The 141,030-nt window shown below is 42.0% G+C and overlaps 5 protein-coding genes across 11 annotated transcripts; 4 read left to right on the forward strand and 1 right to left on the reverse strand.

The window, feature by feature from the left end:
* The first annotated feature begins 3,434 nt into the window (after positions 1-3,434).
* TRPC3 (transient receptor potential cation channel subfamily C member 3) lies at positions 3,435-35,998 on the forward strand. Of its 3 annotated transcripts, none has more exons than XM_062493145.1 (12): positions 3,435-3,658; positions 12,268-13,039; positions 20,727-20,912; positions 25,343-25,507; positions 27,563-27,779; positions 28,294-28,527; positions 29,655-29,919; positions 30,434-30,629; positions 31,747-31,956; positions 32,485-32,568; positions 33,064-33,139; positions 35,439-35,998. In XM_062493145.1, exons 1-12 carry the CDS (start codon positions 3,435-3,437, stop codon positions 35,579-35,581), a joined length of 2,772 nt encoding a protein of 923 aa, XP_062349129.1. In that variant the 3' UTR covers positions 35,582-35,998. The 3 variants fall into 3 exon arrangements, with proteins under 3 accessions (XP_062349129.1, XP_062349130.1, XP_062349131.1); XM_062493146.1 differs by lacking the exon at positions 3,435-3,658 and adding an exon at positions 9,880-11,887; XM_062493147.1 differs by lacking the exon at positions 3,435-3,658 and adding an exon at positions 9,880-11,704.
* Positions 35,999-36,518: 520 nt separating this feature from the next.
* BBS7 (Bardet-Biedl syndrome 7) lies at positions 36,519-52,006 on the forward strand. Its single transcript, XM_062493148.1, has 19 exons — positions 36,519-36,554; positions 36,698-36,763; positions 37,949-38,011; positions 38,845-39,020; positions 39,574-39,760; positions 40,441-40,513; positions 41,442-41,558; positions 42,376-42,506; positions 43,085-43,169; positions 44,560-44,662; positions 45,235-45,427; positions 46,395-46,469; positions 47,542-47,607; positions 48,517-48,656; positions 49,637-49,801; positions 49,878-49,987; positions 50,095-50,198; positions 51,455-51,578; positions 51,873-52,006. The coding sequence occupies exons 1-19, from the start codon at positions 36,519-36,521 to the stop codon at positions 52,004-52,006; spliced, it is 2,148 nt and encodes a 715-aa protein (XP_062349132.1).
* A 1,499-nt stretch (positions 52,007-53,505) lies between these two features.
* Positions 53,506-61,197, forward strand: CCNA2 (cyclin A2). 2 transcript variants are annotated; one of them, XM_062493994.1, is made up of 8 exons: positions 53,506-53,646; positions 53,767-54,013; positions 54,819-54,934; positions 55,273-55,496; positions 56,018-56,222; positions 56,962-57,075; positions 57,348-57,481; positions 57,897-61,197. In XM_062493994.1, the coding sequence occupies exons 1-8, from the start codon at positions 53,506-53,508 to the stop codon at positions 57,946-57,948; spliced, it is 1,233 nt and encodes a 410-aa protein (XP_062349978.1). In that variant the 3' UTR covers positions 57,949-61,197. The 2 variants fall into 2 exon arrangements, with proteins under 2 accessions (XP_062349978.1, XP_062349977.1); XM_062493993.1 differs by having other exon boundaries at positions 53,506-54,013.
* Positions 61,192-65,931, reverse strand: EXOSC9 (exosome component 9). 3 transcript variants are annotated; one of them, XM_062493996.1, is made up of 12 exons: positions 65,866-65,931; positions 65,534-65,628; positions 64,853-64,972; positions 64,664-64,766; positions 64,124-64,261; positions 63,937-64,019; positions 63,637-63,769; positions 63,090-63,178; positions 62,746-62,892; positions 62,259-62,430; positions 61,872-61,978; positions 61,192-61,410 (listed from the first exon to the last, which is right to left on the reverse strand). In XM_062493996.1, the coding sequence occupies exons 1-12, from the start codon at positions 65,929-65,931 to the stop codon at positions 61,329-61,331; spliced, it is 1,335 nt and encodes a 444-aa protein (XP_062349980.1). In that variant the 3' UTR covers positions 61,192-61,328. The 3 variants fall into 3 exon arrangements, with proteins under 3 accessions (XP_062349980.1, XP_062349981.1, XP_062349979.1); XM_062493997.1 differs by having other exon boundaries at positions 61,872-61,950; positions 62,243-62,430; XM_062493995.1 differs by having other exon boundaries at positions 61,872-61,950; positions 62,240-62,430.
* Positions 65,932-88,369: 22,438 nt separating this feature from the next.
* On the forward strand, positions 88,370-107,113 carry ANXA5 (annexin A5). 2 transcript variants are annotated; one of them, XM_062493999.1, is made up of 14 exons: positions 88,377-88,419; positions 88,500-88,542; positions 91,348-91,407; positions 94,741-94,825; positions 95,857-95,951; positions 96,321-96,434; positions 98,639-98,729; positions 99,614-99,693; positions 100,111-100,167; positions 102,520-102,613; positions 102,990-103,085; positions 103,525-103,583; positions 105,576-105,698; positions 106,704-107,113. In XM_062493999.1, the coding sequence occupies exons 2-14, from the start codon at positions 88,534-88,536 to the stop codon at positions 106,764-106,766; spliced, it is 1,026 nt and encodes a 341-aa protein (XP_062349983.1). In that variant the 5' UTR covers positions 88,377-88,419; positions 88,500-88,533; the 3' UTR covers positions 106,767-107,113. The 2 variants fall into 2 exon arrangements, with proteins under 2 accessions (XP_062349982.1, XP_062349983.1); XM_062493998.1 differs by lacking the exon at positions 91,348-91,407 and having other exon boundaries at positions 88,370-88,419.
* Positions 107,114-141,030: the final 33,917 nt, after the last annotated feature.

The raw sequence follows: 141,030 nt of genomic DNA on the forward strand, positions 1-141,030 counted from the left end.
GCTTTTCTGCTTCTCCTCTGTCCTCAGGGTAGTATTCCTTTCATTATTTCACTCCTGTCTAAGCAACTTCCAGGAAGCATTTTTCTAGATTAAAATGACATCATTTCCAAACCCTGTAAATTCAAGCCAGCATTCACAAAATGTACTGGATTGGCAGCCTTTGACTGTAAAGTCTCTACCCAGCTGAATCTACAGCCAAAACAAGCTTGCCTGCCTTGCTCTGCCTGGCATTTCAACTTCAGTTATCTTTTCTCCCTCACTTTCTTCAGCTTGGCTATGTTGATATCTATTTGATACTGTGAGAACACAAAATATTTTTAAGAGTAAGTATTTAGAACATTGGCATTAATGAAATTATAAAGGTTTTCAAAAACATGAGCCATGAACAGAAATAAGTTTTCTGGGACCTTCAGACCAGACCAGGATTTTTTAGGTACGATTTCAGAACTCTTAGATTTCTCTCTTTTTCTGCTGTTCCAAAAGTGCAGCTTCATGCATTTTATTTGTCTGAATCTAGCACTTCAAAGCCCCAACCATACTACCAAGGCACGGTGATAATTATTAAATTCTTACTGTCAGGTAAGGCAGCGATGGCTGAAGTTTAATCACACAAGGATCCTCACATCCCTGTTCCAATGGTAGCAGCCTGACACTTCAAACTGTGCTAAATTTTCTATAAACCATTTCACTATGACCAAGATAATAATCCTACATATTCCAGTTAGAAATATGTATTATTTCTAACACTATAACCATACAAAGTACATTTGAGATTTGCAATGGATTCTTTTGTTGCCATGCTGGCTGGTTTTAGGCTGGATCTCATGGAAAGAAACAAAGGGGAATATTACACTTAATCTAAACAAATATTAGAAACAATGTATTTCAGCTTGGTGGCTCTGTAAGAGTATGGGGAGAAAGCAAAAGGATTTGGTAAATTCTTTTTCCATTCCCCCTGTCCTTCATTACTAAGAATATTTGGGGAATTATCATCTTACCCCTTGAAACAGAGAGATGTATCATGAAGGCTCCTGCAAGGATGATTTCCAAGTCATCCATCCAACGATGAATTCCAACATATTAGCAGTGACCTGGATAACAAAATAGCAGACATTACCTTTCATTATAGGAAAGCAATCAGCAAAGCAATCTCTATTACACAATACTCAAATTACAAAAAAACACAGCCCACAGAACACAATTCAAATTAGTGATGGGAGGTGCAAAGGAGAAAGCAAGGATCAGACTTTGTTAGAACTAAGAACTCATCTTAAAGCCATTTTCCATCTATTTCTGAAAACAAAGAAACAAACCTTGACATGTGAAAGCCATGCTCTGAGCATACATTTCTGAGGCAAGAGCATTTCTCATCAAATTTCAGCTGCACTTTTATGTTTTGTTCTCAAGGGAAATACTCAAGGCAACTGAAAGTCCATTCCTGTAGCCCCTTCTAATAACAGAGGACTTTTTTAATAAAAGTAATATAATATGGGCAGTACCATTTTTTGAGTCAAAGGATCCCTGCAAGGATACAAGGTTTGATGCAGAGTGATTGTTGCATGGCTGTGCTCTAAAATGTATAACACTTATACAGATGTATAATTAGGTTAAACACCTAGACTGTCTTAAATTAAGAACCCCAAGCACTTCAGAGTTACAGTAGCTACATGATATATTAGTTTCTTAGAGAGAGAAATTTGCTCTATTGTGCACATAAATCCACTGAAGCTCAAAGGGCTTTTGCATGTGATGAAAGGCATAAAAAACACACTTCCCTAAACAGTTCAAGATGCAAGTTAATTAAAATGATGACAACAAAGCCCAATTCTTCCTTCAAAGCCATAGCTGAGTAAATTATTTCTATGAAATTCTTGGTTGGCTCTTCCTGTGCTTCACAAGGACAAACCTTGTACACATAGAAAAACAATAAAGGCAAAACCAGGGATGGCACTGAAAACAGTGTGAGCTAATAAGAATTTTACACCAAGACTACCTGATGATGCTCACAAATGAGAATTTCATCTGAGCGGTGACCTGTGGATTGGAAGTCCACTTTCTCTGAAGTAATTGGAAAGCTTAGATAAATTTCAATTTCAGCAGCAGCTGAATGCAGATTCAGAATGCAGCTCCATGGAAATTTTTACTGATACTTCTTCAAAAAAGTTTAAAGCAAGAAAGAAATGACATCTCAGCAGCATGTAGACAAAGTAATGGCTTTACTATATATAAATTAACACATGTACTCTATATGCACCTACCATTCTGTATGTTCTGCATACAAAAGCACACAGGCTCTGCCTTGATTTTAAAGGGGTTGCCCTTCCTATCACGAAATAATTTTTTCCCCATGAAATAACACACCAAAAAAAAAAAAAACCAAACAAAAAAAAACCCAAAACGCCTCATAATAATGGAAGAGGTAATACATCTCTGTACGGCAGGAATCTTTATGTGACTGGGCTCTATAGACCATAATTAGTTCCGATTACATGCCATGGGCGCCTCAGCATCCTCCCGCTGTTTTTCAGCTTGGCACCACACAGAACTAAAGCAGTCGAGCCTCAGGCAGAGACATCTGGAACACTTCGGGGAACCCCGGCTCGCCCGGTAAGTCAGTCAGGAGCGCCTCTTTTCTACCTGAGAATTTCGACTTCAACTTGCTCCCAGTGTGGGGCTGGGTATTTCTCTGAGTACCTGCCCAGCTTTGCGCAGGTTTGGCCGGGCACTTTTGGGCCATTTTGGCGAGAATTACCTTGCTGCTGGCAGACCCCCGCCTCACGTTGTTACCGGGAGCCAGCGAGGCCGGGCCGGGCTCGCTCAGGGCTCGGCGCCGGCTTTGGGCACCTCCTGAGGGCTCCCCTCACGCCCGGCTCGGCGGGAACAGGATTTCCCTCAGGCCGGCGGCACCGGCGGGCTGCTGAGGGACATTTGTAGCTCTCCTGTGGTGGTGGCAGCGCGCCTCCCCCTCGCGTCCCCCCCCTCTCGAGCCGTGAGGGGCGGAGGTGGGACGGGAGCGTCCCCTCCTCTCCGGAGCGCCCGCTGCGGGAGGCGGGTGCGCTCTCCATGGCCCCGCTGCCTCCGTGACGATGCCGTCCTAGCGAGGGATGATGACAGGCAGAGGAGGAGGAGGAGGAGGAGGAGGAGGAGGAGGGGGATAGAGCCGCCGCCGCCGGGAGCCCTGTGTCTTGCTCGCCTCCCCGGCACTTCCCGGCTCCCGCTGCCGGGCTGCGCATCGCGCCGCCTTCCCGACGGCCGGTGGGGCGGCCGTGGTTTTGTGGTGAGGGGTTTGCCCTCTCCAGGTGCTCTGTGCCCCGCCGGGCAGGGCTCGTGTCTCCCTCCTTCTCCTCCTGCCTCCTTCCCCGCCGCACACGCTGCCGGACGAGGCCGGCCGGGAGCGGGAGCAGCGGCCGCCGCCGCCTGAGGGGACCCTGACCATGTCGAGCAAGAGCAGGAAGAGCAAGGAGCAGGGGAGAGTGACCTTCCCCCCGCAGCAGGAGGAGGAGGACGAGGGGGCAGAGGAAGAGGAGCAGCAGCGCCGGCGCCGCGGCTGGAGAGGCGTCAATGGGGGGCCGGAGCCCCCTCCGCCGCCGCAAAGAGCTGTCAAAACCCTCCGGGAGCCCTACGGATACTACCCACCCCCTCCTTTTGCCAGCACCATGTAAGTGTGGGAGCCGGGAGTGCGGGGAGGGGGGGGGAGTGTTCGGAAGGGTCCGCCCGGCAACTTTCCCGGAGCAGGGATGCGGCTCCCGGCGAGTTTTGGGCCCCGGGGGCTCGTCCTGGCCCCGTCCCGGCCGGCCCCGGCAGCGCCGGCGGGAGCGAGCGCGGCCGCTTCGCACCGAGCGCCCTGAGGTCACCGTCCGGCCCCTGCCTGCCCTCGGCCCCGCTCTCCAGCCCCAGGGCTCTGCTTCTTCAAGTGAGTGCCGGGGCGCAGACGATTCCTTCCCTTCCTCCCCCCACTCCCTTTTTTCCCCCCTGGATACAAGCGTAGGTGCCGAGAAATTGCCCAATTATTGGCTCAGCTAAGGTTTAGAGAGCTCATTGCTAACGCGTTCGCTTTATCCTTGTATATTTTTTAAATCTGTGCTGAGATAAAACCAAATTCCCCGCAGAAATCTGGGACACCTGTACAGAAAGAAAAGCCTTAGCTCTGGAGCTGCACCTTGTCCTGTTTGGATGCGCTTTTCCAAAATTTCCGTTTATTTTCAAAGATGCAATCATAAACATCTGTCTATCTAGATATATAAAGAGGTGCTGCCCATACAGCTAGACTTAACTGCAAGATAAATGCATTCCATTTCACTAGTAGGGATGTTAACTTTCTTCTCCCCGACTTGCAAAATGTAGGTTGTCCATGAATTATTCACTAATTTTTATAACATGCTGCAGTTTAGGTAACCTCAGAGGATTGCTTGACTGTTTTATATTTTCAGGACAACGTTTAGTTCTTAATTAAATATTTTAATTACCAGATAGCAAACACTGAGTTTTAAGATAAGATATTCAGCATTTGTAGAAGCCTTAATTAAAATCACCCCAGAGACAACTGTAAAATACAGAAATAATTAGGGTAGTGCATAGAAGGGGATAACCACAAATGAAAGTGGGGTTTACCATCCCAGTGCAGAAATTCTTCACAAATACCCCGTGCCCAGCAATTTGCACTTTGAATGAATTGGTCTTTCACATGTCTTCAGCTGTCAGAAAGTTAGTTGTGCTTGAGTTACTTGTCTAGACTCCCACGTAGATGATGGAATGGGAGAGGAAATAGCAGTGGGAAAGGCAGCATAGTCATTTATCTTCTTTTTTGGAGGTGCCTGTCTTTATCTGCCATAAAAAGATACTTGGACACATTATTTTTAGACAGTTCAAGCAGACTGAGATGAATTATAAGCTATGAGTTCTCAACTTCTGAGTCCCAAGTGTCCTTCCAGAAAGGTTGGCATATTCCCATGTTTAAGAAATGGATACTACACCATGGGGAGATCAAACTGGAGCTCAGTTTACACAGCTATCAGTGTTTGAGCCCGGAGTGAGCTCTGTCTCATGGAATTGCTCCCTGGTAGATAATTCTTGATATCCTGGGAATCTATAAGCCCAGTGGACTGACAAAAGGGCTGACATGGATTAATGTGGTAGGACTGTATTGAACTATTTGAGGCATAGAGGGAAAAGACACAGAAATACATTTTCCCTGTTGTGTGCCTGTGGTCATCCTTCCCGTAGCAGTGGGATTTTTCCCCTGGAGTAACATTCTGTGTTTGGTGCTGATGCCTAAAATCATTGTGCACGTTAATGAGATAAAGATGAGCATCAGCTTGCTCCTGATGTGCTCAGATTGACATATGTCAGGCTTTAGCAGGCACAGAGTGAGGATCCTTGGCTAGAAGGATTTGTCATCGAAATATTCAGCATGAGGTGTAAGGGGAAATAGGCAAGAAGATGCGAAGTAGACATCGTTGGGTTTTGAAACCTCTGAAAGCAGTAGCCTGTGCAAGGTGCCTGTCAGTGTACAGCTGGCTCCCTCCTGTGCCAAATACTGCTGGAAAAAAAAATTAACCTCGGATTCCCACTAAGGTTGCAGACTGGATGTAATATTTGTTTCACAGGGTACTATATGCCCCAGTGGGAAAAAGGTGGACAAACCCCGTAAATGAAAAGTAGTAGGCATCAGATACCTGACTTCTCTGAAAATCATAATGGGGTTTTCTGACTGAGGAGACAGAACACAAAGAAAGGGCTAAGTTTCAAAGGAGCTTTAGAATTCTTTGTTGGTATAGCCCTGTTAACTCTGTTCTTTCCTGGTGAGATGTTTGCCTTGTTCTGTGTGTGTATGGATACCCTCCTGCCATCAATATGTAGTCCTTCTTTTTTTTCCCCCACAGGATTTCAGATGATTGGTATTTTCCTTTGAGGAGTTAGTGAATGGTAATGGTCAGAAAAAGCTCTGCATAGTTTTATGGGGCAGACGTTTGTTCCATCCCCTAAGTGCATGTACACCTCCTTCTGATAACTCACTGTAATTTTTTTTTCCATTTTTTTGGACTATGTCTTTCCAGTTTGGAGCCAGAACTTCTGTGAGATGACATGAGGGCATTTTGGATGATGGATTATGTCGTTTCAGACCAGTGGGAGAGTATAGACCTCAGTCAGATCTTGCAGCTGGCCTGATTTATGTTCTGCTGTTCAGCTGAATTAGCCTCCCTCTTCTGGAAAGCCCGGGCAGCAGCTCACAGAAGGGAAAAGGAAGCTCTCATTTAACGCATTTTGGATTTGGTGCAGGGACTCCCAAATTTTTTGGAAACATGAGCAAACATGCATGAAAGAGACACTGGTTTTAGTGGTGAAGAAACAAATTTTCCACTGGCCCATTCCGACACATGGTTGTAGCAGAGCTTGGAGAGATGGGAAAGCCTTCCTTTGGGAGAGGCAGTGAGGATGGGGCATTGCCCCTCCAGCACTGCTTGTGGCCCTGCTCAGAGCCAGGAGCAGCTTCCTCACGTGGAAGAGCTGTTTTTTTTCTGTGACAGGAACAAATAAAACACCTGAGATCGCTTAGTTTGAGAGAGCTCGGGAGTCATTAGCTACAGACACTGTGCTCCTGAGCACTTCTGTAGGGCAATTACCAGTCTTTAATTTTAAAACTGGGACCTCAGAGGTGACTTTTGGCAGAACAAGAGGCATAATCTGCCTCTCCTGCTCTGATGACTCTGGTGTTTTTGCTTTTAAATGCTGTTGGCCTGATGTACTTATCAGATCTGTCTGTTACCACTGGATTGCATTTCCTTTTCAGGGCTTGAACGGAATCAGGATCACTAGTGTATTGTAGTTCAGCATGGGGGTAAACTGCTTGTAAATTGTTGATGCCATCTTTTATTGCATGCGATAGTTCAGGGAGAGTAACAGCCTGTTCTTCAGCACAAATTGCTCTATAGATCTGGGAAGGCCCAGGATGAAATCTGTTTCTCCAGCTACTCTCCCTTCCTTTAAAATTGCTTATGCTGCGTGCAGTGTTAAAAAGTAGACTTAGAAACAAGACTGTAAATCTTTTGGATTGCTGTAGATAATGAGCGGGATAAGGAAAAAGGAATTCTCTGGTCAACTCTTCCTCCCACATTTCTTCTCTGCTGCAGTTCCAGATTGAACATGAACAGGGATAGGTAGAGTAACAGAGTAGAAATCTGTAATTGAAGCAGCCCACGGTAGGAGCGGAGGGATTGCTGTGATTTTCCAGCCCTTTGCAGTTGCTGTGATGCTCAAATGTCTTGCCTTGTACATTCCTTGTAGGAATAACTCTGACCAGGCAAGGATATGATGCAGTGTAAGGTCATGGTATATGTGATGTGTGCAGAAAGCAGGAGACAAGTGGGTATTGATTGTTCCGTGGAAAATCTCTTTTTTAATAAAATTTTTATTTCCCATATGATGGTCATACATTTTAGATTAAAATATTTGGGGTAAGTATAAACATGTTATAATGTAGAATAGGTTTTTGTGTCTTATTTACCAGGTCTGTAATGAACCAATTAATTGATCAGAGTGCACATAACATTGCTCTGTGTGAGAGCTTGTGATACTTAATGTTAGGTAAAGGTCTTAAAAGGTGATGTGCTCCTTTAGGAGCCTTGGTCTCACTTGTGTGGGAGTTCTGCTGCAGAGCAGAGATGATGAGTGAGTGATTCTGAAGGCTGGTGTGCAGCTCCTGAAATTCTTCCTTCTTTCCAGTGAAGTTTTTCAGTTCCTCAAAACATCTGCTTAGCTGCTGCAGGCTCAGGGCCAAGTGAAACGTGTCCAGATGTGGTGGGAGAGGTGTGCTGCAGTTAATGTGGCTGCTCTCCAATTCCTTCCTTCTTTGTCTCTACTGACTAATTAATACAGAATAATTGGGCATTTTCCTTGCTTGGTTCTTTTGTGGGTTTTTTTGCTGAGCATTCTACAGATACTTTTATATTTTGTGTGTATGTTCTTTCAACTATTTGGAACAGCTGGGAAGAGGAGCATCATGATTCCCATCTCTCCTTCCTTCTTTTTTAAATGTAGGCTGTCAGCACCCTACAGAGACAAGGCTGAGCATCTGAACTTTAAAGGCTTTGGAAATAGAACACAAGTAATTAATGCACATTTAGTTCTATTTTAATCATATTTTTAATCCAGTCTAATGATGTTGAGAGAGGCAACTTGAGATTTTGCTGGTTTGATTATTTCAGATGGCAAATAATACATATAAAGTATGCTGAAAATGGTCGAACGCTTAAACCTAAAATTCTAACTATTTTATTCATGCTTTGGGATAGCTAAAAATATTAGATGTAAGAAAAGGAAAGCAGGAAATGGAATAGGAGACTTTGCACCCGATTGTTTCATGCATTACTCTGACCAGAGCTATGCTGGCTTCAAGGTCTTTGAGTTTGCTGAGGGAAAAGTAGAAGAGAGGAGAAGTGTGGGTGAACACAGCAGCCTCATGTCCCTGTGGTGCTGCACAGGATTTTTTTGTTTTGCTTTTCATTTCTTTGGGCATGTCTTGACAATATTTTAGTCATTAAAATACCAAGCATTGTGCATCTTTATTTTGAGAAGGTATTGCAGTCACTTCAGATACATCATTTCTGACACGAAGTTTACAGTTAAGGATATCTTCCTTATTAGGAAGCCACTATTGAAAGGAAAATTTTGGGAGGATATGTGTCTCTCTTCAGAAGTCAGATGAATCACCTCAGTGATCACCCAGATCGTGGGGTTTGAAAGGAATGTAGATAAAATGAAAATAAATGTCATATTTCAAAATATGCTGAAAAATTAAACTGAATATGTAAGGACAAATGTATTGTGTATTTCATAGAAGATAAATGGGACTCGAAGGGGCAGTTTAGAGGTTTCTTAAAGCAAGAAGTCAGTATGAGTCAATTTGTTTTGTCTTTGTTGCATTTTTAATAGCTATAACTTCTTTCTTCATACCATTACGGTAAACGCTACATTTCTGTACCTATGTGATTTTGGATGTGGAAGAAGAGTGGCAGTGTAACAGCATAAAAGACAATAGGATCTTGTTCAAAAAGAAACTATGAGAAGACAGTGTATCTGGTTTTACTTCTGGTTTTGTTGGGGAATAAGATAGCAGCACACTGTGGCTGTTCACGAGGTGCACTCCGGGCTCAAGTCTTTATTTCTGCGTGCTCTTAAGTGGGAAATATGCCTGAGGTTTAAGACATTAAATTCTGTGTTTAACAGAGTTACAAATCCTCTGTGTTATGCAACCTTTTTTATAGATTTAAAGAAAGTGGTACAGAAGTGAAAAAACAAAACAAAACAAATGGATCATGTCATGCTTGCCAGAGTAGTTTTGCCACATCTTTCAAAAAATAAATAGTAGTTATAGCATTGCTTATACTGCAGTGCCAGTCAGACTATTTCAGGTAGTCCAGAAATGCCAGCCACAGATAAAAAGGTAAAAAAATTAAATGCTTCATCCCAGGAGAGACCTGCCCTTGCGAACAAGTTCCACGGTGTCTTAGCTTGATGTGCAGCTGAGCTGCCCATTTGTGTTCACTGAAATGCTCAGGGCTTGGGCTGGGTTTTGGGATGTTTGTAGCTGCCATGAAGTGATTACCATTTTACATTTTTGATGCAGATAGCTGGAAGGGCAGGCCTATCCTTACAGCCTGAATAGAATTAGTTAGGCCCAATGAAAACTCCTAGGGCTGGCAGTGCTGCACCCAGGGATGGCAGCAGGCATATTTTGTGCAGTGTCAACAGAGCAAAGCTCATCCTTTCGGAAGATCACACCCACAAAAAACAGCCCCCACCAGCACTTAGGAGGCTGTTTCTCTGTCTGTGGATTTAAACCCACATCAGTTTGGATATTTACCTTTCAAAGCTGCCCCTGCAGGTGCTGCCATGTCCACCTTAATGCAGAATCCTTCGTGCCCAAAGGTGTGTGTGGCATTTTTCCCTTGGCTCTGTCCTTTACACAGGGTTTGCTTGAAAACTACTGTTTCATATTTTGGTTTGCTTTTGGCATTCATTGCATGGACTCATATATTTTCTAATGCGTTGAGGGTAGATGTTGTATACAGGAAGAGATATTATAAAAGAAAGGCCTTACAAAATGTGGTTTAGGTTTAAGTTTAAGCTAAGGGTTAGCTTGTAACTTTCCATGTGGAAAATCATAAGAATGAAAGCAGTTAGCACAACAAACTATTCTGGTAAGAGAACCGTTTGCACCTGTAATAAACAAGAAATCTGTCCCATGGGAATCAGTGAACAAAATATGTAAACTAACCAAAAATAGAGAAATTTGACAGACATACACGCTGGCCATTTACCGACCAATAAACTGGGTGTCACTGTATTGTTAGCCAATTAGGAATAATACAGTGCCTTCTGTTATTTCCTATAAATATGAGCTTTGTGAATAAAGAATTTACTTTTACTGCATGAAGAAACTGAGTCCCATCTGGTTATTACTGCAACATGTAGGATTGATTTCCTTTTCAGTTTTTCTGTCTGGGCTTTTACTTCTGTATCTGAGTTTTTCAGCAAAGTGAAAAAAATTAATTTTCACAATGCCCCTGTAAGATGGGAGCCAACTGTTCTCTTTCTCAAGATGAGGAGCAGAGGCACGTAGGATGTAAAAGACAAATTTGTAACTTAAAAGATTTCTTTATCCCTATGTAGTGTGTGTATATATACATATATATATATATATGTATATATATATATAATGTCTTCTATGTATTCAAAGCACACCCTCCATTAAGTCATATTGTTTATCAGCAGCACTTGGTGTCTCCATGCCCATCAAATCATCTCAAGTGATCTCTATCCCTTGAGCTACTGGATTAACTGATAGCATCTGGAGAGTGCTTTTCTCACTATTGAGCTGGAAAAGGCAAGGGAGATTGCTGACTGGTTTCATATTTATGTGCAGATGGTGGTGAAGGAAGGTTAGGGTATCCTGAGTACATTTCCAGGCCTTTGGCCTCTCCTCTGGCAGGCACAAATACTTCTGTTCTTCTTCCAGCTGTGACCACTTCAGCCTGATCCTGTCCGTTCTGTTGTTTCAGACCTTGCCAGGCAGTTGTCTCCTGCTGTATTCTCCAGCTAGTCAGTGTCTGCTCCTCAGCCTCTCATTCCTTTTCTTACAATTTCTATTCAGTCTCACTGCTCTGAACCTCCCTGCCCCTCTCTTGTTTCCTTGCCTTGCTAGATGCAGCTCAGCGTCCAGTCTGCTGTTCTCTTGGCCAGTACCTTCAGTGGTTCATAATTCCAGTTTATGTGTTTGCCAAATTAGCTTGCTCACCTATTCTTTTCACCTGTTACCCTTCTCTTTCCTTCCTCTTTCTTCTTTTGCAACTGGTTTCTGTGGAGAAACCAGTTCCAAACTGGGTTCCCTGGTTCTCATTTTCCTTTTAAACATCTCACTTTCCTACACCCAGGTTTCCTCTTTCTAGTGCAGCAGTTATCTCAGTTTTCATTCATTAGCTCTTTGACTTTCCCTTTTTTTTTTTTTTTTTTAATTATTATTATGGTACTATTATGTATACACAGACCCTCTCAGCTCCTGAAATGGGTGATATAGAAACAGGCCAAACACAATCCACAGCACTGCAGGAGTCCACTGGAGTGAGAGCTGATCCCAGTCTGTACGGGAGGATTCCTGGTGTCTGGAACCTGTGAGCAGTTTAATTGCAGAAAGTCTGCTGAATGTGTATGTACTGTTGTTTTCCAAAAATTTGTAATTTGGCCAAAGTGACTTGTGAGGAGAAGCTTCCAGGTTTAACGTTTCTAGCAGTGACAAGAGAAGCTGTAATCAAGCTTCATCATGTGTTTCTTGGCAAGACATCCTGAAGAAAATGTGTTTTCACCTCACTTTTATGTGCTCCACAACATGGTAAGCATTAAATATTGCCTTACTTATACCATCAGCTTAAATGCTTGTGATGGATAATATTAATTACTACTGAAAGCAGTATACAGATGTGTTTTCATTTTATAAATGGGAGGGATTTCTGAAGAGGAGAGATGTCTTAAAAGAAATGAAAAACATTAATAAATCTTGACCATGCTAAGAGAACAGCAATGGCCCAGGGCACTGAGCCTGTGAGTGCCTTTAGATTGCAGACAAGCAGCAGCTATCCCAACGGAGGATACTACTTGGCAGTGAACGGGCAAAGCACAAGGCACAAAACAACTTGTTTCAGCCACAGGACTGGAAGTTACAAATTACCACCATGGTGACAATTTGTTACTTTTTCCTTGTTTTCTCCTCAGGTACATGGAGGAGAGCCCATCCCTCAGGCGGATGACCATGATGAGGGAGAAGGGAAGGCGACAGGCCATTAGGGGCCCAGCCTTCATGTTCAACAACAGGGGCACGAGCCTGACGGCCGAGGAGGAGCGATTCCTGGATGCCGCCGAGTACGGGAACATCCCCGTGGTGCGCAAAATGCTGGAGGAGTCAAAGACACTGAATGTCAACTGCGTTGACTACATGGGCCAAAACGCCTTGCAGCTCGCTGTGGGGAACGAACATTTGGAAGTGACAGAACTTCTGTTAAAAAAAGAGAACTTGGCACGGATTGGAGATGCCCTGCTGCTCGCAATCAGCAAGGGTTACATTAGGATAGTGGAAGCAATTTTGAATCATCCTGGGTTTTCAGTAAATAAGCGACTGACTCTGAGCCCTTGTGAGCAGGAGCTCCAGGATGATGATTTTTATTCCTATGACGAAGACGGTACCCGCTTTTCTCCAGACATCACTCCCATAATTTTAGCTGCCCACTGCCAAAAATACGAAGTCGTGCACATGCTGTTGATGAAAGGAGCGAGGATAGAAAGACCTCATGATTATTTCTGCAAATGTAATGACTGCACAGAGAAGCAAAAACATGATTCTTTCAGTCACTCTAGGTCGAGAATAAATGCGTACAAAGGACTGGCCAGTCCGGCTTACCTGTCCCTGTCCAGTGAAGATCCGGTGCTCACTGCTCTAGAACTCAGCAATGAACTTGCCAAGTTGGCCAACATTGAAAAAGAATTCAAGGTAATGGTGTTCTTGTGTTTCTCTGTCTTCGCTATTGTTTTAAAGTTGCTGCTGCTTCATGTTGTCCTTAGATGCTGAAATTATTCCCTGTGCTTTTACTTTTTCAATTACAAACACTCTCATCTTATTGTCTCTTTTATCCTTGATACATAAGCCTTTAAAAGGAATTTTTAATGAAATGAAATTGCTTTTGCACCTGCTGTGTTTGGAGAAAATGGGTAAAATCGGAAACTGGAAAAAGTGTGCGTTCTGGTAACCTTGCAGCAGATGGAAAACAATTCTGGTTGCTGCAGCACATAAGGATTGTTCTTAGTTACAAATGCTGAGTAATAAAAGGGCAAAAAGCAGCAACATTCTGCTTTTATTGAGGGTACTGCAGCAGTGACCTTGTTCACTCTTTGTAATTTGTACTGATTTTGACTGATGCCTCCAAATTGTTAAAAATACCCAAAGTGAAATTTTTTGGATGAACCTTTTAGGAATGCCACACATTGAAAACCAGTTGTTAGACTGCTTACAGATGTTGGTCCTCTTACCTGGTTTTCAGCTCTATCTGGTTTTGTATGTCAGTGCCCTGACTTCTTTATATATTTCAGTTTCTCCCTCAGACAATTAATGGTTTTGTTAACTGTTGCCCAGTGCTTTTTAAAATGTTTTTTTTTTTCAGTACAGTTGGATACCTTGTAAAGGACCGTAACAGCCACCTTTCCTCTTGTCCCCCGTTCTCCCCCTGCAGCCAAACCCCACAGAAAAATCAAACCCCACTAGACTGCTTGTAATGAGAAAAGCTTGGCTTGGGGAATGACAGATTGCTTTCAGTGAGTAGAGATATTCACAGCATTTTCTCTGGGTGTAATAGCAGATTTATTGGGGTTCTGCAAGGCCAGTGTTGGGTACCACTCACCTGTTTAATATCTTCAAAAATGATCTGAGAGAGACAAAAGATGCATTAACCTCTCCAAACAGCAGCAAGCCCTTCTTACCCTGTGGAATACTCAGAAGCAATATACAACAACCTGGAGAAAGACAGGCAGAAATTAATAAAGTGAAATTCTACAGAAGAGGAAGAAAACTCCTGAGAAAGAATAGGTCCATATTCAGCTGAGCGAGTTAAAATAGAATTTTAAAATAAATTTTCAGTGGTGAGAAGGATTAATGTACTATAAGACACACTGATGAAGTGTAAAATTCAGCTTAAACCCTTCCACCCCTTTCTTTGCTGAAGGAACTCACTCATACCATGTTGTGTATTGTAAATGAATTGGTTACTTTCTCAATGTATTTATTTGGGGAAAAATGACAGATTTTTCTTTTTCCTCAGATGAAAAGCTACCCTGCCACCAAAAGCTAAATTAGGGCAAGCTGCATTGTGTTTTTGTTAGGCAAGGATGTAGATGATTGGAAGTGCACAGAAAAGTTACAGTGGAAATAGAAATTCATGGGAGACTCCCATCTCATGGGTACTAATACCATGCATAGAAATATCATCAGAAAAAAAAAAAAAGTAGCTTGAAATTTTTGGGGATAAAAGGTGAAGTTTTTTGATTGAGCTTCTCATTTCAAACCAAGGCTTTAAAAAATTATTTCAGTTTTTAAAATGGTGATTCCCTGCTATTTTTGGGATGCCTAAAACCCCAAGAAATGCACTGTTTTCACAGATTTCAGTACTTTTGGATAGCACTTACATGGGCTACTAACCTTACCAGGTGTAGCAGATGATTCTGTTTTGGCACCTACAGTAAAAATTGTTCCTGACTCCTTGCTGGCATGGAAATTCCAGCTTCTCATCAACATCAAAATATTCCAGTGAAATAATTGCTCTCCTCATTGACGTCACATTTCTTTTCTTCCTTCTGTTTCTATCAAGCCTAATAGGAGAGCTGAGTGTTTTCCTGGGGTCCCTCCTGTCTGTAATTGCCTTTTCAGTGCTTTCTTCCCTATAGATGTGTCATCTGAATCTGTTTGGCTGATCACCTGTGTGCTTTGTCACATCCCGGAGGAGAAGGCTTCTAATCCAGCATTTGCATCCTGCAGACTTCTGCTGCACTCTTCTCTAGGATCATCACTGGAAATGCTCGAGTATTCCACTCAAATTCAATCTGTAGCACAGCACTGAGCAGAGCTGCTACAGGGTGGAGAAAAATGGGCAAAATACTTCATGTCCCTCACAACAACAACAAAAAAAAAGGACAAATCTGTTTAAATAATTTTTTATTCTCAGTATCTATGGAATATTAAGCCCCACAATGTTTCCTGTGCATGCTCCACTTCCAGGAACAGAGCACTCCTACAGAAAATACTGTTCTGGGTGGTTTTCCCACAGAGAAAGAGCAGAGGTTGAACCTGTTTAGAAACACCTGAGGGCCAGGTTTCCTGGTAAATGCTTGTTAAATTGAACCTAACACCATTGCAAATGCAAAATCCAGTCTGCCTCTCTGGCTTATCATTTACACTAAAAAATTCTCACGCACAAACCAGGGTGATTTCTAATTCACAAGTGAATTAGAAATGTGGGAAGGTGACTGAGGCCATTCATTCACAGCAGTCAGTTCCTCAAGAAAACCTGATTAATTACACTGATTTTTAGGGTTTTGTTTTGTTTTCCTTTTAGAAGTAAGGAGAAAAGATTCAGAGAAACCACAGAGCCCTGATTTTTCTTGGAAGATGCAAGACACATAGCCAAAAAATAGAACTGAAAATTAATAAAAATAGATGAGGGAATTGGAGTCCTATTTCATTCTACTCATTTCATCTCCAAGCTTCCTTAATTCCATTTGTAATATCCTTGTTTCAACCTACTGTTTGTTCTTTTGCTCTTTTTCATCTATTACATTTATTTCTTCGTGTCACTTTTACTCCTTTTTCATCTTTGCATCCACTCCTTTTCTTCCCATGTATTCTTCTATTCAAGTCTCTCATGGCCAGGGCAAGGAGTACAGTATATCTCTGACTTTACTTGATATTCCTAGTCCTCCTAGTCTTCTAGTTCCAGGGATTGCCTGCAGTATTTCAGATGACATCAGGAATTTCAGTTTGATCTCAGTCAAGAATGCTGCCAAATTGCAAAAACTGGAACTGTATCTTGTCTTAATGTAAATAAGTGACCATTAACATAGCTGGAGAATTATCTTTTCAGGCCCAGTAGCACCACAAAGTACTTTGCAATACAAATATTCCCAATTTTTATGTTTTCCTGTTCTCCTATTTTTAGCAGACCATGGCCACTGCGGCTTGGTTTGGGGAATGATGGGGTTGGGTTACTAAAGTTAATTGACATTCACCCCCCTCCCTGAGAACTTTAAAGCTGTTACTGGCCGGGGAAGGGAGGATTTCTGGAAGTCAGAACAGCTGATGGAACTTTCCTTTGGAGTCACCATAGGAAGAGAGAGGACAAGGTGCCTAAAAAGCCCCTTGGTTATCTCTTTATACCAGCTTTCAACTAAATACTGTCCTGTGTAAGCAAGCTCTGTTCTCCCAGCTGAAATTGCTCTGGCAAGGAGCCAAAAGGTTGGAGTCCTAATTTCTATAGGATAAATCCCTGTTCCCAGTTTTGCTAAAAGCTCCTACGGAACCAACGAAGATGCGGACGTGCATCTAAAAGCAGAATCTGTCAGTGTTCCAAGTAAATTTACATAGTGTTATCTCAGCTGAACTAACAAAAGAGTGTTCAAGCTTGATCTAGGTTTAGGCCCAGCTTTTGAAAGGACAGGGCCCAGATCCATGACCATTAGTGCAATTATGTGCTTGATTTGCATGCACAGTTACGTGTGCAAACTCACCATACATGTGATTTCAAATGGTCGTTTACCAGATAACATAAATTTACGATTCAGCAAAATGACCATGAATTAGTCGTGCATTGCTCGTGAACTTTGGTGCTTGCAGGAGTGTGGCTCCTGTGTCAGAAGACAGATCCCTACCTTTTGTTTGACTGCAGGTGATTGCTCACTATGAATTTCCTTTGCAGTGGTCACCAATCTCATGTGGAATCATCTGAAGGTTTTGTGTTCGTGCTCTGCACTCTTTGCACACAGACCAACATGCTCTTTGTCAGGACTCCAGATGAATTCACAGGGCAGTGCTTGATGTTGTGAGTGAGAACAGAACACAGATTTGGACAGGCTGATGTGTGTCAGAGTCCTCTGAAACTGCTTGTGAGACACAGCTTTGCAATTCCAGTCGCCATCAGTTGTCCTCTGTGTGCTGGAATCATCTGTGGAACCTGGGAAATGCAGGGTGTAGGCTGATATTTTTTAATGTTACAAAGGTGTTTGTGCAACTGTTAGTGTTGATCTGGTGGCTTCATTTGTATGTTCTCAGGAGTGAGCAGAGGTGATTAGGATGACTGGGACCATAGATTAAAATTTCTGATATTCACACAACACCCTAGAGGTAGAAGGTTGGTTGAGAATCAGGTACTGTTTGTCTGTTTAATTCTGTAAAGCAATCAGATAGACTGGAATAAATCTGATTTGCTAATACATAGGCAAATAAAGACCTGGAGAGGGAAATCTGACAAGTTTTCCTGCCGTAAGATTCAAAGCCAGAGTGAGATATTGAGAATGCACATACTGGTTTTCAGTTCTCATAACAGCGTTTGTGGGTGACGTAGGCTGTATTTAATCCTTAAATTTGACAGAATAAAACCTCATCCATTATATTGTTAATCTTATCTGGTAATAAGCATAACTTTTATAAGCAAGTGGTGTATCTACCAATGAAGAAACATGTCATTCATGTTTCTACTGTTATTCTACTGCTATTAGAAGAAATCTGGGTAACTCTCAGGGTAAGCAAACATGCAAAGTATGGAAATAACTCTAGTTATTTCCTAACTATTAGAAATCCACTATTTCTTCTTCTATTTCTTCACAATTAGCAGAAGAATGAGAAAACACTTTGTAATTGAAGCCTCTCCCTGCAACTGGACAGACCATGTTCATTCATACAAGGGAAAATTTGGGTTGTGTTATGTCATGAAGCACTTAAATAATGCAAAACCATCTAAACAAAACTTTATTAAACGTTAATAAGATACCACTTTAGACTGTAGGATAGATACAAATAATAGTAAAACAAATACTTTTTTTTTTCTTGTGAAAGTTAGTGCCTGCAAATTCAGGTGAGGAAGAATGCAGTTTCTCTTTTAGTTATGTTGTATTATTACTGAAGTCACTGCAGGAAGGGTATTGTCCTATGCACTTTGAATAGCAGATTTACAGCTACTTCAAAGGGTTAGAGAAAAGTTGATAATCAGTCTAATTCCTGTTGAATTAATGTTAAGATGTGTCTGGTGATTTTCATGGTTTTTGCTCAGCCACCTCCTTTAGTAAATACTTCCTTTAGCTGCAGTGAAATGAGGAAGCAGCTCTTGCTTGAAATTAAAGGCTTAAGGAAGAGTGTTTGAGTTCTCACCAATATTTGGGAATTCTTTTGTGGTAACAATATAAACAACATAGGACTTGAATAAACCGAAGGCGTGGTACTGTTTTTAGACAATAATTTTTTTAATTGTTTTTAATCTTTATTGTCTTCAGTCACTCCTTTTTCTTCAGTGAATAAAATCCCCATCTTCTTTTTACATTGTGTCACCTCCTGGTGCTTTGCTTAATATTCTTCATAACCTGAATTCTAGCAGTTTATACTTACTTAGAGTTTTGCCTCTGTGATGAAGCTCTTTCTTGGCTAGGCTGTCATGAATTATTTTTTTTTGGTGTGTTTGTTTTTTTTTACTGCTGCTACTTTCTAGCTACCATCCTGGAGTCTTCTTTTGAAAGGTTTTTATCTCTGTAGTGATCTGAGATCTAATCACATTTAATGTAAAAGCTCTATCTGCATTCAGTCCTCCATGCTAACAAGTATATTTCACTCCCTTGATTAACTTTTTATGAGACTTTGCCTATTTTCACGGTCCTCAATCATGGTCATACATAAGCTTGCTTATCCCTTCACTGAATTTAATCACACATCCCAGTATTATTTTTATAATTGGCTCTTCTGTCCTGTTCTCCTGGGTTACCAAAAACAAATCTAAAATAACCTTACATCCTGTTGTTTCACTGACAACTGAATTATTTTGTCCTCTATGACCAAAGGAAATAACAGGATCCTGTTTAAGGTCTGTGATTAGGACTGGTTGTTTCCAAGTCTGTATCAGGGATGTCACTCTTGTGTAATAACACAACTTCTAGAACTATTTGTTTGTTTCCAGTAATGTTTCATTTTGATTCATATCTGAATCTGACCTATGGGACTGATGGCTGATTCTTGCACTTAGCCTATGCAACCTCTATATCCATCATTTTCCAAAATAATTTGAAGCTACTGAGTGCACATTAGTTTCTCTGTCCCATTATATAGATGCTAAGTTGAAAATTCACCAAAACTACCAGTGCAAGGAGGTAAAATTACTTAGGAAAGGAGGGAAAAGTGAGGGTTTCAGGAAAAAAAAATAGATTAAGTGAGAAAATTGTGAGGGCAGAAGCAGTAAGGAAATGCTTTTGAGAACACAGGCACCTCTGAGGAAAAATCTGCACCCTCAAAAAGTGATTTTGAAATGGCAGTGAATGGATGAACAGTAAAACATAAAAAATGGAGAGGCAGAGGTCTCAAATTAGTGTTTTGGTGGCCTGGTGGAGTTGAAAAAAAAATGAAAAAAAGCTATGGAGTAATGGAAAAAGATAGTTGTGCTGTTCCTAGTTGGGTACTGAAGGTAAAATTGGCAAATTCACTCAAGTTTCCTCCTCCAGCTGCAGCCTCATGTGAGGAAATCAGAGGCCACATCTCAAATATGGAATTTCTAGAAATCTGACTGAGAGGACATGGACACAAAAATGAAGACTGAGGTTTCTTCTGAAGCAGAGATCAAAATAAGAGTTTATAGGTGATGTCACAGAGATAGTGGGGGACATTTACAAGTGTAAACAGAAGTACAAGAAAAATTTCAGATGTGCATGCTTTACAAAGTTAGCTAAAAATTCTGAAATGCAGCCACAAGTGTTTTGTCCGTGGAGGAAGAATTAGAGAAAGGCAAATATTTGATGTTGACATATATGATAGTTCTTGGAAAGACTGAACAGGTATGGAAGATGAATTCTCTTGTTCTTTCCAGAGCACTCTTACAGGAAATTTGGGGTATTTTGCCCACAACTGTTGGTGTCCAAGTTTGTCCTGCAGTTACTCTGTGCAGTTACTTTGTAACCCACTGTGCCAATTGTTGGGTGTGAGAAGTTCCAAAGGAAGGTGGGAAGCAGAGGGCAGAAAAGGAAAAAGGGGAAAATGTACCTGGTGTACATCAGAGTAATTAGCCACTTGAGCAGTGTAGAAAGAGGTAAAAGATGTTTGTAGCCTCAGAGGTAATTATTTCATTAGTTGTCAGCAATGCTTTTTGCAAGAGTGGTTTCACTTTTGATAGTCCTGGTCCTGATTTGTTTGTGAAATTCTTATATTTTCAGCCGCCCCTTGTTGCCCATCCAGGATCATACTCTTACGTCAGGTGTTCACCTTGTGTCAGAGAACAAATGATTCTGCTGTACAAAAATTCTGCAATATCTGATACACTCCAAACTTGACACAGCAAAATTCAAACACTTCATTTTTAGCAACTCATGCAGGTCCTTTTCTTGACCCTTGCTTGACTCTCAAGAACATTTGTCACGGGCCATTTTCTGTCCCCCTCCTGTTCCAGAACGACTACCGCAAGCTGTCCATGCAGTGCAAGGACTTCGTGGTCGGTGTCCTGGATCTGTGCCGGGACTCGGAAGAGGTGGAGGCCATTCTGAACGGGGATCTGAGCGCGGAGCCGGTGGAAGCGCAGAGGCACCGAGCGTCCCTGAGCAGAGTCAAGCTGGCCATTAAGTACGAAGTCAAAAAGGTAACTCCTCACAGCTCTCGGGAGGGCAGTGCCACCTCCTCCTCCTCCTCCTGCAGGTGTTGTGAGCCCGTGGTCAGACGCACAACTGAGACGTGGTGTGAGTAATCAAGACTCTCACAAGGCAGAAGGGGGCTGTAATGAAGGAGTTTGGTTTAATCTACTTCCCACTAGGAAGATTGTGGTGACATAAATGAGGTGTGCTAGCAAGGCTTCGCACAGTTGGTCAGATCCTTCTCCTGATTAACCCAAAAGGTATTTCAGTAGAGCCAGATTTTCACTCAGTGACACTGGGGCTGTGTCTTCCTGTCAATAATACCTAATCCAAAGAGAAGGCTGTGTTGGTTTCAGCCCATAAGTAGCTCATCTGCAACTGTGTGTCATAGTGAGAAATTCCACAGGATTTACCATGTTTGTTCCTTCAAAAAATATTTTAAAACTCAGCCCTGGAAATGCATGGAATATGTCTGTGTCTTCTTGATCAATAAATTCCTGTTCTTCACCTTTGTACCTATGTTTACTGTTGTTTTGGCAAGCATTTTCAGTAGATGCCTCTCTCAAAGTAGTTTGTATTTTGTGAGAGAGTGTTATGCGTTGAAAAACGGAGCTGTGCATCACATATTGGACATAAATACATATCCTTTCATTGCAGTTTTTATTGTATTGCTATGTTGTTCTCCTCAAGATCCCACATTAGGCTAGCACAGAAAATAGTTAATACTGTGTCCTGTTGTGAGAGGAGCCAGGAAATACAGCAGTGCCTATGTATTATTTACAGCTACCTAGTTATGTGATTAGCATCACTTCTATTCCTTACAGCCATTATAGTTTCATCATCTCCACAAGAAGCCTTGTGTTTCTCAGAATAAATAACTCTGTGTTCTGTGGCCACCTCTTGAGCCAATCTGCCATATAAAACGAATTGTAAGGACCCTGCCAGAACAACTGGGGATTGCTGGTGTTTATGACGGCCCCAAAAGATGGATAACAAAAATTGTAAACACAGGTCCCAAGCAGCAAATCATAATTTCCAGTATAGGATTGGTCCACAGCAGATAAATGCATATTAATTACTGAAAATCAATGTAATTATATACAAGCATTAAATTAATTTAAAAGACTGCAACGGGAGAAAAGAAATCAAAGTACATAAGCATGCTGTAGTGTCTAAATACATACATTCTTTATGATTTTGCAGTTTAATGTGTACCAAAATTTTGTTGAGACTCGTGTCTCAGCTTTCATGCTGAAGGCTGTGGTTTTCTTTTATGAGTTTGTTGTCACTGATGAAATTCAATTCACTGCTGAGCAAAGGGCCACACAGATCTGTTAAGAATAACAGAAATCTAAATAGTGAAAAAAAGAGAGAGAGAGAGAGAGAGAATTCCTCATAGCAAACTTGTTCTCTTCTCTTGCAAGAGAGAAACTCAGAGTGCTGGCAGCAGTTCATGACAAATACAGTTCAGAACCTACAAGAGGAATGATCTTGGTGGGAGGAAATAGATGATGCAGAGTTGTTACCATATTCATACATGTGCAGTTCCCTGTAAGTGGCCATTACACAGGGCATGGGAAGGATGGAAAGGTGGTCCTTGGGTGCTGGGATTTGCTCTGTCAGAGCTGTGACAAATTCTAGTGATATCCTGACTGGAAGAGATTCAGATGTGGGAACACCACATGGGATTATTTCAACCCTCTCAGCGTAGGAAGCAGACAAGGATATGGCCTGTTTCCTTAGCTTCCCATATGTCTAGCTGTGCTTCCAGGTCAGGTCCATCAGGGTCAGTTCCCTGTTACCAGCAGGTCCATGAAGTAGTTAGTGAGCCTATGCCCTGTTCAGAGGGAGGAGAGGCAGGAAAAAACATATGAGAAGTAGCAAATGTGCTCAGAACTTCACTGCTAGGGAAAGGGAGTTTTTAATTCTATTAGTAATGGAACTCTTGCAATAGTGCCCTAGGTACTGCACCAAAGTGGAGCCCATCTTTTAAACATGCTGTGGTTTTGAAGCTAAGGTTCAGACTGAAACTGCAGCCCCAATAGAGAAGGACTAAGGGAGAAAAAAAAAAAAACAAATTAATCTTGCTCTGTATGCTGAATTACTGCTGTAGTAGTGCTTTTAGTTTTGTGTCTCAGCTCTGTCTTCAGATTGCAAACAAAATTCCAGAGAAGAGCTGACACAGGCCCAACTAATCTGCAGTTCTTGCCAAGACAAAAATCAAGATGGAATTTCCAAGTGAAATCAATAAGAGCTGGAATAAAAATCACAGGAGTTAATTTTCCAACCCTGAAGTGTTCAATTGATGGATAAGAAAGAAGATGCAAAATTCTCTTTGTATTTTGTGTGTTAATGTATTAGAGTGTGCCAGGATTTGTTCTTGCACTAAGCCCAGCCATTATGATGGTAGAAATAAATAACATAATCACTCTGAGTCATACAGAAAAATATTTACATACTGATGACTTGGTTCATGGTCATGAAACTGAAAACATCAGAAGTGTTACTGTCAATTATGCCTGGAAAGGCAGCTACATTAAAATTGGGATTTTTTTTCCTTTTAGTGACCAGATACTGTTCTCATGCATAATTTTTGTTCACTGGGGTTCTGCTTGGAACTGAAAGTATTAGATACATGCGATATTAAGTTCAACATATGTAAGGAAAAGTGAGAAACTGCATGGAAAATAGAGTGAGAGGAGAAATGCAGGAAGAACAAGGTTGTGGGATGTTGTGAGCAGTAGGTAAAATGTGATGTCAGCCTACGGTCCTTGGAGGAGATGAAGCTGCAGGCAAGTACAGGTAATACAGACACACACACAGCAGGGGTGGGCACAGTTTAAAGCTGCTGAAAATGAAACAAACATAATCATAAGTTGAAGCATTTCAGTAAAGACTGAGAGAGGAGGGATGAATTTCAGAGCTTTTATGGATGACAAGTGACACAACTTGCTCCGAGGGCTTGGAAGTGGTGCACATTGTAGCAGTTCAATAGGTTGCTAAAATCCTCTCAAGAGCCTTTAGACTCACTGGCAGAGAGGAGCTTGCCCATAACCCTTGGCATCTCATTCACTAAATCTTCCCCTTTTTTTGTTGTTTTTTGAAAATTATAGCAGCTCTCCTCTTAGTGTCAGATCAAAATGTTGATAGATCCGGAGAAGAAACCAGCACAGAGCTCTGGATGAGGTGCCAAAGGGCCCATGGGCCGATTCCCAGCCCTGGGTGAACTTCCTTAAAGCTCCTTTACTGTTTCTTCCCATTCCCTGTGGTAACAGAAGGAATGATGTGGGTGTTTCTTCCATCCTCTTCCCTACAGTTTTAAGCCTGATTTAAAAAATGTCTTTGTAATTTGAAATAATTATTTACTTTCCTGCCTTTGTCCGCAGTTAATCTGCTGTGGGATTTGTCCCTTTGATGTCCTGAGCTGACAAATTTATCTTAGCAAAAGAAGAGGCTGGGGGCATATGTCAGAATGCACAAACACACAAAAACCCAATCTCTTCTTCTCAAACGGGCCAGGCTGGCAGTTTTTATGGTGCATAAGCTTCAAAGGTGACAGCCTAATAAAAAGAACAGAATCAGTCTGAGTTGACATTAATTTCTTACAGGACTTTTTTACAATCTCTTTATTTATTCCTCTTGGCCACTCCACTTTATGTACAAACTGCATTAATATGTGAAGAAACTGCTTAATGCATCACACACCAAAATGCTTAGGGACTTTAATTTTACAGGAAAGTAGATTTAAGTATGAAGATTGCCTCCCTTTTTAAAGTTCATGCAGCAGTTTCAGATTGCTCTTCCTGAGAGGTTTAAGGTTCCCTGTTTTCATTGCCAATGATTTAATTTGATTTTCTTTAAGAAGTCTGTCCTGTTGTACTACTCTATGCACTTTTTAATGAGATTTGGAATATTAATAGAGTTTTGCAAGCAAGACCTGGCAAACAACAATGTATGTAGTACATAATGATCTCTGCAGAGTACAAGAGATAATAAAATGGGTATCCAAGGTTTACAGTACTTTAATTTTTCCAGAGTATAACCAACTGATGTCAAATGTCACTCTTAACCCAACACGAATTATCAGTTATCAGATTTATTTTCAAACTCTTCTTTGTGAAACACCTCGCCTTCTTTATTCTGATTCACCAGTTTTTGATGAGTGTATCCCCAGATTTCATCAAACTGCTGTGAAAACCAGACTGCTCACCCTTATGCTTAACTCTGGTGTCCCACGTGCTCTTGTGATCTGGCAGGGCTTTTTTTTCTGAGCCTTTATTTTAGAGAAAATGAGAAAAAAGCCATGGTTCTTAAATACCTGGTGCTATTTTAGACCTTAAGGTGATCGCAATTGTGCGTGTAGCAGTTATGTAACTCTTCTTAGTAATGACAGCATGTCTTGGTTTTTCTTTCCTTTTCTTTCTGTTTTTCTTTGCAGTTTGTGGCCCATCCAAACTGTCAGCAACAGCTACTGACAATCTGGTATGAAAACCTCTCAGGATTACGGGAGCAGACCATAGCTATCAAGTGTCTGGTGGTGCTGGTTGTGGCATTGGGCCTTCCCTTTCTAGCCATTGGTTATTGGATTGCACCATGTAGCAGGGTACTGAATTTTATAAATTATGTGTCTTGTGCTGTTCTCAGAGCTGCTTTTCCTTTTCTGGCAGTTAATATGCAATTTCTGCTGCTTCCAAATTTTAACTAATTAATGATATTTTTAGCAATCTCTAACCTTGAGCCAAAAGATGCTTAGGGAGTTTTTTGCTAGTTGCACTGTAAAGAGGGGACCACAGTGATGAAGTGTGAATATAAATTAGCATTAAGCTGAAGGAAGGAAAAATAACCTTCTCTGAGAGCTTTCTTCTTTTTTAAATTTCCCTAGGTTGTGCTTACCTCACAGTCTCTGCTGTGTAATTTCTTTGCATTAGTAACATGGGTTTTTGAAAGCCACCACTCAGATTCTTTATTAAGTCTCCTCTGATGGCATCCTAAGGTCTCATGCTGTTCCCATATAAACCATTAGCAGAACATCTGTTGACTTTACTGATGCAGAACTTAATCTTAAGTAAAATATTTGTTATCCCAGCCCTAGGAGGTCTGTTTGCCAGCTGAACCGTAGAGCAGAAATTAAATTAAATGCATCATTCTGACCATGTAAGTGGGATATATTCATAAAAGAGCTTAGCTGTAAACTCTTACCTTTTTAGAAATATGTGAAACTGTAAGGGTACTCTCACCTTTCCTGCTGACCCCACAAGGAAAGGAACAACAGTTTCTTTGAAATCCCAACAGTTTGTAGCCCATGAATTGTTTGCAAATCAGATGCATGATAGATCTAAATTTGGTAAATCAGATGAAGGAAGATTTCTCTAGTGCATTAACATTTAAAAAAAATTTAAGTACATTTACTCCTGTGCTGAATAGTCTTTCAATTTTATTTCCTTGGCAAGCATAAAGTAAAGAAATGTGAGCTTCTTTTATATTTCATTCTTTTAGTTCAGCTCAGAGAGGATAAGGTTTTTCTCATCTACATGTCTGAAAGGAACCTGATCTTTTCTCTGGGTAAAATATTTATTAACTTTAAAGATAAACTTTTATGAAAACAGTGTACTTGTTACTCTCCATTAATATATTTAGTAAATATATTCCTCACAGCTCCATTTAATAGGTATACATTAATATATTTTTAGCTGGTCTTTAATAGGGAAAAGTGATATTTGTCCTTGAGCTCTAATTCCCAGTAGCAGAAACATCTGATGTTTTTCCTCAGTGCTCATGTCAAATAAAAGTGCTATGCATTCAGGTCAGTTGTTGGATATTGCAATTACGAAATGCTTCCTAAAGGTCAGGAGCAGGAAAGGAACCTGAGATTGTTTGCCCAGTTAGTAAATGCAGTTTAATGTGTGCTGATGTGCTTAGTCCATAGCAGCTGACCCACATTTCAAGGAAAACAATTGCTTGAAATAAGAAAGCTCATGTGGTCTTCTGGAAGCAGCTGGTTCCCTCTTCTGGTGCGGGCAGACTGCCCCTACTGCTGCTGTTCTGTTCTTTTACCTGGTGCAGATGTGAATTAAACCTGCTGAATTGATTTTTAAAATCACTAATACTTCTGATCTTATTTTTCTTAGTCTGTTTTATGGAACAGTCATTAGCTTTAATAGACACAGGTACTTATTTGGCACTTAGAGCTCTGAACATGTGTTCTGTGGATGGAATACAGTAACCAGAGATAAGAAAACAATTGATTTTTCCTAGAGCTGTAGTTATAGAAAAGTTAATAGTACACTCTTGTTGTTAGGGAAATGGTTTTGCCGGAGTTGGAGATTATAATAATTTATCTTGCCCTTGCTTTATAAACTCCTCCTGGTCACTGCTATTGTACATTTGCAATTCTTTGGAGTGTTTCCCCTCAAACATTGCCATCTAGAGTTTATGGAATAACATGAGCACTCACTGACAGGACAGCTTACTCTGTGAGGCTCCCTGTGGGAGCGTTTTGTCTGCAATGGCAAAGCATCACAGTTGAGTGCTCTGGGAAGAATATCCTTTAAGAATGAGCTTTCTGGCTGTCCTCAGCTCTGAGGGCCCATTTATGCTTCTGGAATGCCTGGTGTTTCTTTGAGAAAACTGAGTGACTGCTTTCATTCTGCCTTTGCAGCTTGGAAGAATTCTCCGAAGCCCATTTATGAAATTTGTGGCACATGCAGCATCCTTCATTATTTTCCTAGGCCTGCTGGTGTTCAATGCTTCAGACAGATTTGAGGGCATAACGACGCTGCCGAATGTCACTGTTACTGATTACCCCAAGCAGATCTTTAGGGTGAAGACCACCCAGTTCACCTGGACAGAAATGCTGATCATGGTGTGGGTCCTTGGTAGGTATATTGCCCCTTCATCTTCCTGTTTTCTTGCAAATAGAAGTTCTGAAAGGGAGGAGAGAAGCCCAGGTCCCAAACCTTTCATCCAGCTGCTGTGTGCTCTTGTGGAAAAATTAAACCATCTGTTTCAGAAGTGGCTTGGGATTGTAAATGGTAAGAAAGTAAGGGAACTTTTTTCCCACCACACTTTTTTTTCCCTCCTTTGGAATTACAGAGGTTTTGTTGTTAGGCCACAATACTTTCACTGCAAAGTCAAGGCTCTACTCTGCCCTCTGTGGGGTGATGTCTGAACTATATTTCCATTAATTAATTTCTATTAACACCTTGCCATTTGATCAACCCTGTTGAAACCAAGAGAAAATAACCTTAGTGAAGGGGATGATGATGCTGTGATACTGCAAATATCTCTGCTCCATTGGTATCACCCACTTCCATGAAATAGGAGAATGCAGGGAATTTAAATGACAACAGTTTGGCAAACACTGCTGTGCTTTTTCATTTCTTATTGCAGGTATGATGTGGTCAGAATGCAAAGAGCTGTGGCTGGAAGGACCCAGGGAATACATCTTGCAGTTATGGAATGTTCTGGATTTTGGGATGCTGTCCATTTTCATTGCTGCTTTCACAGCCAGGCTCCTGGCATTCCTTCAGGCCACAAAAGCACAACAGTATGTGGACAACTACATTGAGGAGAACGACCTCTCCGAGGTCACACTTCCTCCAGAAATTGAATATTTTACTTACGGTGAGCGTAGTTTTTCTGCCAAACAGATCTGAACATAGGAAAACTTCAATGATGCATTTGGAAGCCTCTCTTTACCCTAGAGCTAAATTTGACCCCCTTGATTTTAAACATTTGGAAGTTGTATTTTATTCTTGGCTAGTTGTGCAACAGATAAAATGTTGACATGATTCCTTTCTCTTTTTTTTTTTTTTTTTTTTTTTTTTTTTTTTGGGGTGAGTTGTTTGATAGTTACTCATGCTCATATACATCTGTCAGCATTTCCTCCTGAAGGAAGGATGCTGGTCCTGTGAAGGTCTGCTTAAGTAGAATAAAACTACTGAATACTTACAGCAGTGCAGAAATTGTCAATAAAGGTGTGATTAATCTGCATTTGCAGCACAAGAAAATGCTTCTGACTGTATTTTAGGGTGGACTTCATTTCATTGTAACAGCAGACTTGGTTTTGTTACTTACCTTAAATACAATATAACCAATCTGAACTTGTGCATATGTAAGTACACATTTAGTAACACAGGGTATTTTGATATGAAACATATTTTAATTCAGCGTTGCTCTGCTAAGATGGTGCATGAATTCACATAGCAATTTATGAATTTCTGTATAACTCAACTGTTTCTGTGCACATTGTGTGTAAAACCCACAATCCTATTTCTTTTGAGGTAATTGGCAAAACTCTTTATGGTCACTATGGGAACTACATTATATCATGCAAAAAGCAAAAGCTCAGTGTGACTAATAAACTAAATTGTTCATCAGGTAACACTTAACTTCCCATCAAAAAACACCAAATAGGAATAAATTTCCCAGCTTTAGCATAGTGCTTGTTAAGATAGCTAATCCAGATGTTAAAAAAGGCAGTAAAGAATTAGTTATTGTCTAGTTCAGGTTAAAATGGAAACTGGAGAAGAAAATGTCATGTTTCTTCAGGTCACTTTTCTTCTAACAGAAGGCAATGTAATTAATTTTCATAATTTGTGACTTAAATGAAACAGGAATAGACCAGCAACTATTAGACTCTTCAAATATTTGTCTCAACTAGATTCAGACATGTTAATGGAAAAATCCTATCAAGGTTTATTCCTCAAGATTGTGATAAATGAGTGACCCCTGTGTTTCGTATCTTCCAGCTAGAGATAAATGGCTCCCATCTGATCCTCAGATAATATCTGAAGGCCTTTATGCAATTGCTGTTGTTCTCAGCTTTTCTCGGATTGCATATATCCTGCCTGCAAATGAGAGTTTTGGGCCCTTGCAGATCTCACTTGGAAGGACTGTTAAGGACATCTTCAAGTTTATGGTTCTTTTTATTATGGTATTTCTTGCATTTATGATTGGAATGTTCATACTGTACTCCTACTACCTTGGAGCTAAACTAAACCCGGCCTTTACAACGTAAGTATGAGGTTTCATTGTAAGTAAAAAGCCAATCAAAACTTTCAGGTTTTTCACTAAGATAATAAAGTCTCTGAGATATTGTGTCCTCTCTCTTAGCATTAAAATAAAACTGCAGACCTCAGAAAGCAGAACACAAAAGACCAATTGTTCCCTGTTGGGAATAATAATGGAAGCTTTCATTTCAGCCTGAAATAATTTCACCTGCATGTATTTCAATCACGCAGACTTGTGGGCAACCAATTGGAAGAGAATATTACTTGATATAAAATACCTTTCTAGTTCCTGTTGTTCTGCATGTATTGTTACAGCTCTATTAGCTGTGATGGATAGGTGGAGCACAGAGAAAAAATGGAAAGTGCTGTGAAAAATGTTTCCTTGCATGTTTGTTGCTTTGATCAGTGCTCTGATTCACAGACAAATTAATTGAGGTTGTTTATCAGCCACTGTAAACACAACATATATTTATTTGTGTAGTTATTAATAATGCCTTCCTTTTTTTCTTCCCCTACAGAGTGGAAGAAAGTTTCAAAACCTTATTTTGGTCGATATTTGGCTTGTCTGAAGTAACCTCTGTTGTCCTCAAATATGATCACAAGTTCATTGAGAACATTGGTTATGTTCTTTATGGCATATACAATGTCACAATGGTGGTGGTTCTGCTCAATATGCTGATTGCTATGATCAACAGCTCATATCAAGAAATTGAGGTGAGCTCTGTTCTCAAGTTGCTCTCTTCTGTTATGCTGAAAAAAAAGGCAGAGTTAGTAGGAGTTATTTCAGTGATATGCAAAAGGCACAAAGAAGAGATGACGACAGGAAAGGATATCACAAAATGTATAAAATAAAGCTGGCTTTATCTAACAATTCAGCCAAGCTGCAGAACCTCACAGGATCTAAACAAGTTTATCTTGTGCCATGTACACAGTATATTTGGCATCCAACTCCAATTAAAAAACAAATCAGAAAATGTACAGTACTGAATATACTTGGGTTTCAAAAATAAATCTCAGGTTGCTGAAAGGAAAGTAAAAGTGTATTTATAGTGCCAGCTTTCCAGACCATGAGTTTAAAGAGTACTACGTTCACACAGATGCAGGCACACACCCACAAAATCAGGAAAAAGGATTATCTAAGACATAGTGTGCAAATGGATATGTCATTCCCAGTCTTTTCAATGAGTTCTGAGAAATGTTAGGGAATTCAGCAGGAGAAAACTTGTTATAATCCAGCCTTGGAATACTTCAGTAAGAATGTATTAGGACAAAATAAGTTTGTCTGTATTTAGCACAATTTCTTCAGGACCACAACATTTGTATTTTCTATACTCCCATTATAAATCAGAGTTGCTTGTCCTGGTAATGTAAGAAGCTGTGAGCAGTACCATTTAAAGCTATTTTTTGCCTTGAGTCTAATACTTCAACACTTGTGCAAGTACAAATCTCATGTGACCACTTTAGTAAGAAAAACAAGACTTGAAAAGCCCCTGAAAGCTCCACTTTAAATAGCAGGGAGTTTATATGTTGGCTTTCACTTGGTGCAAAAATTATCCTTGTTTAAATGCTTCATGTGCTTGCTCTAAGTATTCTCAATGAAATGTTGTCATAAAGAGATGACTGAAATTTGGTTAAAATAGACTAAGTCAAGTGGTTGCATTTTTGCAGAACTGCTGGAAGTCTTACTAGCAAGAAAATAACATTTCATCTAATACCAGAAAGATATTTCAAAGCAGTTTCAATTGAAAGAAGCTTTTTTTTTTCCTTTGGAATTTTTTTGGGTTTTTTTCATAAAAACCAAGTGCATCATCTGTTTTATTCCCTAACACAGGATGACAGTGATGTAGAGTGGAAGTTTGCTCGTTCTAAACTTTGGCTGTCATATTTTGATGATGGAAAAACATTACCTCCACCCTTCAGTCTTGTACCAAGCCCCAAATCTTTTTTCTATTTCATCATGAGGATCATTAACTTTTCTAAGTGCAGGAGGAGACGGCTACAGAAGGACATTGAAATGGGAATGGGCAACTCCAAATCAAGGGTAAGTTGTGAGATCTTTTCATTGCAGTGAAGAATTTTGGGTCCATTTCAACAGTCTTCTTGTCTTTTTAGTTTTAGCCTATAATCCAGGCTTCTGATGATAGTAGAGTAATTAATCATTTATATCAATAAATCTCGTATTTCAGACTGCCTAAACCTACTGCATAAAACAAGAAATAGACATAAATTTTGTTAGAACAACCAAATCTGGGGAAACACAATTAAAACAAAAATTTATGAGTATTCAAGGATGCAAATAATTCCCACAAGAAGTTACTTGAATATTGATTAAAGATATTTGAAGCCTATTTCCTCTGAACAGGATGGCTACAATTACAAGCATTAAAAAAACCCACAAGAACAAAACCAACATATAATTCAAGGCAATCTCATTTTTTAAAAAATAATACTCTGATACAGTAAAAGATGGAAAGAACCCCAATATGTCTAAAGAAAAAGAATCATGGAGCTGAATCCTAAGTGCTGTGAATTCCATAATTTATTTGACTTTTGTTTCATTTCTTCTTAGTTAAACCTTTTCACTCAGTCAAACTCCAGAGTTTTTGAATCTCACAGTTTTAACAGCATTCTCAATCAGCCAACACGCTATCAGGTAAGTCCATCCAGTGTTCACTATCCTGAGTAATAGAACTGTGAGAAGGTTCTAGCAGAGTTTTGTGTTTCAAGTACCTTTTGCCTTCACCAGATAAAGAAAACCTCCTGTAGAATTCAAACTCTAGGATGCTCCTTGAAAAAAAAGACAGTTATTGTCCAAGCCCATTATTTGAAGCATTTCAAAACTAGCTCATGCAGTACTTAAAATTGGTGTTTGATGTCCCAGTTGAGAAAGTGTGAGGAGTAAGCATCTGAAACTGGGGAAGGAATATCTGGAATGAGTTTCTGGGTAAGGAATGTAAAAGCTGACTCAATTGGCTGTTCCTTTCCTTTCTCAGCATGTCCCCAGAAAAGCCCATTTGAGGCAAGTGCTTCATCTGGGGCTGTTCATTCTTTCTCTTAGGCAGATGTGACAGAGAGATCTAAGAAAGAAAAATGAACCATGCTTAATTATATAATCTCACCTGATTATATAACTGTTTTAATTTGGCAGCAAATAATGAAGAGACTGATAAAACGTTATGTTCTGAAAGCACAAGTGGACAAAGAAAATGATGAAGTCAATGAAGGTAAGAAAGACACTGCAATATTCAGAGGCAATTTTTTTCATGTCATATTAGGAACCACTATTACAGTGATGCATGGTGGTTTTGAGTGAAAAGAGGGATTATTTCTATTTCACATGCACTGAGACTCAGATAGTAATGGAAGTATGCCCATGTCACCCAAAAAATGGAAAAATAGGACTGAAGAAGTAAAACTGAGAAATATTATGGGCCCCATTTTACAGATAGAAAATGACAGCACAGACATAATGCAGAGAGGAAACCTGTGAAGGAGCCATTAACTGTATTCACACTTCCAGAGTCCTAATCAAAGCTGCAGGATTTTCCTCTCTGTTTCATTCAACTGAACACACAATTACACACAATGTACCACTTTACACCATGAACTACTTTGTCCTGCCTTCCTTCATAAAGCTCTGAGGAATAATCAGAGGAATAATGGGAAGCTGCCCATCACAGTCAGCTGCATGGTGATAAAAAATGACAAATGTAACCTCTATTTTAGTGGGAGACCTTTTGAGAAACAGTGGATCTGAGCTCCCTGGCAGATGTGGGAGGTGCATGCTCCAGGTGCACACCCTAACTCACCACTGGGATAAGATTATGGCAAAGGTTGTCCTCCTTCCCCCAACTTTCCAGGAATGAAACACAGGCCTGCAGTCCAACAAGCAAACTCCTGTTCTCTGGGCAAATTCCCAAACAAAAACTCTAGCCTAGAATGTTATCAAGCAATGGAGTGATGTAGTGATGGACAGGCAGGGGTCAGAAAATGTTTTATTGGCGTGGCAGCATCAGGCCTGTGTGCATCATGCAGCTGTGTGCATGTGTGAGTGAGGGGCCTGAAAGGGCTGCTCAGCTCTCAGCTAAGGCAGAAAAGCTTTTGTTCTGGTCCTTAGCTGCTCTCTGCTTACCTGTGACTCTCTGCAGAAAGAAGCAGAGAGCAAAAAAGATTAAATTAAATCCTCCTCAGTGCCTTCAAAAGGCAGCATTGTGCACTGACTGTTGTCCTGACACTTCCCTATCCTGTGTGGCTGTACAGAGCTGTGATTGCCAGTGACAAAAGCAGAAGAGCTTCTAAAAGTGAATCCTCTCAGTGTGCTGCTCTCCTGAATTCCCAGTGCTTTCCCCCTGTTCCTGCTCTGTGATGTAGGAAATCATCTACCTAATGAGTGATGCAAAGATTGTTCTGTCACCAGCAGTTCCAGGGCCCTGATGCCAATTTGGTGTTGGCAGAGATGTGTTTAAATTAGCAAGACAGTGCAGAAGAATCAGGGCTTACTGACACCATGGCTGTGGCTTTGGCACCAGGTTTTACCAGGTAGAGGAAAGTCCACTTTGAGCAGGGCAAGTAACCCTTGAGTTTCAGTCTTCAGCTGCACAGCCAAGTGCTCTGTGTGCTGAGCATCTCACTGGTACCCAAAGTACAGACCCAGCCTCTGAAGACACGAGACTTCAAGACTCTGCTATACCCTAAACAGAAAACATTGGTATTTCTATGGACTACAACTACTTTAACAAAAGTCTAGAGCTTTTCCCTGTTCTGCATCACTAGAGAATTTAGGTGTCTCTTCATTCTCTTTTATTTCATACATGACAAATCATTTCCAGAGGCAGATATTGTCTAAAAATTCACATCCCTCACATGAGGAATGAAGCTGGAAGAACAGTATTTGAAGATTTTTAAAAGCTTTTGTTCTTGAACTGAATGTCCTACAAGGGAATATATGCTGCTGCTTATTATGAGCCTGGCCTTTACAGCTGTCTGTCTTTGTTTAAATGTGTTTTTTGTATTCATATCAAATTATAATATGATGTCAAATTGGCTGACTTTTTCTAATTCCAAAGATGTTGGTAAGGAGGAGAGAGACTCAAGCTGTGAGTTTTACTGCCAGCTCTGCTACACTTTTCCTTTTTGATTTTGGCACATCCCTTCAGAAAAAAAACCTCTTTTCCTTTTCTCTCTAAAAAGGGGATACTAATATTTACCAGCCATTTGGCAGTGTTGGTGTGATTAATTAATTAACCTTTGTACAGCCCTTTGGGAATCTTTGGTGTTCTTTATACACATGGAACACAATACAAGACCCCAGTGGACTGTTAAAATTTCTTCAGTACTATTCAGGGATGGAGACACATTTCACTGAGAATGAAGGAGAGATAAATCCTCCTGACCTATCCTGTACCTGCTCTCATGAACATTTTGGGATGATAATCTGGAATAGGCACTGATGTGACTTAACAGAAGAGTATTGACTAAATGTTAAACTTTGCTAATGAGTGTTTCTTTCCATTATTAATGCAGGTGAATTAAAGGAAATCAAACAGGACATCTCCAGTCTTCGCTATGAACTGTTGGAGGATAAGTCCCAAGCAACAGAAGAGTTGGCAATTTTAATACATAAACTCAGTGAGAAACTAAATCCTAATATGCTGAGATGTGAATGATTCAACAAAGGAACCGTGGCTTCGACTACAGCACAACTATTTATTGGCAATAATATTTCAGTATCTTATACTTGAAAAAAATGTATTGTAGATTTTTAGCACTAAATAACTTTATGTACAGCTTCTCTGGAATTTAGTCATAGGAACTTTTATTAACTCACCACAAAAGATTGCTCTCTTCATTTTAATTGTCTAAAAGCAAGAAGTATCATAGCATTTTTTTTTGCATTTATGCATTAAAAAGGTATAATGGTATCGATTGCTGATATTTTAATAGATTTATGATTACATATGGAGAATTCTTTGCACTAAATTTGCAAGACAAAAAATTAACAGATACAGTGTAATACTCTGTTCCTTGCAGTGTCCAGGTACAAAATAGGATTTTTCATACTACAATAAACCAACTAGAGATGAGTGGAGGATTACTTGAAATCTTTGTTCTTTATTTGTGGTGCAAGTAACGCTTGTTAGCCCAGAACTCATGACCACAAGGAGTTGCTAACAACGAGGTAAGTGGGAATGTAATGGCAGCAGCGCCGTTTAACATCTGTGTATCCACGTACCCGCACCGACCCTTTCTTAATGCAGTGTGTTTACTCGGCGAAGAGTAAGGGTTTTTTTTTAACTCCAGACTCTGTGCAGGGCTGGTATTTTTGGCTCCGTCGTTAAACAAACCACTCCTCCCGTACGGCTCGGGAATCTCCGTACCGAGACCGGGATTCCCGGAGGAGCCACCCCGCGGCGCTCCCGGCTCTGCCCTCCCTTCGCCCCGCCCCCGGGGCCATTCTAGCCAATAACAGCGCGCTTCTGGTCGAGGCCCCGCCCCCCGGCCGCCCGCCCAGCCAATGGGAGGCGGGCTCGGTGCGGAGGTTGCCGCGGTGACGGGCGGCGGGCGCGCCGTGCCCGCGGGAGGGACGCGCGTCCCGTGGGAGCGATGGAGCCGAACCTGGCACGCGTGGATTACCTGCAGGTGGGCACGGCAGCGCCCCGGCAGCGCCCCGACAGCGCCCCGGCAGCGCGACAAGGCGGCACGGCCCGCCCGGGGCCTGCGAGCGGACCCAAGCGCGTCCCGGCGCTCCGGGCCCCGCTCAGGAGCATCTTTTCCATCCACAGGTGGGAGTCACGGCGCAGAAGACGATGAGGCTGCTGCCCGCATCCGGGAAGAAGGCCACGCAGAAGGTACCGACCGCCTGGTGCTTCGCTGCTCTCCTATGCCTCATCCTGTCGTTAATCAACTCCAGAGTTTCCTTAGATATAGGACGTCATAGGCAAAGACTGTGCAACCCCATTTGGAGGGTTTGGAAAACCTTTATTTGGAAAAAAAAAAAAATAGAAAAGAAATCTGAATTTAAGATTGTAAAACTTCAGAACCGGGAAGGAATTTTTGTAGTTTACGGCATTGCTGAAACCACAAGGGAATTCTTCCGTATTTCTCTATTTTGGTTTTATTGACACTGAAGACTAGGGGAAGTGGCCTGAAACTGAGACAAGGGAGATTCAGATTAGATATTAAAAGTAATTTTTTTTTCCGTTAGGATGCTCAGGCATTGGAATAGGCTGCCCAGGGAGCTGGTGGAGTCGCCGTCCCTGGAGCTGGATGTGGCCCTGGGTGTCATGGCTTAGGGGTTACAGTAATGCTGACAACTTGATGTTTGGACCTGATGACCTTAAAGGTCTTTTACAACCTTGATGTTTCTATGAAATATTTCTTTCTAAGTTTTTCTTAATATAAGTTTAAATTAAGGAAACCTTTTTAGGGAAACTCAATAAAAATAGTGGCTTTTTCTTCCTTCACTAATAAAGTGTTAGTGTGAAAACATAACTTTTCCCAAATGGACCACTTACAAGTAGAAGCAAGAAAAGGATTGTAAATGCACTGCTGTTCAGTGTCCTATCTCATTTTATATAGATCTTTAAGTCATCCTCCTATATGTAATTAAGTACTCTAGAATTCTGAGTCCTTAAATACATTAAAATACCATTAATTTTATAATAGAGAGACTACAGTAGCACATAGTGACAGGACAAAGGGGGAATGGCTTCAAACTGACAAGAGAGTAGGTTGAGATTAAATATTAGGAAAAAATTCTTTCCTGTGAGGGTGGTGATGCACTGGCACAGGTTGCCCAGAGAAGCTGTGACTGCTTCATCCCTGGAAGAGTTCAGGGTCAGGTTGAATGGAACTTAAGCAACCTGAGATAGTGGAGGGTGTCCCTGCCCATGGCAAGGGGTTGGAACTGAGTGATCTTTAAGGTCCCTTCCAACCCAAACCATTCTGTGATTCTGTGAATACAGGGAGAGCATTATTTAAAAACACTGATGTGTGTTTTTAATAAAAAATAACAATGCATTATACTTTTGAAGGTGGTTGTTGGAGATCAGGATGGGGTCGTTACGTGTTTTGGCATAAAAAAGGGGGAAGCTGTGGTAAGTGGAAATCTGCCATTTAAAATTTTATTTTTGAAGCATTCTTCCCAGTGAACTTTGAAAGTCCATTTTTTATTGACATGGCAAATAAGATGTCTGTGGAAGGTGTCTAGGTAGAGCTGTGGACTGATGCCTAACTGTGGTGAGGGCATGCTGATCTCATGCCCGGTCAGGCGCAGGATCCTCCACAGTTAGAGGGTGAAAAACCAATGTGGATCCTCACCAAAAGAAGTAATTTCCATACATTTTGCACTTCATTTAAGTTGGGCTTAAGCCTGGGCACACACACAGTTATGGTAATGGGACAAAAACCTGCAGAGGTTCATTAAATCACCTTAGGGCTTTGGACAAACTGATTGCTTTTTATGCCCAGCTCAATAAAAAATTATTTTCTTTCATGGGTTTTCTTCTCCAGAAAGTTCATGGTTAGCTCATAAGTATTCTATAGCAATACAAATAAATCCATGTAGACTTCTGGAATAAGAATGTAACATGTGAGAGGGAGGGAGTGTGTGTGTGTGTTGTTCTTTAAGTAAAAAACAAACCACAAACAAAACTGCTGACAGCAGTGCTGAATTTTTCTCGTGAATTAAGAAATAACACTGAAGTAATGAAGTCTTAATTGATAATGTTTTAAAGCTTTTTGTATTTATTTAATGATAAAATGCTTGGTTGCTCTGTGATTCTGAAGATAAATATACAGATTATTGTCTGTGTACAACCCAGTGCATCTTAGTTTTACCAGAAATTTTAAAGGAATTTCGTATCCATTATGTTAAAAAATTGCCATAAATATGATACTGTTATGATGAAAATTGCTGTTCTGTTGACAGCCAGTGTTCAAGACACTGCCAGGACAAAAGATCTCCAGACTGGAGCTGGGAGGAGCTCTTAATACACCACAAGAGAAAATTTTTGTGGCTACAGGATCTGAAGTCAGAGGATTCACAAAAAGAGGGAAGCAGTTTCTTTCCTTTGAAACTAACCTTGCTGAAAGCATCAAAGCTATGTATGTATGGTATTTTGCACTTTTTTGAGAGCTGTAGCAGATTGTTACTCTATGATTTTATGCAGTGATTTTAAGAATATTGTGTAGGTGACACTACGTGCCAGTCCTGCAACCTGTAGGAGGACTTTGGGATATCGTGGAGAAGTTTTGGAAGTGTAGGAAGAATTGGGTGTGGTCTGGAGGCACTCACAGCAGTGCAAAATCTTTGTGAGCAGAGCTGGGGTTGTTGCCACGGTGTGTTCTGTCCACGTAGCTCTTGGAGCAAAATCTTTTTTTGGATTGTGTTGTAAGGTGCTACCATACACAAATCAGCATAAAAAATTGTAGTAATGAAATTCCTATAAAGATATTCTTAGGGATTTACCTGAAGACGAAGTAGAAATGTGAGAGGTATAGAAACCATGTGGGTTTAATATTTATAAAGAACTCTACAAGCTAGAGCAGCTTGCAGGGCCCCTTATATAATACCTTGGAGCTGCAAGCATAGGGAGGCATAAAAGCATAAAAGACTTGCTGCAGCAAGGTGCTACAGGAAGTGTTTTCTTTTCCTCAGGTACATTTCAGGAGCAGATCTCTTTCTCTGTGCAAGCTACATCTACAACCATTACTGTGACTGCAAGGACCAGCACTACTTCCTATCAGGAGATAAAATCAATGATGTTCTCTGCCTTCCTGTAGACAAAGTGAACTGCATCACACCAGTGCTTGCGTGTCAGGACAGAATCCTCAGGGTGTTACAGGTTACAGTGCTTCCTTCTTTATGTTTTATGTGTGGATGCTATGGAATTGGACTAATTATTAAGGGAATACCTATCAGCATGGCTTAAACATCACGAGGATCAGTGTATTGTGCCTTCCTTGGCAGCGTTGCTGCTGGTGCATTTCCTTGTTGTTGTTTTATTGTAGGAAAACCATTGTCGTAAACTTGTAAAAAATGAGGATTAATGAAACCCCTGTAAACAGGCTTTGCATATCACAGGTGGAAGTTAATAATAAACTGGTCCCTTCTAAATAAAAGTACACACATAGGCATTTAATTTCCTGAAGTCTTTATCACTTTGGGAATTCTTGCTCTCGTGGATCATTGTTGTGACAAGTCTTGAGTGATGCTAAGTGGTTTAGCATACTGATTTGCCAGATGAGTTCCGGGATCATTTTTAATGATAACAACATGTGTCAAGAGTCCTATGTTTGATTTTTACAGACTTCACCCTATTTTTTGGCTTAGAAATGGTTCTTCCATAGGAGTTTGCATAAGTAAATCTTACCTTTTAGTATCATCCATAATAATTTTGTCATTGTGGGACTTTGGTTTGGTATGTGGCTGGCATTTTGGGGTTGTTATTTTTTGTTGTTTTGGTTGTGGGTTTTTTGGTTTTTTTTTAACAAATTAATTTAAGAATGTTCTCTTTGTCTTCAGGGATCTGATTTGCTGTATGAAGTAGAACTTCCTGGACCACCTACTGTTCTTGCTCTGAGCAATGGCAATGGAGGTAACAAGATTTTGAATATGCACATAATTAATACTATTCTACTATATATTTAAGATTTTGTAGCTTGTCTTTGTTAATATTTTGTCTTGATTTTTAAGATTATGTTAAAAATGCGGCAGAAAAGTGACTGAGGTTTTTTTTTTTTTACATATAAATAGACAGAGATATGACTGTTTTAGAAAGTTCTGAATTATATTTGCATTTACTTGAAGGCCTCTTATAACACTAGTGAGATCTGAGGGGGTCTCACTGTGTGAAAACAAACTGGATTTTTGGGGGCCATGTCCAGGTTTTGGGTTTGTGTTTCTCTTACACATGGATTTCAATAGCTGGAATGCATGGATGGATGAGAATATTGAGTAGAGCTAACATCAGCTAAGACTGGAAGGTTCAAACTTAAAATAGTTTGATCATCCTTCTTGCTAATCTGCTCTAACCTCATAGAAATCTCTTTAGGGTGTTAATCTGGTGCTTAATTTAGTTTCAGTTCAATTGTGTGACAAACATCCAGAGCTGGTTTGGAAAAGTAGTTCTTACTTGCTGAAGTTTTGGCACAACGTTCACTGCTGGGTGTGTGTTCTGAAAGGATTTCTCTGTTTTTCTTCTGTAAAGTCCATTGAATAGCCTTTATACCTCAGCCTAACTTTGCTGAAATATATAGTAATAGATAGTAATAGGTTCTGACTGGATTTTAGGCAGAACTCCAGTGCAGGGGTGCAGCCAAACACAGCATAGTGATAGCCACAAGGAAATGATCAGCATGGGTGCAGTTTTTGTGGATTTGTTTTTGGTTTTGAAGCCTGACAGTTCTGTTGCACCTCATTGCTTCAGTTTTGCCATTTCCCATGGGCTGCAGAATGTAACTACACAACATTTTGAAGCTGGTAGGCTTGATTTTATCAATTCTAAATTCAGTTTCTGTGCTTAGGTGATTCTGGGGAAGAAATTGTGTATGGGACTTCTGATGGGAAGTTGGGTCTTACCCAGATTACTGGTACCAAGGCAATACCAAGGTGGGAAATTGGAAATGAAAAGAAGAGAGGAGGTATGTGTCTCAATTTCTCACTCTTTAGCTTTCCAGCATACCTGAGGCTTTGTTAAGAGTAGGGTAATCAGGTAATCTTATTCATAGATAACTTTGGAGGCATATTGTGATTATGTCAGTGTGTGGTATTAATGTGACTAAGGTCTCGTTCATTCTTCTCATTTTCTGACAAATAATTTTAAGCAGCTTGTCTTGCTTTGGATTTTGTATCCATATTATTTGCAGTATTTTAGCAAGCTTTTATTCTTCCACTGTTTCTAAAGTGTTGTTTGTAAAACAGTGCTGATTCAAATATGATTGATGGAGATGTTTATCGTTTTTCTATTTCTAAGTGTATGTATATTTGGTAAATGTACCTGCCAAATTTATTAGATGTTCAGTGGTTTTAAGGTCTCTAAAGAGTCACAATAAAGGGTTTTGCCTGAAGGTGGAATATGTCTCCAGAATAACTGATCAAAACTTTCCCAGTTTTAGCCTTGGTGTGCTGCTTCTGGAACATCTGTTAGCCCATACTGCTTTGTAAAGGAGAGGATCAGGAGTGGAATGTATAAATACATTTTTATTTAACTGTAAGAGTTACCACCACATTATTTTCTTAAAATGCTTCCTAGTACGTCCTTAGTCTTTCTATGAAATACGGAGCCATAAAAATTAACCTTGAACCTGAAGCATGTGTTCCTCAAGGACTCATTCAGAAATCTCATCATCTTAAAAGCTGGCCAGGAGTCTCTTTGTGTGTAACTGAGTATAGCCTGTGTATTTTTGTACCATAAACTAATAAAGATGAAGCAAATGGCTTTGTTTTGTTCTTCATCAGGTATTCTGTGTATTGATAGTTTTGACATCCTGGGAGATGGAGTTAAGGAATTACTTGTTGGACGAGATGATGGAATGATAGAGATTTATAACTTTGAGAGTGCTGATGATCCTGTCCTTCGACATGATTATGTAAGTCCTCATTCTTCATACTCTGCTGGGAAAAGATTAATTAAAAATAAAAATCTGTATTTCAAAACTTACATGATCATTACTGCTAAAATGTGGGGTTTGTTTTTAATTTAAGAGGTTTGTAACATTGACAATATGAACTTGAAACCAGTGTGGTAACATGTAAGAACCAGAAAGTGAAGTAGTTGTGATTTGAACAAAAATCAATATAATGTAGACAGTGTGTTAAAACTTTTGGCTTAGCTGACTGCTGGGTGAAACCTAAAACAGAGCTGCTCTCTGAATGAAAAAACTGAAAGTGTTGTGTATAGTCTGTGATTTACAGGTTAATAAATGGAAGCTGCCAGGGCTTCACTGAGCATAATCATTTTGGTTATCAGTTATTTAAAAGAGTAATTGGATCCAGAGGGATCATTTCACTTGGGTCAGATTGCTAATTTCTGCTGGAAAGACACTGTCTATCAGTGTTTTGCTTTCAACTTTTCAATGTGTTTGCTATGTGGAGTAGAATCTTCTAAAAACTTGTAAAATGAGTGCAGTGATTTTTTTCCCTTCTGCTTGAATGTGTTTATTTGAAGGCTTTGTCAGAGAGCATTGCATCAATCCAGGGTGGTTGCGTGGGAAAAGATGGCTATGATGAAATTTTAGCAGCAACATACTCAGGTAAGCTTCAGATCATTGACACAATAAATGCCATGTGTGGTGAGGTGATAAAATGTAAAAAGTTGTAGTGCAACTCTCATCTCTTAAAATTTTGTGTTGAAAAGATATTTTCTGATTTACTATTTACACTTCAAAAAAAAAAAAATTCCTACACTTAAACTGTGGGGATTTTATATTTTAAGATGTTCATCATGTGTAACACAGTGACTGGCTGTATTTTGGTGTAAACTGCTGCCTTGTTGTGATGAATTAATGAGTATGTCTGAAGGAATTAGTTATGACTTTTTAATAGATATGAAAAATGTTGATACACAAGCATGTTCTTTTATTTTTCTGTCTGTTATGTAATTTCATTCCTTTTCAGCTTCACAATGCTTTAAATGGAGTTGATTTTGATTTTAGTAGGAAATAAAGCTCCCCCATGTGAGGCATCTCAGCAGCTCCTTGGAAGTCTTGAGCTGTTGGCCTGTCTGTGACAGAGACCATGATAAACATGCTGCATATGTCAGCTGCTGGGAGCTAAAATATTGCCAGTTCTCTCTCTTTAGTTACCTTCAGTGCTAAAATTTAACCTATTGAAACTTCCTGTGATGAAAATCAGGCCATTTGGCAAGATGCAATCAATCCTCAGTCAGTTAGTGAGAAATAATGGTGTTCCAAGTACCTCTTAAACATTTCTGGGTGATCAAAACACTCTCACACCTGACCTCATATGAATTGTTTTTGGTATGATTGGCCACAGTATTGTTGCAGCCTAAGTCCTTTGTGCCTTGTTTTAGTGGGAATGTTGTAAAGATCCATGGATCATAGAAGAAAGGGAAAAAGTGAAAGCCTGTGTTTCCCTGTGGGCTTTCAAAGGTGCACTAGACTGATTTTGGCAGGGAACCAGAGCTATAAACACCCATTCATGTCTGCATATCATGCCTGAGGTATCAGAATATAATCAATTTGTATTGGCTGTTATAAATAAATGTAATTTAGTAAGCAAAAGTCTTAAGTTTTTTCAAGCAGCAGCGTCCATCCTCTAAACCCACTGAGCAGCATCCAGTTTGCTATGAACACATTGCACAGGTTTTATTTTGTTTTCAATACTGCCAGTAATTCAAGGTTTTGTCAGAAAAAGAGAGGTGAGAAAAATCCAGCTCAGTTAAAAACTGTCAAAGAGGAATTGCTCAAAGTACGTAATGGGGAAAAAAAAGTAGTAAGTTTAAGAATGAAACTATAAAAAATTATGCTCAGTGTCTAGGATTAATCCAACAAAAAAGGATTAAATTGGGCTAAATTTTCTCTACCCAGAGTGTGGAACAAACATCACTCCACACATACAATAGCTGAGTGTAGAATTTTCTTTTTAGTTTACAAGGAATATAAACTTCATATATTGGTTTAGGCTGGCTGACAGGACTGACTACAGAACCTGTCCATAGAGAAGGTGGATCAGGTGAAGAACTAAAATTAAGTCAAGAAATGCAGAGCAAGATTTCATCCTTAAGGTAATTTCACTAGAAAGAAATTTAAATGGAAGAATGAAAATGTTAAAAGCTGAAATGTCATCTCTCCTTCCTATCTCACTGGATTTTCTTTATCATTAATATATCTATAAGTGGAATCAAACCTTTTCAAAGTAGAAATGAATAGCAGGCTTATTTCATGGTCTTTTTCTAACTTGTCTTCACATGATGATGTCTTGATGGTTTCTGCCTCAGTATCAGCAAGATAAGATTCCTTTCTTCCTTGCTGCTCTATAGCTTCTAAATGATGGCCAGATAGGAGTCACTACCATATTATTCAAAATGCATTGTACTCTTGAAGGAAAAAGATTGTCCTTTGCTGTGTCTCAAAAACCTCTTCTGTCAAGGAACATGTAAAATCCATGTGTCCATGTGATAGAGTTTCTATTTCATCTTTGCTAAGTACATCAAAGGGGAATCATCAATCACTTCTGGCTGGAAAATTAAGCACAGGAGATAAACATGATTGCTTTGCAAATTTAAACTAATTAATTTCCAGGGTAGCTCTATAGTTGCCCTTTTAAAAGACACTGTGAGTGGTTTGGCTTTTCTAGGAATGAATTGGAACAATTGCAGATAAAAGTACTTCACGAACGGGAGAAATACCAGCAGTCCTCTCAGTCCAGCACTGCAGTTTCCTCAGTACCTGCTTTCAGTGTGAATGACAAGTTCACACTGAACAAGGATGATGCCAGCTACAGCCTCATCTTGGAGGTGCAGACAGCCATAGATAACGTCCTGGTGCAGGTCAGTGGGGCTTTGTTCTTGTTGGCTTTCTTGATGCATAAATAAAACACTCAGAGACGTTCTAGTTCAAAAAACCAAGCATCTTAAGGACATGCTTGGTAGGGAACAAATACAACAAATTTGTATTGAGCAGAGCAACGTTACATTACCAAAATAGACCAAGGTGCCTGCTGTAACAGGGGATTTCTGTGTAACTTTGTGCTTGCTTTTGTATGTCCTTATTTAAACACCAGTTAAAGGAGGTGCACATCCTCACTCGCCAGTTAAGTGCCCTCTGTAGTGGAAAATTAATTTCAGAATGTTATGGTTCACTTTCAGTGTGGAACAGCCTCTGATTTGTGTGCAGCTGGGGAGAAATACTCCTGCCCATCACAGCAGCCTTAATTAATTATTCCTCCTACTGTATCAGCTGAAATGAATGCCATCTTTGGTAGGCAGAAAGAGTAGCAGTACTGAACTACCTTCTTTTGGGAAATACATGAGGAGAAGAATGTGACAAGGAGGAATTGTTGAGGCGAGTTTTCTATAACAAATGGGAAGTATTGTAGGATTTTATTTTTCACTTCTTAAAAAAAATCCTGTTTTTATTAAGGATGTTACAGAGCAATGCTAAACTACAGCTGATTTTCCACTGTATGATATCAGATGTTTCCATAGCTAAATGAGAAATAATTAAATGGTTTAATCTACCTTTCATGTCTGAAAGACAGTTACAGATTTTACACTGAGGTTGTGGTAAGCCAGCCCCCCAGGAGTTCAGGACTCTGTAAGGGAATAAGGAAAAGACCATCATGTTACTCCAGGATTAAGTAGTAAGCTGCATGTCTGTTAGGCTTTTGCCTCTGAGATGAAGCAATCTCCTTGCCTCTCCCTTATTACAAAGACTGATGAGAGTTAGAGGATGAATGCACTTAGAGCTACTCAGAAGCATAAGCTCTTTATTTTTCCTTCCCCCTATGTTCTGCAGAGTGACGTCCCCCTGGACTTGCTGGATGTGGATAAAAATTCTGCTGTTGTTAGTTTTAGCAGCTGTGATTCTGAGGTGAGTGAAGCACAGGAGGTGATGTCTGTAGAGATGGCGTGATGGAAACTCTTAATATTGTGTAGTCAAAAATAGAACTTGGATTTATGATTTAAAATACATTCAGTTAAACTACCCATCTGGTAATTGTGGAGGGCACAGCTTCATTAGAGATACTGCAGAATTAGGAGTTCAAGGCAGGTCCTGACATGAGGCAAACCTAAATATGTGCAAAAATAGCTGTTCTCTTCCTTTATTTTCATTCCTGAGGAGAACTGGGAGAGACATTCAGTATTGCTTCTTCTCTGGATTTCACAGACTCATGTGCATTTACTTCCATGTAGTTTAGGTGAAGAGTGTTACATTTCTTGCTTAGTTAATTTCTAAAAGATACCTTTAGATTATGACAGTTCTGCTGTGTGGGGAGTCAAATGTGTGCATGCCTTTTTTATCTATAATTACTACAGACTTAAATAGTTGCAGAATTACTGTTGACACTGAAGGCTGGGGAGCAGATCCAGTAACTACCTTAGGATTTATGAAAATCTTCTGTACAATCTTTTCCCTTTCAACAGTCCTTTATTTTAGTTTTAAGAATTTAATTTGCACATCGTTGTTCTGCCCTGGAGCTCCCAGAAATCAGCTTTTTATTTTAGGTTTTGTGCTATTTGTGATGATTAACTTAGCACTTCTAGGGCTCTATTTTCTTATTGATCCTGCTTTAGTTTTTGAATGTTGAACTAATTTTGCAGATGAGTGGGGCAGGCTGCCGTGCATTTTTCAGATGAAAAGTAGGTATCTATGTAATCTTCACAGAGATATTAAAGAGTATAAGAGGCTTTGATTGTATTCTCCTTATAGAGAGATTTTATTTTTTTTTAAATTCTGTCATAATTAAAACTAATTGGAACATTCAGGAGAACCAAGGATTGCTTTTTTGTATTTAATTCCTGTAAATAGCTGTACATGCCTAGCAAAAACTTCACTGTAACATATCTACAGTACAAAACAGACCAGTAGAAATTTTGTGAATCCACAGGCCTATTTTGTATTATTTTCCTGTTTAGTTGTTTTTTTGTTTTCTTTTTTTCAGCCAAATAGCAACTTTCTTCTTGCAACTTACAGATGCCAAGCAAATACTACAAGACTTGAACTTAAGGTAAAATGCTCAGAAATATCTTCCATTAAATGAATAGTTAGTCCTGCTTTGGAATGGAGAGTTCTCTACATGGATCACTCCAGTTTCTACTGCTGGATTTTTTTTTTTTTCCTGAGATCTTCTAATCTGGGGCTTGTGTTCATTTTTATTTGTCTTTAGGATTTCTAGGGGCTTCTAAAATTATGTCAGAAGACAGCCTGGGGTCTTTTTGAGTGTCCCTAAGATGAAAGCAGTGGAGGACACCACAGATTGGGAAAATACAGGATTCTGAAGGCACTTAAAGCTGAGGGAGGTGTGGGAAAGAAAGCTCTGCTAGTGTTTGTCCTCTGAAGTTTTTGAAGGAAGTTACATTGGGAGCTAACAAGGGAATAGAGACTCAGTTTTTATTTTGAGAGGAAGCAAATCCTGTCATCCCACACTTATTATACTTAAAGGCATGTGGGTGTTTTGGAGTTTATTTTTAAGGATCCACCAAATTCACACATTTTATGGTAACCACCACAAGAAATAATGAAGGAAATCCTGATTAGGAAGATGCTCAGCATGCACACAGGCATGAGGTTTTCTCTTTTTTACTGCAGCCTCCTAATCTGGTACGTGTTTACGTAAAACTCTCAATTTTGAGGCTTTTTCTTTTAGCTGATCATAAAATTAGTTAGAGGGTGTTATTTTATTAATATTTAATTCATCTTCTACAGCAGCACTTCACTGGACTATGCTCCATTTAGTTTTAAAACTTATCTGCTTTATTTATAGTGGCACTATCAAGTAAATGTAGTGCTATAAATATTCTTGAATTACTAAAGGCTTTCTTTAACATACTTCAGATACTCGCTAAATTTCTGAATGGTGCTAAAATAATTGTTTCCCTTTTCTTCTCCTCTGTGTGTCCTTCTTTCCTCTCTGCAGGTTCGCTCGATTGAAGGACAGTACGGGACACTTCAGGCGTACGTAACTCCCAGAATTCAACCAAAAACCTGTCAAGTTCATCAATATCAAATTAAGCCACTTTCACTTCACCAAAGAACTCATTCTATCGACCAGGACAGGTATGTGCAAAGAAAAATAAATGCCTTTTTTTCAGTTGGAAAAATGATGCAAGCCAGCCGAAACAATTGCTCTGTAAACGTAAGTATGGAATTTCTAACCCCTGACCTACACTTTTGAGCCTGTAGTTCCATTTAATGGATTTCTTAATAGAAGTTATGGATTAAATGAGTTCCTTGTCATTCTTGTTTTGGGGCTATTTTTCATTTTACTGCCCTGGGTTATAGTTCAACCCCATGTGTTAGTAGAGCTGAGGGTGTGGTAGAAAGGAAACCTTCCTCTGTAGGTTAATTGTGTCTTTTCAGTTTCAGCCTCATTCTCTGCTCCACCCTTTTCCCCTAAATTTTTTCTCACAGCTAACTTGGCCCCCAAACTGAGCCAAGACTTGTTTTATCTCTCTGTTCTAGGAGTTTAGTATTTTACACAATTTCTGATGGATTTTTCCCACCTTCAGCCAACACCTTATCTTGCCTCCAAGGATCTGCTTGTTCAAACCAAAACTGAAAGACTGAAGGGAGGATATCCAAGGCTTCAGTGTGCAAATGAGCTCCACTCTGCCTTGTTCTTGATAAAAATGCTACATCTCAGGTTTACAGCACGGGAGGCTCTTGAGGCTCTGTCTGAGTCATATTTGCTCCTGTCAGTTATTTACCTTTATCCTAAATTTCAGGTTTAACAACTTGCAGTGGGACATCAAAAACTTCCAACTTGTTAGGTTTTTTTGATTGAGTTTTTTTTCCCTAGATCTGACATGCCTAGTGGGAGGTACAACTTGAATGTGCATGTAGCTTTGCATTTTGAAGTACAGAAAAATAGCTGTAATCTGCAATATGTATCTGTACTTGGGGAGATACCTGATTTTTCACAGGGTGCTGATTAAAAGGAAACCACCACGTGGAACTAAACTTTTTTTACATGGACAGTGTCCCTCCTTCTTAAGTATTAACTGTTCTTTTTCTCTTTTAATTTGCCGATGTCACAGGCCCATGAATACACTGATGCTCAAAGGCCAGTTCAGTTTTGCTGAAATTCACTCCTGGGTTGTGTTTTGCTTGCCTGAGGTGCCTGAAAAGACTCCTGCTGGAGAATGCATCACCTTTTATTTTCAGAACACTTTCCTAGGAACACAGCTTGAAAGTACTTACAGGTAAAATAAAATTACTAAACCTAATGCATGCAAGTGTGTTCAAGGTTACTTACTTAAAATTTTTCTTCTTTTATAGAAAAGGTGAGGGATATTTTAAATCTGACAACATCTCTACAATATCCATCCTCAAAGATGTGCTTTCCAAAGAGGCTACTAAAAGGAAGATTAATCTCAACATATCGTATGGTAAAAATTCTGCTCTATTTTGCTGTCCTTCAGTTCATTTGTTATTCCAATAAATGGAATATGTAGTACTCATTTGCTTGTTGGGGTTCTTTTTTACTCCCTGCTAGATGTAAATGAAGAATCTGTGAGGCACACATTAAAGCTTATCCACCCTAAATTAGAGTATCAGCAGCTGCTGGCCAAGAAGGTTCACTTAATAGATGCTTTGAGAGTAAGTATCTGAACTCCTGGGGTTTGATTTTTATGGAGGGGTTATGTTGTCAGATACCAAAGCATGGCTCAGGTCAGGGTTGTGTCATGTTCCCTTTCTGTTCCCTTAAATTAAATTAAATTAAAGCATGTATTTTAAGTGTCTAGGAGACACATTTCTTCCAGGAAAAGTCTCCTTTTTTGCTGTGTAACTAGTGAACAACATGTAGGATTACTGAAGATGCTTCAGTTGGATGGTGGAAGGGCAGGCAGCTTTATCATCTAATGTTCTCTCCTGGCCTGCTCTTATTTTCCAGCTCCTCCTGTCCCTCTTTCCACTTATATTTATAGTTTTTTAGGTCATCCAGGCCAGATACAACTGCTTTGCTTTGGAACTTCATCCCAGTGTCTCATAATTTCTGAATCATCTGCTTTTGAATTTTAGGCCTAATACCCTCCTCAATAGCCTTTGGGAGGTACCAGTTGGGCAGCTTGTCTGAGTTCTTGGATTTTTTTTCCAACAAGCAGGAATTTCCTGTCAAAAGCTCTCCATCATCAAATTGGTATTTTTTATTTAATGTGAGGGGAGGTGAAAACGTTCAATTAGTTCTCTCTTGTCCTTTGGGGAGAATTAAATACTTCTTTAGATACTAGAGAAGCTGGCTACCAATAGTGTTGTACACCATTATTGCTTGTTTCAGACAGCAGGTCTTTGACAAATCTTTTGGTCACTAATTTTTTTGGATGACACCTTATTGACAGTAAAATAACCTAATGTTTGATGAAAGCTGTTATCCCAGCAGACTCACAGTGCCCAACATAATGACCTCTTGTCTAGGACAGAAGTGCCTTTCTCTGGAGGACAAAAAGATCTATACTGTCAACCATCCCAAACTGGTCTGCTGATAGACTGAGGCTTTTTAGAAAAAGGCTTCAAAACATTTTGCTGCCACAAACTGAGTGATGCTTTCAGAGTTTACTTTTACCATTGGACTTCAGTGTGCTACACTTTTTCCTTGAGTCTGTATGGTGTAATCCTGTTCTGGCTTAGAGTTGGAAGATGTAATTGACAGGATTTTGAGAATCCAGTCTGTGAAGTGACATCTGGCATTTCATTAGAAGACTAAAAAATGGGGCGCTCTGAAAATAACTAGTTTGGAAGGGGAATGTCTTCCCTTTGAAGTACTTCTGACATATCTAAGCTTAATTTCTTCTCGTTTACCTGCTCTTATGATGCTTACCTGCTGTTAGCTCTTACCATTTTAAACTGTCTTTGAGGAATTACAAGTTCATGAAGGCAGTGTGGACTTCCTGCTCCCAAAATACCGCAGCATTTTGGAAGAGGCAGATCAGCTGCTTGAGGAATACAAGAGACAGCCTGCACATCTCGAGAGACTTTATGGTTTGTGAACAATTCAGCTTTATTTAAATGGGGCTTAATGTCCAGAAACATGGCTGAAATAGACAGCTGCTTATATTTAGATGATTCTTGTCTTTATGGTTCAAGATGGTGTTCAAATCCAGGATGGAATTTAAGAATGTATAAAAGTGGCTTGGATTTGTTTGCAATTAAACCATTGTATAAAATGTGAAGTTTAAAAAGTGTTCTAATAACTAGAATATGTAATCATGAGTTAAAAGTAGAGATACCTCCTACTGAAAATAAATAGTAATTCCTGGAATTTTACCTTTACAGGTATGATCACAGATCTCTTCATAGATAAATTTAAATTTAAAGGCACCAATGTGAAAACCAAAGTTCCTCTCCTTCTGGAAATTCTGGATGGCTGTGATCAAGATGGATTGATTGCTTTTTTTGATGCTGCCTGACAAGGAAAAAGCAGAGTAATTTTTCTGGTTTCAACCAAGGCATTTCAGTATCAAGTGAAAACCACTTTCACTCTTTTGTTTTACTCTCAGTGCTTAGGTTTTATTCATGTCTATTATCATATTGGATACAGTAGTAAAATTCATATAAACTGTTGTGTATGTTACCTGTGTGCAGAGGTTTTATGGACAGTGTTAATAGCTCAAGAAAAATCAGATGTAAACATCTAATACTCTTTTGGCAAAAATGTTTTCACTATTGTGTAAGACAACAGTAGCCTGTCCCCCAGCTGTAAGAATGGATGAAGAAACTGGATTCCAGAGACTTGGAAGAAATCTGTGTGTTTAAGCCGTACCTAACTTAGTTTTTCCTGTCTTGTTAATCATGTGGTGTGAGAAGCTCACCAGACTTGAGCTGGTGTAGCTGGTGTGTGCAAAGGGGGGATAACTCTGAATTAGACTGACGATAGCTCCGTTGAAAGCCACATTTGTTTAGGAATGGATGGTATTAAACTTCCTCAGTGCTTCTCCAGCCTCCCCGGGCTTAATTTCAAAACCCCAGCTACCTTCTCACTTGGTTTTATTTAAAATTAGAAGAGAGGAAGCAGCCAGTGGAGACAAGAGATCTGTTTGCAAGTAAAACAGATCAACTCCTTTGAAGTGACATGGAATCATCAAGGGTGGAAAAGACCTTTGAGATCATCAAGTCCAACCATCAACTTGTCATTATCACTGGAACCCCTAAACCACAGCCCCCAGCGCTGTATCCAGACACCTCTTAGACACCTCCAGGGATGGTGACTCACCCTGACAGTGAGAATTTTTTTTTTTCCTAATTATCTCATCTGACGGTGGTGAGGCCCTGGCACAGGTTACTCGGAGAAGCTGTAGATGCCCCATCCCTGGGAAGTGTCCAAGGCCAGGTTGGATGGGGCTCTGAGCAACCTGGGACAGTGGAAGGTGTCCCTGCCCAAGGCGGGATGGTTGGAACAGGAGTGCCTTTGTGGTCTGCGATCCTTTGGTACTCGACATCTCCCCTGTCTCATCCTGAAGCCGTTTGCTCTCGTCTCCTCGCTGCGGGCACGTCACTACCCCCCTCCTTTCAGAGTCCCTTCCTCCCGACTAACCAAACCCCTCCCCATTTCCCGGGACACGTTCACGAGCCTGGCTGGGCGAGCTCCAGCGCGCTTCCCACGCACGAGGCTCTCCTCTCCCTCCTTTGGGCGAGCGGGGGGCCGGCCGTCCCCAGCAGCCGCGCTCGCTCGGTCCCTCCCCGCCCCTGTGTCCGTCTGTCCGTCCCTCTGTCCGCCCCATCCGGCGCGGCCGTGACGCCGCGCGCGCCCATTGGGCGGTTCAAGAGTCGCGGGCTACTTGAACGGCGCGGGCGGCTCCAGGCGCGCCCGTCCCCGGCCCCGCCGCTGCGGCCCCGCCGTCGCCCCGCTATCCCCTCGGCCGTGCCCTTTCCCCCCTCCCCCGCCCCCCACCCTGCTCCCGCTGCGGCCATGCTGGCGGAGCAGGAGAACCAGGAGAACGTGCCCCCGCCGGCGGGCGGCAAAGCCGCGGCCCCGCCGCCCGCCGCCGGCACCCGCGTGGCGCTGGGGCTGCTGCGGGGAGCGCAGCAGCGCGCCGGGATCCCGCTGCAGGTGAGGGGGGGGGGGAGCGGCGGGGCGCGGGGGGAGGAGGAAGATGAGGAAGGGGCAGCGCGGCTCCGGCGCGGCGGGAGCTGTCAGGGGTCGGGCGCTGACGGCCGCTCTCCCCCACAGGCGGCGCGGGGCGGCTGCGAGGGCCATGGAGCGGCGGCGGGGCTGCAGCTGCCGCAGCAGCATCAACACCAGCCCTTCTCCATCCATGTGGACGAGCCCGATGGGGAGCGGGAGCCGCGGCGGCAGCGGGGCGTCGCGGCGGGGCCGAAAGAGGAGGAGGCGGCGCTGGGGCTGCGTGCGGCCGTGTGTGCCCTGGGGGAGCGGCGGCCCCTGGCCCCCCTGGGCAACGCCATGGAGCTGAGCTTCGGTAGGTGACACCCCGGTCCCACCTGCTCCTCCTTCCTCAGGGCCCTCCCTGCCCCCGGGAAACGCCGAGCGGCTCGCCCGGGGAATGATTCCCAGAGACAACTGCAGGGCTGTGGTTTGGGGCTGGTTTGGTTGCTTTGAGCCTGCATCCACCAGGATGCAACAGCTGTTCAATGCAGCTGAGCCCTCTGTGTTCTCGTCCCCTGCTATTTTAGGCCACTTTATAACTTTCAACTATCAGTGCTTCGTGGGAGAAGCCAGTTTTACAGACAACACCGACCCATAAAGCCTTGCCTTTTGCTACCGTTACGGAGTCAGAAGAGGACTTCACCCAGGCAAATGCCAAGATGTAAAAGGTTTTTCTCCCTATGGTGCAAGTGTTTTGAGCTCTTCCCAGTATGTGAAAAACAGGAACTGCCAGATCCATCTTCTGTAGCACATGTCTGAATATCTGAGGGCTGGTTTTCCTGTGATCCACTTGTGCAGGCCATAAAAAGCTCTGGCACCTCTGCCCTGTTTTAAACCACAATCTAAGCTTACAGCATCCACATCTATGTAACAAGGTAACACACAGAGTGCACTGAGCACTACATAATTTCAAGAGAGTTTTCCACCTCTTCCTTCTTAGTGGGAAGAGGAGAAAGGGGAAGGGGACATTTCCTTGTTGCTGCAACATTTGACTTCCATAGAGCCTCCTCAGCTCCCAGTCCAGCTGAGTGAGCCTGCATAAGGTTCCCTTTGCTGTGAGGGAGTGATGTGATGGTGCCCATTTTAACATGCCTGTTATCTTCTGCTTATTCTCCAAGATTCTCCAAGTATTATGGACATTTCAATAACCTCAGAAACAGAAGAGAAAGCACCAAACGTTAATAATGTGCCAGACTATATCGACGAAATCCATACGTACCTGAGGGAAATGGAGGTGAGCTGCTGTCCCTTCTCTAATTTGCGTACAGCCCATAGGGGAAGAGTTTGGGGTGGAGAAATGTGTCTGAACACGAGTTACCAAGACAGTGACTAAATTAGAGCTCACTAGAAAGGGAGAAGTAAGAGCATGGGACTGGTTTATTGGTGATAAAGCTGATTGTGCCATACACAAGCTGGAAAGCAAGATGACATAAATAGAACTCACTGATCCTAAACTCACCAGTGTTTACTTCTGATTTGTTAAAAACTGTGGTAAATGGAGTTTAAACAGTTGCTTTGCTACTAGCATGTGGTCCAGCCAGCCTCAACTTTATTTGTCATCTAAACCTACAGGTGAAATGCAAGCCCAAAATGGGTTACATGAAGAAGCAGCCTGATATCACAAACAGCATGCGGGCTATTCTTGTGGACTGGCTGGTGGAAGTTGGAGAAGAATACAAACTACAGAACGAAACCCTGCACTTAGCTGTAAATTACATTGATAGGTTTCTTTCTTCCATGTCTGTTTTGAGAGGAAAACTTCAGCTTGTGGGTACTGCAGCTATGCTGCTTGCATCGTAAGTGAAATTACTTAGTTTCAAATTCTGCCTACTGGTTTCATACAGATGAAAATGTTGTGGCTGTTGTGTTGTCTAGAACAGGACTGACTCGGGAGGGCTTCACAACTAGGATAAAAATCAGGAGTTATCCACCTAAAAGCTTGGCAGTTATCTTGGAAGTTTGCCCCTGAAGTGAGGCTCTATCTGTTACTTCCAGCTGCAGCAGCCAGCATCTAAACAGTACTTGAGGGAATATATTTGAGGCATGTGAAAAGCAAGTTGTGCTTGCCCCAATTACTTATTTAGTGGGTTATTCTGGAGTTTCAGTGACTCCAAGTCCCAAATTCCTTAATCCTAAATTATCATGCTCCTGTAGCTCTCTAATTTCAAATCCTGCTGATTCAAGAGCTACTGCACCAACTGCAGTGAACTTGTTTGGCACTGGGGCCCAGCTCCTTCCTGAGTCAGAATTTAAATGAGTGTTTCATTAAATGTTGGTGGCTTTCTGGTTATTTACTCAAAAACACTTCTCCTGGCAGGAAGTTTGAAGAGATCTACCCTCCTGAGGTAGCTGAGTTTGTCTACATCACAGATGATACCTACACCAAGAAGCAGGTCCTAAGGATGGAGCACTTAATTCTGAAGGTTTTGTCGTTTGACTTGGCGGCTCCAACAATCAACCAGTTCCTCACCCAGTACTTCCTACACCAGCAGACAGATGCTAAAGTGGAGAGCCTGTCAATGGTAAGAATTACTAGCTCAGCCTATGTAATTAGGGAGTTTTAGTGCAGATATTTATTGCACATATATATATATATATGTATGTATGTATAACACATGTGCACCTTATGACTTGTGCTCCTCCAGAAGTGGTGCCCACTGCCACTTTCTGCTTGGGATACTCCATTCTTATCAGAGGCTGGTACTTGGCCTGTCTCAGACATGCACCCTTACTCAGAGCAGGCAGAGATTAATGAACTTTAAATTGGTGTTGGTTGCACTGCTAGATAGATGTTTCCCTCTCTCTTATCTACAGCTGCCACACCTAACCCCACACACACTTTGGCAAAAAGGGACTTCTGATTTGGTTTCTTTCCTCATCCAGCAGCAAGCTCTGAATCCAGAGGCTAATTTCTAGAGCAGAGCACAGATAACATTTCAGCTGAAGTTATAGTAAATCCCAGCTGTATGGTAGCTACCAGAGGTCCTAAATATAAGCCTTTGTCTCGCTGTGCAAAGGCCAGACCTGATTACACTCTTCCCTCTAGTTGTTATATATCCCTAAATATATCATGTCCTGGGAAAGCATGCGTTGGGAATGCTGTTTGGCAGTAACTAGCCGGAGATGCTTGAAGGGAAAGCGAGTAGAAACTGATAAAAAGTGTCTTTCCAACTGATGGCAGGATTGGAAGCTCAAGTGAGGGTTCTAAAGCAGGTGCTAACTTCTGGAAGCCGATGATTCCCTTTTTTGTTTCCCTCGCAGTACCTGGGAGAGCTGAGTCTAATTGATGCTGATCCTTACCTGAAATACCTGCCATCAGTTATTGCTGCTGCAGCATTTCATTTGGCAGACTACACACTCACTGGACAAACCTGGGTACGTAGCATTCCACTGGGAGCCTCCATGGGCCTCTGTGTGTTCAGTGTCTCTGTACACAGTTCTGAGTGCTGGGCCTGAGCTGCAGGAATTGCAGCCCCTCTGTGCTCCTAGGCTGTTAATTAGGGATTGCTCCGTGTGGCATCTGAAAAATGGGATGGGGGGGCAAGGTAAATATGGTTCAAAAGACAGTTGAAAGCTCCACTGCTGGTGGGCAGCATAAGTGAACAGCAACATTCAAATGTCCCTCGCCCTTTCTTTTTTCCCCTCAGCCTGAATCCCTGTGCAAAGTAACTGGCTACACCCTTGAAGACATCAAGCCTTGCCTTATAGACCTACACAACACCTACCTCAAAGCAGCCCAGCACACACAACAGTCCATAAGGGAAAAGTACAAGAGTACCAAGTGAGTATCTGTGGAGGTGTTAACATCCGAGTCGTCCAAGTATATTTAGCTGCCTGGCAGGGTGTGGGTATGGGATGTGTCTTTTGAGTCTTCAGGTAGACCTAACTAACCAAATTCTCCTCTTCATTGAGATGGTGACAAGACTCCCTGGGGTTTTTGCATGGTGGTTTGTCAAGCAATACTTGGTGTTCTGTAGCTGCCTGGACTGTCAGGTAGAAACTGGAGGAATTTTCTTGACATTCCTACAGTTGGTGATACCTAATGCTCCTAAAAATCTGTGTGGGGCATGGCAGCCAACCAAGTCTCAGAACGTTTCCTGCCTGGTGGGAAATGTGCTTTGCTGCATTTATGCTGCTCTTTGTGGCAAAGAGCACTTGAGCAAGATGACATCCTGCCTCTTTTGTTCCCTTTCTAGGTACCATGGAGTATCACTCATTGACCCACCCGACACACTAAACTTATTGTAATAATCAAGAGACTGATCTTTTTAAGAGATGTATATTACCAGAAAATTATGTACAGTTTTAAACATGGTTCAAGATTCTAGATATGATCACTCAGAGTATGAACACAGGATTTGATTACTTCAATTATGAAGTTTAGTTTCATGTGGTTTTAATGTAAATCTTTTGTACATGCAATCTTGTTAAGAGTTTTAGCTGTGTTTTTATTAAAATGTTCTCTTCAGGCACAGAATTAACCATGCAGGCCACATGAAATCTGAGACTGCTTATCTAATTATAGACTAAATATTAACATTAGCAGTGCATTATTATAGTAGGGCTTTTTCTCCTTTTGGGTAAGCAAGACTTGGTCTCCATGGAGTACCGGTAGCATTTCTATACTGTCTAGTTTAAACTGAGACTTAGCATAGATCCAAAACGTGCCTTAATGGCTACAAAACTGGAAGAAAACTATGGCCACGAGGAGAATTCCTTTCTGAAACCAGCTCATGAGGCTTTTTAGGACGTGCCCCAGTTGCTGTATAATGTAGTGCCAGATCATCATCAGGGGAAATGCTGAATGCTCTGCTGCAGGGACTGCACAGTTAAAACTCCTGTACCAGTTCATACCTCACACTTCTACGCAGAAAATGGTCTTGCTGTCAGTATTTTCTAGTCCAGTATTTTCAGTGAAACTGATACTAAACCCATGGAGTTCCCACTGATGTGTTGTTGGCTGTCCCAAAAGTCCATTGATGCCTACTGAGAAAATTAGTCCGCAGCCTGCTTGCCTTATACCTCTTCAGGGGGGTGGTGGAGGGGTTAAACTGCAGTGAGTGAACTGCTGCTCTGTGTGCTCGAGGGCAGGGGATGTCTTCTGGCATGGATTCTGTACACCCCTCATGCTCGGGAGGAGCTCCTCTGTGGCGCGCAGCAAAAATGTGCCATGCTTTTCCTTGGTTCTGGAAAAACTGTTACATGAGCAAACTGGCGTTCAATTAACATTAGATCAAGTTGATGTTTTACCTTCAGCCTGTGTAAATGGAGTGATGCTGCCCTGTCCCTGCTGTTGTTTGCATGTAAAGCAGCAAGTGCACGGAAATGGGCTGAACTGAGCCATTTCTAGGTTGGCTAATAAACAGTTTTTGTATCTGATGTTAGCGGTCTTGCCAATAGCTTGAAATCACTGAGGGGTAGTACTGTCATCTTAAACTGGCCTTCCGTTTCTAAAGCTTTTTGACAAGGGCTGCCCTGTGAAACCTGTGCTTCTGGGACTTGAAGTTGAGTCAGCCCTGTCTCTCTGGTTATCTGGGCACCCAGCAGTGTAAACTCCTCCTCACAAATGTCCAACAGCTGTTAGGGTGTGGGCTATTTGAAATGCTTTTTTAAAAATCTTCATTTCCCTGTCAGGCTGAGCAGTAGGTGTTAATGAGAGAACTGTCTCCCCTCAGTAACTACAAAGTTACTGCTCTGCCCCCACCCTCGTGCTCCTGCCTGAGCCTTCCCTGAACCGCCTCCATTACAAAACCAATGGAGTCCAGCAGCGGTCAAAAATCTGGTTGAAAGAGGCAGCAGGAGTGGCCTTTTTGGCCAATCTGAACTTCTTAGGATGCACTTGGACCTGTATGCATGTTAATGGTTAATGAAGAACCACATTTCATTGGCCAACAGTTTTTATCTAAATTAATTTCAGTGGGCTGCTAACTGAAATGGTGGAACGACTTGAGGACAGCCTGTGCAGCCTATCATGTCTGGTGCTTGGGGTTGGAAACACTTTAACCTTGCAGGAGAGGGAGTTTATATAAGCAGGAATGTGTTTTTCACTGTTTGTGACCTTGGAAGGGTAACTGGCAAGGCTGACTGGGATTACTTGAAGGTAACAGGCCACAGTGCTCCTCCTGGGAAACTGTGTTCTTCCTTCCCCTTCCTTTCTGTAGTGTATTCTGAGAGCCCTGAGAAATATGAACATTGGAGGGGCAATCTAAAGGAAGCTCATTAATTATTTTTTTCCTAAAAAAAGAGCAAGTAGCATTACTTAAGTGAAAAGACTTCAGTGGGTTTTAGTATTGATTTAGTGCTTAAATCCAAGAGCTGTGCTTGAGTTTTAATGGAACTTGTTCCCTTGCTGTTCCCATAGCACAAAAATTCTTCCACGCTCCCTGAGCTTTATCTTCACCATTATCAACAGGACTTACTCTGCAGCCTAACAAAAAAATCTCAAGTCAGGGGCAGGCATTTCTGCCCAGCCTGACCATGTTCCTCCTTCCTCAGGGCGGCTCTTGCTTCTGCTGTTAAGTACTCTCTTTTTCCACCTTCTCATTTTCTGGTTAATATGGGACAATTCCAGCTTTTGCTTCCAAGCTTTGAACAGAATATCCCAGGTTGTACTGTACTGCTGTTAAGCCTACCCAGGTTAACTTCTAATCCTTTCCAGCTAAAGGCTCTGAGGAATATAGGGATGTTATGTGTGAAGAAGAAACAACAGTGCAAAAAAATAGTTTGTTTTTTTTTCTGAAGAAGTTTATAGTCTTGTGGTACTGCAGAACTAACAAGGAACTGCATCTTCACCCATTTTTTGTACTCAGGACAGTTACTTTGGGTTGGAAGAACTGACACTAAGAATGCACTGGTTTAGCTCCTGGAGAAAAGAAGTTTTGTGTGTTGGTCCCTTCCTGAAAGAGCACAACTTGATTCCCTGGCTGGGAGCAATTTTATATATATATGGTTTTGTTTTGGTTTTTTTTTTACATTAACTTCTTAACCTAATTTGGGGAGCTTAAAATCTGCAACAGTAATTTCTCTCCTGTTCACAGCTCGTGTAACACTGAGGTCACCTGTAAAATAGCTCTGTAAATATGTGTGTGTTTCCAGTGTCACTTGTTTGCAAACGAAGTGCCCAGACGAGGTATTTTGGAATCCTCCTTGTCTTCTTTGTTTTGCCTGATCCAAAATTCAGAGCGTAATTCTTTGCATATAGTTCAAGAAGCATTCCTGTCTGTTGCATGTAATATTTAATTAAACTTTTTTAAAAACTCCACTGCTGAAATTGTGTGCTAGCTTTTTTTAAGTCTGTGTGTTTCTGGTGATTTTCACACAAAGCAGTTCGAGTACAAGGTAAGGTGTGGGGTAACAGGGGCAAGAATGTTTTAACCACAGCACACTGATTGTTTTCCTGTGAAGAAAGCTGAACTAGGTGAGTTTTTGCTGCAGCTGATGCCAAACACATTGTTTCAGTTACAGGCTCAATTTTTTTATTTAAATCTGTGTACAAGAGTTTTAACATACAGGTAAAAGCAGAACCAGATAGTGGGAGGGGAGGAAATAAAATAACATACAAAAATAAGCTCAGTAATAATACACCAAAATCCATATTATACAGCATTCCTGCAGGAGGGATGACAGCTTTAACGAGAAGTTCTCTTCTTTCTTCTCCTTTTGTTAAATGCTTTCTTACTTGGATTTTCTTGTTTGGAGCTGGTCTGTGTTCTGTCAGCAAACAAGAGTTGTATCAGAGAAACATCCTGAATAGTTTTTCAAAATAACACAGGCATGATTATCCATAACTTGGCAACTACACACCATGCCTGGGGCCAAGTGTAAGTTAATATTTTGAAAGTGCAATAACAAGGGTTTCCATGGATACAGCAGGCAATCTCACGGGAGTAAAACTCAACATCGACTCCGGTGCAGCACACAGAATCTCTGCAGTAGCTCTAAGGAGCCACTGATTGAGATACACTTTTATGCTCTCATGCCTCCTGGCAGGACTAAAATGAGTCATCTCAGAAAGCCAGAGATTTAGCCTAGACTTAAACTTCCTTGCTCTCAGCTCTATCTGTATTCCCTTTGATCAATTGAAACCCTTCTTGGCCTTGGCAAAAATCCTGTCCTTCCTTGAACCACTCCTTGCAAACTCCTTTCCTCTCCTAATTCTACTTGCTGGTTACCTTGTTTTCCTTGGCAGCTCCTGTGGTTCCAGAATGACAACTTCTTCCTCCTCACTGTCAGACAGTACAATGGGTTCATCTATAAAAAACACACCAACCCCAACCTGCTGATCAGTTTTGCACAAACAACCCCTGTAAATAATAACCACAGTGTTTTTAAAGAAAGATTCAAAGGGGCTACTGATTCATTTGGAGCCCTCTCTATACTACAGACATCAAGTTTTGAATAAAACAGACCAGGTCAAGTGGAATTAGCAAATGTGTAAAGAGGCTACAGTGGTTCTTTCTTTCTAAGATCTTTCATGTTTTAATTCTGAACTGTTGATGAAGTGATATAAGATCTGATATTAAGAAAAACAAATACATACCACTCTTAGTTTCCCTCACTGTACTTGTATCCTCAGTTTCCACTTTCTCACATTCAAAAGCAGCTGCCTCACTTTCACCTTCTTCTTCTGCTGCTTCTTCCTTCTCAGATTCTTCAAGGTCTCCCCAGGAGCTCTCTATTCCTTCCCCAATTTGGGCTGTCCCAGGAGTGTGCAATACTGGATTGGCAAAACTGCAGAAGTTAAGGAAAACCTTGGTGTTTGCTGGTGAAATTCTCTGTACCCTGAGAGCAAACCCAGGTGGTTTAAAAGCTGGGGGAGAACACCCCTAAAGGGGAGTCCAGAGTGCCACTTCTCCAGTCACTGTAACAATCACAGCTCTGACCTCAGCTTTGCACTTGACACAAGAAATTAAAAGCAGACTGAACCAAAACCAGCATGATGATGATGATGTTTCTTCTCAGGACTGTTTGGCTACCTAAGCTATGAGGAATCTTAGATGCGTGTTTAGCCTGGTTTTCCCCTGAGCAATACCCTGGAAAAGATACACTTCTGAAGGAGGGTCAGCTTTAGCAATGATTTCTCCAGCCTGCTCTTCCACGTCGTTGGTGTCCACAGCAGCACTCTCCATTCTGAAGGCAGTGATCCTTTGGTTGGGGATGGATTCCGCAAAGCCGAACTTCCCGCCTTCTTTCCTGGCATTCAACAACAAACAGACATTATTTCAGGATAACCCAAAAGCTGCTTCTCTTTCCAACTTCAAATATACAAATACTTGTTATTTAAAACAAACACAAGTGAAGACAATTTGCTGCTGAAACCACAAGCTGACACTAGTTTTTGCTACGTTTCTTAAAAAACTCCCGTTTCCATCCCTTCCCAAAACACTCACCTGGCTTTTTGGTCGTTTTCCAAGGCTTTCTGAATCAGTTCTGTTATTTCTGCAACCTTAACAGCTGTTATTTTACTGCATCTCAGAATCTGTTTGTTACACATACAAAAAAGCAGCTTACAACCAGGAAAGCAGGAAGTTTTTAACTGAAACTGTAGAGCATCACAAGAGTCACAAACATTTAAATCACAGGAATTACAAACACCTAAAATATGTCACCTTAGCATGAGGGACTGGATCCACTGAGACTTAAAAAAAGTTAACAGCCTCCAGAGTGCAACTAGAAGTAATTTGCAGGCTTTCTCAGCCAAATCACAGGGAAAATAAAAAGATGTATATCTGAACAAAAACTATGCATTTTCTACATCCCTTCTGCAGCATGGCACACAGGTACCAAGACATAAAAAAATACATAATCTTTTCCAATAAAATCAGACATTTCATTGATTTCTCAGCTTCCAAATGTCATGGGTATTTCCACATCAAGACTGCACCACAGGAACCAGTTTATACACCACAGAAAGACTGGTTCAAGGCAAAGGTTTACCTGATCCTGCAGCAGCATGACCACTCCACTGGACTGGATGGTACAAATTTCATCGTGTTTATTCATGGCAATTACAAGGAGCCCATCCATCACCCGCTCCTCACGTTCAGTTGGATCCACCAATAAAAAGGTTCTAGAATCAAGGTTTGAAACATGAGGCAGAAACAGCAGAAATCTGAGGCATCTTAACTACCCTTAAACACAATTAAACAGAGGAGTTGGTTTGCCCATTAATAACTATGGGTGTTATAAACAAGATTTATATCCCTTATATGGGTACAGAAGACCTCAAAATCTTACCCTTGATGGAAGAAGGCAAAACTGACACAAATGGGCATGTGGTGGATACTCAAGGGGACAGGATCACGTTCCTCAGGAGTGTACTTGGAAAGGAATTGGCCCAGAATACAGTTATTTATGAAACTAATTTGATTTCAAAATGACAAAAGAAATTTAAGGACATTTTTTAAAAATCCCCAAAACTTACCACAGTTACTTCCTCTCCCTGCACAGACACATCTGGCCTGCGAAAATGACACAGAGCTACAATCCCTGCTATGCTGGCAGCATCAGTGATGTTGCCATCATGGTTCAACAGATGCATGTCCAGCCGAATTTGCCAAACCTGAGAAAAATACAAAAAATACAAAACTCCTTGATTCTACAGAAGATAATTTTTTTTTAAGAACTGGTTCGGTTTTTTGAACCAGAAAAAGAACCAGCATATATTCTTTAAGTCTTTGATTAAGAAGATGAGAGATCTTGGTGTATTTCAAGATACCCACTGTGCCAGATTTAATTATGACAAAATATGTAGCATTTCAGCACAATTTAAACATCATTCTGTGGGCTCCAAGCTACTTCAGGAAGCCTATGTAGACATGCAAGTTAAAAATACCTCTCAAATCAGGTGAACGGATCTTTACATTAACCTAAAATCAGTACTTCTACAATCCAGCACATGACAGAGAGCAGCTCAAAATTGGACTACAAGTATGTTTTACTAGGAAAGAGGAGGTTTTCCTACCTTTTCACCAGCAACAACGCAGAGAGATTCAGTGTCAATGCATTTGGAATCCCTGAGGCATCGCTCCAGCAGTCGGTTCAGTGACACCAGTAACTCGGATTGTCTGGTGGAACAAAATTAACCCAAACTTATTATGACTACAGTGGCTTCCGTGCCATCCTTCTTTAGCCCTTTTAAGACATTCACTACCTGCCAGGCTCCAGCCCAGGTGCAGCCATGGGTGAGAGCTCCAGATTAAAGAAGAGCACACCTTCCGTGGGCCGACTGGGCTTAGGGGGAACGAGCTCACACGAGACCTGTGCAAGAACCCTGCCAAGGCAAATGAAGCACCAAGTCACAGAACGTACCAGGGAAAATCTATAAACAAAGCATGTACTTGGGAATAAAGCATGTGGTTAGAGTTTTAGTTTGTAATTCTCACAACCTGACAGCTTCCTGTTCAGCGCCTGTCATACATATTTAAACTTTGGTCCAAAAAAAATGAAAGAATAAAATGTAAGAACTAAAACATAATCCTGTTTTTAAGACTAAAAATTCACTGGAACGCATGAGAAACTGTAATGAAATATTTTTGTAAGTGCATGTATCTCACTTTTACACCGGCAGAAAAGGGTCGTTTGGTTCGGGGAAGAATGCAAAACGCAAGATCAGCGAATAAAGGGATGAAAACTCGGCAACAATTCTGCATTCTATAAATTACTCGCCACTATAATCACCGCGGAAACCCCATCCTTTTCCCGCTACCTTCCTTTCCATCTTCCCCTCTTTGCTCCCACCCTTGAAATACCAAGACTTTAAGGCTCGGAAGGTTAAAACCTGTTCCCGGGGATCTCCGCAGGCCCGGGACTCCTCAGGCTCTCTCTAACCCACCTGGTCCTGCCCAGCTCCACGATGCAGCAGCCGCGGTCGGCGCCGAAGGAGACGCGGATGTTGCGGTAGTCGTAGCATTGCCTCCCGTCCAGGCGCTGCGGGAACACACGGACACGGACACGGACACGGACACGGACACGGACACGGACACGGACACGGACACGGACACGGACAGAGAGGGTTGGTGCGCCATACCCGGCATGCGGTGGGACCGCGAGGGGGGGCGGATCCCGGCGACAGCCCCGCTCCCCGTGCGGCGGGGAAAACGGACGGGGAAAGGGATGGGGGAAAGGGAGTAGGGAGAGGGGGATGGATGCTGGCTGGCGCCGCACCTTCTTCTCCTGGACGGCGCGCAGGAGGAAGCGCCGCTCGCAGTTGGAGAGCGGCGTCGCCTTCATGGCCGCGCCGTGAGGGGGCGGCGCGCGCGGGTGATGGCGAGGGTTCGGGGGGGGGGGGGGGGGGGGGGGCGCGCGCGTCATCGCCGCGCGCCGCGCGTGCCCAGCCCCGCGCGCGCCGCGTTCCCACCCTCAGGGAGAGCGTCCTCTCAGGGCCCTCACAGTGCTGTGCCCCAGCGCGCTATGGTTGGAAAGCTTTTTTCCTGCTGTCCGAGCTAAACCTGCCCCGAGTCAGCTTCGTGTTGTTTCCTCGAGTCCCGTCCTTGGTCACCAAAGCGCAGAGATCGGCACCTGCCCCTCGGCTCCCCGTCCCGAGGATGCTGAGGTCTCCCCTCAGCCTCCTCCAGCTGGACAGACCGAGTACCCTCAGCCGCCGCTCACACGGCTTCCCCTCCAGACCCCTCAGCATCCTCTGATACTGAGGATATCTTTATCCTCAGTGTCTTTTCCATATCGCGGTGCCCCAAGCCGCGCACGGTCAGGGCAGGGTGCGCACCTCAGCCGTGAGGCGAACAAAGAGACAGAGGCAGAGCGAGCTGATGCCGTCGGGAAAGCCATCTGAAATTTGAAAACAAACAAACAAACAAACAAAAAAACCCCAAACCCCAAAACATGCATGCCGGACATTTCGAGTGGTTAACGCTATTGTGGTGCCCAGCCCAGAAGGTGCGGATGGCCTGCAGCCCTCAGGAAAGAGCCGGGGACGCGGCGGTCAGCGCTGCAGGCAAAAAGGCAAAAAAATGCAGCCAAGACCTCCAGCGTGCCAGGAGAACATCCCTCCCCGCTGCGCTGAAATGCCGCCTGTGAGTAAAGAAAAAAGCCTCCAAAAGTGGCTTTTGTGCTTGGTTTGCGCTAAAACGAGACAAGCGATTATTTCCCCAACCAACATTAAACCCCAGACACTGGTGTTTTCCACACGGGAGTGTTGAAATATCCCAGTTACGCTGTCTCTTCAAGCCTTGTTAACACACTACAGTTGTAGCGCCAAGTAAAATGTAAGTCGTGTTTCTGAAACTCACAAATTTGTGCTAGTGAGGACAAGCGCTGCCCGATTTTCCCATGCTGGTTTTATATTTTCAGTTTAGGATAAACTTGTGTAGTCACAAGTATTAGTTAGATGAAAAATATTGATGAGATTAGAGAAAGACACTTTTCCAGGGATAAAAATAAGCAAATAGCCCTTGGAGTTTTACTGGAAATCTTTACGTGGAAATTCTGTCTGATTTTACTTATTTGTTGTGTGAATTTGGTGACAATATTCATTAGTGAAGGCCCGGGGTTAAATTCTCACACTCTTCAAGTTTACTAACAGCAAATTTTGAAGGGCTTTTATTGTTTGTGGGAGGCGTCCAAGCTTTGTTACTCTTCATCAATGGCAAATAAAAAGAAAAAAAAAAAGGTTAATTTCAGCATATGTTGAGATTTCTGCTTGAGGTGGCGTGGGAAAAATTCCTGCTCTCTCAGTGAACTATTGGGTGCTTTGATCCATCAGGCTGGTGGCAAAGCACCCTTTTCAAAACAGAGAAGGTGGTGCTAATGGTGAACTTCAAGGGGAGCTGGATGTAATTCCAGGGGAAGTAAGTCATGCACTGGGACTGGAAATCAGCTGTGTCCCCTTTGATCCATGCCATCTTCTTCACACAAAGGCTACTTTGCAGCTTTTGTGCTAGGAAGCGTAAAGAATTTCATGGACAAATTAAGGAGGCATAAAACCACAGCAGTGGAAATCTGTAGGAGGAAGGTACACAGAAAATAATGTCTGTAATAAATGGTTCATAAAATAGAAGCTGAGTAATTTCTGTGTTTCTGAACAGTGACGGGCAGGTTTACAATGGTAATGAAATAATGGAAATACTCTGGGTGTTCAGGAGGAGTGAGTGTTGAACCCTGCAGAGTGAATAAATGAACGAATAAATCACAGGCACTTAGACTAAAGCAGGAATTTTTAGAAGGAAGATCCTGATGCTCTACTGTGCCCACATGGATCGTGTCTCCGTTTGAGCTGAATGCTCCTTGGGCTGCAATGCTTGAATTGGTTTATCTTACTGACCCGAGCCTGGAATGAAAATCACGCTTGAAGACTGGAGAAGAAAACCAAACTGCATCAGAATCTCGGCATTTTGACAGCAAGCTGCCATCAATTTTTATGGCCTAATCAAAATAAATAAGAAATTGACCTTCTCTTTCTATGGCAGCTTTAACTGCAATGTGCCTTTGGTGCTTGGCTGCAAGTCCTGCTCATTTACACATCCATGCGTGACACGATGTATGCATTATTCCAGATGATAAGGTTATTTGGAAAGAAAGGCTCTGCCTAAATGTAATAATTTAATTTACAATTTGGTTTTATGATGAACAGTTCCACGGGGGGGTGGGAGGATGGGCAATCCTTGCAAGCAGCGCTGCTGGCAGAACCCAGGCATGAACAGCACCTCCTGCTGAGATGAGGAACAGGATATTCTGGCTAGGATCCAGGGAAGCACTCAAACAAGCTCTTTATCTGAAGCGCAGATAAGCACCTTTGTCTCTTAGGTATTAGAAGGAATGTGTCGCATCTTCCAAGGCTAAAATTTAGGAAAGGAGTTGCCTGGTATATATGCTCAAATAATTTTGTTTTTAAAAAAAAAGAAAATTAAAAAAAAATTAAAAGGGCCCCAGAATTGTCAGGAAATCATCCAAACACCCTTAAGCCAAGGTGGTAATAACATCTTCATCTACTTGCTGGATGCTTGCTTGATCATCTTCCATAAGCTGGATTTCAGAGTAAACCCCAAAATATTCTTGATGTGAAGGGTAAGTACAGGTGGAAACAGCATCTCTTGGGGTTTACTGCTCTCATGAAAGAAGTTTTTTGCTCCAAAGGGTCCTGCCAGAAATTCTGATCCTGTAGACAGTGCTGCATTGAACACTTCCCAGCTCTCAGCAATCCCTTTGGGAAAGTGGGAAGTGGTTCCCAAGGCTGGATGCCAGGCAAGCAACAAAGTCAGAGGAAAAGAAGTTACACCCCTGCTTTTTTTTGTCTCCATACCCTGCAGTTTCCCTGTCTCCAGGCAAACCGTGTTTCCATGATTTCTATGGATTCAAGTGAAACCAGTTGCTGAGTTAAGTTCTTCTGCTAAGCCAGAATTGTTACATCTTGAGTTGAAGGCTCTGAACATACAAAACCAATGTCCGAGTTCAGATTTTAGTGTGGTTTAAGATTTTCAAACCTTTTAGAAGCATCTTCAAACTCTCTTAAGAAGCAATAAAATGTCCATGTTAAAGTAGAAAGTGTAATTTCGTTTCAAGGGGAATAGGCAAAAAGAAACCAAAATTGTTGCCAGAAAAAAAGCACTTTCTCATATCCTAAACTTAAATATTACTTGACAGATAGGTTAAATACTGGCTTGATGCAACAACTCAGGAGTGTGAAAATGAAGTGAATATCTATTTGGAAACTGAGGGGTTTTTGTCTATTGGAAAAGTGTCAGAAAATGTTTGCTGATACCATATATTGATAGTCCTGCAATACATTGGAAATCCACAGTACTGACAAGCTTATGAGTCACATCTGCTCTCTAAGAAATGATAGCACATTTAATAAAAATGGGGGATAATTGGATAATCAAGTTAAATCATTAAATCAAAATGGCTTTTTTTCCCCAATTATGTCTCCTGCTTATTCAGCTTCCAAGTGTCTATTACAGACCAGAAATTAATCTTGACTGCCTTGAAATGGGGGAAGTCATAATCTTTCTCAACCAAGTATTTTTTGTTGTTCTGCATGGACGACCTCTCTTAAAATCTTGATACTAAAATGCTCCTTTCAAAACAGGGGATGCATCTTTTTGTTGATTCAGCTGATGTTAAATGAAATTTCACTTTTACAGCTGTATTTTAGAGCGCAGGCATTGTTAAAAGATAGAGCTGTGGTTGAGAATTGCCTCCTGCTGTGTGGAACAGCTGCTCACCAGTGTCTCATGCACAAGAGCAGGCTGTCTCACGTGAAGTATTCTCTGTGTACATGTAAGTGTTATTCTCCACAGGTTTTCCAAAGATCCCAATTCTTCATTCCCTGCCAAGAAATGCTTACAAGAAAACTGCTGTGAGTAGTTGAATTCCTCGTAGCAATACAAGAAAAATGGGAAAGTGCCCATTATTGTGTCAGAGACCACAGAGCCAGGATGAGCACTGGAGAATGATGGATGCTGGCCTTGCCTTTTTCTACCAGGTAATGTTTTCTACAGTATGGATGAAGTTGTCCAAATGATGTTTTGTTACTTCAGGAAAAGGTAAATTATCATTTTCCCAAATTGCCTCAAATAATTTTATTGAGCTTTATCGTGAAGCATTATTCAGAGGTCCAACAGGGATAGATTTGGTGTAAAATCATAACTCAATACATATTTGTCTCCTCAGCTCAGACTTGGAGTGATGCTGTACCGATGTTAAGGATTTGGGAGGTGTGATGAAGAATATATGAGCTTTTTAAAAATACATATTTCTTCATAAAACAATATACTTTGTCTGGCACTCACAAAATTTGCAGTGTATGCAGCCATGCTAGTGTTCCCTCTGTGAAATTTCACTTCCCTGCCTTATGAATTGATGGAAGCTTTGGGAATATGACTTGAGTCAAGACAAACCATGCAGGCAAGTGGAAAAACAGAACTCATGGTAGGTCCATCACAATTGTATTGTTCACCAAAATCTGAGTCAAGCGGCCAAAACTCAGAATAACTTTCCTACTGCCACGGCATTCCCTGACAAGTGTTTGCGCTTCGGGCCAAGGGCAGGGTTCTCAGATGTCTTCAGGGAGAGACATTTTCTGGTACCGCTGGAGTTGGGAGCTGTTTGGCCTGTGCTTGGTGCACGGTGACGCGGGCTGGGAAGGCAGGGAGGATGGGTGCACATGTGGGCATTTCATCCTGGACGGGAGGCTCCGACTCGAAGTGAGCCACGCCAGGAACTTCTCCTGCCGGTGACAGGTGGGCCGGGAGCGTTGTTTTTGTGACAGGGGGCCTGTGCCCTTGCAAGGAGCAGGGGACAACCCTCGCAGCTCGGAGCACCGGCGCGGGGCAGCCCCGGTGCCCCTGCACCCACCGCCCCTGCCCCGGGGCTGCCCCGGCGGGAGGTGCTGCAGAGGCGCGGGGTGAAGGCAGGACGGGCTCCGCGGCCCCTCCGCCCGGTGCCCCTCTCCTGCCGCAGGGGAGGAGGCTCGGCCGCCTCCGGCACCGGCACCGGCACCGGTACCGAGCGGTCCGCAGGGAGCCGAGCCGAGCCGAGCCGCGCCGGGAGCGGCATGGAGTGGGAGCTCAACCTGCTCCTCTACCTGGCGCTGTTCCTGCTGCTGCTGCTGCTGCTGCTGCTCCTGCTGTGCCTGCTCCTCCGGCAGCTGCGGGGCTCGGCGGGAGCAGCCCCGCGCCGCCTCCCGCCACCCCGGCAGCCCTGGGCTGAGTACCGGGAGCCGGGAGCTGGGAGCCGCCCGCCGCCGCCGCCGCCTCGGGCCGCCCCCAGGTGAGTCCGCGACACGCAGGGAGGGCTGGGGGCCGCCCCCGGGGCCGCCTCCGCTTCTCTGCGTCCCCCGGGAAGGCGCGGGGTGGGTGCTGCTCCGCCGGCATCCCCTGTCCCCGACCGCCCTCCGGTCCCCCGCTCTCTCTAGAGTAGCTACGTTTGCCGTGTAAAATTCAGGGGAAATTTGAAGGTACGCTCACCCTGCAGCTTTTACGCTGTAAGAAAGTATAAAACTCCCCTCAGGCGCTCTTTGTGGAGGAGGTTATATTGGCTTTCCTTTGGCATATAGAGATCCGAATTTGACCCGATTAGAGAATTTTTAAATGTGGCGTTTTCCAGTGCAGAAGACACTCACCTTTAAAAGAACTTCTCCCCACCTCCCCCGACCCCCCCCCCCCCCAATCCCCCCTCCCAACTTCAACCATATCTAACTCAATTTTCCTCCTTTTACTCCACAGGAGTTATTCCATCATATAGCTGAAATGCCAATGCCAAGTAGGCTGCACTCCCTGTAGGGTAGGAACAGACCTGGCAACAGCCCATGGCTGACCCTACCCTGTCTCTGATGTCCCCCAGGGACCATTTTGGCCCCAGCACAGCAGCTGGGCCGGTGTCCGTGTAGTGTGGCTGAGCAGCCACCTCCTGCTGACTGCCCCCATCCTGTGCAGGGCATCAGGGGTGGCATGGATGAAGCAACTCAGCTGCTGGGCCTTGAGGAAATTCCTGCTTGAGGCCTTGAGGAGATCTGTGCAGACCTTTCACTACATGCTTTTTTCATAGCTCTCTGAGCCAGGGTGTCTTTCAGAGACACGGTGAGCTTAGGCAAACAGGAGTTCCTGTGCTCACACTGATGAGTTTCTGCACCATGGCAGAAGATGGATGGACACCAGTTTGTCCCTACAGGAGGAACCTGTGGAGGAGCTAAGAACAGGTGCTAAGAGCTGTGCAGTGAGAAAAAAGAAAATTATTTGAGTGCTATAGAGTTGGCGTTCTTGTTCAAAAGTATGGGGGTTAGGGGTTCTTCTTTAGGCCACATCTAGATGGCAGCTGTTGGGGCGGTGTGGCTGCAGGCAGCCTGGTCTCCAGCATTGCTGTGGGGTGTATTTTTACAGGGCAGGTTGCTGCTAATTCAACAAGTGCCTCTCAGTACCCAGTCTGCCTTCTTCACTCCTGCTGTGCATTGCTCTGTTACAAGGCAGCGTGCTGTGAGCACAAGGATACTGTTAGAGGGAACATGGGATATTCCACCTCTCCAGCCCTTGCTGCAGTGATATGAGCTGTCTTCTCCTGCTCGCTGCTGGGTAACTTGGCATGGGGGAAGAATCTGCTAATGGTACAGCAGTAGTTAAAATCAAGTAGGAGAGGTCCTCCTCCAGAGGGTGTTGGCATTGCCCTGGCCCTTCTTCCAGCTGGCTTTTTATTTCAAGCTTTTGAAATTGTTGCACACTCTGTGATTTAGGTCAGGTCTTTTATTTGCATCATTACAGATCCATCATCCCTTACACAGACTGTCACAACATGCAGTCCTGCTTGGTGGGGGCTTTGCAAGACAGCGCGTTCTGTTTGGGGTACTAGTCCTGGAGCTGATGCTGTGCTGCCTCACACACCTCGGGCCATGAGGATTTGCTGTCTGTAGCCCCTCCTAGTGCCTGATGCCCTTCTCCACTCCTGGCTGTTTTTTTCAGTCATGGGGAAATGATAAGAGTACAATCCAGTGTAGGTTTCCCTGCCAATGACACATCAGCTTCTTATCTCTATGGTTTTCTTGTTCTTCTTCTGTGAAAATGGTGGGAATGATTTTGACCTTACATCAGTGATTAGAAAGAAGGTGACTAATGATTTTGCTCAATTAATATGAGTAGCCATAAAACTGCACTGCGACACATATTCTGCATGAGCACCAAGAGATTACCTTCAGAGGGTGACTTCACAGATAAGTAGCCCAAAGTGTTTAAAATTTTGGGAACTGTTGGGGCACTTATTATAAGTGGTGTTGCACAAGCCCTTCATACTTATTGTATTGCATGGAGCAGAGAAAATCTGATTTTTGTTGTGACTCTTTACAAGCATGACTGGCAGAGAATAGTTACCTTTCTCTGGAAAATGAAAATTAGTACATGATTTTTCTCTGACATATAAGCATTTTATATGTCGCAAACAGTGCAGGAGAAAAGTTTGTGGGGGCTACTCAGTGAAACATCTGCAGGTCAGAGGATTATAATCTCTTTGCTTTGTCTTGTTTTGGTACTAGTACTGCATCTCAAATGTTGTCATTTCACAGATACCTGCAGCGCAGGAATAAATGCTTTAGATTCACAAGATGAGTGGTCCTTTTAAGTAAGCTCCACATTCCAGTGCTGTCATCTGCAGTGTAATTTGGAAGGACAGGCAAGGGAGTTGTTTGGCATCACACACCCAAGTGGCATCAAACATCTGCTCCATTCAAACGATTTCCCATCTCTTGATGTGTGTTTTAGGGCACAGCTGTGGAGGCAGCTTTCCCCTCTGCTGGTATGGTCACAGGGCAAGAAGGTGGGTGGATATTCAGCTCTTCTGTGCTAGTGTCATAGGTGCTTTGTTTTCTCAAAGGTTGATGTTGCCAATCCTTTGACTGATCCTTTTGCTCAAAGGAGAGCAGGCTACCCCTTGTGCAAAGAGCCTGTCCCACTGACCAGACATCTAGGAAGTCCGTCAGTTCCCAGAGTCCAACCTCTGGACAGAAGGTGTACACCCTTTTGTTTAATCGGTGATGAGAAGCAGAAGTAAGCCAAAGGCTCTAAAAGATTAGCCAGATGAATCATCGCGGGAAGATGTAAACAAGCTGCAGGGTGAGAGAAATACAAGATGGAATCGTTAGTGGGAAATGACTCCTTAGCCCTGTGTGTTGCTGAAGTGCACAGGCACGGGTACCCTGTCCTTGTCCTGGGAGGGGGCAAGGTCTGCCTTCTGTTCAGCACTGAGGTGTTGGGACACCTCATTACTAGGCCATTGAGGGCAACACCTGAGGGAAGTCAGATAACAGCCATGAAAAACCTTTGGGGAATCCAGGAGGAAAGAATAAAAGAGTTAAATATGTATGCTTTTGTTAGCTGGCAGCTACGGGGCAACGAAATAATCTGTAAATATTTGAAAGATACAAACTCTGAGGAAGATGATTTATTAGGATCTGTAATGGGGCATAAGAGAGTACCGACAGGGACTAGTAACACTAAAGGCAGGAGAAAGAACTTGACAACAAGGTGTTTTAACTCAAGAAATTATGTCCCAGGGAAGACACGCAAAGCTTGATGTTTGTCCGTGTAAAATTAGACTATCTCTAGAGGGAATAATGCTGAGCTCTTACCAGCACTGTATTGTCACCTCTTTTCCCATCTGTAGATTAAAAAAGACACAAAGGCTGATTGGCTAGAAGAGTTCCTAGTGAGGCCTGAAGAATTATGCCAGAAATGTCCTAATTTGGGTATTTACAAATACTCTAAACCAAACACAGCAATCTGTTTCTTTTCCAGATGATTAATCTGGTGTATTTTCGCAGTGACAGGTAGTGGCATAGCTCCACTCACAGCCACAGCTGTGCAAGGCCTGCTCAGTACCTTTATTTTTTTGGCATTCCTGAGAAATTCTCTACTGTGTTGCTTCCCTTCAAATGTTGCTACATCTCTCAAATTCCACTTCGAATATCCACCTCTGAGAACGGCTGTCAAAATTCTGACAGTCATTTAAGATATGTTTTGCGGTGCCTTGGGGGGACTTCAGCCAAAGCAGGTTTTCTGTTCAGGTATATGGGCACATCTGAGCTGACAAAGCTTTCAATACAGAATATGATGGTCCATTTTATTTGGACTTACAGAGTAAATGTATTAGTATTAATATTACTACTACGCCTGCTACTTTGATATTTTACCACATGGTAATGACTGCAAGGTTTAGAGAATGGGGAGTATATTGCTTCATGTAGTTACAAAAATTATTAATCAGTTCTGTGAGAAATCTATATAAACATTGGAGGAAATTTATGGAAAGCCTCACAAATCTGAATGCTACATGTTTTCAGTGTGACTTTCAGTGAAATTCAGCAGCACGTGCTTCAGGTGACTTCTCTCTGAAAATGCATATCCTGTTTTTGATTTCAGAAAAATGAACATCTTCAGATCAGATCTTGTCAATAGCAATGATCTTAAAATGGTATTTGCATTTCCTGGATAATTTATTTTTATAATTAGGGATAAAATATACATCCCCAGTCTGCTTAGTTTATCATTTCTGTCTTTATGGTTGGGGTTTTTTTCAGAATTTAATTTGGTAATTTTACTGGATCTGTGTTGACAGAAACGGCACTCTGCAAAAATGGTTAAAAGACAAGTCCCTGCAGTTGATAGAAAAAAACCTAATTAACTAATTAATTTTCATTCCAGCCTTTGTGGGCAAGGCTTTACTTAATCTCTGTGTTAACAAATGATCCTTCTGCTTTTACAGAAAGATTTAATATCTTTAAAAGCTAAGTTCACTTCGACTCTGCTCGATCACCAGGGCACGCTCACACCTATTTAACACCTGGGAAGTGGTGCGTGCTGGCTTATTAAAATTTATGCCGCATTAAGGAGCCTGTCAGGAGGCAACTCTCTGTCTTCAGGCATGGTAATGAAGTTTTTAGAGGAATCTGTTCTTTCGCAAAAGATCCCTTGCCTTTGGTAGAACAGGTTTTGCTGGAGCCTTGATTGATCGCTGCAGACAAGTTTAACTGCTCTGCTTGGAGAAAGGATCACTGGTATATACTTTCCCTCCGTTGTTATCCCTTCCTTTGGGGTGATAGATGTATTCCAACCAGTCCTTTCTACACGACGTGAATGCCAGGTAAGAGACGTGGCATGAAAACTTTTTATTTCCATCCTGAAAATGAGAAAAGCCTGCCAAAAATCTCTCAGATCTTTCCGTTATGAGAGTATCGCTGACTCTTTAGGATAGCCTGGGGCTGCTTCTGTGAGCCCTGAGGGATTCTGATGGCCACGGGGAGCCGTGGGGGGAGTGAGAATTGGCAGGAGGTAGAGGAGGAGCAGGTGTGGTCAATAGAGAGGGCACCAGGCGCGTTTATTCGCAGGTGAGGGTGGAAATGGAGAGGTTTAAAGCGCTGGGACAGGCAGCTGTGGGTTTTCAGGAGAGAGGGGAGAGCTGGGAAGTGATGTTCCAGGTCTTGGCTGCTGGTCTGGGCAGCAGTGATGCCTTCTGGAGCAACTTGGTGGGTGTCTGTCAGGACAAGCTGGTGAGGATGGAGGGGGCCCAGGAACAGCAGGTGACATGTTTATGTGTTTTGCTATATTTGGGTTATTGTGTAGGAAAGAGCAGAGCATAGCCTTCCCTAGAGGGTGAAGATAAATGTGCACGTGGGGCTTTTTTTTGGTTGTTGTTGTTTTTGTTTTTTTTTTTTGTTTTGGTTTTTTTTTTGTCTTGGTTTTTTTTTTTTTTTTTGTCTTCTTAAGCCAAATAGATCCTAGGACAACAGTGAGGTCTCGCGAAGCAGGAGATGATGAGACTTCTCCTGCTTTGTCAAATCTCCCCGGAAATTCCGTAGGGATTTTGGTATCTGCAGAGAGGTTTTGCTGTCTGTCCTGCGAACACAGCACAGCACCGCACCCTTTTCTAAGACAGAGGGGGTACCATGTCTTGGGTTGATGTGCCCTCCTTTACTTTAAAATTGTGGAAATTAGACAGTGTATCTTCATGGTCTTCTCATAAGCCACTAGTGAAAACATTTTGTTGAGAGTGCCAGTAGTTGAAGTGATGTAAATCACTTCTTTGTTAAAATGAACATTTTGGTTCAAGTCTGTAGTTTGGTTATAGTAGAAGTTTATAAATTTTATAACTCTGCTTTAATGAACTTGTCTATGTCTGTTGCCGTGATTCACATATGAACCCCTGGAGACTTGTCAGCTGTCAGAAAATTATGGATGCTTAGCAGAAGAATTAGAGGTCTGCAATACAATACATTGTTGTGCAAAGAATAAGCATGGGGGAAATCCTCCAGGAATCCATGAAGGATTAATGTATTCACATACCTCATTCAAACCTGACTGAATTCAATCACCTTATCCAAGGCTCAAAGAAATTGGGAGGAAAATGAGCTGCACCTGGCCTGTGTGTGCACTGCTCATCCTCTCCTGGCTGCTGGTTTTTGGCAAAGCCCTGTTACCCTAATTTGTTAGGAGGGGAAACAGAGGCATAAAGTGGGTCTGAGCAGGGAAACAGTGCAAGCCTTTGATGAGGATCACCTGTGGTGAATCTGTGTGCCTCTCAAAACCTGAGTGTGGGCAGTGACCCCCTTGGTTCAATGCCCCTGGTGGCTGGACCCAAAACTTTGGTTTGCTGGACCTGAATACAAATGGACTCAGAGCTACTCCTGCACACACTGTTACCTGCCACTTCAGTGCAGGTCAGAAACCCAAAAGACTGCTAGAAAGTGTGTTATAATGCCAGCTAGACTGCTAGGAAGTGTATTATAATGCCAGCTAATAAAGCTTGCAATTTGGACTTGAGGGAAAGCAGCACATTTCCCTAGGCCCTGCTGTGGTATGGAAGGCAGGTGAATCTGCTTATGGAAAAAGAGCCTGGTTTGCCCCGTGGGTGGTTGTTTGCTGGGCATGCAGCGAGGAAACTTATTTAATGAACCCACAAAGGTACTCTCCGCTCTGTGATAGCAACTTGGTGGCCTTTACTTCTGGCCCTAAGCCCCCGGACAAATTTCCTTTTCAACTCCTGTTTCTGCCGCCAGTTCTGTAAGTAACAGCAGGCTCCATGGAAAACACCAAGGTTGACAACACTTGAGGAATAAAAGATCTCAAATATCCGCAAATGCTTGTGCCAGGGCAGAGCTGTGTGGTGTGAGATGTGTAATAAACTCATTTGTCTGCAGCTCTGAGAAACCAAGTATCACCTGGGAGCTTCTGCAGAAATAATTTAACTTTTAAAGGAAATGTGTAGTCATGGAACTGTGCAATATTAATTTGAACAGAAATTAAATTTAAAAGTGGGTTTTTTTGGGTTTTTTTTTTTGTTGTTTTTTGGTTTTTTTTAATCTTGTTCTTCCAATTTAGTCTGGTCCTTTGAGCATAGTCAAGGCCCGGCTGGATTTCTCATTCACTGTTTGAAGGCTGTTTGCTTGATGTCATTTATGAGTATCAAATTTTAATGAAATAGTTTTCTTGGCCAAAATCTGCCTTGACTGTAGAGACCTCTCATTGTTGTAAAATCTTTTTGCCTTTCAGCTTTCCTTTGAGGGGAATTATTTGAACACTAGAAAGCACTGAAATGCTATTCAGTGGTAGTACAGAGGAAGGCATGAAATGCTTTTATGAATTGTGATGGTTTTGGTTGCAGCCTCCACTGAAGGAACCTGACTTCATCGCAACTGTAGGGCTAGTATGCTGTCTTTTGGGTGTGAATTATTTCTCAATGTATAACATATAACCCAAAATTAAATGCAGTCTTAATAAGGATTGATGACAAAAGATTTTTTAAAACCCAAACCGGGACTTTTTTTTTTCTCCTATCGATTTCAGTGCATCTGTACTGGATTCATTTCCAGCTTATCACTGAGTTTTTCTGTGTTAAAAACAAACTCTTGGCATGAGGTTATCTATTTCTATAGAAAATTTGGCTTGCAGAAACCTGCTCACAGTTTGATACTGCAGAAAGCAGAGCTGGTGGGGGACCTGCCTGGAGCTGCTGCTTATGCTTAGTAAGCAGAAATATTCTGCGATCACATATTAGGATGTGTAGGTGAAGAAAGCCTTCCTTATTTTTCCCCAGTAGTGGAGCTCTCCCCTTTAAGCCATTACAAAAAATGGCAAACCCATGTTATTTCCAAGTGTGAATGCATGGTTGAGATGCAGCAGAATGCATAATGTAAACTTTTTGACTGCTTTTGAGAGAGAGAAAGGGAAGCAAAGAGCGAGGGTGTTGTAAAAGAAAAACTCCATTAAGTGAACCACCTATCTCATCACTTGGTAGTATTACGTTTTGAGTAATTTAGAGAGGGGGACTGTTCTCTGTTATCCCGCGTCAGGATTTGGGGGGACTCGTGTGCAGTTACTGGTTATTCCTCTAATTTGTCCTAGTCCTCACGGGGAGTGTCTGGGGAGCCGCAATTCCCGAGCAGTGCCACTAGACGGCGCGCTTTCTGTACGGTTCATCCCGCTCTCAAAATCCCTGGGACTATTGGAAATATAGGAAGAGATTTCAGCCAGTCAGCCTTTACATTACTCATCTTTCCACTTCCCTTTTGATTATCACCGTACCTATTTTTGAAAAAAATTTGCTACTGAGCGTGGTTTAAGATGGTTTAACTAAAGTTCCTACAGTGACTGAGACGGGGAGCCTGACAAAAAGCAGCAATCCATCCTTCTCTGCCGCTGTGTTCAGCAGAATGACTTGTGGTCAGTTGGTATTAAGCTGCTGTACAGCAATTGTATATATCCCTATTATACTGGGATATAGATTCTGCTGCAGATGGAGGCTGGGATTGCTGTGAAGTTCGGGTGTTTCCCAGTTTTTCCCCTCTGCTTAGAGGCACAGCAGCTGTTGCCCGTTCCTGGGATCTATGGCATTGCCTTTTGTTCACCCAGGTGAATACTCCCACAATACTGAAAGTTCTAATTAGCCATAAATATTTGTTTGTTTTAGCTGAAGGAAAAAAAGTTAATTTATGTCCACAGCTGTTTTTGGCAAATAATGGAACACCAGGAAGGAAATAAGTTAGCCATTAAAAGAATGAAAGGCGTCTACTCCTGCTTGGTAGTTTGGATGCAAAGTTTAAATGTGACCAGCTGCCATGGCACAGGTGGGATTGCACCACCTTTCCCTGCAGCTCACAGCCTGATGCTGCAAGTCCTCCATTGTCCTGCCTAAGAGCTTTAAAGGTGTTGGAGGGATCGGGGCAGGAATTTCTTCCCTTTTCTTCCCTCTTACCAGTCCAGAACTAGGAGTTGTGCACTGAGAGAGGAGTAAGATTTGCCATGTTTGGAAAAGTTGTGTGACAAAACTTTCATGTTGTCTAACCTCAGTTTCACCCATGCCAGGGGGTAGTGAGGTCTGGAGTTTTCTCTGTTCTCCTTCTGGAAAGATGACTGGACTGGCTCAGTTGTGACATCTCCTTCCTTCTTAACTCCACTCTTGGATCTGGACATTGGCTTTTTTGAGCAACAGCATCCAGACCCGGAATGGAATAGCAATTTTATTTTTAATTTTGATTACCTGGGGTATGGTCAAGCAGGTGGTGTCACAGACAGCTCATGAGAAGTCAGCCAAACCACTGACTGGAAATAGATACAACAAAATGAGGGGCTCAGGACATGGGGGGAAGAGGCAGGGAATGACATTTAACATCAGGCAGCCTGTGGTTCCTCTTGCAAATGGGATTATCCTGTAGCATCGGAATGCCAAGAAAGCACTCTGGTTTTTGGTCTGGTGAGGGCAGAATATGTGGCAGGATTGCATGAACACAGAAAAACCAATTCTAATCTACAGTTCAGGGTTTAATGCTTGCTATTAATTCTTGGGTAGACATTTGCATCAAGGCACTTTGATTAAGAATAAATGCTGCTTTGAACCATATCACTCTTGGAAAAAGAGGCTTGAGGTTTCATAGTAGCCTAACAGTGGATCTTGAAAAGACTCACAGCCCCTGACTTTGAATTCATCCTCTAATCTGAAAAAAAAAAAAAGGCATTAAAAATGTTATCAATAGAATCAAGAAAGCCAGGTCTTTGTGAATACCTGAATAATAGCTACATAAGATTTACTGCTGGGGATGGGAGGGGGAACACCTTTCAGTAAACAGAACTGCAGTTTGCATCAGGATGTCACTTGTTCCTGTGTTCCTGGACCTTAACCTGGCTCCGGTTTACCTACAAGTCTGCTGTCACTAAAACTACTGGAAGTTGTTGGTGTGCTGTATTAATTGTTTTAAACTTGGAAATGTGAATTCAAGTAACAAAAACTCCACCAAGAGGAGATGCAGAGGCACTGACATTTTTTAGAGGAACAATGACACAGACATGTCTGCTGAATTTATAGTTTATTCTCAGGCAAACAGCTAATTTAGGGAGAATAAAAATACCGTCATACAGCCAACTCTTCAAAAATATGGTGGAGGTGAGAAATTTAAGCTGTCAGCAGTGTCCTGTTTTTTGACTGTAGGGCCAGTAATCCACGGAGAAAAAAAAGCCCCTGTGCCTGGCAATGATCAGGGTGGGATTAGCAGAATGCTAAAATATGCTATTTTGAAATGTTGGAATATTTCCTTGAGGCAAAGGTTGAGGTTTAGACAGTGGCCTTTGTGGGTCCCTTCCAACTCAGAATATTATGTTTGTTTGATTGTGCATGATAGTGAGCAAGAGAGGGTTTATGGAATTTTGTCCTATCCACGATTATTCTTAAAGCCTCATGTTTGAATGGCTTTGTTCATGCATAAACCTTTGCATGCTCTGCTCACCCTTTAAAGTTTAAAAAATAAGAAATTGAGAAATGGAGCATTTTACTCTAGAATGTGTGTCTGGGTGTGTGTTGGCAATGAGCAATTACAACACACTTGACTTAGGTGCTGGCAGTTCAGGCAGGTTTGTCTTAGTTCAGGTGTATTTTGTAGAAACCAGGAAAGTGGCTTTAGAGGTCTTGAGCTAAGTGCTAAATATATTTCTTGTGTTTTAGAGTACTAAACATCCAATATTGATGGCTTATAGAAAGTTATAGACAGAAAGAATGGAATTAAGTTCCAAAAAAATCATTAAAGCTCTGTAGGACACCAGTGACTCCTGATATAACTGTCGGGTTATCTGGGTTTGATGTGGGCTCCGCACAGTTTGAAATCAAATCAGGCTGTTAGTGGGGGTTTTGGTGAATAGTCACTTGGAAGGTTAAGATCAACATGTTTTAGGAACTTAATGAAAGGCTGAAGAGGGAAGTTGATATAGGCTTTGGTTTTGTCTCCAGGCTTACTTCCTCATAATCAAAGCAGAATTTTGTGGGCCTGGTTCTGCTCTTCCTTATGGGAGCCAAGGCTTTTCCCGTGTCAGGTGAGAACAGCCACAGGAGGTGGGAGGACACTTCTTATCCTGGCACCTTCAGAATAATTTATGGATACTTTACTTCTTCATGAGGCAATAGGAATCAAGGAGGCAGTTCTCAGTGACACTGAGAGCCTCTGACAAAGTAGAGAGAGAAAGAGCAAAGCACTGCAAAGTCAGTAGCTTGTGACTTGAAACCTGGGCTCAGTTATCAGTCCCTCAGCTTGCCTTTATTCTCTTTGAAAATGAAGATAATGCTGTTCCTGTATCCCAGGAAGCCTGTGTGGCTTGTGAGCTTGAGGCCCCTTGGTGAGAAAGAGGTCTTGTTACGGGACCTCACTTAGAAGCATTTTAGGGAACAGTGAATGCAAAGCCCACACTTGTTTAATGACCTTATGCCAGTTCATTTTAGCTAAACTTATTTCTCTTCTCCACAGAGAGGGAAACAACCACTCGTGGGTGATTTTTATTATCGTGCCTCAGATTTTTTGAATTTCCATTAAGCTAACAGAATTCAATTATTTTTCTCTCTGCTCCTCTCTCCTAAGTAGAACTAATGGCCTTAGTGGTTAAGGGAAACACCTTTCTGAACTTGATTTGGTTGCTCTGGATAGTGATTTAGTGCTCTCCCAAAGGTTTGAAATGGCTTTTAAGTTCTTCACACAGTGCTTCAAGTTTCTGGATGGGGATAAGACAAGTGTTTGCTGTAATAGGTGATCTGTGTATGTGAAAGTGTAGAGCACAAAGCCCAGGTGATCTGCTCAAGATATGCTGCACTTCAGAGCAGCTGGAAATACAGGAGTACAGCCTGAGCATCCGGCTTTTTTTCCTCTCCTCTCCCCCCAGAGGAGGTGTCCATATAACTGGTCATAAGAGATATAAATAGTATTTCTCAGGAAGAATTGGATGGCCTGGAGCTCAAGCCCTGTCTTAGCAGAGTGCTGCAGAACAGTTCTAATAACCAAGAGTAGCACCAAGGACTAGAATCTGGCTCAAGTGATTTCTCTTTGCTTGAATTGAGATTATTGCATTGATGGCATCCTTGCGATGTGTCTCACTCTAAAGACAATTTCTAAGAGACCTGCACCTCCTCTGAGTAAATGAAAATAACATAGCTTTCCAGTAAGAGGAATTCAGCTGCCTGCTGCTGTAATTGGTATGAATGCCTGTACCTCCCATTAACCTTTTCACGTTGTACTGGTGTCCCCAGAGAAATCAAGAATCTGACGGAGTGCTGCTCTAAAATGGGTTGTGGATTAGAAGTAATGAATCACTTACAGGAAGTTGTCTTTGTTGGAATATAAGACAACATTTTGTCTCCAAAGCAACTCTTAAGTGCTTTGAGAAGCAACAAAATCTTCTACTTTGTACTCTTTGCCTGTCCTTCAGCAGCCCCCTGATGCCAGCACGTGCAGCAGGCAAAGAATTTTATAAACTTTGTCAGTGTTAAACTCTGAAGTTTTTTCCCTGCCTGTGAACCAGTAAAACTCTCCTCTCTTGTCCCTTATTTTAATGGTGTCACTGCATAGTGTTGGCCTCACACCTTCCACCCACAAGGTGCTGGATTGCAGCGCAAAACTCTCTCCATTTGTGCCGAGCTGTCCTCAGGTAGGAGCTCAGGGAAACCAGGCACTGAGAAATTTCCATCCTCTGGCACCAAATCTGGAACAAAACAGATTCTTCTCTGTCAGTGTTAATCAAACCATGAACTTGAAACTGCTCTATTTTTCCCACCCTCACCTTTGCTTCCGACTGTGGTTCACCAGGGAGTCTGGACTGTTTCACTTCCAAAGAGACATTAAAGTGTGGAAAAGCATTAAGGATTGATTTTCAGTTATAATTCCATAAGGAAATAGTCTGCTCCATGAAATTTCCCAAGCCTGCAAATGTGCCTTGGTAAGCCTATTGCCCTTCAGTGCCTCTATGACAGGCTTTTAAAATATTTTACAATAGGATTTTATTTTTAGGAGGAAATATTTTTACGAGGACAATAACAGGCCTTGGCCTTTCTAGCTTGTATGAGAAGTGCTTTAATGTGACTCCTGTGCTCCAACTCTGTTTGATAAATTGAATGACCTTTCCATTTTCAGCAACTTCTGGATACATAGCAGAGTGAACTCAGCTTTGAGGAGGGCCTTGCTCTTTAATTCTCTTCTGTGATGCATTTAAAGGTAGTTGTGTAGGGTCACATAACAGCTCAGGTGTAGCATTGGTAGCAAAATGGGGCATGATGCTTTTGGGCAGGAGGTGAGGACCTGCTGGGAGACTGCCTTGATACAGCAAATCATCCATCTTCCTTATTTATTTATTTTTTACGAACTCCTCAAAGCAACTGTGAGGGCTTGTGCTTCTGAAATGAACAGCTCTTGTGCCAACTTTGCATCCCGCTAGACTTTTCCACTGTTTCCAGAAAAACACATGGATGTGTTTTAGTGCTGCGATCAGACTCTGAAAATATTTTCAAGACCCTTATGAGAAAACCCAGATCAGGTTAATTATTTCACTTATGTGATGATTCCTGCGTGCACTATTTGCCTTCCTGTTTAGCTACACCCCCAGGATTTCACTCTGTATGGACAAGTCTTGTGCCTTGAAGTGGATTGGGAACTGACAGGACCCTACTTGCAAAGTCTCAATGTGTGCCAGAGCAGCTAAATATACTATTAAGGCAATGGCACTCTTTTTCTGGTCTTTTACTGCTGTTTTTCATTCCAGGTGTTTGCAGCTCTGTGTTAAGGAAGAATTGGAAGTGCACTGTGCCAGCAGCAGCCCTGGGAAGCAGAGTGTTACATCCTGGTATGATTTTACTAGGGATTGAAGATGCTAAGAGCAGGGAGGGGCTTAGAAGGTGGAAGGACTGGTCATGTGTTTTGTTTTTTTTTTTTTTTTTTTTAAACTTGTGTGAAACTGTGTAATAATTTTTTTAAATGAGAAAAAAAAATCATACTAAATCTAGAAGGCTTATTTGTGACTTGGGGGTGGGCACTATTGACTGTTGGAGTTGCTGTCAGGTGGAATTTCTGCCCACGGTGACCCTGAAGGTTCTGCAGCTGGTGCTTGTGGGTCATCATCTCCAGCTGTTTTAGCCAAGCTTGAATTGTGTCTGCTCAAGGCAATCAGTGCAAAATGTGTTTCTCTCCAGGCACATGTTCACGTCTTCAGGTTCTTCCTGGATTTGCTCATAGAGCTGTTCCTGCCTTTTCCTTTTGCGTTCAAATTGATGCAAAGGCCAAAATTCTGTGATAATCAGATTTATTTTGTTTCAAACATCTGCTCTTGCCAAATGGCCTGGCGAGTCTTTCCCATGGTTTTACTCTAACATTTCCCCCTGCTCCCCCAGGCCTCTTGGCTTTATGAAGTTATGTAAATATTCCCTTGCTTAAACACACATTGGTAACATTTTAAATTGACTGGAGTGGGTTTTACTCCCAAGGTCATCTGTTGGCAGGAAGATCCTTGTTTCTGTTTAACCTTTTCCTACCATTGCAATTCATCTTGGATCATGCATTTCAGACCCCTTCCAGAGGAGAAAACTATTCTGTGTTCTCACTCCCAAGATTCTTTTCCTGTTCTTTACTGAATAGAAATCCAGAGATAGCCTCCCATTGAATGTTACCTCCTGTTTGTTCACAAATAATAGAATAATGAGCTGGTTGAAGGTAGTAGAGTGGAAAAGCATTTCAAATATTTCGATTTTGAAAAACTAGATTTCTACCACTGGAAATGAGAAGCCAAGTGTACAGAGACACTTAGTGCAGAACAAAAAGCATGTGTTAATTTGATTCCAAATCCACAGCCCCCAACATGAAGTTTGAAGGGCAAAATGGAATTCAATACATCTGTTGGATCATTTCCTTCAATCTGAGAGTTGCTATCAAGCAGCAAGGATACCAAATAAGGCATAGGAAACAAAAGCCCTATAATCCCGAAAAATCCATTCTCCCAAATTGAAAGGTAAAAAGGCAAAGATATCTTCCCTTGCCTCTTAATGTGCTGTTACACACATGACACTTGGAACAGATTCTTTGAGATTGCAGGAATTGTGTGTCACTCTGCCTGGGTTAAGCTTTACCCAGCATTTCAGGGAGCCAAGGATTGAAACCTTGGGTTTCTGGGATGTCTGGGTTAAGCTATACCCAGCACTTGTGGGAGCTGGGATGGGCTTGCTGCAGCAAGAAGAGGGAGGTAGAGCAGATGCATTCCAGGTGGTCCCATGCTAACTGCTAAATAATTTGTCAGACAGAGACTTGTTTTTCCAAATTATGCAAGGCTTTGTTTTATTTGTCAAGTTTAATAGTTATTCTTGTGTAAAGAAAAGTAACTTGCTGACCTTTGTGTGATATTTGCTGTAGCAGAGATTCTATCAATGTATTTCATGTTGATGATGATTAGATTTATTAATTCCTAGAGGCTCATTAGTTGTTCGCAGGATACTGATACAGCTTTTTAAAAATTTCCACATCACCCAGTAATTTTTTTCTTTATCACACATCAGATTCACTAACAAGGCTTGACTTCCATGTGGCAGTCAAGGAGCCTTTACTGCAGTGTTCATGTGTCTCATGCCGATTGACAGAGTTTTGGAGTGTGTTAAACAGAGTGGATTTGGCTTCCACTTTCCTTATGTCTGCACTCCCTAGATGGTACAGCTTGAAACATGATCCAGCGTGGCCTGTGTCTCCCTGGGTGTCATGTGTAAGGAGAAAAAATTTTTTTGCAGAAAGGGGTGGATGTCTAAGCAAGGTTGTGGTTAAAGTAAAGGTACCAAATTTGAGTATCAGCTGCTCTTTTGTAAAACTATAATGTTTTCTTTAATATTGTGATTCTACATCTAGTTCATGTGTGCCTTTCCACATGCATGCTATGAGCAGCTCTCTATTCCCTTCATGAATGTTTGGCATTGTGTGGAATGCCACTTCAATGGATTACATTCAAATCAGGGCTTAATAAATAAATCAGGACATTTCAGCAAACAGTTTTTTCCTCAGTCCTGCAGAGGAAGCCAAATGGGTGGATCCCATGTTTTTGCTGTATGTGCACTGCTGGGGCAACAAGAAATGCTGGACAAAGTATTTAAATTTACATCATGATCTATGTTTCTCTTGCTGTTTGTGAGGTAAATGCAACTTACTTTCAGACAGAAGTGACTGTTACATGTTAAAATGCTCACGCAGTGGGATTATGTTCATGTTTTATTTTGGCAGAGACAGTGAATTCCATTGGCATTGCAGTCACTTTCCCCCCTTTCATCTGACTCAAAGCTGTGTGGCTGAGGGGGTGAGTCTGTCTGCAGTTTAGATGGAGCAGATCCTTGAGCAGCCATGCAGGCTGCATTCTCCTTTGCTCTCCTGAAGTGGATATATCTTCCCTATTCCTGGGGCAGTGTAGTCGTCCTGCTGGCAGACATGAATTAAAACGCGCCATCATCACTTCAAATGCCTGGAATGCCCTGACATTCCGTTCAGCTCTGTGCTCGTTGTGCTAACCTGGCTTACTTGGAAGGCAGCCTAGGTCAGCTAATGAAATGTCTGCTTTTTAGCGAATTCGGTTCAGACTTGCCTTGTAGTGGTGGTATAGGATCCTCTTCAGATTCATGGGAACCGATTTTATTACAGACTTCATCCGGAGGGCGCTTGAGCAGCCGCTAGAGACTGTCTGTCGGAAAATGTAATTTTTCCTTTAAAAGGTTCACGACCGCTAAGAAACGAATCACTAATGCCGCCCTTCCAGGGCATCCCAGGGATGGAGGCGAAAGCCGGGAGGCGGCGGGTGGTGTCCGGCCTGCAGGCGGCCCCGGGAGGCGGCCGAGGCTCGCTGCCCGCCCCGGGTGGGGCTGGCCCGGCCCCCGGGTGAGGCAAGAGCAGAGCGGCGGGGCCGAGCGGGATCTCCTCCCTGTCCGCTCCTGCCTCGCTCCGTGCTTCGCTCCGCGCTCCCGGTGCAGGTGAGGGGCGCGGGCAGCCGGCGCGGGCGCTGTCGCTTTTTGTCCCGCGCTGTCCCTCACTGTCGCATCTCTCTTTGCAGACTCGGACTCTGCCCCACCCGGAGGATCCCAGAGATGGCGAAGGTGAGGAAGGCGACTGCTCCGGGAGGACACGGCCCGTGCCCGGCTGCGCCCGGGGACATCCCCGTACTATCCTTCTCCTTGCTTTCGCTCCTCACCGGTTTCTTTTCGGGCTGCCCGTCCCTAATCCCGGGTGAACGCAGACGGGAGGGGGACGGATCATGTGAGGAGCGCGTCAGGCGCAACTTTTTGGGTTTTTTTTTCCTTCCACTTTCCACTAATTTGGCCAAGTTTTCGGTACCCTGTGTTTATATTGCGCATGGGTGGAGGCTCATTCCACTGAAAGGAAGGAGAAAAAAAAGAAAAACATATCGCCGTGGCAGTGCCTCGTGGGGGCTCGGGGCTCGATATTTCCATTCCCAATTTTCCCATAGCTAACAGGAATTTTCCTGAGAGCCTTGGAGCTACTGTGGAGTTTTTAGTTTGGGGAGTTTTTCTTTGCAGCCCTTTGGTTGCTGTGGTTTGAGCCTGGATGAAGGCGTGGAAAATGAGGCGGCCTCCAGCATTTGTTTCTATAGTTGCATCAAATGCATGTACTCTGAAAATTAAAATAGGAGTTTAATGGCTTGTTTGTAGGGTTTGGAATGGCTTTATGGGGTTTGTACTGCTGTAGGAAGTGAAAGCAATCAAGGTCTATTAGGGCTTTCACAAAGGTCAGAGTTAATTGCACTTAATGAGTGGAATGATTAGTACTGTTTTAATACCCTTGTGAATATTTACTCATATTACGTCTGGATTTCATTTCAAAAGAAAGGAAACTTCTTTTAAAGAGAAGTTTTTAATAGTCTTTTCTTAAATTCTTGAAGTTGTTTTCTTTTGGGGTTTTCTTTTGAGTGACAAAGAAGGGATTTTTCTTTCTGTAAACATCAGGCCTAGATTGTAGGATGCATGTTAGGAGAACAGGAATCCTTACCCATGCCAATGCAGGGCACCTGGCCAGAGGGATGTACTTGGACAATAAGACTTTTTATAGTATATGTAGCTTTGTTTTTAGGCTTAAGGGTAACTTCGTTTTAGTAAAAGCATTTAATTTTACAGTCCTCTTGTCTGTTCCACAGAGACTAACTTTAATTCATCTTCTTAGCGGGTATATTTCATTCTTCACTAGTGCAAACCAGTTATTTGGGCTTCAAGTAGTAAATTTTCTACTGCCTAAGGTTACACTTGGGGATGGTAGATGGAAGTCATTGGAACAATGAGGAGTTTTATTACAGAGGCCTTGTTTGCCAATTTCCACTTTCAGAGGGCTGCTTTCCACATAAGTAATATTCTTTGCATGTGCAGTTAGGCAGCCATGAAAGACTGGGAGTGTTAAAGTATTGTAGCCTGTAACTCCTTTTATGAAAATAAAAAAGAGCAAAGTTGAAGAAGAAACTCTACTTCTCATAACAGCTGTCTGTTCTGTATGTTGCATTATAACATGGAGGTAAAAATCCCCATGAAATGTTGAGAGTCATTTGACAGAAGCTCCTTGTGTACAACTAAAGATTCGCAGTTCACAAAAGCTGCACAGCACAGTGTACTGGTGTCCAGTTTAGCCTAGGTACATCACTGAGGAAGAAAACCTTTGAAGAAGGTAGGTTATATTTGGAATCTTGGTCACTGAAGTGCCTGTCCTTGTCTAGTTCTGGGAAGTGTTCCCCCCCCTTCCCAAAGGCCTGAGGAATTTTGTGTGTTCATTGTCCAGAACAGAAAGGTTCATTCATTTTGTAGGAAAAGTATGGCATGCTGTGTTGTGCTGCACAGGCTGATCTCTCCCTGCCTGTGTTTATCTGCTTTCTTTGAGGGAACACTGACAAGCTGCCCTGTCTCTCCCAGTTGTGTGTGCAGTGGTCTTTGTTACTGCAGTGATGCACAGGGCCCTGTCTCCTCCTGCTCAGTCAGCAGGCTGGGAGCTGCTGCTCTGTATTGCTGGCTCAGAAATTTGGAAAGAAAGCAGCAAGTGGTACGGACTGATCTGTTTTGGTCTGCTAGTCCCAATTTTTTTCCTGAATAAAACTTTGGGAGTATTTGTTGAGTCCATTTGTAAACTGCCAGGAAAGGATTGCTTGCTGCTGGTGAAGGTGTGGCTGCTCTGTGCTATATCTGGAGTTCCTGCTCTGCCATTGTGCACCTGTGACTTGGAGAACAGGGATAGTATTTCCAGCTCCATAGTGCTCCAGAGGATTGTCTCACATTCCAAAGTACAAACACTTCTTCAGAACTGGGCTCTAAGCAGCCCCCTCTGGCTCTGTTGAGCTTACTGTGAGGATGGGTTTCTCAAATGTCTCTGCTTTGGTTCCTAGGTGGCTGCTGCTGGATCTTCTCCTTCTCTCCCACCCTTCTCTTCCCTTTTTTTTTTTTTTTTTTCCATCCCTCCTCCCTATCTTTGATATCTCCATGGTGTGCTGACTCAGAGTTCACCACAGATGTTGTGTAATTGTTTTTTCTCAAGAGTTGAAATTTAGTGGGGCAGATGTGAGATAGTTTGCTGACCTGATCTCCCTCCTCTTGTTTAAGCAGACAATCTGAAGCCTTGTTAAACTTGGAGATGTGTTTTGCAGACATGTCTTTATAGTTCTGCATTTGCATCAACTCTGCACCTGTACCCATCCACTCACAATGTCATTTGCACTGTACTCCCCTTGAAGTGTCAGGAAGTAATTGCATATTTGTGTCATGTAGGTTTTAGAGCACAGTTTGCACTGGCATCTGTGTGGGCTTTAGTGGCTGTGAAGGCTTTCAGGTCAGCAGTGAACACTGTGTTGTGTTTATCTGCAAAATGGTTCTTGTGTAAGGCATCCTACAGCAGTCTGTCATTTATTCTAGCACGTGACCTTCTGGACTCTCCTCTGTCTGCTGGAAATAGCACACCTTCTCTCTTTGCTGGTAAATATTATGTTTCCATTTCCAATCTTACCACTTCACAGTTTTCCTGTGCCATCTTGTAAACAAATGGCTGCTTAAAAAAAGAAAAAAGCACCTTCTCTGTGCTAACTACCAGGTTTTCCAGTAGCAAATTTTTGAGACACTGCTTCTGTTGCTGCAGAGAAAGGGAGTGGCTCTTCATCTGTGGAACTCTGACTGTGAAGAAGCATAGAATTGGACAAAAGTACCAGAGAATGTGCATTGCCTCATTTGGAGAGGCATAAATTCTAAAGCAATATCTCTTGCTTGGTAGTAGTTTTATTCTTTTTTCCTTTTCATTTTCCCTCTCTGTCTTTTCATGCTGTTTTTATGTTTCTAGGAGCTTCCTTGGTCTCATTGGAAAGTGTCTGGAGAAAATGGAAGCTGCTGTTTATTTCTAGTGTGTAATCACAAATTTCACTTGCACTATACATGACTCCCTAACAACAATCACTGTATTGGGGAATGTGGACAGAAAATAATGTGTATAGGTTTGGGGTGTTGTAATCTTGTTATATACTTTGTGTTGAGGTTTTTGTGTTGTGCTTCTCTTTGTATTTTACTGCCTGGTGTAAGGTGTGGTGATTGAGTAAAGGATAACTCCAGATTACAAAAGGATTGATATCCAAGACTATTTGTCCTTTTCCTTGATGGTGCTTTGGGTGCCACTGGGTGGGGAGTTTACCATCCAAAGAATAAAGGACCTGTAGTATTATTGTGTATCTGCTTACTTAAACGGCAAGGAATGTTTCTAGTGATACTAAAGATAACTTATCTTTCATAGAGGTAAATAAATATTTAAGCTTGTCAGGTTCATAGCTCCTGTTTGAGATGTGCTGCAGCAGCAAGTTTGGTTCAGACTGTGATGGTTCAGAAGAGGTGCTGCCTTCTCTTGATGTGGCCAAAATGTGCCATGTTTGGGAAGGAGGAGACAGCTCTTCCCTCCATGGACTGAGTATCTTAGTGCTGCGGAGCTTTCTGCCCTTGTCTGTGTATTTCAAATGAGAAATCTGAACTGGAATAACTAAAAGGGCAGGTGAGAATAGTGGGGTGTTTCAGATGGATTTGTGGTTGTTGAACACAGTGTGCCTGAGTATTCTTTGCTGTACCCCATTTGTCAGGCCACACTGCAGAGCCCTACAACACACTAGGTTGAGTAGGGCTCTGAGGTGGAAGTCAGGGATGGCCTCCCCCTTTCTCAATACTGGACCAACTATTGGGAATGTTGCATCTGCCCACATGTGGGTCCTAAAGGCAGGTGTAGTTCAGGCTCTGATGGAGGGTGGTTGTGGCAGGTGGGGAGCCCAAATCCACTGAGTGCTGTTGATGTGCCACAAGGGAATGCCTGGAATCCAAACGGTGTTCAGACTTCAAGAAAAGTCTTTTAGGCTTCAGCTGCCCCAGGAGATTTTCAGGAACTGTTCATCAAGCTCTAGTGCCTGTTCAGGCTTTCTATGCAGTGCTTTGAAATAGAGAGTTTTGAAGGATTTCTGTCAGTTAAGAAAAATGAGAAGGGCAATGCAGAGAGATTTCATCATTTAGTGTTCCCACATGCTTTGTCTACAACAGCCGCACAGGAATGTTGGGCTGTTGTCACAAGACTAAGGAATTGTGAAGGGGAATTCCATTTGCTTATAACAAGATAAGCAAAAGATCAATATCTGCTTCCTCTGAGATTTGTTGACATTGGTCATTTCCAAAGGAAAAGGTACTCCTGTGATATTATGTTGAGACGATATGGAACAAAAATAACCCCACTCTGGGTGGAGTGGTAGTAAGGGAGGAGGAGGGAAAGGCTTTTCAGTCTGTAGTGGTTTCACCAAATTAAATTCAGTTTGTGAGTCCCAGATCCTTGAGGTTTTTTTTATGGTAGTCTTTGGAACTTAGCTAGGAAGATGACAGTAAATAGATTTGAAGTACTACCTAAGAAAGTTGTTTATAATGGGACAAGCAGAGTGTTCTAGTGGGGTTGTCACACCTCTGAGTTATTCTGGCTACTGGAAGCCATCTCCCAAAAAGGAATTTGTTGTAGCCATTAAACCCTGTGATGCTTTTGTTGTGATCTGTCCGAATATGTGAGAAATGAACCTGACTCCTGGCTGCTGCTGCTGTGGGAGCCGTGGGGAGTCTCTGCTGGCAGGAGCACACGGGAGCCCTGGGGCAGTTCCCGGTTACTGCTCTTTTCTCCCTGCCCTTCTGGCTGACCTGTCTCTGATGAGTGCATTGCCTGGAGACCAAAGCATGGAGTGACTGAAATTCCTAACTCCAGAGAAGACCAGATGGCTGTACTGCCTCTGCAGTAATCTGGTGCCAGTCTCACTGGGTGTCTTGGCACTTGCTGCCATGCTCTTTCTTGAGAGTGGAGAAATGCCCTGCCTGTTCTGATTGCTACGTTTTTATGGCAGTGCTTACAGGAAACTTCCCCTCTTCAGCTGTTGGAAGCACCTTCCCGTTCCCCAAACCCAGCTGTTTCCCCATTTGGCCACTTCTATAGTTAATTCATTAACTACTGTTGCTAAACACATTTAGGTTCTTGAACTACCCTGTTTAAATAAAGGCAAAACTTTTCCACAAGGATGATGAATGTCCTTTTGTGTTTAAGGCAAAGAGAAATTCCCTCAAGAGCCATGTTCCATGGAAACCTAGTGGAATTAGTTTTGTGTTTGGACAAGCTAATCGCTTATCCTTATGTTTGAACTGTTGGTTTTGCGTTTTTTTTTTTTTTTGTTTTTTTTTTTTTTTTTTTTTTTTTTTTAGCTGCAAACTGATGTAGCTGAATCACTTTTTATGAAGTTGCTCATGTCAAAAGCACTATGATAAAAATTGAAAAGTTCAGTGGGTCTCATTTGCAGGGTGGTGGAAAAAATTGGTGTGGTACTGCTTGAGAGTTCCAGTAGGATTTTCTTGAGGAGAAGTTCTTGCTTCCATATGTGTCTTTGTTCCATTTGCTTAGCATACACGATTTGTGCAATGGATTTTTCAAATTACTTTAGCAGATGATAAATTCTTAGTATTTTCCCTGCATTCAGGTTCCGGTGTTGGAGATAAAAGTAGTTTGCAGAATTGGTCCATAAATATACCTAAATTTAGCTGGTGCACTGCTAAGGAAAATCATAGTAGAGCCTCTGAAGTCAGCTGTGTTTAAAGTGCAGTCCGTGGGTGTTTAGCCAGACAATTGCAAGAAAAACACTGTCAGCTTTTGGACTGTGAATTCAATTTAAGTCTATGAAATTTAGTTTGTGTATGAACTGAAAGATGCAATATTCTATTTCATGGCTTTTTTCCCCTCTCCCCCTGACCCCCTTTCCCCCCCAGTACACAAGAGGCACCGTGACAGCCTTTGCTCCTTTTGATGCCAGAGCTGATGCAGAAGCCCTTCGTAAGGCCATGAAGGGAATAGGTAAGGATAATTTTTGTTTTACAAGAAGGAAAAGGCTCTTCCTCCTTCGCAAACATCCTTTCTGATCTACTTTTTTTTCTCAGTAGGTGGGAGTAGGACATGTGTGTACAAGCCATGGAATGACAGCCCCAGGACCGCACTGGTCTGGGCTTGTCCTGGTTGTGACTGCGCAGCTCTCAAAGATCTTTATTTTTGGATTAGCATGAGGGAAAAAAGAAGGGGTTTATACCTTCCCCATTAAGAAATGGATGCTCTACATGCTCTTCTGGGCACACAAATTTTACATTGCACTAGTTTTGGATTTACAGGGACAGCTGTGGAGAATTAGAGCAGCACGGTAGGAACTCTGCCCAGGAAATCTGCAGCAGCCTCCTGGGTCTGGACGTGTGTGAGCATAGTGACGTTACTGGGACAAGGCATGTGAGCACACAGTGTGATTGCAGACTAAGAAGTGGTCTGGAAACCCACGCTGTAGCTTTCTGCCCCAAAACTTCCCTGGGAGAACAAACCCCGATTTGTTGCTTTCTCTGAAGCTACCTGTGGAAGGAAGCAGAAGGAAGGGAAGGAGGGATGTGTGATAGAGCTCAGCCTACAGGCAAACTGAATAGGGCTGGGAAGATGCTGTGCTGGGAGGACCTACCTTGCAAGCTTTGTCTATTAAATGGATAATAGCTCCTTGCTGTTGTCCTCTGGGGTGTCTGGGATTGTTGCACTGAGTTTTGCTGGGAGAGCCCAAAGGCAAGGCCTTTCTGCGGCATACAGACTGACTAAATGTTACAGCTGATGCTTGGAGCAGAGTCTGGATCACTGGAGCACTGATGGAGAACAAAAAATATGTTAAGTCCTCCAGTCTTGTTTTTCCACCAAACTTGGTGGCTCAGCTTGGGGTACAGTGATATTTGTTATTTTAAATGCTTCTGGTGTTTGCCAGGAGGCTGTTGTTGTCAAAACATCTTTCACTGGCTTTTGAGTTTGTGCCACTGCAGTTGGTTTTTCAGAGTGTGTTTGTAACTTGTTCTTTCTAACTTCAGGGACTGATGAAGAAACTGTGCTGACTATCCTTGCTACCAGAAACAATGCTCAACGTCAAGAAATAGCATCTGCCTTTAAAACCTTATTTGGCAGGGTAAGAAGAAAAAAACATCTCTGGAAATGAGCTCGTTTTGGCTTACAGTGATTACTTTAAAATACGAGGCACATTCACCATATTGCCCGTAAAACATTCCATGCAAGAAAATCTGCTTTTGCTTTTGTCTTCCCCTCTACTCCACCCTGCCTTATCAAAAAAAAAAAATCACTGTGTATTTCAGGTTTTCCAAATGCCTGTTTATCCTTTCCTCTGCATTATTTGTTTCAGTTGAGGACCAATTAAAACAAGAGAGGTGCCCTTTGTGTTTTTTGCTGTGTCTCCAGAGTCTTTCAGCTTGCAGACTCATATGCCTCCTTTTGAAGTGCATAGTCCTTGTTCATTACAGCACTGTTTGTTCTGCACTAGGATCTTGTGGATGACCTGAAATCAGAACTTACTGGCAAGTTTGAAACCTTGATGGTGTCTCTGATGAGACCAGCGTATATTTTTGATGCTCATGCACTGAAGCATGCCATCAAGGTAAGAGGAATTAATGTGTTATGTGGAATGATTGGTGCTTTTGGTTGATTTAAAAAAAACTAGCAAAGTTGTGCTGAGACCTGCCAATGTCATGGTTTTGCCTTTTTTTTTTTTTTTTTTAAGTCATAATTCAGAGGCAGTTTAGAAATCTACACAGCCTAAGAATTGTTCCTTCCATACGAGTAGATGTGCAGTTGCTTTCATATTCTTTTTGCTATTCAAGTGCAGTGCAGAAGTCCAGAAGGCTCTGGATTTTTCTGCTGTGAGCAGCCAAAATTTTATAGCTATACAGCTGTATGAAAATTAGTTCATTTAGAAAATTAGAGCATTTAATGGAAGTGTGGTGCTCTTTGTTTCTTCTTGACTGTTATTTAAGCTACAGAGTGATGAATTGCAGTGCAAGTCCAAAATTGATGAGCTTGTGTAAACTGGTGTCCACCAAAGTTATGAGCAGGTATTGTCTGTAGTGCTGAATGTGCTCTAAAAACTGCCTTCAGTAACACGGAGGGAGTAATTGATGGCCCTGTCAGTGTTACCTTTCTGTATTTTCTCTTTATTGAATGCATTTAGTGCCTTTCTGGGCAGGCCAGGTAAACAAACAATTTAGTGTGTGGATGTGTAGAAATTTGAGTGTCTCTTCCGTGTGCTCTTTTTTTTTTTTTTTTCCCTGTCACACCTGTGGAACTTCAGGAATTCAGTGTGCCTGGGCTGTTGACAGTATTGATCGAATTAGAGGACATTGAACTTGACTCTAGTGTGAGGTAGTGCTTTGTGGAATGAGAATTCAGTGTAAACTCCCAAGATCCTGGATGAGCAGCTGGTTAATATGTAGGCTTTGGCTAACTGTGCAAGCAAGTGCTCAAGCACCTGTGACCCAGCAAATAGTCCCTCAGACAGAAACTTCATTCCTGGAGGTTTTCTGTAACACCTTATGTGCACTGGGGGAAGGGAAGATGATGCCTGACTGATGAAGGCCTTGTTGATTAATAAAAAAAAATGTGTTTCCAAGCTCCTCTTATTGATTTAGGAGTCCAGGACTGACAGGGAAATGACAGAACAAAGGGGTGTAGGAGGGAAAGTAGAGATAGCAAAACAAAGAGTGGTTTTGTTCTTGTCATTTACAAAAAAAAGAGGTATTAAACCCAAGAGCCTAGAATTTCAGAGAATGTCTGCAGATGAAAGGATGTCAGTACTGGCTGCAGTTCAGCCAAGGGGGGTAACAGTGAAGCAAATGTGATGGCAGGGACTTGAGTGCAGGATAACTCAGCTAAGGGCATTAACTCTGTGCTGAAAGGCTGTGCCATCAATTTTCACTGCTGCTGCTTGGATTAGAGCGAGTGTAACTGCCTGCCTCCCTTGTTGAGTAGGCACGTTCATGAAACAATATGCATTTTGGAAATGATTGCCTGTAACCTGGCTGATTTGTGTTCTGGATACTTTTGGTGCAGTTGCCTATCTTTGTATATGTTTAGTATTCAGGGTTTTCCTTACAGGAAAGGTTGTAAATAACATGCTGAAGCAAAAAATGTTCAGTGTTGCATTTCAGTGTTGCTTTTGTGAAATGACTCCTTTGTATGTGAAAAGAGCAGTGGATTATTCTTGCAAACAAAGTAGGCTTAGGCTTGTGGAAACAAGATATTGGCCTGGCTTTTGTAAGTTTTATCCTTGGAAAAGTGGAAGAGTGTCTGTTGTTTCTGGTGTCACTAAGAACTGCAGAATTGCTGGAACTGTCTGGGTTAGCAATTCTTTGTCAAGTGTGTTTGTAGCAGAAGGAGTTTGTTTACCAGCCCAGTTGACAGCAGGGTGCAGTTCTGTGCTGGGTGGCCCTGTGCTTGTCTGTGTCCTGGCTGGAGACAGGCACTGTATGAATGAGAGCTAAGATGCAAACTCACTCCACTCACTGCTCTTGTTGTCCTAGACTGTAATAGCCAAGAACTGAGGCACACCTGGCTGTGCTTGGGCATGGAAGGGCCCATCTGAGTCCTGCAGCACTGGGCTTTTATAAATTGTTTGGTTTGTTTTGAAAACAATCAAGACAGAACTGGGAGAAATTCTCTTCAAAACCCCCAGAGTATACCAGAAGGAAGAAAATATTTTTTGTTTATTTGGTCCAAATGTATAAATTTATGCTTGGTTTTGATTGAAGGGAATTCTTATTTTCCTTTTGTTATTCTATCAACTGATTTATACTTGCACCCCTGCAGGGAGCAGGAACCAATGAGAAAGTGTTGACTGAAATTCTTGCCTCCAGAACACCTGCAGAAGTGCAGAATATTAAACAGGTTTATCAGCAAGGTAATTTTCTGTATGAAATAAGGGTCTCTGTTCAGTTCCCTTAATATAATTTTAAGTCATCTTTCAGATAAGGTCTATCTCTGAACTGATAGATGTGTCCAATAAGAGGGAATCCTTTCTGCTGTGTTGCAAAACTTCTTATTGAAAGGAACAAGAATTTGAATTGTAAATTGAAGTAGTTTTTATTTCAGGATTGTGACTGCAGGTTGTGGTTCTTTGTGCCTTATAGTTAGAATTCTTTCAAAAGCATTTCTTTCCTCTACCCATTATTTTCATCCCTTTGACTGAAAAGTAATTTTCAGTAATTGGAAACAAGAAAACTAATGTCACATCAAAAAGCAGAAGTGATTTTCTTTTCCCCCCTGCCTTTTTTTTTTAATGGCGTATTCAAGTGTACTTAGGCTAAAGCAGGTACAGCTTTTGGCTGTCCACAGGAGTAGATTTCTTTTAGCTCTATGCAGATTCCTGCCACACAATAAATTCTCACATTTTAACAGAATTTGAACCCAAACACAGTGTCCAGGAGCAAAATTTATTAGTAGCAGACTTGTCTGGCTTTGTGGTTTTTGTACAGTGAGACTGCCATATTTTAGCATTACTCCATATCTGTATCCCCTTTATTTCCTTAAGAAGCTGAATCCAGGCATGTCACCTTGTCCTTCAAAATATTGTGAGTAATCTGTTCCTGACATGAAGTGTGAGGTGCTGTATTTTCCTCTTTTAGGGTGATGTTATGTTGTAAGTGACAGCAGAATATGTCCTGAGTATTAAAGATGTTTCTGATAGATGATTCTGCAAATTGTCAACTTGTTGCCTTTCCTCACCTTCCCCTCAAAATCGCAAGGGAGCCTGTAAGGTGGTGAGTGGGTGTTGCTCTTTTGCAGAGTATGAAGCCAACCTGGAGGATAAGATCACAGGAGAAACATCAGGCCATTTCCAGAGGCTGCTGGTGGTGCTGCTGCAGGTCGGTGTGCTGTTGTGTGAGGACTTTGACTGTAGGTGCACTTAGCACTTGGTGCTTACTGAGCTGGGTTCTGGATGGGCCCAGTGCTAAGTAGGATTGGCTCTGGAGCTGAGTCACTTCCTCTGACATGCAGGGTCAGCCTTGGGCTCTCTTCTGAGTCATTTCCATATCACTGAAGCAAAAAACTTCTGTGATGCCTGTGGGTGTAGCAGGTGCTGCTATGTGGGGTTTTGAGGGCACAATGGGAAGAGGACACTTATTTCATACAGACACATGCAAAGAAAAAGGAAAGACAAGGCAATTTTGGAGAAGATGCATTGGGGTGACTTCTTCCAGTAACTTACAGGCTCAGTGCAGCAGATAAATGTTTTTTGACTTCTGATTCTTCAGTTTAACAACTTCTGAATTTCTGATTAGGCGAACAGAGATCCTGATGTTGGAGTTGATGAGGCTCTTGTTGAGCAGGATGCTCAGGTGGGTGACTCATTTTGGGTTTGGGGTATTTCTAGGTGGTGTACAGCTAGAACTCAAGTGTGAAAGAGTGATAATTAAGGTTCTGTGTTTTTAAATGTTTTCATGTAATTTTGTATGCCCTGGACCAAAGAAGTGAAATAATGGGATCAAAATGTTTGGCATTTGCCATCTCAGTTTTTCTTATTACTTAATGTGGGGCCTGAAAGAAACAGTGAGTAGATCATTAGAAGAGAGGCTGAGGCTTGGTGATGCTGAGGGACTCGCTGCTGGAGAACTCAGATGTTAACAGTTCATTCCTTAATACCTGTCTTGGACTTCTCTCTGAATTTAATCCCTTGTCCATGACTGCTCCCTAACCCTGTGTTCTGGATGGAAAGAAATGGCAGCAGTTCATTGATGTCCTTGCCAGTCTCTTGCTGGGTGCTATTGGCTTTGTTGAAGTGATGGTAAATATTTCAACAATTTGATTACAAACTCATTTAACACGTGTTTGTTGTCAATTATTTCAGACAACTCTGCATGAGACATTTTTCTCTCATAAATTGTGTGTTGAGATGAAAGAATACAGGGATTGTTCAACATACACAGAGTAAAACCAGAATATCAGATCAATAAAACATTTTCCTTGACAGCAAGATGGAGAGACAGAGTGGCAAAATACGCTTTGCTGGCACAGGCCTATCCTTTGTCACTTAAATGCAGTTGTTCTGTTGTTAAAGTTAATTTCCTGTGAAAATTACAGCTGGAAAATTAGAGGGGCAAGCTTCTGAATTGTGAACTAGCTTGTTCCATGAAATTTTCAGTCTTGCTTTTAGCTGGGCCTGTGTGTATGAGGAAACATGTGTAGCCCTGGCCCTGGTAGGGCCCCTTCAATTGGGTTTAAATGAGCAGCTGAATTTAGGAGGCACCAAACCCAGCTGTTGAAAAGGTCCTGGTTTCCCAAACAGTCTCTGTGGTTTGCTGCATGCATTTGGCTTGAGCTGGGACCTTGAGACAATGGGCTTTCCATTCACCACCCAACACAGCTGGAACAGATTCAGTAATTTTCTAACTGCTGTTGCCAGGGACAGATGGTCAGAACTGAGGTACATGACTGTGCAGATGCAGGAGTATTTTTGGCTTCCCAATGTTTTTCTCAAGTCATATATTCTGGAAAGGACTCGATATATTAGAAGGCAAACTTTTTGTCCAGTGGTGATTTTTAATTTTTTTGAGTCTAGAATTGCTAAGTATTCAAAGCAATTGTGAGACTTGTATGAGAATACCTGAAAGAGAAAGTCTGAATTTTTTGTAAAGATTTTGTGAATATCACTTCTTTAAAGTTATGCAGTTGAGGTACATTTGGTGTATTGCCCAGTGGCAAGGCAGGTAAAAACTTAAAGCTGACATCAAGTTCTATTTACGACTTCTAGTGTTCTCAGTAATTCTTTTGCTGGTGTTTCTCAATGCTGTACTGGAACTTCTCATGTGCTGCTGGATGGAGAGTGCTGGTATTCATTTGGAGGGCTTAGCATATGTTGTTTGTAATAAATATCCTTGCATTGAGTGCCTTGAGAGCTTTTTCCTCTCCACCTTTTGTTTTTCTATACCATTAATATTAAAAAGATCATATACTACAATATGTACAACATTTCTCTTTGCAGAGTGTTTAGCACACAATTTGGAAAAAGAACTTGTTTCATTTTCCAGATTTCTTTTTCTTATTTTCTCTCTGCTCTTGCTTATTCTAACTTCTTGAAGTGCTTCACGTTCCTAGTGCTAAAAATGCACCCAGGTCTTTGTCTGTATCAAAGACAGACATGACTGAAAAGCCAGGAATGGGCTTAAAACCATGATTAAAATCTGGTTTCAAACAACTAAGAATTTATCAGCCAACAAATCCTTGTTCTGAGAGCTTCTAGATCGATCTTCCCCTCCCTCTTGGAAAACTTCCTCCTGGGCCAAGTTGGCATGGTTCTACCGTGGAAGAGCTATTATGTAACAAGTTTTTGCTACTCTGTTTGAAAAAAGGAAGGGAAAAAAGGGCAGGAAAGGCAGTACTGTGAGTAGGTTTTATCTGCTGTATTATCACAGTTTCAGGGAACGTCAGGCTTATGAAGAGGACTCTGCACAGTTACTTTCAGGGCCTGAAGCTGCAGCATTCATGGAAATGCCTTCACAGTCAATTTCAGATTTTTTCATTTATTTCTAAGATGCGTTCAGTACTTGGCAATTTTATTTCATTTTTTTTCCCTCTAGCTATAGCTTGTTAGTACATTTAATGCTCCTCAGATGGAGACAAATAGAGCTTTTCAACAGGATCTGTGGACACAAAGCAAATGCTGGTGTTTGGATCTCTTGAATTCATAACAGGTTTTGTTCAGAGCTGGAGAGCTGAAGTGGGGAACGGATGAAGAGAAGTTCATCACTATCTTGGGAACCCGCAGCGTTTCCCACTTGAGGAGGGGTAGGTACTGTGGTCAATGAGGGCCTGAAAGCTTCTGCCTGAAATCCAGCCTGGAAAAGCTCAGCCCATATCAAGGTGCCTACTTTAATGAGCTGATAAGAGGGACAGCACCTTTTCCTCTGCTCCTTGTCTGTCCATAAGTCTCTTTTACCAGTCTGTTTAGGCTATTGGAAATAATGCATGGGGCTGTGCCTTTCAGGTGCAGGGAGGGGTTGTACAGGGGCCATCTGATGGGAAATTGGTGCTCAGAACAGGACAGTGAATGACCTGTAGCACCTGAACTGCAGATAATGACACACAGGTGGCATTGTCCTGAACTGAGAGGCACTGGCAGCAATGCTGGCTGTTCCCTGATGGAGCACACTTTGTTTTGCAGTGTTTGACAAGTACATGACCATTTCTGGCTTCCAGATTGAAGAGACCATTGACCGGGAGACTTCTGGTGATTTGGAGAAGCTGCTTCTGGCAGTGGGTAATTGAGTCCTAATGTGTCTGGCATTAGGCTGCCTTTGTTTACTCCCAGGCCTCCTTAAATTGCTAGAAGTTGTCACAGAGACTGGCATGAGAGCTAGGTTCCTTTAGGAAGGCCATCAGTCGCCTGGGATCTTTTTTTATATCTAGAGAAGAGGTGGTGAATTGCATTCTGTTTGGTCATGTGCACCTCTGCTGTGCCTTCACCTCATCCCTGGCAGCTTATCTAGGACAGTCTTGTCTAGTTTGACTAGTAAAGTCTCTGCCATCAGAGATAAAAGTTGTTCTAAATCCCAGAACCCAAAGAGTTGTAACGGAGGAACAGACCAGGTGACACCACTGGAGAGAATTAACCCCGTGACACGCACCTTGTCTTGGCAATCAGAGATTGGCCTGTCATTCAATAGCAGTCAATAATTCAACTATTTGGCTTTCTGCAGTGAAATGCATCCGAAGTGTGCCTGCCTATTTTGCTGAGACCCTGTATTATTCCATGAAGGTATGTAAATGTTTTCCCTACATCACTTTCTATCTCCTCCAGCTACAATTCCTCCCCCTTTAGTTTATTCTGAGTTTCTTCTGCCGCTGTAAATGCTGACAGGATACTGTAATCACTGAGTGTCTGCAAAAAGGTTCAGGGAGTGCAAGGCTGGGAGAGGATGCAGACAAGTCAGAGTTTCCTTGGAGTTCCTCCTGGGTTTGTCAGACCATAGACTTTTTACAGTCATCAGCTGTTTTGTGAGTTGGTGTTATTACACTGGAAAATGTCTGGCAAGATCCTCTGGGTGCTTCCAGCTGATTAAACGGCAGTGGCTTTAGCTGGTGGATGTACTGAGAAAGGAGGGAATTGTAAATTGTGCAGATTTTAGTGCTGTTTGATTTGGAGGCGAGTTTTTACAGACCGAGGGCATTAGGTAGCTTTGAAACATATTTTGGTTACTATGCATCCTGTTTTGAGAAGCAAAAGAAACTTAGCAGAGTTAAGGAAAAGCTTAAACAGCTGCAAAAGATTATGCACAGGAATTGCATTAGCAGTGCATCCAGGTTTCTGTTGGCTTCACCTCCTCTTGGAAGGGAAGAGCTAAGCAGGGAAAGCTGTAATTTTTATCTCCCAGTGGGTCGTATTAATTAAACCAGAGGCAAGTAGTCTGTTGTTCTCAGGGAAGCTGATAACTGCCTGAAGAATTCCTTGCTGGAGAGCTCTGAATTATGTTTGTCACAAGATGAGGTGACAGCTTGAGAATTAGTGATGAGGCACAGAATGATAGCTTAATTTTTAAAAATCCATTGCAGCTTTTGTAGATAACAATGTAGAATAAGGTTCAGGTGAAAAGTACAAAATATTGTACCAGTAGGCTGAGCGGTCTCAGGAGCTTTTTTCTTTAATTAGCTCTATTTTTTTCTTAATTATTAATTTTTATTTTTTAAAGAACGCAATTTTCCTGTCAGCTTTAGATTCTTACACACTTCTGAGATCCCCATATTTTTTTATATAAACAAAAGTTGTTCAACATTTTAGATAAAGCTTTTTGTCAATTACTACTTTGGCAGAGGAGTTTGTATTTCTGATTTATCAGTTTGGCATGACAACATTCTGCACTGAGCAGAATTTGCTTTCATGATTAGATGGGGCAGAGCTTGGCTTTTATTCCTCAGAAACCGCTGGACTCATGGCGTAACTTTTGAGCAGCTTTAGGGCGTTTTTAGGTGCAATCCAAGAATATTGCACCCAGAAGGATTGAGTGGCCCTGGACATTAGGCTGAAGATGACCGTGGGGGCTCTGCCAAGTCCTTTCCTGAGGTGCATCCACAGGTCAGCACGTGCAAGTTTGTATGGCTTCAGCTTGTGTGGAGTCTGCTTTGTCTGAGCAGAGGGGTCAGGGCCTTGGACTGCACAGAAGCGTGACATGCTTCAAGCACTGAAGATGGTGAACAGGGGTTTGTGGGGTTGGAAAAGGTTTGAAGTTTACCCCCACAAGAAACAGCTGGAAAGTTCATGGGATGAGTTACTCTGCTGTGTCCTGCTGTACGATGTTCCTCTGTACTGGTCACTGCTGGGATTGAAGTAGCCAGGTCCAGAACTGACTGTGGTTCTGCAGCCTCAGGGTGCACTGCAGGGGGATTGCCACGTGATTGTGGTGAGCAGCTGTGCTAATGGGTAAGCTTGGAATTGGTGTCTTTTAAATTTATGTGGGGGTTCACAGCTGAAGCCTGAGGTGAAACATGAAATAAGAGGTCTGAGCATCTGGCACTTGACCCTTAGTCCAGGGATCAGAGCACCCTGCATGGTGATCCCTCTGTTCTCCACATTTCACTGTGAACGTCTTGTGATACTGTCCCAAATACTCTGTTTTAGAGCTGAGCTGTAATGCAGGAGTGGTTTGAGATGCCACTTGCTGCTTTCATGTTGTACCATAGCTGTTTGTATTTTGTTTTGTTGTGGCGTGTGTTCAGAGCAAGCTCACATTTGAAATTTATTTGGTCTTTTTAGGGGGCTGGCACTGATGATGACACCCTGATCAGAGTCATGGTTTCAAGAAGTGAAGTTGATCTGCTGGATATTAGACGAGAATTCAGAAAGAATTTTGCAAAATCATTGTATCAGATGATTCAGGTAAAATTACTGTTCTTAGGGAATGCAGGGGTGACTGAGATGTCACTGTGGTTTTTCTTGGCAGAGGGAGGGTGTGGGCAGAGCTGGGTGACCTGAACTCCTCTGCAGTTTTGACATGGCATTGTTTAAGTGGGGGACACTTCCTATGGAAAGGAAGTTTCCTTCCAGTGTTCACTAGGTTTTCTGAAGTTACAATTACTAATACACCTTTTTTAGCTACTGCATCATTTCCTTGTTCTTGTCTGGGTTCCTTATTGTGCAGTGCTTCAGAGAAGGGTACTGGCTCCAGAGAAATAACACTGGGGTTGGGAGTCCGAATTACCGTGAGGTTGAAGTTTAGAACTTGGGTTGTGGTGTGGAACCCTTTGCAACATTTCCAAGTGGAAAAGGTTTCACTGTGGAGCCACTCTGAGTCATAATTTCCTTTGAGTGGATGGGAGGGAGTACGAAGGGAAGGAGCCAGCAAGGAATCTGGAGCCAGCTGTTGCTGCAAAGCTAAGCCAAAAGGCTTTTTTCCCCCCTTATTTTATTTTGGAACTCCTGCATTTTTTTTTTTCCTCTACTGTCATTCCTGACATTATGCTCCATTAACTAGGCTGGGTGGAGTTTCTTTTTTGCACTGCCTGTCAGGCCCATAAGGATTTTGTATCAGAGCTCCCATTGATTACAGGGAGCAGAGCTGGTGCCTTTCTAGGCAGTGACAGGTGCACTTTGCCAGTGTGTTGCTTTTGCTGCTGCCTTGGGCTTCTCCTTTGGACTTTCCCCTGCAGACAAATGTATCAAATGTGCAGCTCTGTTTTCTAGTAAAGCTTTTGCAGGTTTTTTGTCTCAGCAGCCTATGTAAATATAGGTCTCATGTAAGAGGCTGAGAATTTCCTTGTGTCATTCGTGATGGGAGAGTCATCCATGTGGATTTCCTGTGGGTGGGATGAACGTGGAACCGTGCTGGGGCCCTCCTTGGCAGCTGCTCTGGTGACTCACGGTGCTGCTGTGCTGCCTTGACAGAAAGACACGTCCGGGGACTACAGGAAAGCGCTGCTGCTCCTCTGCGGCGGAGACGACGACTGAGGACACGCAGCACTCCTTGTACCCCAGCTTTGCAGCCCTTCATTAGCATGTCTGCCTGAGGTTTTGTATCTTAATGCTTTGTGGCTGCTTCAATTTATACTAGGATTGCACTTAGTAAAAAGGAGCGCGTTGTTATCCCTCTTCTTCCCCGTGTCCCAACTTCCAGGAATTTCAAGTGCCTTCTGTGATCTGCGAGAGTCACTTTCGTGGAAGGTGGGTGATGAGCACAGAACCCAGTTCTTTACAGGTGTTTTGCTGAAATAAGAAAAAAATAATCCTGTATTTCACAATAAATTCACAATAATCCTTTTTTGCTTTTATTCCTTACATTTCCTCTGAGTGTGAAGCTAGTTCTAACATGGCAAACAAGAAAATCCTTTGAATGTAATATTGGAATGAATTTGCTGAGCATATTACAAGCAATCATTGGAAATCTGAAGGACCAATAAATATTTCCCCTTCTCATCAGTTGTATGTGGTTTTTAATCTAATTTAATGTTTTTGATCTATTTTCCCTTTGATATTATTTCACTGCCTCAGACTTGGTATATATTTCCTCCCATTATTGATGTTTTGAAGTATCTGTGGTGTTTTGCAGCTCTCCATCTTCGTGTCTAGGATATGGGTGCTCCAGTGATGCTGCTGTTCAGCACAGTTGGAAAACCCAAGTGTTGGTGCTTGCTGGGCATTGCCTTCTCATTTTGTGCCGCTTTGTGTTTTTCTTCTCTAAAGCTGGGGCAGGGAAGGAGGGAGAGTTGCTGTGCAGAGCCACAGTAGAGCAGATGTGCTGCACTCTAGGACTGGTCAAGGATGTCTGGGATGGAAGCAGGTGAAGAAGAGATGGGATCTGTTCTTGAGGTATCTTGGGAGAAAAGAGGATGGTTGGAGCATCCCTCCCCTCAGGTTATCGGGGAGCAGAGCTCAGGGTGAGAGATGGACCAGCCTGTTTTGTAGGCTGCCTTGAATTCTCTTCTTTGGTACAGCATTTATGACTGGATCTGGAAATCAAATTGATGTGTGTGGAGGAGAGCAGAGAGGCTTCTCTATCATGTCATCAGAAGTACAATCGTAAGTTTCATTACATGCCCACCAGCTTACTTTTTCTGCCTTTATTATACTGCTAGTAGCAGTGTTTGTCACTGCTGGATCTGTTTCACTCTTAGGGCCTTTGCATTTAATGCACCAAGGGATATTTGCCTTATATTGAAATTTCTTAAGTATACTCAGAAATTATCTATGTAAGATCTGAACACCATGGCTCTAAACTTGGCTTATCAGTCAGTCACCTGTATCAGCTGCAGAAGCTGATCATTCTAATAATTCTCCTGAAACTGATCCTTCACAGGCTCTTAAGAGCTCTAAAACTTTCAAATTGAATAAATGCCAAGTTTTTATTTTTTACGTTGTAGTTCTGAATTAGCACTTTCATGATCTCTTACTACTAAGTGCAATTATATTGTGTTCAGATTTTCTTCCCTTTCCTGAAGTGAGTTGTCAGTGTTGGTCAGTTTTGCTTTTTATGGAGCCTTTACAAATGTGTTAGCAAAGAGTGTTAAATTACACCTACTCATCCTGGCATGACTTGGCCAGCTGCATGCACTGCAAGCTTGGCACTACCACTGGCCTGGAATTATCTTGGGATAACAGAAGGTTTTGGGGTGGGTTCCCCCCACCCCCCTCATGATTTAATAGTTGCCAAGGCAAAAGCGTGCACAAAAGTCTTCAGGGCACTGCTTTAGATATTAGACACTGCATTTAATTTTTCAGCTTTCTTCAATTTCTTTAGGATTTTTAGGAAAGTACTGTCTGGCCTTTGTGATTTGTTTTCAATTCTTGGGTAGATTTTTGGTTCACATGTGATGCTATTCCACTGGTGTGTGACCCTTGTAAAAAACCTGATGCTTATGATTTAAATGGACTGATCTGAATTACTTGCAGAATTTGTAAGTAGTGACTCTGACCAGGAGTTGTTAGGGATCAGTCATTTGCAGAAGGTTTTAAGATGCAGATGGACAAAAGCATTTGAATTTCCCTTTGGAAGTAATTGAACAGAGAAAACAAAGTCTGAGAAACTTTCTTACTCTAAGGAGTTTAATTAACATGTAAAGAAGTTAATTGAATTGTACTATTTGTAGTATTACTGTGTAACATCCCTTTAGGAATAAAAGATTTGGAATCTTCAGTACAATGCATTCCTAAGAGGGCTTTAAATTGCAGCTGCCAATGAATTAATTACTTCTTCTATGGCAATAGTTAATCATTGGTGTGTTTGGCTTTTTTTCTCCATCTTCTGATTTTTGAGTTATGAAAATGTGTGTTATACTCATTTTGTCACTTATAAGTATTGAGAAATCCTATCAATCTCTTTGCAAAGTCAATTTGCAAGGATTTGAGCATGAGCACCAAGACCAGCCCTCTTTATGTAGGAAGAAAAGCCAACTTCATTAAGTTCATATTGTTGATTTTTCCCTGAAGAGCTAGTGTCCCTTCCTGCTTTCTCTTCCCCCCACAGCACAGTATTTGGGTGCTCCTGTTTTACTGCTAGAAGTATGATATTCTTTATTTGGTTTCATCACAGTGGGTTTATCTTTGCAGTATTGAACACGGTATTATGGGGGGGAAACAAAAGTTGTTAGTTTCTTTATTTCATTTCCCTTAATTTTGTGATTGATGCATGTCAAGTTATGATTTTGCTTGGTTTAGATTCATGATAAGTGTTATTCATATTGTTTCTTTATCCCACTTCAGCTGTCTGACAGCTGAAATTGCTGTGGGCATCCAATTACTCAAATATGTGCTGAAAGCAGTAATTTAGGAACAAGGCAATGTTAGGCTTGAAAAACCTAGGCAGTAACTTTGATTTAGTGTAGAATTAATCTAGAAGTCAGAACTGATGAGTGAGGAGTGGTGGGTCACAGCTTTTGTAATGTGGGGCTATTTCTGGTGTCCTCTGGAAATGCCACTTGGTAGCTTACCTGGAATGAATGTATGGAATGTGACAAAACAGCACTTTGTAGGTAACTCACCTGCCCGGTGTGTGTAGTTCATCCTGACATTGCATTTCTGACTTGAAAATGAAAAGGCTTCACCTCTTTGTCTCACTAAAGCTTTTAGCAGGTGGTTATTTTGTCCCTGTCCTAACAAATCATCTGCAGAAATATTGAAACATCATGGAGTGGCTGCACATAAACCACACAAGGCTTTTTCTAGCTGTGCCTTCAAGAAGTGTTGCTATAATCAGCAGAGCTAAGTGGAAAGCCTTGTTTCATCTTTAGTGCCTGTAGTAACAGCTCCAGTTCCTCTGTGGAATTCCCATTTTCCTGAATGGGACAGGAGTGTCGTTTTCTCCAGGCCTATGCCATTTGCCATGTGGGCAGGGGAGGGTGCTGTTGTTCCAAGTAATCTCATTCAGGCCGTGGTGATGCTCAAATTCTTTATAATTTCCTGAATTGCGTTTATTTTTCATTATTTTTGTACCTATTTCAGATTGCTTTATCTGTTTTCCTCGATCTAAAGCATGAGTCAAACAATTGTATTTTTTGTTATGTTTTCAGATTCTTTTAATGTAGTCTTGTGTCCGCTATGAAATGAGAGACCAGTGAACAAAATAGTTTATTGGAAATAGAGGCTGGGTTTATGCACATGACATTTTTATTAATGTTAAGCATTTACCTGCTGCAGTCTGAGCATAGACAACATCTGCTCTTACTCCCTGGTTATGGGAAATGAGAAAATGTTTTTGTTCAACTCATGCATTTACAATTGGGGAATTTAGGAGAACAGATTTTGCTGTGCAGTATTATTTGATTTGCAGAGATTTCTGACCTGCAGTCCCTGAATTACTGCTTGGTCTTAGTAAGCCTGGGGGTATTATTTCATATTATTCAAGCACCAGCATAACTGCCTTCCACGCTCCAAAGAAATTGGAAGGTTGTGGAGGACCTGATATTTTAGAAAGTAACAGTGTGATTAGCAGGAAAAACTCGTGGGGTGGAAAGGACAGGAAAGATGATCTTGTCAGTTTTTTTTTTTTGTACTTTGAAACAGTTGTGGTAACAGAGGTGGCATTTAAAGGATGTCATGACAGACTCGGAGCAGGAGAGGGGAAGGATGTTGTAAGACACAAATTAATCTGGGCTGCTACCACAAGAAAAAATGGCCAGAGTAATCTTCCATTGATATCTGTGGGAAATGGGCTTATAAATCTTCCTGGATCTAGATAATATGCGAATAGAATTTCATCCACAAAATAATCTGGTAGTTCTAACTTTTTGGCTACTTTTAGCCTTATTTTCAATAGGTAGCAGAATGGTATAACATAAGGTCCAAGTCTTGGTCATTCTTACACACATCTATGAAAAATGTCATGACCGTGAGGGAATGTGAAGGAAGGAAATGGAGATAGAAGCCAGCTTGTGTAGGTGATTATTTCCACACACTTCACAGTAAATGTGCTTTCCTCTTACCCTTCCTGTTCTCAAAGCCTCCCTCAATAAGAGAAGGCAGCAGGTTGCATATAATGAGGCACAGTAGTATGTCTGAAATCCAGTAAAAATGTCATTAGAAGTCTTGCTCTGTATCAGTTGCTGAGTATTTATCACGTGTTCTGTTCTTTCACACTGACTGCTTTGTCTTGGTATGCAGAAGTATTAAATCAGTGAAGTTACTTTGTGGATGCCTGCCTAGCTTCGTTAACTACTTTACCTATTTATCTTTACTCACCCTTCTGCCATTTTATGTTTGCTTCCAGAAAATCTTCTGGTGATAAGGATGACTGGAGGAAATTAAGAGTTGGTAGATCCTGACTGTGCTAGCACCACAGAGTGAATATGAATGATAAAGTAACAAAAAACAAACAAAAAAAAAAGGCCCATTCATTCTTGATGAGTTTCAGCAGTGGTAGCTTAGCAAGAAAACTGACTTTATACCACCATGGCTATCCACTGCTTCTAACAAAAATTCAGTAAGGCAGTGTTTTGTCACTGCTTGCACTTGATCATATTCATCATCTCAGCAGCTCTGTTTTCAGCACAGGCAGTCCCATATGTGGACCTCATTTGAAGTGGTCCGAGGTTGTTCCTTAGTAGATGCTGCCAAAATCTTCCTTAGCAATGATACAGACATGCCTGACATGACCTGTGAAGGGATCAATGAGGCTGGGGTGTTCTAGTTTTGGTTTTTGGATTTTACCCCTGCATCCCCTCCCCTTCTCCTTCCTGCTTTATGCTTAGATGTTATAACATTTTACAGATGCTGTTATCTGCAGGTAATCTCACTTGCTGCTTCATGAGGAGCATACACAGTGATTCTTCCATGCAGCTGGGTATAAAATATCTGTTAACCTTAAGGGCATAACAGAACAACCACCTCTTAATGCCATTTACAGTGAGTAAAAATAAACTGTGATCCATCAAAGGCATCCCCTGGTTAGAGGAAACAAAACCCGGTCTAAATGATTGTCTGATTATTTAACCTGTTTATGTTGTTTTGCCCTGGCTCAGCACTTAGTGTGTCACCTTCACTCCAGACTGATGTATCATTGTGTGTATTTATTTGGAGCCTCTTTCTCTTTGTTTCATCTGTCTTATCAGGTTCTTGTGTTGCAGATGAGGATCCAAGCAGGCATGGCTCCAGTGAACGCTGAATTTGAACAGATCACTTGTCACACTTTTCTTCAGTCCGTGTGCAGGTGGAACCTTGATGTTATGGTGACCTATAGACTGTATAGGTTGCCTGGAGTCTGTAAATGACTGGTGGGAAGGAAGGATGAGAGAAGACTACAAACTGATGGAGGACCAGGAGAAGAGGAGTCATCATTATTTAATGTTCTCAGACCAGAAGAACCAGAGAACCCCTGCCGTATTGCTAGATAGGAAATTCAGAAACGAAAGGGAAAAAGTGTCATAACACAATTAAGTTACAGATCTTGCTGTTACTTGGCACTGTGGAGACCACAGCTACAAATTACTCTTAGAAGCTAAGAAGACAAGTTCATGCAGAGGTCCGTGGATAAGTTTTAAACCAGGTGTAGAGTGTAGCTCACACCGTTCCCAGCTGCATTTCCTGGGAGCCAGCAGGGACCCCTGTTTGTGACGGATCCATGACTGTGACTGCTGGCAGCCAATTTTTGGATTAAATTGCCCATCCCCTACCTGGGTGCCAGGTTTTATTTCCTCCCCCCTTACCTTCCTGGCCAGCAGGAATGTTTGTCTTCCCCATGGCTGCCTGCTGAGTCACAGCAGGCAACTGCAAACTATTTAAAACTGCATACTATTCCTATAAGACTTTCTCTACACAAGAAAGTGCTGGTTTAGTCTGGAGGCTGTTAATTAACGGCCTCTTAGGACTGCCCTTGATGAGTTTGACCTCAGCCAAGATGAGCTGAAGCCATTCAGTGGAGAAGAGTCTGTTTGGAGTTGTAGGTGTGGCTGGTCCTACCCTGGGGAGAGGAGATGATGAGGCAGTCATTTTCAGCCTGTTTTGGTTGAAGAGTCACCTAAACACTTTTGAAAAACAAAAATCAATACAAGTGAAGAGAAGCTTTGAATGTGCATCTGTTCCTCCCTAAATCCCCTCTAATTTTATTCATTTGCACAGGATATGTGTGATGTGTGGAGGCCACCAAGGCCTTTCTGGTCAATATTTGCAGTGGTTTGTAAGGCTTTGTGCCCAAGGTGTTTTATTTTATGCAGGCTTGTGGCTTTTCCTAGTCTTGGAGCACTGGAGGAGGAGGGGTATCCCACCTCACTGCTCTCCAGGTTGTGCATGTCTGCAGCAGTGGACTGATGGACAGCAAGGATCTGACACTAGCAGAAGCAGGTTTGTCTCTTTCTTCTTGTCTACGTATTTCAGGGTGCCCACAGCTCTCAGTGCAGGACACTGAACCTGGCCTGTAACAACCACACCAGGTACAAATGAACAGACTAAATTCTATTCGTAACTGCCAGTGGGAACACCACACTTGTGTTTGTCCACACAGCTAAAAGCTGCCATTGTTCCTCTCCAGATGCATTCCCTTCTTTTTGCACAAGCTGCTTGCTCAGGACAAATTTACTTTTGAAGACCTGACATTGAACAGTTTGGGTTTTGAAGTCACTTCCTCAAGTTGGTCAACTCAGCCTCCCCAGTAAGAGCAATGGAAAGGTCAACTAGTCAATAGCACAAAGCTTTCCAAGCATCCTGAGGCAAGGGACTTGTTATTTTTATATTGAGAACATTAAACTCATAGATGTGAGGTTTTGTAGACAGAAATGTCTTATTTCATTATTGGCTGGATTGGCTTTGGGGTATCTTGGATGATTTTCTAGCACTTCAAGTTGTCGTTGCAGCAGATTGGTGGAATACAGTCAAGTTTTACCTGACCACACCAAAGTCTGTGATTTTTTTTTTTTTTTTTTTTTCACTCTATAGGCACTGTTTTGAGCATACAGTCTAAGTTTTCAGTCTGAAATAGTAAGTGGTTAGAAAGGAGAGAGGCATGATTGTGTTGTAAAGCCCAACCTTTCTCTGCTGGACTCGAAGTCCACTGTCTCTTCTGGCAGTGATTACCCTCCAGCTGCAGTGTTCTGCTCTATAAAATATTGTGCTGCTGTGCAAAACCTGCTCCCTGGAGCAGTGGGGTTGGCTGTATGATATGATTGCTTCAACAGATGTTTCACCAACAAGGCTCTGCAGACTGGCATCTCTTGGTAGATATTCTGAAGGTCTTTTCTGTTCCTGGTGGGTAGTGGGAAACCAGTCTTTTCAAAGATTCTATTCCAATACTGATACTTTCTTAGCAAGCAAGAGGCAGGAAGGGGCTGCCTGCCTGAGTGTCTTGGGCCGGTGACACAGGAAGGGGGTGCATGGGCTTGTATCAGTTTCCCAAAGTTCCTGAAAATCTTGCATATGTCAGTGGTAACAGCGAAGAAGCTTTTACAAAAGCTGCTCTTACCCTGTCTTGTAGTCCTTGTGGATTTAAGCACACAAGAGCTCCACTGGAAGACTTGGATGCAGTTTAGGCTTTAAGGTGCTTGTTCCAGAGTCCCGTGTTGGAAATAGCAGTCAGGCTGCAACATGCATTAAAGACACGGGATCAAAGTTTGAGCTTTGGTTAGAGCACTCTACCAGAGGGGCTCTGAGGACTCCATGGCTGACTGCATTTGCAATGGATTGACAGCTTCTATAGAGTCTGTCTGCAATACTTACATTTTTTCCATTTGAAAATGTCTGGACAATTTTTTTCTGTGGGATCTTGGTGGAAGTGTAACAGGCTTTCACAGCAGAGGTTCAAGAGGCAAGTTGGAAAAGTGACCTTGCTGATTTGCTAGTCAGAAGTTTTGTTCTTTGCTTCCCTGGTAAACAAGTCTAAGTCTTTTCTGCAAGTTCAAAATTGGCTGTTGTCTGTAAAAGGACTTTTGAATGTGCTTAACTGCACTCTTCTTTTCCCTAAAATTTCTTGCAAGATGACAGGGTTTTGTCTGTAAAAAGAATGTAATTTCCCATACTGTCACTTCTCCATCCACTATTATTGAGAAGAGGAATAAAAAGAGCACTATAGAGCAAGGGGTGATTCCTCTCTAAATTCTGGAAGTACAATTTGATTTTGGCCTTGGATCACAGCAGTTAAGGTCTTTGGGATATTATGTCACCCTGAAGATATCCTGGGAAACACTGACCTGGTGGTATTTCCTTCCTTCCCTGACGCAGCTTTGCCCCAAGGAGCAGTGTGTTCATTTGCTGCTGACTCGAAACAGATAAATGGGACAGATGGGGGGGGGGGCGGGGTGGTTTTTATTCTGTAAATGTGCTGGAGAAAGTGGCAAAGGGCTTTTAGGGAGAGAGCTGTGATTAGGGCTAAATGGTGTCAAGTCACAAGCAGTAAAAGCTGCAACATGGGCAAGTTTCTTGAGAATAGAGTGACAGGAAGAAATCATGGTTATTGTGGCACTTTGAGAAAAATTTTTGATTGCCTTCCAGTCTCATTTGACGCTCACGTAATGAAAACCTTGCAGAACACCATGGCTGGCCTGAAAAAATTGTTTTCAATCCCAGACTGTGTAAGCTTATTTTTTCTCCTCATTGTTTTTTCTAGCAAGTGTTACAGTAACAAAGTATATTATAGAAACTCCTGGAAGAGAACAAGGAGAAACAAAATCCCTCCTGAGCTGCCAATTATTTAGAAATATATTGGTTTGGTTTAGTACCTAGAAAACAGAACCTCACAGAGCCTTTTGCACCGAGAGACTTTTACCATGTTATTTCTAACACAGTGCTTAATTAACAAAACTTTTAATAGCTGTAGTCATACCTGCTTTAGAGATGTGGTGCCAACTTCAGAACATGGTATCACTAAAGATTTTGTTGCACATTCCATTTGGGAGAGCTGACTGAGCTCCCATAAGATCAGTGCATTTCTGGCCATGCCCCAAAACAGACAGTAAACATTTTAGCAGCTTCACTGTAGGTTTTCAGTACTTATGTTTTTTCTGTGTCTGCCTAAGAATGACTGACTCTTGTTTTCTGAATTTTAATCTCTTTATCTCCCACCAAAACCCAAAGGGAATTAGCAATAAGGATATTCTTTATCCATTGGTTTAACCCATGAGGGAGCCTTTCAAAAGACTGAATTTTGTCTTTTTTGGGGTGGTGAAAATGGAAGAAAAACCATAAATATTTGTCCGGGTTCAACACAGCGAGTCAGTGACAGTTCCCCCTTTTCTGGGATCAGTGTTGTTAAATCAACAAAGTGCTCAGAAAGCTGCAGGAACATTAATTGATGACTCCTGGGGTGAAGATAGTTGCATGCCATGGGGGAACTCTGATTGGATGTACAGGAAATTTAAAGTTTTGTCATCTTATCCGTCATTTTAATGGCACCAGAATTATGCATAGATGAGAAAATATCTACTGAGCTGGAAAATATACTGAATGGGTACTTTTTCTGCATGGAGCTGAATTCAGCTGTTGACTTGCTTTTGTTATCAGTTCATCTGGCTTTATGAAGATAGGTCATTTAGTTCCCTACATGTAATATACTTGATAGAAGTTGATAAAGCTAAATGGATGTTCTGTTTAATGGATCTCTGCTGAGTAGAACTGGAAAAGGTTTTAGTTAAGTGTTGAATAAACTCATAAATCCCTCAACAGAGAATTCTGTAAATGCTCACATTTTGCTATGCTCTTCCCAGCAGAGAGGGGTATTGAAAACAGGGAACAGGCATAACATTTCTTTAGGAAATTGCTTGTAGAAGTCACTCTGTTCATAATGTGGAAAAATAGCAGAGAGGCAGAGAAGAGCTTTCATTATCCATCTCTGCAAGAGACCTGCACTTTTGCAGATTCACTGCACTAAGGGTAAGAATCTCTTGGGTTTGGCATTGATGGTGAGCTCTGAAGCTCTGAAGACAGATGTGCTCCACGAAAAAAATATCTTCAGGCTTCAGAAACTGCCAGAATATCTTATATATGGGATTTGAATAGCAGTGATAGCTGGAAATGAGACCTTAACAGAGTACCAGATGCCTCATACAAGCACTGTATTACACAGGTGTAGGTTGTGATAGATCACATCTAGCAGCATCATACAGCCTTTTAATGACCTTTAATGACATGGAAATTACTGACCTTGGGATCTCAGGGTAAATGTGTTTTAACATGTTTGAAAAGGCCACTTCAGTAAAGCTGTTTTGCAAGGGGTCTTAGAATTACTGTGTCATTGGATACTGTTACCTTTGGACATGAGTTTTTTACACAACTCAAGCTACCTGCTGCTTTCCTTTGGCTTGGGCTCCTGCCTCTTGACTCTTTACTTAGGGCTGCTCTGAGTCTACCAGCCTTGTCCTTCCCATCTGTGCTCTGTGGCTGTTAGCTGGGCTGTAGGGATACCTGGGACCTTCCTCTCTGCTCAGAACTGTATTTTACTTTGCTTACTGCGAGTCCAGGGATGGCTCTTTCTGCCTTGTGGGTTTTGGCATCAGAGTACTTAACAGCCGGACAAAATGGTCTCAAATATGATGATGGCTTTTAAAATTTGTGGGAATCTGTCTGTCTGGAACAGTGGCTTTCTCACAGTAATTGATGGCAGAAATTTAGCCTGAGAGACCCTCATTATAGGGAATTTACACTTAGAGTGACATGAAATACAGAGGTGGCTTTCCGTGAAAGGTAAGTGCAGATGATCAAAAAAGGCCTTTCCTGGCTGATGGTGGAAATCAATATTCTTTTTATGGCTTCTAATATGCAGTCACAGATTATAGTTTAAAACAAAATCTTCTTGTACAAATATGTAACTATTTCTGGGATCTGTAGAAAGCAAAGAGGGAAGGGAATGAGAGAAGAGATGGAAATAGTGAAAGCAGTGAAGGAGGAGGGAACCTGGAACACCTTCAATTTTCCATGGGGTTGGCAGTCACTTAAGCAAAAACAGTGTCCCCCTGGGAGGCTGGTGAGCAGCCAGGATGAGAGAAGGGCCAGGGAAGAGTTCTGCCTTCCCAAAGCAGAGCTGAGAAAGCAAGGCAGGAAGAAGGGAGCTTGCCATGACAATCGTACATTATTTTATGGCAGTCTCGCTCTCAAAATATATTTCCCTTACCAGCATTGAACAGCTGCTTTATTTTGAGAAGTAAAATGTTTTCAGGGCAGAGGGTAGAAAAAGCTTAATGCATGAATTTACATAAAGCCTAGAAAATGTGGTTGAGTAATAAATCAGAGTTGTCTTGTTTGTTTGCGTGTTTGTTTTGGTGAATGTGATGTGTTTTCCACTCCAGTAATCTCCATCAGTTCCTGTGAAATACATGAGGCTGTCTGGTGGTACCACAAGAGACTTAGGTTCTTTAGCTTACAACCTACTGGAACCCTGAAAAAAGAAATTATTTAAAGGGTGACAGATATTTAGCCTGCTCTGCGAGGCCTGGCCCAATAAATAAATAGAGAGAAAAATGAAAAGGGGAGAGTTCTGTGGGGACTAGAGAAAATGCAATGTGGTTTTGAATGAAAAGTGTTCAGAGAAATATTAGGAGATATTGTTTTTTATCAGATGGTTATATAAAACCAGCTGAAACAAATTTTCAGAAAATGAAATGCTAATATACTGGTACAAGAAGTAAGATTGAAATTACTTTTGTGATTAAACTTACATGAATTAAAACAGCATATATTAACAAAGCCCTTGAAAACCAAGGACTTAATTTTTTTCATAACATTGAGAAAAGACAGAGCATTATATCCTTGGGCTATTTAATTTCTTGTATCTACTGAGGTTTGAGAAAAGATGACTTTTTTTGTTCTTGTTGCCCCTTTTTGGGTCTGTCTGAATTTATATTTCTGAAAAACAAGTTGAATTTTTTTGAGGGGGAGGAGTGTATATTGGGAGGTGTTGTTTTTCTCTTTCCACAATGTAGAGGAGACTAATAATGGAAATAAAACCATAATGCTGAGAATTATTTGTTGCTGGCTCAAATTTGTCTCAGCCAGAAAATCTCACTGGTGAATTAGGCACTCAGTAGACCAGAGTAAATAGTTTGTCGGCTTGATTATATCTGAACAGACATTTCTCAGATTTTTTTTTTTTGGACCTGGCTACATAATAAGCTAATGCAGATTGATTAATTAACACTTACTGAAGAGTGTGCTCAGATCTAAGAACAAGTTTGAAGCAATGATTTTTACACAGTAACAACTTGCTTGTGGTAATGGCATAAATGCAAAATTACTTTATGACTTTTAGCAGAGTTATTCAGTGCCAGGTGGTTCACAAGACTACAACTTAAGGGTCCAAAAGGCTGAAAATTGAATAATTCAACAGAAAAGCTATGAGGAAACACGTCTAAATTTTTTTCTGTGAGTCACATCTTACCACTGTAGTACCTCACATAAATTGGAACCCTTTCTTTCAAGTGGGGACTCTAGTCGCTGCTTTATTGAAAACCAGACAAATATCCATTTGAAAGAAGATATCACACTTAGATGACCTTGAAGTGCCTAAAAATTGTGTGCAGCAGAAGGAAAACCTTCATTCAGTTTCTTGTTTGTGTGGATGGGTTTGTGTCCGTGAAGTGTAAGCCCCAAAGCTCCCCTCTTCTCAACAGTGGTGAAATGGCTCTTGCTATTTGATTTATAGGAGGCTTTGCAGTGGAAGATGCTTCCTGCAGGTACACTGGGACTGACAGCTCTTGGAGCTTTTGCATTTTGCCACTATGTTGTGTGAAATATTGTCTGTTGGACAGAAGCAACTCTTTAGCTTTGGAAGCTTTTAAAAGAAAGAAAGGTGACATGGTAAGTGCCTGTTCTCTGTGCTTCTTGTTTTTCTAATGTGCTTCTGATCTGCTTTTCCATTACTTTTTCAGTGTTCTGGGTTGTGGCCCCCTTATCAATGAAGTAGTTTATCATGAAGGAGCAGGCACCTTGAAGATTTCCTCTTGGATGTCTTGCTTAAAATAGCATTTCTGTCTCCAGTGTGAGCCACACAGAAAATCAGCAAAAGCTGTGCACCAGCCTAGTGTGGTTAGTGCTGCTGTGACCTTTCTGGTGACAAGGATGGACCTGTCCTGCTGACAGATCCTGCATGTGTTGCAGTGCTCTTCATTTTTTTTTATTCTACTGAGTAGGACTCTTTGGAAAAAAGTGGTTTTTGATGGGATTTTTCTCTCTCATATAAATTCTTAGGCATTTACCAAGACACAGAAAGTAGTAAGGGAAGTTGTCATGTGAGGAGATGAATCAGTGTATGTACATGGACTAAATGCACTGTCTCCTGCCCAATATTTTTGCTTGGACTCCTTTGATGAACTCAGGGGTGCTCTTATCCTGTCTGTCTTAGATCTTGCCTCAGAGATGCAGCCAACTTGCTCTGTCACTCCCTTTACAGCTGTATTTCATTCAGGATGAAGGCCTTAGGCAGGGAAAGAGGAACGTTGTAAAACATTTAATGACAGCCATCTACTCTAATGGCGGTGCCTCTGGCTGCTTCCAGCTGTGTGACTACTCAGTGTGTGTCAATGCTTATATTTATTTTGAAACACTTGGAAATATCATTAGCTCTGAGCCCTCTATCAAATTTATTTGGTGTTGGCTCAGTTGTTTCCAAAGTTGTTGCAGGCTTGGGAGAAGCCTGCATATGGCAAGGAGCAATGGTCCAACAAACAGCATGGAATTGCGTGGCTTATGCCTCATTTCCACCAGGCTGGCAATGAAAAATTGATTTCGGGTATCTGTCTCTAAAGATCTGTTGGGTGCACAAGCTGACAGTGAATACATGATCTTTGATCTGGCATTAAATTTACACTGAATGAGAGCTTTGGAGGCTGTCTAGTCCAACCCAAGATTAGCTTTAAAGTGAGGTCTGGTTGTTGAGGGGTTTGTCCAGCAAAGTTTTGAACGTCTCCAGGAAAATATTCTCCAGCTTTGCTGAGCAGTCTGTTCCAGTGCTTGGTTGTTGCTGCTGTGAATATTTGTTTTCTTAGGGCTAGTCAAATTTTCCTCGCTGCAGCTTGTGCCAATTAGTATTAATCTCTTTTACATCCAAATCAATGACTGCATTACAGCCATGCGGAGACAGCTGAGGAGCAGGGGAGCAAACTCTAACTTTGGCTTCTTTATTATGCTGTTACAAATAAAAAGACATTTCATTTGGCTGTGAGCAAATGTGATGAAAAAATGGACTCATTTCTTGTGAGAAGAGAAACAATCCAAGTGTTTTGCTTAGAAAATGCATAAGGAGATAAGTTTGACTAAGGACAAAGTAATCCATGCAGCACAAGCAGGAAGTGAAGCTGTAAAAGTGGGCTGAGGCGCATGAGGTACCACCCTGTGCTTGTATTTGCACACTGTCTCCCTTGCTCTCATCTCAGGCCCTTTGGGTTGAGTTATGACACAGAGACTTCATATAGTTTACATTTAAGATCACTTGAAGTGATACCTTTGCGTTATATTTTACGCTTTTTTGATTCCAAGCTTTCTGAAAGGGAATGGATTCTGGCAAAAATTCAAAATAGATCAGGGAAGTCTGGACCTTGGAACAGGGAAAACAAAGAATTACATAAAAGGGAATCGGTCCCATTTCTTTTCTGTCCTCACTGCTGCTGTGAGGATTTCATGTATGGGTTTGCAACTGCTCAGAGGAAGACAAAGTATACTTCATACTTTTTATGGAACAACTTTCCCCTGGGTTTCTTGGCTGTCTCAGTGTTACGGGTGCCACATGAAGGAATGAATAGTATTGTAGTGATATCAGGGTAAGAGAAAGTGGGGAGAAATATGGAGGTCACAATTTTCATGTACGTTCTGGAAAAGCTTTCACTGTAAGAATGGAACAAGTTACTTTATTCCTTCCACATCAGTGTCTGGTATCTTCAAAATGGTCTGGCTGCATCTTTGCTTTTCTCTGTGTGAGCGAAGACATCAAATTCAAAAATGTCAATAAATTGTTTCTGTTGCCTCATATTGACTGAGCAGGTATAAGCCAAGCTTCAGTGAGCATTAAAAATGAATAGAGATGACTTCCTGCTAGGTGTGTATCCAAAGCAACTGCAAATAATGGTGAGCATTTGATTTTGTTTCCCACCCCCCACCCCCCCCCCCCCGAATTTTGCTAAATAACTTGTTCACAGATTTGTGCTGATGCCTGTAATGAACTGAACACAGATGATGCAAGTTTTTACTGATGGCAATGCAGGCTGCTAATTTGGAGGGTGTAAATGGAAGTAACCAACATACGGCTCTAAATTACAGACCTAACAACAAATTGCAAACCGTCAGGATTTGGTTTTTTTTAAAAAGTTCCAGTGTATGTCTTGAACTGGCCTTTTAAACCTGACTGTGTCAAGCAAATTCCTAGCATATCTGCCAAGGAGTTACTGACTGCTTTTCCTTTCTGTACGTGCCCCTCCCAACTCCATGTCATACCGTGCGCAGTTCTCTTTTTGTTGCCATGCTGCTGGCAATTCCAGCCAGGTTATAATGGATAATCCACAATTAAATTCCAGGCAAAGAAATCAGTTTCTTTTGGACTGTATGTACAGGCAGCTGGTTTGGTGTATCATTTCAGGAAGACACCATAGGGAGTTTATTTTGGAATTTGCTGGTTGGCATAGAACAAGCTTAAAAGGATGAGGACAGAAATGTCTTGGGGAATCTGCAGGAGTTAATGGTGTTGGTCTGAGAGGATGTCACACAATCCCAGTGTTTCATAGAGAATGAGCAGCCTGCCTAGTTATCTGTTTGCCTGCATCTGTTGTGGAAAGTGCAGATATTCCCTTGTGCTCCTCTCCCTTGCTTTGCATAGGACGTGTTTCAGTTCTGCACAAAGATAACATTGACTGAAGTCCTTCACTCTGACTGGATGTGTTTCTTTGGTTCTTCATCAACAAAGCCTTTACATGCAGAGAGTTTTGTTTTCCCTGGCGTTTCAAGTCTGGTGCATGATTTTAAAGAAAGCTGATCTGGAAAATGGTTAAGTGAAGCAGTTTTTTGGGGAGCATGTTCTGTTAGGCTCTCTGGCTTACTGGAAATGTCATCCCTGCTGGTGTGAGACCAGTGTGGAGTCAACAGCCTCTTGCTAATGTAGATACTTCCTGTATCCTAGTCTTGTTTTCTCATATGGACAGAAGAGACTCTTGAATCTCTGTCAGGTCTCTGCTTTGCATATGGCTCAAAATAGGACTGCAATCACTTATTTACTAGCCACATCATAAAGGGAACGTGTTTTTTGAGCCTGTAGGATGCCATGATCGAACATTACAAGGCAACTGATTTGTCACCACTGCAGAAGAGAAGGAGAGTGGCTCTGCACTTGCAAATTGCTGCTGGGAGTTTGCATCAGAGCATTCCTGAGCTCTTTGTGTAATTCAGTAAATGACTTACATGGCTCAGTTGCCTCCAGTGGTATTCAGAGTAAGCCTGTATCTAAAGGAGAGGAGAGGGAAGCAGACATCCATAGGTGGGAACTGCTGTTTTATGAAGGGATAAGTGCTGCCAGCATGCTGTGCTCTCTGAGGTGAGCTTCAGGAGACTGAGCTTCCCTACCTGGAAATACCTGGCATCTGGTAAAAGGCCTTTTTGTTCCAAACCTGCCCTAGGGGACACTGGCTATGATATCACAGTGCTAGCCCGCATGGGCTCTGTTTAATCTTGCACAGATTGAGACACCTGAGGAGACCAATTGTTGTAGAGATACATGGGATGTTTGAAGGTATTAGGAACAAGCCAAGGTTTGAATGAAAGCAGTCAAAATGAAAGAGTAATTTGTACCAGAAATTTAGTGCTGCGGAGGTTTAGAACAGTTCTCAGCTACTGTGTGCCTTAGAGAAAGCCTCCTACAGAAAGTCCCTTAGACAAGGAGTGATATTATAACTCTGCACATTTTAGGGGACCACATCCTGGCTGAGGTTTCTTGGAGATTTATGGTTTAACGAGGAAGATGTCACAAGGTTGCTTCAGAGAGTTCTTGTTTGAAAACTTTCCAAACATAAAAATCTGCAAAACAGGATGGAACTCAGGCTCATGAGATATCAACCTAATGGAAAACCTGGAGTATTTTGCCTGTTCATTACTATTTAAAGGCACTGGCAATGAAGCATGGAATAAGAGGCCAAACTTCAGTTTCATGGATATAAGTTCTTATGCCTTCAAGAAACAATTATAAGGTGGAAAAAATGAGCCATCTACTTTATTGCTTGAATATCTTTCCAGGATTTTTCAAACTATTGTCACACAAACATCTGTCACAGCAGCATTCAGAATCTTCATGATTGTGTGAATCACTCATCCCCTGGGTCACTTCAGCTGCAGGCATTTTGCATAGTGAACAAAGAGGGGTTTTTTTCTTACCCTCTGGCTCAAATTATCTTCTCTGATGCATAAAGGAGCAAAAATCCTTTGGTGTAAAGTAGTGTTGCCATTTTATCCAGGCTTAATTAAAAAAAAACCCAAACCCTAAACAAAAAAACCTACCCCAAAACTCATTTCCTCTGTCTATCCTTGAGGAGAGATTTCTGAATGCAAATGTATCACTAAAGCCATGTGCAGTCACATCCTATTAAGGCATGCCTACAAAGCAGGAGTCAGGCACATCAGATTTTCATGCATGGAGGCCATCAGAATATGGATGCAGATTTTTTTTCAGGTTTGTCATGTGCATCACTCTCTTTTGTGCAGGCTTAAACTATCTTGTCATAACTGTGGCCTTGGTTTCCTGTTGCCACGCCATCCATAACAGCTGTCAAATCTGGAATTATTTGGTCTGGCCAAAGTGGTGTTTATTACTGTGTTGTGATGTACAAATTCTTTAATCTGCTCCTTTGCCATTCCTCTGGCAGCTCAGGGATCGGGGCTGCTGGTAGCTGGGGATTAGATGATCCTGGACACTCTGGTTGGTGTAACCCAGCAGCATTTGGAATGTAATGTGGGAGCTTCACAAAAGCTCTGCGCTGATAAAACGTGAGAGCTGGGCTGAAAAATGTTACCCTGTCTAACTTTCTGGAGTGGGGGGTTGATTTTCATTCTGGCTCTTGAGCTTTGAGCTGCCATCTTTATGGAGAACAACGGGAAAATGCAGCAAGTTTTCTCCAGCCTTTGGTGAAGTGCAGCACTGAGGATGTGGGTGGAAAGGCTCTGTGGAGAGAGCCCAGGGGTCACTGCTGATGGTGTGCAAGTGCAGCCCTTGAATTCCAGCCTGCAGCAGAACAAACAGCTTTTCTCCCTGCCTGTGTGGTGCCACACTGGGATAACTCTTGGAGCTGGCTCTTGTGCTGGGTACGGTGCGGGCACACCAGGCTATGCTCTAGGGCTGCATTTCTGTGTGTGGGGTGAGACACAAGCCTTTGAGGTAAAATTACCAAGTTCTGTTCCATGAGAGTGAACTGAAAAGAGATTTAGAGACTTAAAATTCAGAGAACCACAGACTCTTTATTTTCTTCCTGGAAAGAGTTCAATGGCAGGTGAAACAGAGTGGAGGAGGAATTGTAATGCTGTCTTCCCTTTGTCCATCACAGCAGTGGTTCTGTATTTGTTCTGAGAACTTTTTGTTGACAAACCCCACTGAGGCCCTTCAGACACGTGAATGTGAGTGTGCCTTTCTTTTTCCCAGGCTTCACTTGTTCTCCTGGCTGGCTTTCAGCCTCTTTTCCAGCTGTGTTTTTTCTGGTCTTGAAAACTTTTTTTCTCTGGTGCTTGCAGAGATGCTGCTGAAACTGATCTGCCTAATCCTTTCCTGCTGGAGTGGAGTTCCTTCCACAGCTTCAGCCAGTACTGGGGCAAAGCATGACTTATTTTGCTGCTTAGTGGTGGTGTTGAAAAGAAAACTTGTTCTGTGGCTTAAACCAAACAAATTGAATGCAATTAAAGGACTGATGGATCCACGCATGGTAACCCATGTGTCCCAAGAACAACCTGTGTAACACAGGAGAAAGGTAGAAGCATGAAGAAGGTTATTTTCCCTGCTGCAGGAGGTTGGTGCTTTTTCTCTTGATTTTGTGTGTCTAAAGTCATTTCGTAATGTGTAGCAATTATTCAGGCTCCCAGCTGTCATAGGGGTTGGAGGGAGAATTAAGCTTATTCTCCTTAGCTATTCTGCTCTTTTGGAAAAATATCTGTTTTTTCAGAGTGGCTAAATACAGGATTCTAAGGACCTGCAATTCTGAATTCAGATGGGGAGGTTTTGTTTAGGTATTTTGTAGACCAGTGAGTAGTTTGCTGCCATGCCATGGGGTCAGTGTGCTTTTGCTTTTGAGGAGCAATCTGGGGAGCAGGCAAGGAATCTTCTAGTACTCATTCGTAAGTGTTTAGTTGCAGAGAGATGTACAATATTCAGCATTTCCTTATATGTTGGGACTCTCTCATTTAATGTGTTAAAGAAACATGAGCAACTTTGAAAGACCTTGTCTTAGCAAGGAGGACTTCTTTAATAATGAGGAAAAATCGTTGTGTCTATTTGGTTGACTTGTTGAAATACAGGAAGTTTTAATATGGAAAATGTGATACTTTTGGCTATTTAATTTACTGTTTGCTGATAAGAGGTGTATACCTGCTTCTGGCTGTGGGCGTACTGCCAGTTTGCAAAGCTAATATATGTGTAAGAAGATCACTTCTAGATAGGAGTAATAGCTCAGGGCCAGAGATCTCGCCATGTGGTCAGAAAACTTGACATTTAACTAAGGAAGGTGGAAATTAACACATAAAAAATAATTCAAGTGAGGAGATGATAGATCTGGGGCAGAAACATGGAAAATTAAGTAATGCAAAGAGGAACTTGAGGATGGGTGAGTAGATGGCAGCTGGGGTGTCCTGTGACTGCCACAGAAAGCATCCTGGCTGGTCTGGGAACCTTGTTACCAACAGGGAACAAACCCTTATTCTACTGATATATCTTTGCAATTTAGAAGACTGGATTTTAGATGTCATCTAGACGAAGATTTTTGGCAAACAAGACAGAGCGTTAACACCAACTGGAAGGTAATGAAAGAACGGATGTGTTAGAAACATTAAGCAGAAGATAGATGAAGAGTTTATTTATTTGGCTACAGCCAAAATAATGGGATGAGATCAAGCCAGGTACAACAATTAGGATGAAACTGTCATGGTGACAACTACCGGCTTATGAAGTAGATTCCTGGGAAGCACTGAACCCTCATTGCTGGGACTGTTTAAGACCCTTTAGGGATGAAAAGCTGATAGAAATCCAATAAAGAAAACCCATCTTTCTTAAGAGAAAGGGATGCTGTAGCTCCATGATGATGGCTTTTTTCCTGCTTAGGACAGTAAAGGAGCTTTCCAGTAGCCAAGATGAGCGATGCTTTATTGCTTCAGTCTTATTCCTTCATTGCTCCATGACTTCATTTTTAGAGATGTCTGGAGCAGAAAGGCCACATTCAGTGACCACTCTGAGGCTGCCAGAACACCTGAGAAACAGCCCCAGGAGATGCCAGCAGTCCAAGGCCATCCTACAGAGACTGCTGGGCATCTCAGAGGGGGGAAGATTTTTTAATGCAGCTCTAGTAAGGATACCACTAAAATTTGTCATCTTGGATACTTGTTACCAGATCTCATTTCAAAATTGGGGTTGTGCTCATTGTACTTGTACATGAAAGCCCTGATGCTGGAAGTCTGTTTTTAACACAGTCAGTGTGTCTGTTGGGAAGATTGCCACTTGCAAGCTCTGCTGGTAGTGATGAGTGACTGTTCTACCAATTAAATTGGTCAAGTGCATAGTTAGCTGTAATTTCCAAAGCTAACTTGGACCTCATTATGTTGTTCTGGAGTCAAGTGACAGCCTTTTCAAATTAATATTTTATTACCAGCATACTGAGGGATTATTTAGTGATACGTCATTTACCTCTTTAATGGTCATCTTAGGGCAGTGACCTCATGATAGGATTCAGGATATCTTCCTCTATGGGCCATCTTTATGGGAAGCTCATTGATGGTGCATTAAGAATGTACCAAAATTGAGCCTTTATCAGTTCATCTGTTCTAGAACCTTCCTTCTACTTGTTTCTGATATTTTCCTCTCAAACACTGTTTCACAGACGTTATGTTCTCCTTTGTTGTAACTGTAAGCATGAAGCCTGTACCTGGTGCAGGAATGTGAACAGCCCCCTGTTCCAAATCTTGAAGTTGGAGTGCTTCCCCAGTGCTGCAATAATGTGATTTGAGCAGTCTCTAGGATGTTAGGTAGTTCTTTTCCTTTCTAGCCCCTCTTGGGAAGATCCAGCAGTCTGTGAACATACCTCCCTTTGCATCTTACAGCAGTTTGTTGGTTGTTACACTTGTTTTGTTTTGCAGAAAAATGTTTATGTAATTTCACTTAGCCTGGGCTATTCTGTCTTTTAGGGGGAACACTTGAACTTGAATTATTTGCTGGATGAATCTCAAGGTATATTTTTAATTCAAGTCCCATGTTTAATTTAATACTGGGTGTATTAACTTGCAAACTTAAAAGTTAAATAAAAGGAAATTTTAGGTTTCTTTTTCAAAGAGCTATTCTAGGCATATATTTGGTGTTATTGCCCCCAGACCCCATCCCTCTCCCTTGTTTCTTCTGTTTTTCCTCTTGTATCACCTTTGACACAAACCATAAAATCACAGAACAACTTTGAAGATCGTCTTGTTCTGTCCCCTACCCTGGGCAGGGACACCTTCCACTAGACCAGACTGCTCAGAGCTCCATCCAACCTGGCCTTGAACACTGCCAGGCAAGGGGCAGCCACAGCTTCTCTGGGCAACCTGTGCCTCACCACCCTCAGAGGGAACAATTTCTTCCTAGTAACAATCTAAACCTGTTTTCTGTCAATTTGAAGCCATTCCCTGTTGTTCTGTCACTCCAGGCCCCTGTAAAAAGTTCCTCTCCAGCTTTCTTGTAGGTTCCTTTCAGGTACTGGGAAGGTCACAATCAGGTAACCCTAAAACCTTCTTGTCTCCAAGTGGAAAAGTCCCAGTTCTCTTTCCCTTTTCTCACTGTTTCATCCCTCTAATCATCTTGCTGACTGGCTCCAAGAGGTAAAAAAAGCCCTTCCTGTGCTGGGGACCCCAGAGCTGGATGCAGCGCTGCAGGTGGGTGTCACCAGAGCAGATTAGGAGGATTTTGTTGCATCAGAGGAAGCAACTCTTTAGTTCGTAGTAGTTAAGCTTGGTTTATGATTTGTATGAGCCACAGAGGGAAGGACAGATCTGACTGGAGCATAACTGTGCCTTGGGCATCTCATTCTGCTGAAGGCAGTGCAGAGCGTGAAGCTCTGTGGCAAGGAGCCCACAGCAGGCAGTGATCTCTGCTTATCAGGCTCACATAGGATGGCTCCCTTGGCTTTGACTTGTATTCAGTTTCGATGTGCATTTCACAGAGCAACTGTCCTCTTCGCCACCTCTGGCTATAAATACTGAGGGAGGAAGAGCACTGGGGGAAGGCAAATGGTCACAGATTGCTGGCTCTCACTGACTGGGGGCTGCTGTAACAGCACTTGCTGTTACAAATCACAGTCCATGTGATTTGGCACGTGGACCTAATCTGAAGTGGGCTGCAATCTTTTAGCAATTGCCCGAAATGAATTAAAAGGAACAAGCCCAAGATAAGAAAAAGGTTCCCCTGGAAGCCATAGAAGCCTGTAATATTCTGATAATGGATTGACCAGGGCTGTTGTGTGAAGAGTTTGCCCAGCCCTTCAAAGATGGACCAAGGGCCTTATTTGCAGATGAGGCAATGAGGTGCTTTCTGCATATATTTCCTTCTAGGCTGGAGGCTGACCTGGAGCTCTGCCACACAGCTTTGCTGTGAGAGCCAATCTCTTGCTGAGGGTGAGTTTGGGTGAGTCCCAACACTTTTTTTGTCCCCTTCAGGCAGGTGATTGAGAGCTTTCTGAAACCAGAATGAACTGCAGTTCTCTCGGTCAGTGCCAGTGTTGCAATGAGAGGTTGGCAACAGACCCAGCCTTAAAGGTTATGAACAGCTGCTAAAGCCAAGCCTGGGATGGGAAAGGGAAGAACACCTGCTGCATTCAGTTCAGACTTCAGGGAATCTCCTGTGTACAGGAAGCCTGAATATGGAATGCAAAATATCTCAGTGACACCCATTCATCTCCGCAGGTTTAGCCCTTCTTTGCTGATGTGCCAAATGCAACATGAAGGAGAGGAGCTTCCCGATGAGCATTTCCCAAAGGATTCAGTCTGCTTCACAGGATTTTATTAGTTACAGTGAGTTTGAAAATGGTTGTATGCTCCCAAAAAGCCAAAGGGTCCTGGTCTTCTGCATTAGGCTGTGTACAAAACCCAAATGCCACAAGGCTGCTTCTGACTTGGGATATTGTCATGGGACATGAACAATTCTGCCTGGGAGTGCTTGTAGGGGAAGCAAGAGGTGGTGCTTGCTGAGAATAGGGAGATAATTTAAAGTGGGGAAAATGTAAGCACCAATTTTTTTGATTGAGAATGGTGAGCTCTGGAAGAAGCAGGGGGGGAGTTTTAGGACTGCGGGTGGTTGAAATATTTATATAAACAATGCATCATTTATGTGAAAAGAAACAAATTGGATGTTTTCTTTCAGTAGTTAAAATCCCTCGACGACCTCTCAGGTTGTATTGGATGCTGCCTGCTGAATTAGGATGGCAGCCTAAGTGGCAGAGGATGTTTGTGGGGAAAATACAAGGGATTTCAGAGCAGCCTGGTTTTACAGTGAGACACAAACAGATCTGCTTTCCCTGCAAGTGAGAGGCAGGTCCCTTTCCAGAGCTTTCAAACAAGAGGCAGGGGAGGAAAGCAAGCCTACATACTGCCTGTGACTAAAGAAAGGCAGCTAATGAGCATTCATGGAGGGAGGCATGGGTTTACATTTACCCTGTTTTTGAAACAGCTCTTTAGGTTTTTGTTCTCTTTCACATAAACTCGTGGGTTGCTGCAATTAATCCTAAGCTTTTTGCTCTGCTCAGTGCCCTAATAAACACGTAAATTAGCTCATTCCCTAAATGCTCCTTCATTAGCAGTGAGCTCAGTAAAACAAAAAGTACCAAATATAGGTTCGTTTGAAGCCGCTGTTGCTCACTCTAGGACTGCTCAACTTCCAGGCTGGGAATTGCTCACCATCTGCTGTGATGTGATTGATACACAGCAGGATCTGCTCCAGAGCTGCAATTTATGAATGTCTTACCCTTTTGAATCACTGAAGGCTTGGATGTGCCACATCCCTTAGAGGAGCAAGAGTTAAGCTTTCCAGGTGGCAGGAGCAGGGTGGGTGAGGTCACACCCAGAGTGCTCTGCTGAGAGCTGAGGAACCACAAACCTCGGATGCTGTGCCTTCCAGAGCTGAAATTACAAAAAAAACCCCACAGGTCTCATGTTTGGTACCTTGCTAATCACTTACTCAGTGCCCAGTTAGTCAACCCTCTGTACTTCATGTTCTGATTTGCACTTGTGCAGCGCGGCTGTAAAATAGCTCAGCTCTTTATGGTTTGTAGTCATACAAATAATTACTCTGGGTACAGAGAAGTGGAGAACTGGGACAAAGTGTGTGCCATTCCTCCCACTGTGCTGGTGCTGCCAGGCTAGATAGACAAACCTGACGTAAAAGTTTTTGTTGAAGGTGAATGCAGGAACAAGACCTTTTAACTCTGTGATTGTGACTTTGATGCTTGTAGTCTTCCTCTGCATTCAATTGCCATACGTCTGTCTCATCTTTGATTGGTTTTGTCCTGCATTTCTAGTGAAACACAGTGGAAAAATAAATCAATGGAACAGATGTTAAGCTAACTCTTTCTGTTGTAAAAACAAGCAAAATACTTTTTGGAATCTGTCAGTTTCAGAAGTAGTTTAACATAATATAATTCTATCTAAATTATGCTAAAAGAGCCCTGTTCTGTTTAGTTTCTATTCTATGCAATCTTACATAATTTTCAATGACTTTGTGTCCACTTGTATACACCAATTTAACTCACTTGTAAAATGAAATCCACTTAGAATCCAGAATTGAAATAATAGTTCAGTACTTCTGAAAAAAGATTGAGGCATTTCCTTTGAGACGGGTTTTTTTGTTTGTTTGGCTGTTCTTGACATTTTCATTCAGAGCAGAAAAATAATCACCATTAGAATTTCTCATAGGGTAGAAGATGCATCTTTATAAACAACTGAAATACTTACTTAGCCTTTCAGTTAAGACTCTCGGAATATTCTAGTTATCAATTTTTAAGCTTAGTGTTGGTGGTGTATCTTTTTAAAATAGATCCTGTGGATCTTCTCAATTCCATTTGAATTGAAATGAATCTGGAAACATCTACATGAAGGGCATGGTGAAATATCCTTCCCAAGCCTGCCATTTGCTCATAGCCAAATCCAGGTTAGCAGGTGCTTTGGCAAGGAACAGCAGTGAAAGCCACTATTAGGTGAATAATGCTGAGGGATGACAGAACAGGGGCTGCTCTTTCTTTTTCTCTGTATGCACAAGTCTGTGTTCTTGCTGGTTTAAATCTTAATTTATAGAGCTTTTTTATTATTATTATCATTCTAGTTTGACTAGAGTATCTTATTCCAAGTAGGACATTTTATCTGGCAAAACTGTAGGCAGACAGTAGAGCTGCAGATTCTGACCTGTGACTTTTCCATCATTTTGCATTGTATCATCATTTATATTTTCAGAGAGAGGCAGTAGAATGATGCCTAATACATATGTAGTGGGCTGTATAATTATGGCATAAAGAGGTGATGTGCATGGAATAGAAAATCCAGCTTTTGTTTGCCACCTAAATGCTTTCATGTATGTGGTACTTTTTCTTTATAGCATGTTCAACCTTTGTCTTCAGTGTCATGCAAGTATTTAATTTTAAAAATAAATACAACAGAGGTGGGCTGGAATGCATTTTATAACCAGAACTCCAGTATTAATTAACAATTAATTATTCATTATTGCTAAATAATTTATTAAAAGTTACTTGCTATAATTTAAATGGATATTTAATGGCTGAGGTCAATATGACCATTTTCAGTGTTAATTTTTCTAGCAATCTGTAAAATGAGTCCCTGTATGTGTGATCTGTTAGTCCATGTTCCGGGTACCTCTGCCTGCTCTTCATAACTGCACATGAGAAGCAGCTGCTTGGAAACACTGCTGGTCCCACTCAGGAGATGGGATGGCAGTTTTTCATTTGCTAATTACATTTTGTCAGCCCACGGGTTTCACTTTTCCCTCTCTGGTATAGTTTTATCACTAACACGTTCAGGAATCTGATTTTAATGTCTTCATTTCTTTGGTACACCCCGTGGGTGGCTGGTTTAGTCTCAATTTGCATTTTGCATAATTAACTCTGAGTTTTGAGGGCACTGAGCAATTCACTCACGTGGCAGATGCCACTTTTTTGGAAGATGTGCACTTGGCTGGCACAGAGGTCGTGTTTTGCTTATCTGGGTGTTCAGAAGCCCCAGTCCCCAGCGCAGCAAGAAGTTGGAGTTAGTGTTTGGGGGATGGAGGCTGGAGATTTGGGATTGTGAGGAGGAGGTTGCTGCTGGTAGGGAACAGGGATCAGTGTCTGACCAGACAGGAGTCAAACAGCAGACAGGGTACAGTTAGGTGGTACAGCTGCAGGATTTGGGCTAACAGCATCCCAGCTGTGTATTTAAAGGCTTGCTGGATTCTGGAAAACAAAACAACAAGAGTACAAGTGGGCTGCAGGGTTATGAGTAAAGCTAGATGTGGGAGTCTTGTCAGAGGCTGTGAAACAGGGGCTGTACAGTCCCAAGATTTTATTCCATATTGTTATGTGTCTCCTGGTGGTTGAAATAAAAGCGATACTGTCCTTAAAAATAATAATTTCCAGCAGAAACAGTAAAATAACAGAGAAACCTCGTTGCTCAGTGCAGCAGGGTAATTTGTGGGCGTAGCATCCCTCATGTCACAATCAAGAGGATCTGCTCATTGTTTTCTGTGGGCTTGCTTTCACAGGGCTTTGAGGGTGTGAATGTGCAGGAGGGAGCAACAGCAGGACTTCGGGCTGCTCTTACTGCCCAGCTCAGTACAATACCTTGCTTCCCTGAGGTGGCTCAGGGCAGCCCCATGTAAGGCTTGTGATCTCAGAATGACGTTCCCCATGAGCATCTGCCTAAGTGATGGTTGCAGAGCAGGAAATGGGTTTTTCTGGCTCAATTCAGTGCCTCTGACATGGGTGCATGACAATTTTCAATGCACGGAGTAATACCAACTTACTGCTCCCTCTGAGCTTTGGGATCAAGTGGCAGGAATACATGAAAAGACAGAAATGAATTTGCAGGCTGCAGAGAGATTTACAAGTGCAGTTATTTGTACGTTTGTAATTGTTTGGGCTCTAATCTATTCTGAAGGACTTAACACATACTATGCCTGCTCTGCTGTGAGCACTCAAAAGAGTTTTTTCTGGCTTTCAGTAAGAAAGATCATGTGTAATTCTGATTAGAAATTATTCTAAGTTGCTGTTGTTAATTTAGTAATCTGTGGTAACTGTGAGCATCTCCAGCTATTGTTACTGACAGCCTTGTATTTATTAGCTAATGGCAACTGTGAAAATAACAGGCTTTGTCATTTCGCGCGCGTCTTAGCTGATAAGGAATAAGAGACTCATCTTTCCAAAGAGCTAAGGAGTGGATGCTGAAAGAGGTTTTAAATATGTAACTTCATCTGATCTCTCAAGATGAAGTGCTGCATCCATTGAATTAGCTCCAGTCAGGTCTGGTCACCTGGTTCTTGCTTTCTGAAACTTAATGCTGACGGATGGAAGAATTATTTAAGGAGTGAATGTAAACAAGGCTTTCAGCATCATGAAAAACCAGTGTTGCTTCTCAGAGAGAGTAAAGAGCAAGGCAAAATGATAGCAGGAAGACATAAAGTGAGATGAACTACAAATTTTAATGCAATCAAATCTTGTTCTCCTGACATGTTTGAAAATTTACAAGAAGATGAAACAAAATCTCAATTCCAAGTTATGCAAGAGATTCAGAAATAATATTTCAGATGCAGCACGTTTGAAAGAATTGATTTTCAGTCAGACTGTCTGTTACCATAAAACGTAGTCAGACACAGGATAGATAGGACACAGGATAGATTTCTGCTGCTTCTTGAATTGATTTTGTATCGCTTTGTTTTGTCTTTTTTTAAAAAGTAGTAAACTGAAGACATATTAATGAGATGGAAGTGTTGTGGTGTGCAGAGTTTGAAGTCAATATCCAGCAATTGATCTTTTCAAAGCTCAAAGTCGTGAATTCTACAGGAGTTCTGATATTCCAGCGACCTGTTTAAAGAGTAGACTAGAATTAAATTAGCCTTATGACAGGAGTATGGTGTTACTGTCTGTGTGATCCAACAAATGTGCTTAAGTAGTTGCCATGAATATGCTGTGGCCCAGTTTGTGCCTGGGGAAGAGGCTGGCACTCCCTCTGAGGAGTGTAAGTACATGAAACTGCAGGTTTTACCTGTACTTCAAAACTGAAAGTAGCTCTCAGTACTCTTCAAGTACGGTTTGCCTCATGTCACTTCAACGTTCTGTTTAAAAGTCTTACATATGGAATATGGGAATATGGTTCTTCAAGCAAAGAGTATTAAACTAGGAAATACAGCATTAAGAGTTGCATTTTGTCCAGGAAGGCTAATAAATATGCCCATTGTCTTCTCTTGTGCATAGCTGGTAGAAATTCTACGTATTTGAATCCTACCGATGAGATTTTCTTGTGCTGTAACACTGGGAATTTGCTCTTCTACTGCCAGACTTTCACTGTGGGAGCGGTGGCACAGGCTGCTCTCAGGGCTGGCATCTGCAATTCCAGTCAAGGGGAGCTGAAATTGTCTCTAATTATGATAGTGAGCCTTTGTAGTTTCCTGACTGACACTTAAAAAGCTATTTATTGCTAAAATACAGCGCAGCAGGAGAGGCAGAGGAACTCACGAAACGTGAATTGAGACTGTCATGTAGATATCAATGTGAATAAATTGCTTTTTGTTCTGATGCAGCTAATTGGTATTTTAGTGGGGTTTTTCTGCACTGATTGAAATGTTGAAAGTGAAACATTATAATTGAGATGGTTTTGTATTTATCTGCCAAATCACTCCTTGCTTTGCAGCTTGCTACAGGAATGCTGCTCTCTCACACCTGGAGTGTGCGCTATGGTAGTACCTGTCTGCATCTTTTTAATTTGTAGCTTTACCTAAACAGGAGGGAAAAACACTTCTTTGTTTTGTCTATATTCAAGGTCATGGGATTAAAAAAAGATGTACTGGGTGACCAAGTCCTGTACCTTGCTGTCACAAAAGTTGCATACTCATCTCCATTTCCTTTTGCCCTAATGTCCCAGGACATCTACTGATCCTCCTAATTTTCAGTTGAAAATCAGCCATTGTATTCCCATTTCTTGGGAACTGTCTTTTGAGCAGCACTTACTCTTCACAGGATTTCATGTGACTGTGGGAAGCAGTCGAGTCCCGCCTCCCAGTCCCTAATTTACCAGGCTGATTGCACAAGGGCCATCTGTAATTCTCCTCTTAGTGAGGTGGATGCTCTGCTTTTCATTCCTGTTCGCCATTTTAGCTTTCTTTTCTTTTTTTTTTCTTTTTTTTTTTTCTTTTTTCCATATGGATGACCAGGACTGCAGAGTGACAGCTCTAAAAGAACATTGAAAATCAAATTGCCTTTCATTTCTAAAAATTTTGGAATGCACTGTCTTCCTTTACTAATGGTTTCAGAGATTTGTAAGCTGCTGAAGAAAAATGTGTGTGTCATGGGAAATAGGTGCATGGCTTGCCTCTGAGATTGGAGATAATATTTCCTTTATGCATTAAGGGGGGAATAGAAAATGCTGTCCCTGGTAAATGTGAAATATATCTCTCTCATCGGCAAGCTTTCAAATTACAGTTTTATCCATTGAAGCAGATAAGATTTTCTTAAGATGGAATTAAATGCATGGTTTGAGCTCTTGCTTACCAGATAAAGTTGAGTACCTGGTTCCCTGGAATTCCTGTTTTCAGAAATATTATTTGGCTTCTCAGCTGTGTTCTTTGCTAAAATGGTGGTGTTGGAGGAATGGCCAATCTGTTTGTGCTGTGATGCTCAAGGGGCAGCTGGAGCTCACTCATCAGCCAAATCATGTCAAAGAAATGCTTTTTTCCCCCCTCTTCACAAACTTCAGTTTCTTGGGTTTCTGAGATTCAAGATAAGCTTATCTTATTTCTGCAGTAGTGTCTTCTTCTACACTTTCATTTACAAATTAACAACAACAAAAAAAATTGCTTAGCCCTGCTAGGCCTTGAAGAAAGGGTTTGATTTTTAAAGAGAAGTGTCTCTTTGTCAACAGTAGACAGCTCCTGTTAGAGTCCAGGCTAAAACCAGATTATCAGATTATAACAAGAAATTATTTGTGAATAAGCAAGTACTGAAGTTGAAAGTCATCTCATCAGCACAAAAAAACCTCCATCAAATACCCAATGTGGACCCTTCAATAAAGAGAACCAAAAAAATTGCCCCCTAGTCCCCTTGATAGGATAAATGCACAACTAGAAAAATAGTAACTAAGACATTTCTCTAAGTGGATCATTTAGGTGTGCTTCATAAAGAAAGTTTTCAGTTACTTCATGCATTTTCCCTGGACTTCTTACCTGATTTACTGCAAAAGCATTACTGAAATTAAGCTGGGGCTGATTTCCTGATTCCCTCAGAGGGACTGTGACTGAGCAAACTCTTGCTCCTCAGGCTCTGTAGCTTCATGCTCCCGTGTGATTTTCTGTATGGTGACATCAGGATGAGTCACAAGAAGTAAAACAGACAAACCTGAGTTGAACCCAGTCACAAAGACAAATTCAGCTCCTTTGATAGCAGTAAAATAGAACTCCTCTGTGATGGAAAGGATTAAATTGCTTAAATACAGCACTAGTACTTTTTGTTTAGTAACTAATTTCTGTGATTCCCTAACATTTCCAACATATGATTGTTCAATGTATAAAGGAAAAAAAAATAGATGAAAACGTGGTAAGTGGTGATTATCTGCACTCCGGTTTTCTCTGACCAAATATGTCTCATAGAGCTTTGTACTTTTTAATAACTATATCAGCTGACAATCACATACTGGTAAAGTACTAAAATAATTGTTCTGACATCAATATTCAGAAATAAGGCAATATATTTCCTGGTGGATTATGCCTAGGGGGTTTTGTGGCTTGTTTTTTTTGGTTTTTAATTTTTTTTTTTTTAAGTTTAACCTTGAGGAATGAATTCTCAAAATCCTCATGTAGTTCTTTGCTTCCTTAGTGGTTATGGGCCAATTTTCCATGACTGTAATGAGGGCTGAAATAGCCTGGAATAATGGAATAGAGCGAGCCATTTGTTCTTTGGAAACTGCTTTTGGTGGCTGCATTTCTGTGAGCAGCCAGTCATTCTCTTTGCAGGGTTCATTTTGATGTTGTCCCAGACAGTTATATTACAGCATTAGTAGTTCTACTTTTTCTCACAAACTTAGAGAACCTGATCATCCTTATGCCAGTTTTTGGATAAATTTTGGTGAAATTCGTTCTAATTTGTACATTGCTCTGTAATCTACCTGATGCTTTTCTCAAATGGCATTGAAGAATGTAAAGCATTTATTATCTGAGCCTGGTAATTGCTGCTTTGTGATTAATTTCTTTTTCATTATTTTTATCACATCAGCTCAGCTACAGAACATACATTAATGTTATAAATTTTTAAAAATGGTTTTTGAGCTTATTAATAAAGTAGTGGTATAAATAATTTGTGCATTTTCTGATGCTCTTAGAATGATCTCTACAAGAATTAATATAGATTGTATATCCCTGAGAACAGAGGAAGCGGTCCTCTGTAGGATTGTCTGTGGCATAAAGCTCTGTTCTGGGTGGGATTTTGAAATATAACTCAGGAACCATCTTTCAGAAGTTACTTCTGATTTGTATTTTGTTTGTACTTCATACTCTCAAGATCTCTGCCTCTGACAACTGGCAAGTTTTCAAAAAGATGTTTTTTTTTTTTTCAGAATAAATTTGATTAATTTATTTCAAGAAAGCTGCTGATTCAATGTCAGTTTTTAAGCATGGGGGCCCCAGCTCTACAAGCAGACTTGTGGGAGCTGTGGAAGAGAGCTGTAGATTGTTCCCACTGATAAAACCCCAAGAGCCAAGGGCTGGCACATGGTAACACTTAGTCACTGTTAGTTACTCCTTAAAACCTTCCTTGTTTTTTTTTTTTACTAGGAAATGTCATATAAATGGCTGTCAGTGCAAAGGTTCCTTAAAGATCAAGGCCATTCCTACTGCACACCCGCTTCATTCTTACTTTATAATGAATTTTAATTGAGTTGCAATATATAAAATACAGGGAAGATTTAAAGTGTTTTCTAATTCACTTTCTCTGTTTTATAGTGGATTAGTTTTCTTCAGTTATTGGATGGATGGAAAATTACTTATATCTGTAAAATTTAAATCCATGTGGCATAATAAAACAGAAAAAAAAAACCTAAGAGAGAGACAAAAATTGAGCGAGATTAATATCGATAAATCACTGAAAATCCATTTTTCATTTAATTATATGCAAAAAATCATTTCAAATTGACTATATAGCCAGTCTACCACTGTTCTACTGTAGTTTTTTCAATTAGAAGAATTTGTCATTCACAACATTTTGCAATTAATCCAAAATCACAGAGTTCGTTCCCTTTAGTGAGGAATATAATACAATGCTGTGTGGCCATTACCCTTAACTGTGAGTTTCTGTGCCCCTTAGAATATGCAGGTTGGGAGAGTAATGTGCTTTTAAGCAGAGACACCATTTTGGACGCCTATTTTTATCAATACAGTGAAATGCTATTGTGAGCACATGAAGGGAAAAGTCTGCTAAATCCACAGAGAATTTTGTTCCTGGCATTTTGGAAAGCGTGCAATAAAATGTGCATCTCTAACAAGAAAAATATCTGGGGAAGTAAAATCAATGAAAGATAGTGCTGAGGCTTTCCAGTACTGGAAAAGTACTAAATGTTACAAGGCCCTAAAGTTTTCTTTCAGATGAATTTGATAAAACACTAGATCTTGGTTTGCCATGGTCAGAAAAGGGTGAATCAACGATGACTGAAGCAGCAGCCAAATTACAAGGTGAGATCTACCATGATGCAAATACATGTTTCTCCCTTTCCTGGGGTTAGTTTAGTTGGTACAGTCTTCATATTTCCTGTGGTCCCCTGTGGACCTGGCCATAAAATGCAGCTATTTCCCATTGATTCCTTGATTTCTGCCCTGGAGATTCTGCCCCATCCTCCCCCATCACAGCCAGCGTGCACAGACTGTTTCCTGTACATCCCATTGTCACCTTCAGCATCTCAGTGCTGGCGTGAAACAACTTTAATTGCCCTGACAACTGAATATGCTGAAACTCAGGGCACTGCTGGATGCCATACTTGACCTGCTTGTACATCACTTGCTGGAGCTGATATGGCTCAAGGCAACAGCAGAACTAAAGCTGAGGAGCTTTGCTGCTGTCCCGAGGGGACAAGCAGTTAAGGCAACTTTTGTGGGGGATGCTGAGGAAGTAAATACCTGGTGAAGTTCAGAGTCCCCTGAAGGTCCACTTTCTGCACCAGCAAGAGACAAATTGCATCCCAACTAATTTCTTCCTTTTGTACTTTAGCTAAAGAAAAGTAGCTTTTTATGTAGCCCTCAGTGTTAGCAGCTTTGGTGGGTGGTGTGGGATGGGAAGGAAAGGGTAGGAGCAGCAAGTAAAGGCACGGGGTAAATGTGGCTTAGTTTGCAAAGCAAATTGGCATTTGTCTTTATAGATAACAAGTCAGATGGCAAGCAGGGCTG

This window comes from Cinclus cinclus, chromosome 5 (assembly GCF_963662255.1).
Source record: "Cinclus cinclus chromosome 5, bCinCin1.1, whole genome shotgun sequence".
Taxonomy (NCBI): Eukaryota; Metazoa; Chordata; class Aves; order Passeriformes; family Cinclidae; genus Cinclus; species Cinclus cinclus.

What these genes read in the sequence shown, in the direction of transcription:
- TRPC3 (XM_062493145.1), top strand. Translation starts at nt 3,435, where the DNA reads ATGTCGAGCAAGAGCAGGAAGAGCAAGGAGCAGGGGAGAGTGACCTTC. An exon ending in CCTCCTTTTGCCAGCACCAT is followed by an intron (nt 3,659 to 12,267) that starts GTAAGTGTGGGA and finishes TTTTCTCCTCAG; the next exon opens with GTACATGGAGGAGAGCCCAT. An exon ending in AATTGAATATTTTACTTACG is followed by an intron (nt 28,528 to 29,654) that starts GTGAGCGTAGTT and finishes CGTATCTTCCAG; the next exon opens with CTAGAGATAAATGGCTCCCA.
- BBS7 (XM_062493148.1), top strand. Translation starts at nt 36,519, where the DNA reads ATGGAGCCGAACCTGGCACGCGTGGATTACCTGCAG. An exon ending in CACGCGTGGATTACCTGCAG is followed by an intron (nt 36,555 to 36,697) that starts GTGGGCACGGCA and finishes TTCCATCCACAG; the next exon opens with GTGGGAGTCACGGCGCAGAA. An exon ending in GCTGAAAGCATCAAAGCTAT is followed by an intron (nt 39,021 to 39,573) that starts GTATGTATGGTA and finishes TCTTTTCCTCAG; the next exon opens with GTACATTTCAGGAGCAGATC.
- CCNA2 (XM_062493993.1), top strand. Translation starts at nt 53,506, where the DNA reads ATGCTGGCGGAGCAGGAGAACCAGGAGAACGTGCCCCCGCCGGCGGGC. An exon ending in CGCCATGGAGCTGAGCTTCG is followed by an intron (nt 54,014 to 54,818) that starts GTAGGTGACACC and finishes TTATTCTCCAAG; the next exon opens with ATTCTCCAAGTATTATGGAC. An exon ending in GAAAAGTACAAGAGTACCAA is followed by an intron (nt 57,482 to 57,896) that starts GTGAGTATCTGT and finishes TTCCCTTTCTAG; the next exon opens with GTACCATGGAGTATCACTCA.
- EXOSC9 (XM_062493996.1), bottom strand. Translation starts at nt 65,931, where the DNA reads ATGAAGGCGACGCCGCTCTCCAACTGCGAGCGGCGCTTCCTCCTGCGC. An exon ending in CCTGGGCTGGAGCCTGGCAG is followed by an intron (nt 64,767 to 64,852) that starts GTAGTGAATGTC and finishes TTGTTCCACCAG; the next exon opens with ACAATCCGAGTTACTGGTGT. An exon ending in GCTGACCCTCCTTCAGAAGT is followed by an intron (nt 62,431 to 62,745) that starts GTATCTTTTCCA and finishes TAACTTCTGCAG; the next exon opens with TTTTGCCAATCCAGTATTGC.
- ANXA5 (XM_062493999.1), top strand. An exon ending in CACACCTTCTCTCTTTGCTG is followed by an intron (nt 91,408 to 94,740) that starts GTAAATATTATG and finishes TTTCCCCCCCAG; the next exon opens with TACACAAGAGGCACCGTGAC. An exon ending in CCCTGTATTATTCCATGAAG is followed by an intron (nt 103,584 to 105,575) that starts GTATGTAAATGT and finishes TGGTCTTTTTAG; the next exon opens with GGGGCTGGCACTGATGATGA.